General features: G+C 44.7%; 1 protein-coding gene across 1 annotated transcript; it reads left to right on the forward strand.

The window, feature by feature from the left end:
- The first annotated feature begins 2,826 nt into the window (after nucleotides 1-2,826).
- Nucleotides 2,827-68,421, forward strand: MREG (melanoregulin). Its single transcript, XM_029606112.1, has 5 exons — nucleotides 2,827-3,264; nucleotides 20,802-20,967; nucleotides 32,592-32,682; nucleotides 41,606-41,769; nucleotides 64,552-68,421. The coding sequence occupies exons 1-5, from the start codon at nucleotides 3,170-3,172 to the stop codon at nucleotides 64,618-64,620; spliced, it is 585 nt and encodes a 194-aa protein (XP_029461972.1). The 5' UTR covers nucleotides 2,827-3,169; the 3' UTR covers nucleotides 64,621-68,421.
- Nucleotides 68,422-144,179: the final 75,758 nt, after the last annotated feature.

The following is a 144,179-nucleotide window of genomic DNA, read 5'->3' on the forward strand; positions in this document are numbered from 1 at the left end:
TCTGAAAGGGAGGAGACGCTCAGTGTACGGCTTCACAAATTCTTTGGGGAGTCTTTTCCCCTGGGGCGGATCTTTGAAGTTCCCATCGCCAAGATGTTCTTTCTTTCTTTTGGGGAGGGTCTACTTTACCTATTGCTATGGCATTATGTATTTTTTTCACTCCAATGGAAAGTAGGTGGAAGGAGGAGGATCCGGGTGAGCCTGACTGGATTCTGGTTAAGTTTCATCGGCCTCCGAGGGTGCCCACTGGTCATCAGAAAGGTCCTCTTCTACAGCGAGAGGATCTTTTGGAAAAAAAGGGGTTGGTTCTGACCAATCCGCAGAGTGCTCATTTACAATATCCTCCGAGGGTATCTCTGAATAGCTGCGGCCCTCCTTCTCTTCTGAAGAAGGGAAAGGCTGCTGGATCTCTTCAGGGCTGTTGATTTTAACTACCCGCTCATTCTCCACTACGTCTTCCAGCGCTATGGAGGGGTCATTGGGAAGATTAAGAGGAGGTGGTATGCCGCCACTCTGTGAACTAGGTGTGGTTGCCTCTACTTCGTCCTGCTTATTGAGGGGCTCTGAGTTATTTTCTCCTAAAGTACCAGGGTTAGCAAGAACGTCTTTGCCTTGGGAGTCAGGCATAGCCACAGTGAGCTTTCCTGTGGCATCTGGAGCTTCCTCTTCTCCACCTTCCTGGAGTGTGTGGGACTCTAGTGCTGATATTCTCCCCAGGACCTTCTCCCTTTTCTTTCTTTGCTAATAGACTAGCAAAAGTCGGAAGAGAGCCAGGTTTTCCTTTGGAGGCTCGGACTTGTGGTGTTACACCCTGTTGGAAGGCTTTGACCTGATTTCCTTCCACTCCGCCTCAACAGATTTTTCAGTAGGCCGGTAAGGCTTAGGGGTGGGGAGGGAAGGAGTTCCCTTGCTAGATCCTCTAGCTATTGGTGATGGTGTTATTGTTTGGGGCACGGGATTTTGATCTGCCCCTTCATTATGTTTCAAAGGGGGCTGAGGCACTTCTGTCCACACCTCCTTTATTTTTCCATTTTGGGCTTTTTCTTTTCTTTCAATCTAGAAAGTATTTTTCTACTCCAAAATTAACCTAGTTTTGCAGCCTAACAAGAACAAGCACTGAAGAAACTTTAAAGGGTTTAAACAAACACAAAATGGAGGTAAAAAAAAAAGAGGAAGGAGAAGGAAACAAAAGAACCTAAACCAAGAAAGGAACCTCCACTCCTAATTCAAACAAAAAAAGCTCCTGACTTTTTGCTGCTACTCTCTCCGGGTTTGAGCCCCACCAGCAGCCTGCACTGTTCTAGATGGTAGGAGAAAAAAAAGCCAAACCCTTACCTTCTGGTGTCTGAGAACGGCAGGACTTTGCAGGTGAAAAAGCTCCTTGGGGAGAGCAGTCGCAGAAGCAGGGAAGGGAAGGAAGGGAGATTTGGTGGAGGGAAAGGCTAGGCTGCTCTGCTAGGCAAGGGAGTCCAGCAAACTCTCTCTTGCAACTCCTGGAGCACAACACAGCCCTCAGCTCCCCGTGGCTCTGCAGAGCTCCACAGCGATAGCCCTCTGGGTCTCGCCCCCTTCCCTCACTGAATGCTGGGCCCAGACCCAAGAAAGGGGCTGCAGTGAACCAACTGAGGGATACAAGAAGAGAGTGGGGGAAGGTGGAGAGATAGAGTCTCAGGGTGAGGAAAAGGGAGAGACAGAAGGAACACAGAGAAAAGGGGAGAGAAATGAAGACAGACACATGGGGCGCAAAGGAGGAAAGAGATACAGAGGTGGCATGGAAGAAGGAAGGTCACAGGGAAGGGGAGAGGCACAATGGGAGCATGAGGGAAGGTCAGAGACACAGATGGGGGAAGGGAAGGAAGAGACCGAACAGGCACAAAGGAGACGGGGACACAGGAGGAAAGAAGATAGAGAAAGGCACTGGGGAGGAGAGGGGGACAGGAGGGAAAAAGGAGGGAGTGAAAGACAAGAGCATGAGAAGGGAGGGGACTGGAGACAGGAGGGCAACAGAGGGGGGAGGGGGAGGGCATTTTGAGAGAGAGATGACACAGATGAAAGGCTGGGAAGGTTTTAAGGAAAAAGACAGTGAACCACCTGTGTCTGACAGAGGAGGCTGTGTGTTTATGGGGAAGTATGGAGCTGGGTATTAGAAAGGCTTTAGTTGTGACAGAGAGCAAAACTGCATGAGAGAGGCTGATGTGTTTGAGGATAGTTGAAATAACATTTTATAAAACAAAGTATATTGAAAGGGGTGCTTAAAAGCCAAGTAACGAGTTGATAGACATGTAACCCCCCTCCTAAAGCATGAAGTTTAGTGGGGTGTCCAGTTATAGTCCATGGAAAAGTTGGCCACCCTAGGTAGGGAGAAAGCTGGTGGGATGGTTGAGCTTGTAGGGGAGTAAAAGAGAACTTGGGGTGGGGGGCAGATAGATCAATCAGGAGAATAGGTTAAAGTCAAAAGAGGGGGGGGGGGGGGGGGAGAGGAGGGAAAGAAAGAGATCTGGGGAGCAGAGGCCAAGCCTTATGGGAAAAGTTTACAAAAAAATTAAAAAATTGTCTCTAAGCAATACTTATTTTGTATTGCACTGTAAATTCATTACTCAGTGAAGATATTGTGTTATTTGAACAAATAAAGTCCGCATATTTTTTTATTTGTTGCATAGAATTCTTCTAGCAGTAAATTCTCTCAGGGTTCTCTACACCCAAGTCATCTTCCAGCTATGGCTCTCGCTCTCGTAAGGTAAGTGCTCCCATCCGCAGCACTGCGCTTTCACTTCACACAGGGCACTATGTCCCGCTGCGCGTCGACCTTGGCAACACGCAGGCGTAGTGTCATTTTCATCTCGGACTTGGTGTGCTGCGTCCGGCTGTGACAGGGAGAAGAAATGAGGGAATGCGCAGACGCAGTGTGGCACTGTCCCTTCGCTACTGGCGCGAGAGCTGCCGCCGCCGCGGGCTGCCTGAGTAGCTGCGGAGCCGCGCGCAGGGCCATGACTTACCAGTCTGTGGCGCGAGCTACCGCGGGAAGTGAAGTGGCTGCGGTGACCGAGAAGTGCCTGGAGCTGCTGACGAGGCGACGGCCGGTGGGATTTTTGGCAGCTTGGAGACGCATCTGTCGCTCACTCGCTGTTTAAGCGGACATTCACTTGCCTGAGATCTGTGAAAGGGATACATGGGGCTGACGGAGTACATCCGCGTTGCTTTCTGCTGCTGGAGGCGGGGCGGGTGCTGCATAGATCCTTTGCCAGAGAAGGCGCCTTTGGTGAGGTACGTGCACCCTCCCCTCGGCGCAGTTGTCTCCTAGGACAAATCTCTGTTCTTAAGCTCTTTTCCGTTGTTCATTGTGCTGTTATTGCTTCCCTGGAGCAGATACAGTGACCTGTATCTGTCTCGGGCTCTTAGAGCCTTGAGCTGTTCCTGTTGCTGTCAATCCCGCAGAGGAAAAGAGTGCACCTGCTCGTACCTTCACCATTAACAATGGCAATGAAATCGGCGTTGAAATTTGTAGCGAGTCTTTTTTCAGCATTGTTCATGCCATTGATGTATCTGTAAAATAATTCACAGTACGGTTCATATACACCGTTCTGGTAGTTTCATATTCCTAAAGGAAGTCCGCAGTTCAAAGCACCAGGTAATCTCAGATGCTAAACCCCGTCCTCCGTTCACAACTGCAGCATTCTGGTGGCTAATAACTATATTATTCCTTCGTTGCAGGATGATACCCTCTATTGGACTAAACCTCCGATTAATCCAGAGGTGGTTTTGTGCCAGAGCTTTTAAGATCACGTAGAGCCCATCGTATCTAAAGGGAGCAGTGTGACCTAAAAAAACTCTTGTACTATAACCATTGTTAGATTTATTTTTAAACTGGTGCAATATCAGGCATCACAATTAAAGCATTGTCTTTTCCAAATACATTATGGAAAACAGCTTTAAAATCCCATTCATTTTTAGGAGTCCCTGATTTCCTTGCTCTGAATGTAGAGACATTTGCTCTTTTTGTCTTTGGGGGAGGGGGTGATAAAGGATATATTAATCAGAAGTGAACTCTATATTTTGTTAAATTTGAGTAGAAGACGATTAATTTACTTTGAATACAAAGAAATCTCCTGTGTATTTTTTTTTAATTTTTAGTAGAAATAAAGGTCAGCAAACGGTTTGCAGATGATATTGACCAATTCTGTAGTTCTATATATCAGTGTTTCCCTACTTTTTCAAACTCATGGCATACCTATATTAATAGTCCACAAACAAAAATGGAGAGCAACTCTGCGCTCAGCGTTCAGGCAACAGACAAAGTGAGTGCAGAGAAAAATAAGGGTCCACACACATTCCTTCACTGTCTTGTAATACACATCAAATTTTAAAAGGGTCCCCCAACACCACGGACCCTGTGCTTCACCGTAAGGCTGCGTCGAGAGGGACGATGATAAAGGAGTATTACATTTGAGCCACTTTCAGCATGGGTATACAGCGCGTTTGATGTGTTTTACAAGACAGTGGAGTTGCTGTACTAAGTAAAAACTATTGCTAATGCAAAAAGGAATGTGTGTGGACCCTTATTTTTCTCTGTACTCAATTTGTCTGAAACCTATATTAATAAAAATTTTGTGTGGCACACCAGTCTCCATGGAGCAGGTAGTGTGGATATGGAAAATATTTATATTGCCAAAAGAAGAGTTAGAGAAGCACTGAAAGCCCTCCCAGCCACCCTTCAAAATTTTAAAATAAAAGGAGTGAGAGGGTGAAAGCTACCATGAAGTCATTGTGATGGACCAGCACCCTCTATATTTAAGTGCAGAAGGGAGAAGACATCTGTGGTGTAGGCAGCCAACTCAGTTACCTTGGCTGCAACATGTGGCTGTCATAGCTCTTTCCCAACACTAAAACAGGTTGATGCAGAAAGATGCATTCAGTTGAATGCATCTTTCTGCCTGCACTTGAATGTGCATATTCTGGGCACAAAACTTTCAGCAGATGCTGCAAGGAGTTTTGTATGCAGAAAAAGTGAGTCCCTAAACAGGAATACTGCTTGGCATCCTCGCATGGAAATCCCATGCAAATGAGAGCGTTAAGCAGTATTCCCTGATGCGGAAAAAAAAGGAACTTTCCAGTTAAGTATTGACTTATGCGAGGAGGTAAGTGGTGGCAACTACTGCCACTTAGCCGGATAAATACTAATTTATCCATCTATCTGACAGCGATAAGCACCTGTCAGATAAGTCGTACTTATTTGCCTGTCTGGGATGGTTTGCTGCTACTTAGATAAAGTGCTGACTTATCCAGGTATCTGGCAGCTGCTTCCCACTGCCAAATAGATGGATAAATCAGTATTTATCCAGCTAAGTGGTGGCGGCAACTGCCATCACTTGTGTGAAAGCCTGTCAGAGCTGCTTCCACTCCTCTTCCTGAGTTACAATGTGCTTTTGGCCTGTGCCAAATACACGTTAAAGTTTAGGGGTGTGTTTTAACTTGTGATGCATTAGTTTACTGTATCGGGAGGTAAAAATAATATGGGTGTTAAAAATGTGCGCTGAAAACTAGCGCACAGCTTGTCAACGCCCAAATTACTGCATTGGCCTGAAAGTGAGGCATGCCCAGTGCTCACTGCATGCATTCCTTATCTGTCAGCCTGGGGATAAGACACAGGGTGGACGGATTCAAAGACTGGGAAAACGAGGAGGTGCTGTGTGCAATGTATGTTCTGCACAAAGCAGATCCAAGCTATCTGTGCCTCGCATGCTGCCCATTAATTACCACATTCCAGGGCTCAAGCTGTAGCTAGGAAGAAGAGGCATGCATAAATATACATGTTCTCAGAAAGTTGCTCCTACATGTTTAAGAACTCTCTTTTGGCTGCAAGGTGGTGAGAGCAGAGCCGAGGTGCAGTGGTGCCTTTAAATGTCATAATGCCTCTATATCGCTCCATGGTGAGACCACACCTTGAATATTGTGTACAGTTCTGGTCGCCGCATCTCAAAAAAGATATAGTTGCGATGGAGAAGGTACAGAGAAGGGCAACCAAAATGATAAAGGGGATGGAACAGCTTCCCTATGTGGAAAGGCTGAAGAGGTTAGGGCTGTTCAGCTTGGAGAAGAGACGGCTGAGGGGGGATATGATAGAGGTCTTTAAGATCATGAGAGGTCTTGAACGAGTAGATGTTATTTTCACTTTCGAATAATAGAAGGACTAGGGGGCATTCCATGAAGTTAGCAAGTAGCACATTTAAGACTAATCGGAGAAAATTCTTTTTCATTCAACGCACAATAAAGCTCTGGAATTTGTTGCCAGAGGATGTGGTTAGTGCAGTTAGTGTAGCTGGGTTCAAAAAAGGTTTGGATAAGTTCTTGGAGGAGAAGTCCATTAATGGCTATTAATCAATTTTACTTAGGGAATAGCCACTGCTATTAATTGCATCCGTAGCATGGGATCTTCTTAGTGTTTGGGTACTTGCCAGGTTCTTGTGGCCTGGTTTTGGCCTCTGTTGGAAACAGGATGCTGGGCTTGATGGACCCTTGGTCTGACCCAGCATGGCAATTTCTTATGTTCTTATGTTTTCTGTGGCACACCTGATCAGGTCTGAACACACTGGTTGGGAAACACTTCTGTATATAATAACACTCTGTCTCATGCTTCAAAATCCATATTTTCACCTTGTTTTTGGGAGATTTGGTGATTGATTTCATTTCCTTGGGTCATCTTCTCAGTATCCCTCCCAAAATTGTGCCTCAGTAACTTTAATTGAGAAGAAATAGAATAAAAATGGTTTTCTCATGGGATATTAAGACAGCAATTTTCTGAACGATTTCCATTGGGAATGAGGAATGTACATGCATAAAATGTGCTTTAGGATTGTCTAGCACATGTGTTCAGTGTAATAGGGTGTTCAGTGTAATAGGATTGTTCACTTTTACCCACAGTGGAAGTATATACATGCAGTCAATCTGCGGCTAAGATATGGTGCATTTCCTAGTGCTGGGTGAGTGAGTATGCGAGTACATGCATTTTTTTTTCACTGTCATTTTTGACGGGCCTTTACACTGGTATGTTACTGGTTTTCAAAAATTAAACTCTAAAGATAAGGAAAAATTGAAATTTCTCCGAAATGTAGGACTCTCCTTATGGATGAGTTTTATTGAATTGTAAACCAGACCACAGTAAGACCCATAGAAAGCAAGGTGACTCAACCTGCATTATTTGGCACATTATAGGAAAAAGGTGTTATGACATAATTGGTACTCAAGATATACTAACAATCTATAGGTGAAACTCAGTGGGCCTGAGTTATAAATTTTTTTTTTTCATAGGCACACAGCAAGAGAAATTACATTATTAAAAATTAGGCTCCATATGTCACATGTTTGTCTCTATAATAATTTGCCGCATTTGTTTGTTATTGCATTTGTGTGTATCTTTGCTCTAAAAAGCATATTTGCACTGTGCTTTCAGGAGATTTTGTGATTATTTTCATTTCCTTGAAGTGTCGTCATTAGCAACCAACTGAAGAAGAAATGGAAGAAAAATGCACATTTCCCATGGGTGAGGGGATGTGTTTACAGGCATAAAATATGCTTTGGAGTTGTCCAACCTCTGTGCAGATAAAAGTATGCACCTTGTGAAGCAGCATGTGCACATCTCATACATTGCGAAAAGTATATGCTTATTCAGTCTGAGGATGAGATATTGTGCGTTTTTAGTGTAGGAGGTCAGGAGACTGAAGGTTCATATCTGCATGCTTTTTTACCCATCATGTTTGACTTTACAGTTAGTATAGATTATAGATTTTAAATATTGCAATATATACTGAACTCTTACTTTTTCTTTCAAGCTCTGAAGATTAAATGTACCCAAGAGCACAATCAGTTTGGCCTTTTTGTGTTCTTATGTTTATCTCTTGCCATTTCGCTGAGAGGCTTATGTTCTGTCCAGGCTTTTATCTTTCTTAGTACTGGAGGTCATCAGTGTGAGCCTGACTGATCTGTCTTACAGCATTTGTGTCCCACTGCACTCGTGTTTGAAGCTCCTTGTTTTTCCAGTGTATGTCTGCCTCCTGAAAATAAGTTCTTTAGGTGTAAAAATGGAAACTGGAAAATCTACTGTGGCAAACTGAATACTCTCCACATTTAAGAGGCCCCCAATGGTTTCCTAGGATGTCGGTTGTCTCCTTTGTTTTATTTTCCCTTTACAAATTACATCTTAAGACTATCCTTTGGTGCAGTGTTTCCCAATTCTGTTCTAAAGGCATGCCCAACTGATCTGGTTTTCAGAATATCCGCAATGAATATGCATATGAGAGATTTGTATACATGGGATCTCTAATGTATGCAAATTTTATCTCATGCTTATTTATTGTGGCATGTGGCAATCCTTAAAACCAGACTGGTTAGTTGTGCCTTCAGGACAGGCTTGACGGCATCCAAGGCATAAGCCAGATGTACAAAAGGGTTTTCCCCATTTTGAGCTGGATTTGTTAAGGCCTTTTTTTCCCTTATTCTGTGTCTGTGAGAATAAATCCGCCTTTTGTGTTTGTGGAGAAAAATTATTCTTGTATATAGCCCAGTCTTTCTATAACGGAACACTGCAAACGTTTAAACTTTTTTTTATAAGAAAGCTGATTTTGTTTACTTAGAATATTTTTTAAAAAGAAAACTTTCTCTCCAGCAGCAGGCTCTACAAACACATGTGATCCAAGCAAATATCCCAGTAATTGTTGATGACCTCTTTTTAGGAAAGGAATACATTAACTTAAAAATTGAAACGTAACTTTTTTTTTCAGTGTCTGCATTGTGTCTAAGTGGTAATCCCCTGAATGGCTGGCAGTGAAATTTCATTTAATATTTGTAGCCTAACTAAAATGTTGCATTTTAGAAAATGAAATAACTTAAGACCTTAGTTATTAATTTAATTTCTAACAAATATTAATATTTATAAATGTTTTGAAATCCTTGTGAGACATTACTGATAGTGGAAGAAGGGACCCTCTGCCTAGCAGTGCAAAGTATGCTAAATAACGTTTCAAGAAAAATCTTTTGTAGATCACATCACTCTTAAAGCAAGCATTCTATATTCTTACTTGAGATTTATTCAGATTAATACAAATTTAATTTGATCATCCCTCAACAATTATAGCAAAACCCAATTTGCATGCCCCTGCTCTTTCGCTTCCCCACTTGGCCACCACTGATTTCTCTTCTGCCTCAGGGGGATAGGGCTGCTGCAGGGTCTGAACCCATGCCAGCTCGCTTTTCCTGACCCAGTGCAACAATGCAGACAATTGTATTTCAGACTGCAGCATCTTGCACATTGCTTCCAGGGTGACGATCATCTGTGAGTCGTGTGATGGGGTTGGGGCAGCCACAGCCAGTCGAAAATCAAGATTTGCTGTTTGCATTTTGTGAGCTTGCAAGTGGCAGTCTTAAGGGTTTCCTTGTAATTTTTTCCTCAGATTAAGTAAGGCAGTCAATATTTCTTTACATTTTTGAACAATAAGAAGGAATGGTAAGAGTGAGAATTGTTTTTAGGGAGACCAGCAGGTCTTAATTTGTAGACAGAAAGGAAGCGGGTGATTTGGACAAGGCCAGGGCCAGGTTTAACCTGTGCAAAGGGGCGGGACTAGGGCTAGGTGTGAAAACACACACTCACTCACACACTTCGTGTGACGTTTTGTGGGGAGCGCTTTGGGAAATTGCCCTCAATGTTCAAAATGCGGGACACTTGAAATCTTAAGGAAGGTGATGAAGTACCATAGTTTTAAGTTGTGAATTTGAAGGTTAATGTTACGCTTGGGCTCCAGACAGGAGTCGTGCACACCACCCAGCAGGGTGGCTCCAGGTGGAGAGAGACAGGAGGCTCGAAACAGAGTCAGGTACCAGGCTGGGTCAGGGCAGGCAGCAATAATCAGAGTCTGGGTCCAGGCTGGGTCAGGGCAGGCGGCAAGTGGCAGTGTCTGGTACAGGCTGGGTCAGGGCAGGCGGCAAATGGCAGTGTCTAGTACAGGCTGGGTCAGGGCAGGCGGCAAGTGGCAGTGTCAAGTACAGGCTGGGTCAGGGCAGGCGGCAGTCAGCAGTGTCTGGGTCCAGGCTGGGTCAGGGCACAGTAAGCAGGACAAGGCAGGTCAGAAGGCCCGTAGGCCACACACACACACACACGGAAGGCCCGTAGGCCACACACCAATAGCGGGGCAAGGCAGGTCAGAAGGCCCGTAGGCCACACACACACACACGGAAGGCCCGTAGGCCACACACCATAGACGGGGCAAGGCAGGTCAGAAGGCCCGTAGGCCACACACACACACACGGAAGGCCCGTAGGCCACACACCAATAGCGGGGCAAGGCAGGTCAGAAGGCCCGTAGGCCACACACACACACACGGAAGGCCCGTAGGCCACACACCATAGACGGGGCAAGGCAGGTCAGAAGGCCCGTAGGCCACACACACACACACGGAAGAAGGCCAAAAGGCCGCACAAGGCAAGGCAAGGATAGGCCCGAAGGCCGCGCAAGGCAAGGCAAGGCAAGGATAGGCCCGAAGGCCACGCAAGGCAAGGCAAGGCAAGGATAGGCCCGAAGGCCACGCAAGGCAAGGCAAGGATGGCCCGAAGGCCGCGCAAGGCAAGGCAAGGATAGGCCCGAAGGCCGCGCAAGGCAGGCTAGAGCAGGGAGCCCAGGTGAGCTCGATGCCGAAGCACCGAGGCAACTGTCAGGCAGGGTTAAGAGGGCACACCCAGAGCATAGAGTGGACATAGGAGATGGACTGGGCCTGTCAGGAAAGTCAGCACTAGAGGGACCCCTGGTGGTGAGGCGGTAGCACAGCAGCCACAGCCGTAACAGTTAATGTATTCAAGCTGTTTGCCAGGCCAGTATTCAAGAACACAGATTGGCTTTAAGTCTTTGGAAAAGGCCAATTTTAGTGTCCGCTGTTGGCTAAAGCTGAGATATGAACCCTCATGTCAGCCATGCACATAGTGTGAATTGACCCTTCAGATCCTTAAATCCTTAGATTATCTAAGTGATTGTAGAGATGGACAGACTGGATAGGCCTAGAAGGCCTTTTGAAGGAAGAGATCTCTGTGTTCCTGAAAGCTCATATACAGCAACATCTTTGGACAGTTCTTATATTAGTCAAGTAACGTATCATAACCTGAGAATCTGATATCTTGGTCTTGTGAGATTCTTCTTATAAGATAATTTTCTCTGTCTTTATAAGTCTTGTGGCATGGTGCCTATTTATCTCCTGTTGTAGTAAAGGAAAGTGACTTAACACTAGCTACCAGTTTTATGTGTAGTTTCTTGCATACTTTTGTTAAAGGAGAATGTTGGAAATGTTCATTTTCCCTGACCTTGTCCCACACATTTCATCTCCTGCTTTCTTATATAGACTTGGAAGGCAGAAGCTGTATTTCCTATAGCTCTGCTCAGTTAAAGTATTCTCTTTACGCAATTAAGTCCTCCTAATTACTCAACTGGTTCTGGTTCTTCCATTCATGCCCTTGTTGGTTTTACCCAAAGCTTCTTGTTTTATCTGTTTGTCTTGCCTGTTTTCCTGACAAAGTGGGTTATTCATCAAGCAGTGTTAGGGCCTTATGGCGCAATAAATGGGGTCTAACACATGATAGAAGCGGAGTGTTTATCACATTGTACTATAGCATGTAAATATGATGAGTATGCAAAACCAGGAAAATTATGAAAATGAGGGACTCCTACCACATTTTGCAGTAAAATAACACATAATAACACAGGATTTAGTGTGGGAAATAACACCTTTTTTTTTCTTTTTTTTTTTGTAGTGGGGGGGGGGAGTTTTTATTGTTCCATAGCAGCTGTTATCGTGGATGGTGGCTATTATTGCGGCTATTATCGTGTGCAATAAATTAGTTTGAGGTCTGGAATAGTGCAAGACCTTTCTGTGACTGAATCCAGATCCCCCCTGAGTTCTTGATATAATTCCATAATAGTCTGAGAGCTGAGGTGATACCTCATAACCAAATGTTCCTCTCACATTTCCAGCAATATAGTTCGTGGATGAAAGATGCGCTCCCTGTACTGCCTGTGTGCCTTCCGGTGCGGCAAGCTCTGCTGTGGGCCAGGGCACTCCACCAGCGGGGCTAGCAGCTCTGACTCCAATGCGGGTACTTCCCTAGGAAGCGTTTGAACCTTCCCTGCCTGTTGTAGTAGTTCTTGTTCTTGTTGAGCAGCCCGAAGCAGCCAGTATCCCACTACTAGTACACTTCCCCTTAACATTGTAGCTTTAGGAAGACAGGGCAAGTAAGAAAAGCTGTTATTGGCCCAGCAGGGCTGTGTAGGTGTGTCTGAGAGAAGGCCTCATAGTGAACCCTGCATTTTATGGTATCTGGCTATTTCCAAACAATAGTCGGGGTCATCGGGGGAATATTCCAAACGTCTTTTTCCCACTCTCTGGGCGAGGTCATAACAGTTGTATGTATGTTGCCTTCGTGTACCCTTAGTTAGTGCTACCTGCAGAGATAGGCCCTGCAGGTCTTCACCGTGAGCAGGCGGACTCAGGCACAGCAGAGACCAATCGGGGCCTTTGCCTGTACCAGCCCTTATTTCCCTCAAGTTGAGCTCCCAGCAGGACATAGGTGGGGTCTCTGCTGATGATGGAGGCAGAGGTCCGGGTAACTATAGACCAGTGAGCCTGACTTCAGTGCCGGGAAAAATAGTGGAAACTATTCTAAAGATCAAAATCGTAGAGTATATAGAAAGACATGGTTTAATGGAACACAGTCAATATGGATTTACCCAAGGGAGGTCTTGTCTAACAAATTTGTTTCATTTTTTTGAAGGGGTTAATAAACATGTGGATAAAGGTGAACCGATAGATGTAGTGTATTTGGATTATCAGAAGGCGTTTGACAAAGTCCTTCATTAGAGGCTTCTAAGAAAACTAAAAAGTAATGGGATAGGAGGCGATGTCCTTTCGTGGATTACAAACTGGTTAAAAGACAGGAAACAGAGAGTAGTATTAAATGGTCAGTTTTCTCAGTGGAAAAGGGTAAACAGTGGAGTGCTTCAGGGATCTGTATTTGGACCGGTGTTTTCAATATATATATAAGCGATCTGAAAAGGAATACGACGAGTGAGGTTATCAAATTTGCAGACGATATAAAATTATTCAGAGTAGTTAAATCACAAGCGGATTGTGATACATTACAGGAGGACCTTGCAAGACTTGGAAGATTGGGCATCCAAATGGCAGATGAAATTTAATGTGGACAAGTGCAAGGTGTTGCATATAGGGAAAAATAACCCTTACTGTAGTTACACGATGTTAGGTTCCATATTAGGAGCTACCACACAGGAAAAAGATGTAGGCATCATAGTGAATAATACCTTAAAATCGTCAGCTAAGTGTGCTGCAGCAGTCAAAAAAGCAAACAGAATGTTAGATATTATTAGGAAGGGAATGGTTAATATATCGGAAAATGTCATAATGCCTCTGTATCACTCCATGGTGAGACCACACCTTGTATACTGTGTATAATTTTGGTCGCCGCATCTCAAAAAAGATATAGTTGTGATGGAGAAGGTACAGAGAAGGGCAACCAAAATGATAAAAGGGATGGAACAGCTCCCCTATGAGGAAAGGCTGAAGAGGTTAGGGCTGTTCAGCTTGGAGAAGAGACGGCTGAGGGGGGATATGATAGAAGTCTTTTAAGGTCATGAGAGGTCTTGAACAAGTAGATGTGAATCGGTTATTTACACTTTCGGATGATAGAAGGACTAGGGGGCATTCTATGAAGTTAGCAAGTAGCACATTTAAGACTAATCAGAGAAAATTATTTTTCATTCAACACACAATTAAGCTCTGGAATTTGTTGCCAGAGGATGTGGTTAGTGTAGCTGGGTTCAAAAAAGGTTTGGATAAGTTCTTGGAGGAGAAGTCCATTAACTGCTATTAATCAAGTTTACTTAGGGAATAGCCCACTGCTATTAATTGCATCAGTGGCATGGGATCTTCTTAGTGTTTGGGTAATTGCCAGGTTCTTGTGGCCTGGTTTGGCCTCTGTTGGAAACAGGATGCTGGGCTTGATGGACCCTTGGTCTGACCCAGCATGGCAATTTCTTATGTTCATATGTTCTCAAGTGTGGGTCATAGGCAGGCGGAGGTCATATGAGTCCAAGGGCGGGCAATGGGCAGAAGCAGGCAGTGTTCAGGCATATCTGGGGTCAGGCAGTGGTGAGGCGTATTCAAGATAAGGCTGAGGTCAAACCAGGTATTTCTTCAAGTGGAAAGGAGGGACGGATAGGTAGGTGAGGAGAAGAACAGGTGGAAAATGTAGAAAGAGACGAAGATAACTTGATAAGGACTGAAGAAGACTGGAACTGACTACACGCACTACAAAGTGGCTGGACCTGTTGCTGAGGCAAGTTGTGACTAGAGTGTTGCCCATATATAGTGCTTTGTTGCTGTTGTCATCAAGAGGGGCCGTGGAGGATTTCCTGCCATGGCCCCTTTAAATGGTGAGCAGAGATATGCACTCACGCCTAAGGAAGACGCACCGCACAGGAGTTGGTGGCATCCTGCATATGCTGGCGACGTCCGGCTGCATTGTGGCGTCATTTGGCTGGATCGAGGCCCAGCAGTAAGAGCGGCAGTCTGTGAGGTTAGCCTGCAGACCGCCGAGTGTAACAACGTAGCCGCCTTAATTGTTACATAAGATTCCCTCATGAAAGGCAGAACTTGCTGGATTTGAAAAGAGGTTTTCATGCTATTGCCAACTTTCCAAATGTTCTGGGAGCTATTGACTGCACTCACGTAGCCATCATACTACCTCTTGTCAGGGAGGAGATCTACCACAACAGAAAGCTCTTCCACTTCATTAATGTGCAAGTGGTCTGTGATGCTCATCTATACATCCTTGACGTGATTGCCAGGTACCCAGGAGCTGCGCACGATTCCTTTATACTTAGGCAATCTGACCTATTTGAAAATTTTGAAGATGGCCTTTACTGTGATAGCTGGCTCATCTTGTGCTGCTTCTTTCTATAGTCCCTCTCTGGTTGTGTTTACAGCATTCGGGAGACTGTCGGGGATGTGACTGCATCAGTTACATGAAAAGTGGCTTGCACAGTTAAGTATACAAACCATAGCTCCAGAGCTTAACTTTCTCTCTCCATGCTGTAGAGGCCTGCTAATGTTGCATGCCCAAACAATGCACTTGCCACAAAGTTCTATGTGTGACTGAGATCTACAGACTTTCAACTTGTTAACTTTAAGCAAGTGTCTGTTCAGATCCTCCCTCTTGAAGCTCTTGAAATGTCACTTGTCAACCAAAACCTTTTTGTGTCCACATTGCAGGGACTCCCAAATCAGGTGTGCTCTATTAGCTCTTTCAGCCAGGATGTAAGCCACAGTTTGTCTTGACCATCACAGGTTTACATGGATTCAGTTGAAGCTGGGGGTTGTGCATTTTGGGCCAATCCTAGTCACTGTGTCATATCAGACAAATGTGTATCTCTGGAGGACATACTGCAGGACAGCCAGGGATATGCACAATCATACCACAAAGTTGATATCTTTTTGAAATAACATGTATGACAACTGTGATGTACAGCTTCAGTGTTAGAGGAGGCTAGAAATGGGTAGCGATAGCATGGTTGTGAGTGACATGGACACGTTGTGTAGAAACCTCAGATGCAGTTTTCCATTCAGGATGATCTGACACAGCCATAAGCAAGTTCTATAGTGTACATATATTGTCACAGTAAAAGGTGGCATGGACTTTGGATTTGGAAACACCCTTTTTAGGCTCATGTCAAGCTATAGCTTAGCTTCCGGTGTGTAATATCATGCTATGGGATTGGCAGTTATATCACAAAGTCACAGTGGTGTGAGTGATGCAGCATTCTCTCTGCCACAGGAGATTCGGGATATGGTTGCAGGACCTGGCTTCTCACACCTGTCACTATTCCCAACACAGCAGGTACAACAAGGCCTTATGTTCTACCTGCTCTGTCATAGAACACACCTTTGGAGTTCTCAAAAGTAGATTTCGCTGTATGGACAAAACAAGGGGAGCTTTAATGTATGCCCCACCCAGAGTTTCAGAAATAGTACTGCTCTGCTGCGTATTTCATAATCTGGCTTTACGGTATGGAATCCCAGTAGACCTCGTTTCAGATCTACCCGAGGATCCCCTATGTCCCCCTGCAGAAGCTGGGGAGACCACACGAACTGGCAACCAGCTTTGGCAAAGTGTCATACAATGCTACTTTGCCCATTAGTCTCCATCTACTCCTTTCCCTTCCCCTTCCATGGAAGAGAGCCCAGCAGAGTGGTTCTAGGTGGTCTCATCTCTGTCTTTTACTCCCAGGCCCTCTGTCTGGGTCAGTGTGTAATAGAAACCACTTAAAGCTAATTATGCAATATCGTGATAATTGAGCAATAGGTGCAATAGACAGTAGTTGACAAAGTAGACACAAAATAAACCTAACACCAAAGAGATGTGGCTGGCCTAATGTATTAATAGTGATTGTCAGTCCAAAAGAGTCACATCTTGCCATAGCGCTCATGTAGGACTGCCAGCACAGTGTACATAGGTTACCATAGCTTCTGCCTTCTTGCTTGCCTGGGCAACACCTATGACCCTGTCCTAGTCCTCACATGTTGGTGAGATAGTCACATAGTTATGATGGAACTCCAGCAGGGCCTAGGACATGGAGCCAAGTGTTCTATAAGTCATAGAAATCACAAGTAGCTCAGCTGCCTAAAGCTACAATTTGACAGTTACAATCATCAATCACAGACTTGATATGTTACAGCCAGATTCCATAGCTGACATCTGTGTGCATCTGAATATATCCACATGTTCATTGGATGTATACATGTCACATGGGCCTGCAAAGATACAGGTGTTAACACTGCCTTCTGTGTTTCTAACGCAGTGCTGACATCAGAGTGCTCTCATAGCAGGCATTCATTTACAGCCTTTGGGAAGCACATGGCAATCCCAAACTTCTCACAGGTAATTGCAAGCAAGCATTTCTCATAGGGGTTGCACACCACCATGCGCAGCTGGGCCCTGCTACACTTAGAGTAGCAAACAGTCAACTCTCATGTACAGATGTACCCGAGGCCTGGAGGGACCCATGTTTGTAATAAGGACAAATCAGTGAGCATACATGCTTCCAACAGATGTCTGTCAGGCTGCCAGATGTAGACAATTTTCTGTGAGGAGTAATGACTCTGTCTACCTCATTAGCAGGTAGGGACAAGCTTGACACCGACGTCATTGATGGTTGATGATGATCAGGCCAAGGAACAGTAAAATTGTGCTTTGGTAGGTAACCAAAGCGCTTGAGGTAGTTTGTAAACAACAATGTCTTAACTGATGCGTGTGTCTGGGTGATTGACGTACTTGTGTTAGCTTCTGTCTATAATCTATGTCTACGGGTGATGTTGGGCTCGTAGTTGGCTTCCTTACCACACCAATGCATACACCAGCGCATGCATTGTGTGTGCACCCAGTTAGTACACACTGGCTTTGGACATAAGCAATCCTGTGCTTCCACTCTTTACGATAAAAGCTACAGCTATGCTAATGTGTAAGCGGGAATAAAATGGCCTTGTGCATTGTAACCAAACATTCCACCTTGGTCTGATGCTGTTTAATCATTCAGTCGATGGGGGGGGTGTCTAAAAAATGTCAGCGTCAGAGCTCAGATAGGCTGTGCCACTTTGCTGTAGCGTACACCTCCCCTCTTCGGCACGTGAGCCGGAGGGGGAGGTGTACACTACAGGCAGATATTTACTCATAGGAGCGGGCCTAGTTGTTTTGGTAGGGGGGGGGGGTGCCTGGTTGGAAGAGCTTCAGCTGTGTGTTTGGCAGGGTGATTTATATGATGTAAACTTATTTTGGGGTTGCAAGAATGGAGGGAAGGAGGAGAGCAAATGGTGCCCTCATGACAGGTACTTTCATATTCACCAGATTAATGGGTTGGGGAGGGGTCCGGGCCAGTGGGCTGATGATACCTGGAGGCTGGGAGGTGGCAGGAGATGCTGCAGGACCCATATTTTATGTTCTCTTTTTCTAGACAGAGACCTACTTACCCACTTATCTGTAGAAGATATCCTGGTAACTAGACAGTGAGCCTGCCACACAAGATGGCAGCACGTGAGACTTCCTCTGCCATATGTACATGCTGACAGGTTATACTTACAAAGATTCTGCCTTACGTAGCTGCATATGTTTTGGATGCATAGATTAGGTGACACTTTAATCCTGATGATTATAGGGGACAGGTTCCTCAGCTAACTGGAGCTGTATCACTTGTCCATTAACCAGCCTAATGATTATGCACCTCTATCTACTTGCAGCCAGCTAGAACACCATGTCAGCTGCCGTGACACAACTTAAGATTAGTCACGGAAGTGTGGAGGATAGAGATTCCCCACTGTCCAAGAGCAGACCGAGTGAAATTTTTTACTCTCTTCCTCACCTGGGCATTTGGATGGTCGGCGTTCCATATCTTTGGGGGTGGGGGTGGGGGGGGCTAATTGCTGGGCCGTCCCGAGAGTTGACGATTACTGCTGCACGGAGTGGACTCCTTGCAGGATGGGATGGCATGGGTGCAGGCTCTGGTAATCTTTCAATTAGTTGAATTATGGTGGTTGTCAGGTTGTTCATGGAGGTAGAGATGGTGGCTAGGCCTTGCATAAGGGCTGCTGTCTGCGCCTGCACAGCGTTGGTGTGGCTGATCTGAGGCCTCCTCAGCTGCACCAGCTATGTCTGTATATGGTGCAGGTGCTCCACCTGCACCATATACAGTTGAATGTGTCGTGGACAGGCCACTCCGGTGCTGCTGGTGCTCTGATTGATAGTGGCTGAAGCACTGTCTGTGGCTCCAAAGCTGGTATGTTCGGGGTGGTGTGCTGATCTGGCTGGGGGCCTAATGCATCCTGCTAGTGATGTAGCGTGCTGGAGGCAGGTGAGGACTAGCCACCTTCGTCCCATGGCAAGCTGGAGAGGTTTAGGCTGCGGTCAAGTTGTAAGGGTGTGAGCCAAGGGGTGGCAGTAGCCGGTGCTTTTCTGGCAGCTGCCGCCCCTCCTCTTCCTCGCTCCACTGGGTCTGAACATCAAGTTGCAAGCTGAGAGCTGGGGCTGCACTGCTGGTCCCTGGGGCTTCACGGCTGGAACCAGCAGTTTTCTGGGCAAGAGCTGAGGAAACAAATAAGAAGACAAGTATGAATACTAAGAAGTGCACATGTACTGTTTGGCGTAAATATGCGGACATCTGTAGCAGACTTGACATTTACAGGTAACGTGAACTTACTGGCTCTGGTTCCCATGGTGTCCTGGGCCTCGTCCATCCCCTCAGACATATCCGGTTGCAGCCGTTGAATGAGGTGCTCCTCCATGCGGGTCAGGACTATCAGGAGGGGCTCCATCTCCCATCTGGCACAGATATTTATTGCGGCTCGCCTTCTTGCTTTTCAGCTGGGCCTTTGTCGCGGTAGAGGTGGGCCACCTGCTCTCCAGTTCTCTTTAATTTGCTGCCCCAGGATATGGCCTGGGCGATGGTATTGCAAGATCTGGCCCTTGGCTGCCCTGGTTGTCTTCACAGCATGTTTCACAAACAGCATGCTATAATTCTCAAGGACACCGGTGACGAGAATCTCGTTGTCCTTGATGCTGAACTTGTATGTGTGAAGATGAATCCGACCTGTTGCCTGGCTGCAAGATGAGCTGGTTGCCACTTCCACTTCTGGAGAGCTGTCATTTTCCTCGCTTTCGCACCCACTTCCCGCTCCCTTCCCTTCCTCCCCCCGCCCTCTCTGTCTAGCTCTACTCTGCCATCCTCCTTCTACCACATTCACCTGCTTAGCCCCTTCCCCCTCCTGCCTCCTCCTATTCCTTCCCTCTTCCCTATCTCTACTCTTATCCCTACTCCTACTCCTCCTACCACTCCTGCCCTCCTTCTCTTCTCCCTCCTGCTCTCCTCTCCCTCTTCTCCTCATGCCTCGCGTTTTCTCTCTCCCCACTCCTTCCACTCGCCATCCTCTCCTCCACTCCGCAATTCTTCACCACTCCTCACTCCACCACCACTCCTCCGATTCTCACTCTCTACCATCACATAAAGACAAACTGACAAACTTTACAAACACATAAAAACTTTGACCCACAGATAAAGACGAGACAACACAAAACAGGACAGCTCACTCAGAGATCGCTATGAATATCCACTAAACTTCAACCAAGACCTCGCCTCTTCTTCCACGCCTGACACACCCTCAGAGGCAGCTGCAGGAAGCCGGTATATATAAACAAAGAAAATAAAGCGCCAGATGTAAAATGATGCATGATGCTTAAAATGACACACAATACATAATGTGTCGCAAAATGTAATATTGCATCGCGCAACGTAAAAAAGTATTGTGAGTTGCAAAACTTACATACGCAATGCGGTATATCAGAAATTTCCCTAACTACACCCATTTTTTTTATCGCCGATGCTAATGCGCCATATTTCTGCTTTAATTATAGCATTTTGATGAATCTAGACCAAAGATTGAAAGTTCCACTGTCTCTTATGTGCATCTTTATAGCATTGCTTATACCTTGTATCGTCATATAAATGTTTAATAGTAGTAGTAATTTATTTCCTAAGTTGTATTTGTCTCTTTTACTGGATTTTTTTTTTATGTGATCTTTTGGTTGTACCCAAGTGAATTATAAATGTTTGTATGGCCTGTTAAGCCACTGATATCTTCTTTTCTTTTTATACTATTCTCACCCTGGTTTTTATTTATTTATTTATTTATTTATTTGTTTCCTTATTTCAGCAATAACAACTCTTATCCATCTTACGTGCTGGGAGGAGCCTTGACATGTGACGATGAAAGGAATTTGTGGAATTCCCCTGGTGATTTATCTCATACAGAGGCAGATGATGACAGGATATTGCACAATTTGTTAGTGGCGAGGAACCAGCTGCAGAAAGATACGGTGGTAAGCCTATGTAGGTCTGCAATTATGGGTTGGTGAAGAATCTAACAAGGAAGGACAACATAATTGTTAATGTCCTTTATAACTTAAAACATTTTTATTGTATGTCAGGCATAGTGTCAGCGTACCAACGTAGTTAACAGAAGCTTCACGGTCCCACTGGTCCCACCGTGATGTTTCTGTTAACTACGTTGGTACGCTGACACATTTGCCTGACATACAATAAAAATGTTTTAAGTTATAAAGGACATTAACAATTCTGTTGTCCTTCCTTGTTGGATTCTTCATTGATTATTTTTGGTTGGACTGTTCGCCCTAGTTGTTGCTTGGCTTACCGCAGGGTTGGTATCATACTGGTAAATGGAGCCATATTTGCAGCCCTGGAAATAGACATTCCCCATTAATTCATAAAGCAGAAATAGCATTTATGTTGCGAGCTTCCCTTTGATTCCATTGTCATTATGCTTCAACCTTAATGTAGAGAAATACCTTTAGGAGAATCTTTGGCCTCCGCTCTGCCAACTCAAGGCGATAACTGTGATTCTAGTAAAGTGTATATTTACTGCATGTGGTCCTGTGGATGCTACATACAACATTACACTGAGATTTTAACTCTGCTCCTGCCTTTACACTTGCCTTTGATGCACTCCTGCTGAAATGTGAAAGTGACAGAAGGAAAAGCTTACAGACAAAGTGATGAAGTGTGCATATGGTGAGACAGAGGGAAGGAAAATAACTCTTGACAGTGTTGGGTTTTTTTTTTTTCCTTCTTTTTAATGTATTTCACATTGGCTAAAGCTGATGGTGCTGATTTCTTGGCATCTGATAGAGATCCAGACATATCCAAGTCTGTGGATTCAACTTGGGCTTACCAAAGCTGCAGTAGGGCTGCCTTGAAACTGAAGAACAGGCTGGGCAAATAATAGAACCTTGTTTGATTCCATGTGCAAGCGCTTAAAATAGAGCTCTATCCTCCTTGAACTGTAAGCCATTGCAAAAAAATACACAGCATGCCTTGAACCAAAGTTTTTACATTTGTAAGCTATTTCTGTCTAGGGTTGCTAATTTTTTTTTTTTCCACAGCAGGCTTATACAGCCCTAGTTTTACTCCACAGCATACCTTGTAGGCTTGCTTTTCTTTGGGGAGTCAGAGCTACAAGTCTGTGCATGCAATGGGTTATACTCAGGCCCGGATTAACCTGTTCTGAAACATTTTCCGTAATTCGTGCACTGTTTTGAACGAGTTTAACCCGTAATGGTGATATATAAGAAATTAAGTTTAAAAAATGGAGCAAGTTGGGCACCCCTGCTTCCTTGTAGTTCCCTCAGAGCACTATTTTTAGAACTGTACCACCAACTGCCTTGTATGAACGGGGTACCAGCGATTAGTTCCTGCAGTGCCTATGATGTTACTGCCTTTGAATATTCTTACATTTACACACCTTGTATACAAATTGAGTATTTTTTTTTAGATTTGATTTGTAGTTTTTATTACTAACTTTGTTTATCTGTATATTGCTTTGTTAGCTTTGTCTATTTTATTTGTACATCACTTTATTTTACATTTGTAATTAATTGTGATTAATCAAGTGTTAATAAACATAAACAAGGACTACAAAGCGATGGATGCTCTTGGGAGGAAGGTGTTCCAAGGCACCATGCTTATTGCCTGCATTGCTGCCTACCAGCTCTGCATGACTTCTGGAAGCAGTTTCAGGAGGTGGATAAGCACCTGGCTCAACAGCAGCAAGACACCCTCATGTCGCTGATGTACAAAGGTCTGGAGTGTGGAAAACATGAGGTCATGGCGACCTACGATGTTTTGGAAATGGCATCGAGAGTCTCTGCAGCGGGAATCGGTGCCTGCAGAATGGCATGGCTGCGGGCCTCGTATCTCCAACCAGAGGTATAGGAACAACTCACTCTTCGAAGATAGGGGGAGGGATGCTGTGGCGCTACTTTAGGACCGCCATGAGACTCTCCAACAACTCTCTGCCAGAACTCCAGATCCACGTGGCCATCGAGACCAGGGCCAAGGTCTTGCTCCTGTCAATACCATCAGTGCTCCCCCTGCCATCCCAGGCAGCAGAGAGCCCCCAAACCCCAGCTAGCTCCTAAGTCAACTTCGGGTATAGGGTTTTGACTGGACCATAGGGAATGTAAGCCTGTGACCAGAACAAAGGACCTTACAGTCTGGGGCAGGCTGCAGTTTTTTGCGAACCAGTGGCCCAGTGTAACCTTGGACATGTGGGTTTTGTCCATTGTATGCCAAGGGTACCAATTAAATCTATTGGGTGTTCCACCAAATAGCCCTCCGTACCCATATTGGGGGCCAGTAGCGTGAGTGGAGCTCTCCTCCCTCTTAATGGCCAGAGCAGTTGAGCCCATACCATCAGGGGCAGCGAGGGTAGGGATTCTATTCCAGGTATTTCCTGATTACAAAGAGAACAGAAGGACTCCGTTCCATCCTAGATCTAAGGGCCTTGAACAAGATTCTAAAAAGAGAAAAATTCAAAGTGGTTTCCCTGGGCACCTAGATCCCCCTTTTTGCAATAAAGGGGACTGGCTATGCTCCCTTGACTTAAAGGATGCATACACTCATATTGAGATTTTCCCCGATAACAGGAAGTAGCTCCAATTCGTGATGGGAACACAGCACTTCCAATATCAGGTGTTGCCATTTGGGCTTGCTTCTGCCCCATGGGTCTGCAAAAAATGCCTGGCTGTGGTGGCGGCGCATCTCCGCAGACTGGGAGTGCATGTCTTCCCTTATCTGGAAGACATGCTGGTCAAGAGCATGTCTCAGGCAGGAGCCGTCAGATCCATGCACTAAACATTCATATGTTGGAGTCACTAGAGTTACTTCTCAACTACCCAAAGGCCTATCTCAGTCTGTCACCTCAATTGGACTTCATAAGAGTCCTGCTAGACACGGCTCAGGCCAAGACATTTCTGTCTCGCCAGAGGGCTGTCGCCGTGGTGTCCATTGTGGCAGAAATTCTACAGAGCCAGCAGGTGTCAGCCTGGCAGATGTTGAGGCTTTTGGGCCATATGACTGCAACTGTCCATGTTACTCCCTTGGCACATTTACACATGTGCAGATCCCAATGGATTCTGCGGTCACAGTGGCATGAGGCCACTGAGAGCCTCCAGGATTGCATCCAAGTCACCCTGTCTTTCTGGGACCCAATTTCCTGGTGGCAGGCACTTTCCAATCTGGACCAGGGGATCTCGTTTAGGAATCTCCTTACTCAAATTGTCCTAACCATGGATGCATTTACCCTAGGGTGGGGAGCTCGTTTAGATAGGCTCGGTACCCAGGGTCTTTGGTCTGCTCAGGAACGTTCTTGTCAAATAAACTTCCTGGAGCTTCGGGAAATTAGGTTCGTGCTATGGGCTTTCAGAAATCGGCTGTTCAACAAAGTTGTTCTGATCCAGACCGACAACCAGTTTGCCATGTGATATGTCAACAAGCAGGGAAGCACGGGATCATACCTACTGTGTCAGGAAGCAGTCCAGATCTGGTCATGGGCCCTGTCCCATGGGATGGTGATCAGGGTCATGTACCTGGCTGGGACGGAGAACATGTTAGGAGACAGGCTGAGCTGAGCCTTCTGATCCCACAAATGGTCCCTGAACCAGGAGTTAGCGAATCGTATATTCTGCCTCAGGGGAATCCGGATCTGTTTGCATCACCCTGCAACAGGAAGGTGCCTTGGTTCTTCTCCCTGCACAGGACAGACAGCAAACCAACTTTGGCCGCCCTTGCTGTCATTGGGGCAAGGGTCTTCTGTATGCATATCCTCTGATTCCCTTAGTGGCGAAGACTCTCGAGGTTTCGCGAGGACAAAGGGACTATGATTCTCATAGCCCTTCATTGGCTGAGATAGGTCTGGTTTCCACTCCTTCGAGAGTTGTTCATAAAGAGACAGATCAGTCTGGGGACTTCCTCAGATCTCATCATGCTAGACCAAGGCAGGCTGCGGCATCCCAACCTTCAGACCCTGTTGCTCACAGTCTGGATGATGAGAGGTTAATTCTGCAGCCTCTTGATCTTTCAGAAGATGTGTCTTGGGTCCCTTCCACTAGAAAGTCCTATGGACGGAAGTGGAGGAGGTTTTCCGTATAATGTGAGCAGAAGGCCCTAGATCCACTCTCCTGCCCCCCACAAAAACTGCTTGATTACCTTCTATGCCTATCGGAGGCTGGCTTAAAAATCAACTCCGTTAGATTTTGTCTCAGTGCAGTTGGTTCATACCACTATGGTGTAGATCAGGGTTGGGCAATTCCAGTCCTCGAGGGCCACAAATCTGTCGAGGTTTTAGGATATCCTAATGAATATGCATGACATAGATTTGCATACAACTGAGGCAGAGTGCATGCCAAACGGGTTCAGGGTCCTACCCCTTACTTGTGGAGACAATGTTTGGCTTCTGCATCCTGTTGTGGCTCTGATTCAGGTGGAGTGTAGAGAACATCACCTCCTGAGTAGCACAGGACAGCATGATGAGACTGGAGCAAGGCTTGGACTGTCAGGTGCAGAGTGCAGGCAATACTGGAACCAAGGCTTGGACAATGTGCAGGCAAGGCTGGAACAGTATTCAGGCCATGTTAAACTCTGGAATGTGCAGGCAAGGCTGGGGCTAAGAGAGTACAAGGCAAGATGAGGACAACACAGAACATGGAACATAAAGCTTGAAGGCAGCAATACAGGAAGGCCCTGAGAGGCAAGACAGGGATAGGCCTAGATAAGTCACATAGGTAAGCAAGGCCAAGATAGGTCAGAAGTCAGGGATAGGCCAAGATGGGCCACAAGGCAAGGAAAGAGCCAGAAGTCCCTAAGGCCACAAGACAAGACTTGGAGCTGAAGATCGGATGGCCACAAGGCAAAGCAATGAAAAGCTGAGATCAGGAGGCCACTAGTCAAGGCAAGGCTGAGGTCAGGAGGCCCAAAGGTTTCGAGGCAAAATAAGGATAGGCCTGGGAAGGTCACAAGGCAAGAGTGGCTAGAGCAGGGAGCCAATGGAGACTCGATGCAAAAGCATTGAAGCAAAGGACAAATAGGGTTCAGTAGGACTGGAGTCTGGGTGTGGTGCAGGCAGGAGGTAGGAGCTTGGCCAGTCTGGGGAGTGAGCCTGTGAAGATCCCCTGGTGGAGCGGAGGCTTAACAGTAGACTGAGGCATTAGACTAGGGATGTCCTGGTGAGAACAGTTCAGAGCGGGGCTCACTGGAAGCCTCTGCTGGTAGGGAGGTGTCCAAGATAGGGTATGATGAGGCTGCATGGCAGCTGAAATTGTAATAGCCTTTAAACCTCAAACCTCCCAACATGTTTAAATGGCCCAAGGTAAAATGCCCTGCCTTTATTCCTTGAGCAGGTTCTGGCTTGTAAGCATGTTTTGTGTCTGACAAGAAGATCAAAGTTTTATTTGCCTTTTCTTTTATTTGTACTGCTGTGAGCAAGCTAATTCAGCTGAAATTCGATGTCTGATCACAAGGAAGTTGGCCTTAGCCCCAAGAGATTTGTTTACGTGAATTTGGCAGAAATTACAGTGACACTCTTGGTGTTTTCCACTGTCAAAGTGAAGACTGTATCCTTTTTGTTAGAAATTTTACAGCTGCTGTTTTGTATTCATGAATTCACATGCAGCACAGATTGCCAAAGCCAGTTAACCAAGGACTATTTCTTAAACCAAATTAAAGAGCACAGTAACCCAAGGATAAGCGGGATTGAGAGGCATACCTAGATGTGTGCAGGTACATGGCTAGACCAATGGCCTAGCAGCAGCTCTCTACGCTGCCAGGTTGGAGACCAGAATTCAGTTACTGGACCAATTTATTGGACTGGCTGGGAATGCCAGAGCGGTAATGTTCATAGCCCCCGAGTAAGAAGGGGGATTCCACCCATCACTAGTAGAAGAGCCCTCACCAGTTTAGCCTGGTTCCTCATAAGTGTCCCTTTTTCCCTACACTGTCACATGTACCAATTCACATGCTCATCTATGGACTTGTATTGCCTCTTTGGAGAGAGTTTTTTTTATACAAGAGTCTAGTTTTATGGAAGATAATTTAATGAGAAAGTCAAAGGGATATTCTGTTAAGTGTGATATTCGAGAAGTTTTAAGCACTGCTAATCCTAATCCCAATCTGCTGACATGTCTTCTCCCCTTGCCCCATAGAATTCACCTTGTTGCATATAATAATCTTTCAAACATCCTAGTAAACTTTATTTGCATGCGTTGTTGAAATAGGTTATAAATTAAGCTTCTGAAAGCAGCTTAGATTGCTTTAGAGACAAAAGCCCTTCTGTTAATACAACCATGGAATTTCCTTTACAAAGTTTTAATTTGTCTTTCTTCTCATATTTATAGTTTTGGGGGTTTAAAAAAATTTTTTTTTTTTTTTTTTTTTTTTTGCCACTTCATTTGTCAACTTAAATTTTGTATGCTATAAATGTTTCTATCTGAGAGCCGACCTGTGGTCTATTTGCATGCTACCATGCAGAAATCCAAGCTTAAAATTGTTTTACAAACTAAAGCCAGTATGGTATACTGCTGAAGTAAAAACCTTCATTTTATTTGAATTTATCAGTAAAATGTAATAGGCGTCTAAAGCTCACCCCAGATGACATGCACATGTAAGGTCATTATGCTAAAACTTTTATTCGGTCATCTGATGATATCTATACAAATGCTAAATTATTAAATAACTAGAAAAATACCCATCATAAGTGATAGGCTTTGAGAGTTGAAAAATTTCACAGTCCGGTCCCTCTCATGATTGGAAAGTTGTACTCCATGGAGTATGCAGAATTGCTTAATGCATTCTTTACACTGTGTTCGTGTCAGAGTTGTGATTGTCTGGCAATTCCCAGTTCTTTCTCTGCCTCCTTACCTTTCCCTGCCTCTGTCCTTGGCCCTTTCTCCCCTCTACCATTTGATCCATCCTTCTCCGAGGACAAGCAGAATCGTGGCCTTCACACATCATCAGATGGAGCCACGGTCTGGAACTTTGATCTCAAAGATTCTAGAACTTTCAATCATGCCCTGCTGAGCATGTGCAGCTGTAATTATCACCCTACCCCCTAGGCAGAGTCCCTCGGTCTCTTTTTTCCATGCAGCTGTGTGTCACGATATTCAGCTTTGCTCTCTCCTCACAGTTTTTGTAAGTGATTTTTTTTCTAGAACTGCAGCTGTTTTGCTTTCCTTTCCCTTATGGTATTTTCTTTTCCTTTTTCCCCTTCTTTCCACTGTCTTCCAGCTGTATGACTTACAGATTTAGGTTTGCGAGGAGTCTGTTGATCTCTTGGATGCAGTTTTCCCAGTATTTAAGAGTTTTTGTGATAGATTCTTTGATGGGTATCAGAATTTGAACGTCGTCAGCGTATAAGAAATGTTTTAGTTGCAGGTTAGTTAACAGTTGGCATAGAGGAAGAAGGTATATGTTGAATAAAGTTGGGGATAGTGAGGAGCCTAGGTTCGAACGCATCCAGTGAGATTCTTTTGTTGAGTAGTTGGTAGGAGCTGGTCAGAGGGGTGGGACTAGGTGGCAAGAGGGTTAAGAGATTGGTGATTTTACTTTGGAAGAATAGGGCTAGTGTGTCGGCTTTGGTTTGTGCTTGTTCATTGGGGATAGATGGGGTGTTAGGATGTGTTAGTTCTGAAACTAGCATCAACCATATTCATTACAATTCGGAACTTATAAGAAGTAATGATAGAATCCCTCCTTTATGATAAATTAATACTATTACTGTTACTTCCCTTTTTTCCCTTTTCCTCCCTTTTTCACCCCACCATCTTCCCCTTCCTTCCATTCCCCCTCCCCCCCATTGTTACTTTTTTGTAACTATGTATAATTTATCTGTTTTTGTTTGACTTTGTAAACCATTATGATGGCTGAACCGAATGACAGTATATAAAAATGAATGAATAAATAAATAAATAAACGTAGGAGAAGAGGGCTCTTGCGTCAAAGGTAAGGTCATGAATCTTGTGAGCGTGGAAATCCCTTTTTGCCTTTAGGGTAGAGTTCCTGTAGTGGTGGAGGGCAGATTGTAAGTGGAAAGTGTGCTGGGGCAAGGGGTTTTGCGCCATAAGTTTTCTTTTCTTCTGAGGATTTGTTTGAGTTTCCGTAAGTCATTGGTGAACCATGGTTGTCTCTTTGGGGAATTTGGGTTGAGTGTTTTTGTTGAAAGTGGACATAGTTTATTTGCTATTTCCTCTGTGATATTGGTCCAGGCTGAGTTGGGATCTGAAAGGTTTAAGTGTGTAAGTTCTTTAGCCAGGTGGAAGCTGAGGTCATCAGAAGAGCAAGATCTTCTGTAGGTGAACAGGGATTGAGGGGGGAGAAGATTACGGGTTTCTGTTACTGAAAAAGTAGCGGCAATTAGTGAGTGATCCGACCAGGGGACTGGAGTGCAAACCGGAGGGGATGAGTGCGTGATGCCGGAGTTCGTGAAAATGAGGTCCAGGGTGTGGCCTGCTTTGTGGGTGGGCTTGTTTATAATCTGTTGGAAGCCCATGGCTGTAAGTGTAGAGAGTAAGGCTTCGCAGTTGGTTGTGAGTGTGGTGTTATTGACATATAGGTTGAAATCTCTCAGGATCAAGGCGGGTGAGTCCAGGTTAATGTGTTTTGCAATTAATTCTATTATGAGGGAGGCGTCCGAGTCGAGGAGTCCTGCAGGGGCGTAAACTAAGAGGATTTGGAGTTGGGTTGTTTTGAAGAGGCCTATTTCCAGTTTTGAATCCGATTTTATTGGGAGTTGGGAGACTCTCAGCTCTTTTTTGGTTGCTAGAAGTAGGCCCCCCTCCCCTTTTCTTTAGTCGAGGGAGGGAAAAGAAGTCATACATCTGAGTGGGGAGTTGATTTATTAGGGCTATATCTGTTGGTTTAAGCCAGGTTTCCGTTATGGCGCAGATGTCTGGTTTGGCATCCAGGAGATAGTCATTGAGGATCAGAGTTTTCTTAGTAATGGATTGTACGTTGAAGAGAGTTAGGGAGAATAAAGCGAGACCTAGGAGTTGGCTGATTGGGGTGCTCAGGATAGGGATGAGGGTTTTGGAAGAGCATGAATGATATTGCATTGTTGCTTTATCTGAGTTGTGGAAGCTGCGATGAAGAATAGGGATTGGGAATCTCAGTAGCATAGTGGTCTAGGTATGCGATAGAGGATGAGATGAATGCTGGAGGAGGCTGGATGAATTCTGAAAGAATGCTGGAGGAGGCTGGAGGAATGCTGGAGGAACTGGATGAATGCTGGAGGAGGTTGGAGGGGGAGTAAGTATGTTGGCTGTGACTCGCGTGTATCAGTGCTGAGGCGAGGCAGACTATCGGGAAAGGGCCTTAGTCCTATTTCCTTGGGCTCACAAAGGGGCGCACTAAGGGGCAGGCCCCTTAGGTCGCGCTCCTTTGGGTGCGCGCCGCCGCCGAGAATTGCCTGTAATTTAAAGGGCTGTATCCGCCCTCCAATTGGCCCGGTGTCTGCTTTGGGGGTGCGGCTCCTTCACCGCGAGGCTTTCTGGGCCAGATGCGAGTTAGTTTTAATTATTTTTTGCTCTCTGGGTTTTCCTTATCCCGGATCGTTTTTATTTTTTCCCACCCTACGCGGCTCACCTTGTCGATGGCAGGAGGAAGGTGAGCAGGCTCTCGCCCTGAATGGGCCGCGCCAACTGCACGAGCCTCGGCAGGGGAAGAGGAGGGAGGTAGTTGCTGGGGTAGGGTGTGCGCCAAAAAAAAAAAAAAATGAGCGCTAGTAAGGCTATCGTTAGCCATAGCTGCTGGCAAGTGATGCCATCGAGCTCACAGCATTGATGACCTCAGATGGATAGGTGAGGTGAACCATCAATGGTGTTGGCATTCATTGTTTCTTTTAGGCACCGATAAGATGTGTTGGGGCTGCAGAGTTTCTGCAGGTGCCCCTGGCATCCTTGGTTCCTGCTGGTCCATTGATGCCTTCAGGCACAGGGTCTCTATCGGTGCCGCCGGGCTGTCGATGTCTGTGGGTGCCTGGGTTGGCGCTATATGATCAAAACACAGTGAAGCACCGTCGAAGCCTTTGGTGTAGTCGTTTGGTGCCCTTGATATGATCCATTGTTCGTAAGCGCAAGGCGCTATTGGCCCTACAGGTGCTGTCACCAGGGTGGGCATTGAGCTCAATGGGCATTTTTGAATGAGGTCCATATTGCCAGTCATTCATGTCTCAGGGACCCTACCTCAGGGAGAAGGGTTATAGTCCATCTTCATCCTATCGCCATATCCATGACTGAGGGAGTTGGGGGACGAGGGACCCCGCAACATTGGTGCTACTCTTTGGTTGCAGTGGCTTGCAAGCTATTCTTCCCCTTTTTAGGGATAACTCTGTCTGTGGACAGGGGAGTCCTGGTTTATGCAAAGATTATTCCTGACCCAAAACACTGCTTGTAATAACTTTCCGTGATGCGGAGTATGTTTCTTGCTGGCACTCGCATCACTCCTCTGCCTTAGGCGCCCCTGCTACTCATGGAGGTTTTGTGTCTATTGTTTCTATGGTTTTCTCTTTCTAGAACCCAACTCTTTTCTTGCCTAGACCCCTTTGTGGGTCAGCTGCCTGACAGAAAAAAGGGAGAGAGGTGGTGCTTTCAGGATGGTGCAGTTTCCCGCTTTGTCCTGCTCAGTCAGCCTATAGCTTTGGAATCGCCCATGTGTGAGGACTACCATCCTGCTTGTCCTTGGAGAAAGCAGAGTTGCTTACCTGTAACAGGTGTTCTCCATGGTCAGCAGGATGTTAGTCCTCATGAAACCCACCTGCCTCCCCTGGGAGTTTGTTTCTTCATGTATTAGCTATTTCATAGACTGAGGGACTCTGCCTAGGGGCAGGGTGATGACTACAGCTGCACATGCTCAGTAAGGGATGTTTGAAAGTTCTAGAATCTTTGAGATCAAAGTTCTGGACTGGGGCTCCATCCGATGATGTCACCCATGTGTGAGGACTAACATTCTGCTGTACTTGGAGAGCATCTGTTACAGATAGACAGCTCCTTTCAGAAACTCAGAGAAAAACTGGGGCTTTGAGCTGCTAGTTGGCAGTGTAGTTGTCTGGTTGCTGGTAAATGGTTGAAAAGCTGATTGGTCAGATTTCTTTTATGACAGTGTAACAAATGGGCAAACTTTGGCTCTTATTATAGAGGATTGGTAGTATTATTGAAGCAATAGGTCAGAGTTCTAGACCGGTATGTTTTAAGTAATACTCTACTAAACTCAGTTTTGAATGGCAATGATATGTGAAGAGTTTAGTACAAAGTAAACTTGCCAGATCTTGGGCTATAATATGATTTTTAAATAGAGACAACATGAAGACATTGACTGAAGGGATAGTTAATCAGACCACAAGTACAGTGCATTGTGATAAAGAATGGACCAATGACTATGCTTTTCAAAATTGATTATTTAGTAATTTCTCATTGTCCTTTATTCTTGTCTCAAACTGTAAATTGCTGGCCTGTCTGGTTTTTCCAGCATGGAACAACCAGACAAACTCTATTTTTTTGTAAAACCAAACTGTGAGAAAATTCTGTAGCGTTAGACAAGGATGAGCTTGTATAACAAAGCAAGAGGTCTCAAAACTGAACTTTCAATTATCTTTCTCTTTCAGGAATGGGAAAAAATCAACTATGACATCTGTGCTATAAGGCAGATTCGGAGGGAGGTGAAAAAGCGATGGAAACAGATTTTGGAAGACCTAGGTAATCTTCTGTTCTTCAGATCTTGCATTCCTGGAGACAAACAGGGCCACTAATCCTCATTATAGTTGGCCAGCAAGTGTGAAAGATTATCATAGCTGTTCTCACTAATCTGTGCGCTCTAAATTTCCTACTCTGACTAAAACACTGTTTAAATGTTTAGTGATGTCCTGTACTTCTGCTAATTTGAATGTGCAGAAAAAACCCCAGCTATTAGAGGAAGGCAAAAGATGAAGTTCTTTTTAGATAGTAATGTAGGGGTGGGCAAACTTTTTTTTATTCAGGGACACATTTGTGGCTGTTGCCTGCACCAGAGGCTGGAGAGAAGAGGCATCTCCCCTCTGTGCTCTGGTCAGGCTGTTGCCTCAGGAAAGGACAGCACAATTTATACTCCCAGGCTATATAGAATGTAGCCTGAGAATTCTCCCACCAGTCAGACCCCAGTATCCCCCTCCCCTTCCCCTTCTTCTCCCATGCAACTTGTTCTTTCTGTCCTTGCAGTTGGCTCATCCTCCTGAGTCACAGAGAGAGCAAGGAAACAAGAATGCCATAGATCGCGGCTGCCCTTTCACATGGACAACTGTGGCGTTATAGGATGGCAGGTAGAAAAGTCTGTCTAGTTAAATAATTGTAAATGATGACCAGGCTGGATCAAAGGGTCCTATGGGCCTGTTTTGGTGCACAGGTTGTAGTTTACCTACCCCTGCTTCAATTTGACAGAAGTCCTACCTTGCCCGCCCCCCCCCCCTCCCCAACAATAAATGTACAGTATTCTAGAATGGAAGGTGCTTGATTAGCACTTTTATATTTTACCTAAATTGTATTTTTACATTGCTAAGAAGGCTGAATTAGCCATTACATGTGGGTGATGACATCCGGCGGCACCAAACAGACTTGTCTGTCCTAGCAAATAGAGCTTTGAGCTCTACTGAGCATGCAGGAGAGTTTCTCACACAGGCACTGCCTCATGAGCCTCCTCAGTCATTTTTTGTCCTAGCATAGCACGGACGTATAGTCTTTCCAGATATTTTTTCAAAATCCTTTAAAATTTTTGTTTCATTTTTATTATTTTCTTCAGTTTTCCTACTTTCAGTTGCCTTGCTGCACTGTAGCACACGCAACAGTGCTATAAAAAGAAAAAAGAACTATTGCCTCTTCAAAATGGCCAGCAAGAAGAAAACCACTGTGAGTGGATTCAAGAACTGCATTGGTGATAAGGTCTCACCAAATGTTATCCTTGCTTTGTTCCTGTGAACAGATGTTCTACATTCTCAACGCTTCAGGGCACACTGCATAGAGGAACTTCACTCAGCACATAGTTAAGCTCTGGAATTCATTGCCAGAGGATGTGATTACAGCAGTTAGTGTAACTGGGTTTAAAAAAGGTTTTGATTAAGTTCCTCGAGGATAAATCCATAAACTTCTATTATGGTAATTAATAAGCAATAGTAGCTTGTGATCTATCTAATGTTTGGGTGTTTGCCAGGTACTTGTGACTTGGAATGGCCACTCTTAGAAACAGGATACTGGGCTTGATGGACCCTTGGTCTGACCCAGTATGGCATATTTTATTTTCTTATGTCTGTCTGGGCCATGCTGGAGCTATAAAAATAAAGCAAGTATGGTCTTGCAGCAGCTTTTGTACTGTCCTAGAAATCAGCGATATTGGTTGAAAAGCACATTTGAGGCTTTGCCCTCAATAAAGGAGGAAAGTATTCTGAGCTAGTCTGAGATCAGTGGGCAGAACTGCAGAAAATAAATCCGGGGTACATATTCAGTCACTGTCCAGAAAGGAGGAAGAGGGGAGGTAGGCTTGGGGGGAAAGATAAGGAACTCTGTGTTAGCCATGTTTATTTTAAGGTGGCGGTGGGACATCCAGGTAGCAATGTCTGACAAGCAGGCTGGGATCTGGGGCTGGATTTCTGATGAAATTTCTGGTGTAGAAAGGTAGATTTGAGAGTAAGCAGCATAAAAATGGTATTGAAAGCCATGAGAGGAAATCTGAGTTCCAAGGGAATTAGTATATAGTGAGAAGAGAAGGTGGCCCATGACAGAACCCTGAGGCACACCAATTTATAATGGAATGGGAGTAGAGGAGGAACCACCAGAGGAAACATTAAAAGTGCAATGGGAGAGATAAGAAGAAAACCAAGACAGGACAGAGTCTAGAAACCCTGTGCTTCAACATGGGCTCTCTTCTCTACCAGTACAGAGTGCTCCCCTTCGGCCTCTCGGCAGCCCCAAGAGTTTTTACCAAGTGCCTTACAATTGTGCAGTTCACTTACACCATCAAGGGATTCAGGTTTTCCTGTACCTTGGTGACTGGCTGACAGCACGCCCCCAGGAGGCGGCACTGGACTTGTTGCAGAGGTCAGTTCGGCTTCTCCAGACTTTGGGGTTCATAGTCGTTTTTGAAAAGCCCACCCTGGTCCCAACACACAGGTCTATCCAGTAACGAGCAGTAGGAAGAGCTGCGTTGGTGCCCGGCGCACCCGCGGTTGCTGCATGCACAGTGCAGCTCACCTACCGCTCGATCCTGTATGTAAATAGCTTGCAAATGCAAGCTGCGTCTAAGAAGCGTCCGTGAAGCGTTAGGCCCGCGCAACCCATTTTACTGTATAGAGCGCCTATACGGTATCCTGGGTGCGCGGGCCTAACGCTTCACAGCCACGCTGGTATCTGTCATTTCAAATGTCATTTGAAATGACAGGTACCAGGAAGTCGGGATTGCCAGTCCCCTCTCCCCTCCTCCCGAAGCAGGGCGCGAAAAGCAGCCTTGCTCCGGGAGGAGGGAAGAAGGGACTGGCAGTACGAAGCGGCGAAGCGATTTACTTTTTGCAGCTCCCTCCGGACATCGGACGACCTCTCCTGCCTCCAGCTGCTCGCGAAGATGGACGCCTGCACGGCCGCTGAAGACGTGGCGTCACGGCATGTGACGTCGCGTCTTCAGCGGCCATGCAGGCGTCCATCTTCGCGAGCAGCTGGAGGCAGGAGAGGTCGCTTTACACTGCCAGTCCCTTCTTCCCTTCTTCCGAAGCAGGGCGCGAAAAGCAGCCTTGCTCCGGGAGGAGGGAAGAAGGGACTGGCAGTGTAAAGTGGCGAAGCGACTTACTTTTTGCACCCCCCTCCGGGTGCAGGCGTCCATCTTCGCGAGCAGCTGGAGGCAGGAGAGGTCGTCCGATGTCCGGAGGGGGGTGCAAAAAGTAAGTCGCTTCGCCGCTTTACACTGCCAGTCCCTTCTTCCCTCCTCCCGGAGCAAGGCTGCTTTTCGCACCCTGCTTCGGGAGGAGGGGAGAGGGGACTGGCACGGGGGAAGCCACGATGTCCGGAGGGGGGCTGCAAAAGTAAGTCGCTGAGCATAGGATTGCCCGTCCTCTTCCCTCTCTCTCTTGCAACTTTTTTTTTCGTTTTTTTTTGCTTCGGGAGGAGGGGAGAGGACTGGGGCTGCCCCGGAGACCAGCATCCATGGATGCGGCCAGGGCAGGTGAGCGGGGGCTGGGGGAAAGCTTGCCGCCTACGCTTACCCCTGCCTCTAACGCAGGGGTAAGGGTAGGCGGTAAGTTAGCAGGTTAAACGCGCGGCAAAACGGCAGGGTAAAATAGCGATAGTCGGGGCGCGGGTTACTGGATGCTAGGGAATAGCTAATTCGCTCGTTTACATGCAATATACATGCCGCGTGCGGAAGGGGTTGCCCGGGGATTTTAGGACGCGGTAAGGGTAGGTTAAAGGGGTTTGTGGATCGCAGGAAGGGCTAACGCGGCCGGAAAGTGAGTAGAACGCGGGTTAGGAGCGGGGTAAACGCGGCCGCACTTTACTGGATAGACCTGACAGAAATTAAAGTTCATCAGAGAATGGATATATTCCCTATGAGAGAGGGTCTTCCTACTATCAGAGAGAGCTGCCACACTAGTATCTCTCGAATGCAAGCTATTGTCCACACAGGCCTTCCGGCCAGAACAGTTCTGGTGGAGTTGGGACACATGATGGCGGCTATTCACATACTTCCGCTGACATGTCTCCACGTTCATCTGCATCGGGGTCAGCGTGCCTAATGGGACCAGTGGCTTCAGCCTCAATCCACAGTAGTTTAGCTTTCCAAGCATATGAGACAGGACCTGACCTGGTGGCTCAACCCTCGAGTACTTCAGGAGGGTGCTGTGCTTTGATTCCTGCCTTACCAAGTAATGTTAATGATGGATGACTCTACAGGGGGAAGGGGTGCCCATATCAGATTCAAATCCAGGTGGTATGGTTCCTCAAGGAAAGTCATTACCAGATAAATTTCCTGGAATTGAGAGCAATATGCTATCCTCTCATAGCCTTCACAAACTTTTTTCTGAGAGGAAAAGAATTTTGATTCAGACAAACTGCCAAGTGGTCATGTTCTGTATCAACAAGCAGGGGGCCCTGGGGTTGTGGCCTCTTTGTCAGGAACTGCTGCTGATATTTTAAAGGGTGAACGAGTTTTAGGACACCCTTCAAACCGCATATCTTCCAGAACTGTCCAACACTTTTATGGATCATCTCAGCAGGGTTCTCCATCCCCATGAGTGGTCTCTTTAACGGTCAACCACAGACACTCTGTTTAAGTTGTGGGCCTACCAGCAGAAGATCTGTTTGCATTGGAACAGATCAGGAAGCTGGATAAATTCTGCTCAGTTATACCCAGTGAATTCAGATTAGCTTAGGATACCTTTCTACTCGATTGGAACACAGAAAATAATCCAAGATAAGGCCTAACTGATTCAGATTGCACCAGTGTGGCCCAGGCAGGTATAGTTATCTGTATCTTGTACAGAGGTCCAGCAGAACCGGCATTGCCAACTCAGTACCACAGCACTTTTTTTTTTTTTTTTTTACCCCAACCTTCAATCCCTGTGTCTGACAGCTTGGAGGTTGAGTTTGCAGTAATAACCAGGCTCTCCTTGTCCAAGGAGATTGAGGATTTAATATTCTCATCCAGGAAACCATATACCAAGAGGGCTGTGGTTTCAAATAGAAATGGTTCACTGCATGATGCTGTTAAAAGGCCTTGGATCTGTTTCCATGAGCCTCAGCATTTACTCTTCTATTTACTCTCTCTTTCACAGCTGGGCTTTGCCACAACCTCTATGAGGATGCATCTCGGTGTCATAGCAGCTTATCTCACTGTCAGTGATAGGCCTATCTTGACACATTCCTTGGTGTCAAAGTTCATGAAGGATTTTTGGTAGATCACATCTTCAGTCCAGAAGTCTCCGTATCCATGAATATAGTGCTCACCCATCTCATGAAACTACTATTCATGCCATTAGAATCAATTTCACTCATATTCTTGACATAGAAATTTCTGTTTCTAATAGCGATAACCTCAGCAAGAAAAGTCTGTGAACTTCAAGAGCTAGTTCACTACTCTCTGTACATGCAAGTCTTTCACGATAGAGTGGTTCTCTGTATGCATCCAAAGTTTCTACCTAAGGTGGTCTTGGCTTTTCACATTAATCAATCCATTGCGTTATCAACCTTTTTTCAAGGCCACAGGCGCATGAGGGAGAGAAGTTTGTTCATATACTGGATTGTAAGTGGATTTTGGCTTACTACAGAAAGAGGACTCTGCTGCATCGTCAAGCTTCTCAACATGTTATTTCCTATGACCCTTATAGACTTGGCTTGCCCATTGTCAGGTGTACTTTATCCAACTGGATAACTAACTGTATTCATCATTGCTACAGTCTTGCAGGACTTCAAATCACGGACTCGGTGAAAGCTCATCAAGTTAGAGCTTTGGCCTCTTCTGTTGCTTATCTCCAAGAAGTCCCACTCGAAGGCATATGCAAAACTGTTACGTGGTCTTCAGTATACATTTTTGTGTCCTGCTATTGTCTGGACAATCTTTCGAAGGGGGACAGTAAATTTAGGCAGGCAGTTTTGCAAAGTCTCATTCCTACCTAGTCTATTCTTCACAGGGGAGCCTGGGTTTTTTTTCAGTAATACTTCACTGCAACCTTTAGCTTGGAACTCCCCTCTTGTTATGGCTAATTCAGCCTGCTTGACAGAAAAAGCATATTTGTTAATGTAAACAGTGTTTTCTGTAGATAGCAGAATGAAGTAGTCATAATATGTGCTCTCCACTCTGGAGAGTCTACTACATATCTGTTAGCTTGTTACTGACTAAGGAGACTCATGAAGCAGTGCCCACATGGGAACTCCTAAGCATGCTCAGCAGAGCTAAAGTTCTACTAGCTAAGAGAGATGTGTCCATTCAGTGCCGCTGGATGATGCCACCCACTTGTCATGGCTAATTCTTCCTGCTTTCTATGGAAAACATCATTTATGGTAAGAAAACTTGCTTTATGCCAAGTTTCATCATGATAGGTTGGTTCTGTGCATCCAACCTAAATTCTTGTTGGAATTCCATTTTAACCAGTCACTTGTCCTTCCAACTTTCTTTCTAAGGCCAATATCCACCAGGGTGAACAGGTACAGTTTGGATTGCAAAAGAGCCTTGACCTTCTACCTGGAGCAGACTGAAGCCCATAGAAAGTCCATCAATCTTTTTGCTTCTTTTGACATAAACAGCCTGGGGATAGCTGTTACCAAATAAAAATTTATCTAGTTGGCTAGCAGTTTGCATTGCCTTCTGTTATGCTCAGGTGAGTCTGAATCTGATGAGCCATGTCAAGGCTCACTTTGTCAGATCCATGGTAGCATTGGTGGCTCACCTGTGATCAGTCCCTATGGAGGAGATCTGCAACATGGAGTTCTCTCTACATATTTACATTTTACTACTGTTTGGACAGGGATGGCCAGTGCAACAGTAGGTTTTAGCCAGTCTGTTCTGAGGAATTAGTGTAAGGTGCAGAATCCAACTCCATGCCTTACTAGGCCCCTTCTATTTGTTCCAGGCTGCCCCTCATAAATAAGATAAAATGGAAAATGGCTATTGTCCAAGAAAAATATTATTGTGCCTGTTGGCACTTGTTGCTGTTTGGGGCAGTCTGTAGCTAGGAATTCACAACTTGTATTGATTGTCATCCTGCTTGTCCTTGGAGAAATCAGATTTGCTTACCTGTAACAGGTGTTCTCCAAGACAGGGGGATGTCACTCCTCCCAAAACCCATCCATCTCCCATTGGAATTGGCTTCATTTATATATGCTAAGATACAAGATTGAAGGGGTCCCTGCAGGGATGCGTGATATATTGGCATGTTCGGTGAGGGGTCCCTGCAGGGATGCGTGGTATATTGGCATGTTCGGTGAGGCACTGTCAAAGTTGACATAGATGTTCCATGCTGTGCTCCATCGGATGTTGTCACTCACTTGTGAAGCCTGACATCCTGCTGTCCTTGGGAAAACACCTATTACAGTTAAGCAACTCAGCTATACTGGAGAATTGTAATCTTACTGTCTAAGTTTTTAAACAGCAGATCTCCTCCATATGTCCTTTATCCATGTCTCCTTCCCAGTGTTAGCACCATGCAAGCTGCTATCAAGGCAGCTGTTTCTCTTTCCTCTTGTGTTCTCAGTTTGACTTTGCTGTGCTCTCCCTGTTGCAGTCTCTTTATCTAAGGCATCTTCTCCATTGTTGAGTCTGGGTTCTTGCAGAAGCAGTGTGGGCTCAGCTTTCCCTTGTCTCATAATTCATTGCTGGGCTCCAGTGGCTTATGTCTTCTCTGCCCCAGCATCTTCCATGTTCTCATCTGGCTTCCTCCCTTTCCTATTCCAGCATTGGGAACAATCTGTGTTTGTTTCTGCTCTGTCTGAAGCAGGAGCAATTGAGCTGCACCAGATGAACCAATGAAAGCAATGATGCTATTGGTCCACAGACCACTGTCATCCATGAGACCCGCCTGCTTCCCAGTTTCAGATAGAGCAGCTCAGGGCGCACTGATTAGCTTTGCTCCAATAAAAGGTTTGAGCTGGGGGAAGGAAGAGGCAGAGAAATACTTTGGACTGTTGTGTGGAAATGAATCTTTCTAATTATGAGTTGACTGGTTATATTTGGTGGTACAGTCACACCATTGCCCTTTAACAGTTGTTGCCATTGTTAGGTACATAATCTGGCAACAAAGAGGGATAATCCTGATTACATGTAACAAAGCATCTACATGTTTTTCAAGCTGACTATAAGGATGTCTTGCCAGCCTATAAAGCTCACATTCATTTTTGGCATTGTACTTACATCTACTTATTTGCTCAGTCAAATATGCTTTTCCTAATGAGCACTTTCTTTGTTCTTACACACACACTTCTTATCTCTGATGGAAATATTTTCTGCTACTGCTGCCCAAGGCCACTTCTTTGTACTTGTGCAGCATGAATGAATAGTGCACAGAAATGACCTCTCAATCATTGCCCAAGTATGGACTTACTTATATTAAATGGCTTTGCTGCACTTCTTTGTGGGATAATGACATCAGATAGCCATCCTTAAGGTTTTCTTTGCCCGTAAACTTAAAACAAAATTGTCTGCGGAAAATAAGAAAGGATGACCATTTTAGGATTTCTGTTTTTACTAATTTCCAACCAGTGTTTCCACTTAACTGACCACAGGGTACTTGTGATTCAACAACTGTACCCTGCGAATGCCCTGCATGGGATTAGAAATACACCAAGAAAGTAGCACCCTGAAAGTAACTCTAGAATTACTCCAAAAAAGATACCTGCTCTTTTCAAAATATTGTTTTTACATTCATTGCTAGCTATATAAGGCAGTATTCATCCATGAGAGAATATACCAGTTTTGTTGACTCTTGATTGACCTGATGGATTACTAGGTACAGTTTGTAATCCAAAATTCTCATGTTTTTCAAAGTAACTTCTGTCATTGGAGTCATTCATTCCTTCTATGGGATCATTAGCTGTTTTGGCCTGTACCTAATATGTTTGTCTTCATGGGGTAATCCCATGCATACTCATATTAAAAGAAATGCCTTTTCTACTACAGGTTTCCAGAAAGAAGTAAATTCTCTGTTATCAGTTACAAAGTTAAGTACCATCAATGATTCCCAGAACATGAAGCGAGCCCAAGAGATGCTCTTAAAACTGGCTGAGGAGACATATATTTTCCCAGATGGATGGGGGTTGCCAGAAAGATATCTCTTTGTTCTGGTAGGTGTTTTATGATCTAGTTAACAGATATAGTAGAGACTTGTGGTTCACAGTTTCCCCTTTTCTCTCATGAAACTGTGGCAGCTGCATGAATAGTATCGTGGTATGCATGCATTGCTTACAGAATATATTGTCTTATCTCCACAAGTGTTCCCCTGTTTGTTTACAGTTATGCTGCTTTCACAGTGTTCTACTACAGCCTTTTCTGTTTTTGTTTGATAATGCTGTTCCTGAACATAGACAGATCAGTCCAGACCAGTGGGTTATTCATCCCTTCCAGTAGATGGAATCAGAGAAAAAAACTTTGAGGCACTGCTTAACTGAGAGTGCCACCTGCAGGACCTCAGTATGTCTCTGACTCCAGCAGATGGTAGAGCTGTACTGTACCTGTAGGCTGTTAGTTAAAACAAGGAAAAAAAAAAGGAAAAAAGATTTTTTGTTTTACAGTAGTTTTAGGTTCCAGATCACGGACGCTACCTGAGGAGCTAGGCATCTTCGTAGGCCACCTCTGGTGAAGCCGGGCCACCGGGGGGTTGGATACCCCTGACTGGGTTCGCCCGCAGTGTACCAGACGGTCTGATAGCCAGAGGTCCTGGCTCCCTCTACCCTCCGTGGCACCCTCTCGCCCATCTTCCTCTGGAGAGGGAAGTACCCACTTAATAAAGTTTCTTTAAGTTCCTTGTTTAAAAAAACCAGTAGCGAACAAGAAGCAGCAGAGCAGAGCTTAGCAGGAACTTCTTGGGCCTGGTCAGCGGGAGCTGTCGGCCCAGGGCCGGGAGGTGCAGGACTGAGTGGCAGTTGACTGGCTGCTAACCCGAGGCTCCGGGAGCTCGCAGTTGATTGCAAAGCTAGTGCCAGGAGGGAACCGCAGTGCCTCATTCCTTGTATAGTCCTGTGCTCTGCTGGGACCGACTGGACACTGTCAGCATTCCTGGGAACTCCCCGGTGAGGATTGCATCCGTTCCTGGTGGCAGCTCAGTGGGCCCAAGACTGGCGTGCATCACCGTGCGGGAGGCCTCATGGGGGAGTGCCGCGGGGCGCGATTGGGAGACATGGCGCCAAAAACTAAAATGGCCGCCTGCCATGTGTGTGGCGCGGCGGCAGCTGGTCTGAACTCGCTTTTCGGAACAGGAAGGCCCCTCGAGCCGCGCAGGAAATTGCGGCAGGAGGTCAGCAGGGTCTGTTCCCATTGCCAGGGAGGCAGTGCAGGAGACCGCAAGACGGTAAGGCAATTCTCCCTCCTTTCCCAGTCAGGCAGAATGCCTCAGAAGGGGAGGGTGAGGTGGCTGACAGACCCCCGGGATCGGGGGAAGATGATTCGGGGGGTTTTTTCCCTGGATTTTATTCTCCTTCTCCATAAGGCCTACCTGGCTAGGAGAAATGAAGGAAGAAGTTGGGCAGGGGATTGCCCGCGGGCCCCCATGGCTAAAAAGTCTAAAGTGGCTTCTTGGGAGATTGGCAATATTTTTCAGTGCCTGGGTTTGCGCCGAGCGGCTGCAGAGACTGGTCCCAGAGATGGTGAGGACTCGGATCAGTCCCAATTGGACCTCCTCGATGCAGGGAACTGACTGGATGAGCTGCCAACCCCTGACGCAGACAGGGCAAAAGATGACCCTGATTCCGACGAGTTCCCTGTCCCGGAGAGAGATGATTCGCAGGTAGTGTGTCTGTTTAAAAGGGATGAACTGTGCCCCCTCATCCCACAGGTCCTGGAGGAATTAGGAGTGAAGGTCACTCAGGAAGAATTGGATAATGAGGGTGTTAACCCAGTCCTGGATGGGCTGAGGGGACCCACTAGTGCTTTTCCGTTGCCCAAGAAGATCCGAAAGCTGGTGAACTGGGAATGGGACTCCCCAGATGCTGGCCTGAAGGTGGGCAGAATGATGGCCAAGCTTTATCCCTTAATGGATGACTCCCTGGAATTGCTGAGGATTCCGAAGGTGGAGATGTCCGTCTCGGCGGTAACCAAGAAGGCAACAATCCCGATGGCCGGGGCAATGGCTCTGAAGGATGTCCAGGATCGTAAGCTGGAGGTGCAACTCAAATGGATGTTTGAGGTCTCAGCGGTGAGTCTTCGGGTAGCAGTCCGTGCCAGTTTAATGCAAAGGGCCTGTCTCTGTTGGGTTCAGAAGGGCCCAATGCCAACGTCTTTGGGGGACTGTGGCGCGTTCAGGCCGTGCCTCTGGAGGCAGGCATAGCCTATGTGGCAGATGCTTTGTATGATTTGGTGCGTATGTTGGCTCGCTGCATGGTCTCCTCGGTATCAGCTTGTAGGCTGCCGTGGTTGAGTAACTGGTCGGCCAGTTTATCGTCCAAGGTCCAGCTCTGTAATATTCCCTTTAAGGGGAAGCTGTTATTTGGAATGGACTTGGATCAGTTGATGAAGGGCCTGGGGGAGTCCAAGGGGAATAGATTGCTGGAGAACAGGAAGCCCAGTAAGAAGGTGTTCCCTTCTCGTGCTCGTTTTCGGGATTCCCGTGGGTTTCGTTCCGGCAAGTCCTCATCTGTTTCCGTCTTGAAACAGGGCAGCAGGCACCAACAATCCTTTCATGGAGTTCACAGGTCGGGCAGAGACAGCATCAGGCAGGGCACTGGGAGCAGAAAATAAGCCCAATGAAGTCAGTGGTCCCCTCTCCTCCGTAGAAGCTGTAGGAGACAGATTGTCCAGCTTCTACGAAGAGTGGGAAAAGATTACCTCAGACCGTTGGGTGCTAGAGGTGATATGAGAGGGCTACGCTCTAGATGTTTTGTGCCCGCCTCTTGCGACAGGTGGAAGGCAGTGTTGGGGACGCTGTAAAAGCTGCTCACCCTAAAGGCCATTGTTCCCGTCCCTCTGGAGGAGTAGGGTCAGGGAAGGTATTCAGTTTACTTTGTGGTGCCGAAAAAGGAAGACTGCTTTCGGCCCATTCTCAGTTTGCAGAAGGTGAATCGGTTCCTTCGGGTTCCACGCTTTCTTATGGAGACTCTGCATACTGTGATGTCAGCATTCCGCAAAGGAGAATTTCTCATCTCCCTAGACCTGAAGGAAGCATACTTGCACATCCCCATTCGACAAGAACATCAGACATTTCTTCGCTTCAAAGTGTTGAATCAACATTTTCAGTTCAGATCCCTCCTGTTCAGCTTGGCGAGGGCACCCCACACATTCACCAAGGTGATGGTGGTGGTGGCTGTGGCTCTTTGCTGGGAGGGAATTTTGGTACACCCATATCTGGACGATTGGTTGGTTCGAGCAAAGTCCAGTGAGGAATGCGAGAAGTCCATCCGAAGAGCGATGTCCACCTTACAGTCTCTCAGTTGATGTGCACAAGAGTCAGTTGGAGCTGACTCTTCTTCATCTGGAGGTGCCCAAAATGTGGGATTATTTACAGGTCCTGGGGTCCATGGCATCCACGTTGGACTTGGTTCCATGGGCATTCACGCACATGAGACCACGGCAACACGCACTGTTGTCCAGGTGGAGTCCCTGCTCGGAGGAATTTCATCTTCCCTTCCCTCTGCTTCTGGAGTCCAGGTCCGGTCTCTCGTGGTAACTATCTGGTCCCAATTTAGAGAAGGGGATGGATCTGGAGCCTCCGGACTGGGTGTGTTCTCCACGGGTGCAAGCCTTTGTGGCTGGGGAGTGATGTGCCTGGGCCGGTCAACGCAAGGTCTTGTGACGATTGGAGGAGACGTTCTGGTCCATCAATCGCCTCGAGACGAGGGCGGTCCCAATCGGTAGGGCAGCACGAAGAATCATCCAGTGGTGTTGGCGGCTCGGAGATTATTTGACTGGATGGAGCATCATCTTGAAGGCCTAGCCACATCGCACGTAGCAGGAGTAGACAATGTGCAGGCGGACTTCCTCATTAGGCAACAATTGGATGCTGGGGAGTGGGAGTTGTCCCCAGAGGTGTAGAACCACATCTGTGCAAGGTGGGGGACTCCCCAATTTGATCTTATGGTGATGCGGCTGAACTCCCAAGACAGAGAGATTCTTCAGTCGCCAAAAGGAACTTGGTTTGGTGGCCTTGATGCTCTGGTGTGCCCTTGGCCAATGGGAATTCTTCTGTACATCTTTCCTCCTTGGCCCCTCATAGGTCGGGTTCTCAGGCACATAGAATCATATCCCGGGACCATGGTTCTAGTGGCACGGTAGTGGCCGCGGAGACCGTAGTTCACAGATCTGGTGTGACTTGCAGTGGAAGGTCCTCTTAGTCTGATTCATCTTCCAGACCTGTTGCGTCAGGGTCCCATATTTTTGTATCAGGAGAATCGCTTTTGTTTTGTGGCTTGGCTTTTGAGAGGCGGAGACTTCGATTGAAAGGTTAGTCTGAACAGATCATCTCCACTCTTCTTCGATTCAGAAGACCGGCGACCTCTATGGCATATATTAGGATCTGGAAACTGTTGAAGTTTGGTGTCTTCAGCGTTGTCTAGATCCTCTGATTTATGCGGATTTCCGGGAATGGAATTTCATTGAGAACAGTGCCTTCCTTTGTTCCTAAGGTAGTGTCTGCCTTTCATGTTAATCAGATGGTAGATCTTCCGGGTTTTCCAGAGTAGTCTAAATATTCTCCTCAGGATGGAGAATTACATCTTCTGGATGTGTGGCAGATGCTACTTTGGTATTTGTAGGTTACTAATGCTTTTCATCGCTCAGATCATCCGTTTGTCCTCTTCAGTGGACTAAATAAAGGGGACAAAGCCTCTAAGGCTACCATATCTCATTGGGAGGCCATTTGTTCGGCTTACATCTGTAAGGGACGACAAATTCCTGTCGGTTTGCGGGCGCATTACACTAGGGCGCAGGCTTCTTCTTGGGCTGAGTGTCAACTTCTGTCGCCACAGAAGATTTGTAGGACAGCAGTGTGGTCCTCAGTTCATTCCTTTAACAGGCATTATCGTCTTGATGTCAAGGTGCAGGATGAGCTGTCCTTCAGAGACTGTCCTGCATGCAGGTCTTTCGGCGGCCCACCCGGTTTAGGGGTGCTTTGGTACATCCCACTGGTCTGGACTGATCTGTGTATGTTCAGGAAAGGAAAATTGGTTCTTACCTGCTAATTTTCGTTCCTGTAATATCACAGATCAGTCAGAGGCCCTCCCGTTTGATGCCGAAAGACTGATTTTCCTAGCGTGTAGCCAGATGGACTCAGAACAAGTGGGTATAGTGTGCTCGTGCTAGCAGTTGGAGACGGATCTGACGTCAGCACGGGTACATATACCCCCACAGGAAGTGAGGCAATTCAGTAATTTCCGTCTCCAAAGCAGTTTGGAGAGCCTGCATGCTCGCTGAGCGTGTTTTCCAATACTACTTTCTACTTTCTACATTCTACTTACTAGATTTCTACAGAACAACGAGCCCCGCACTCCTGCGGTGATACCCTCGGGTCCCTCCCCCAGTTGAGTTTCCCGGGGTGATTTCCACGATCCCTCGGAGGTCCATGCCTCGGTCCGGTGGCCGAATCGCGGCAGGGATCTAGCCCCCGAGCGAGAAGGGCTTGGGCCAGGCTGAGAGGCGCCTCGGTCCCGGCGTGGACCCAGAGGCAGCGGGTGCATTTCCTCAAGCGCGGCAGTGAAGGTATTTCCCCTCTCCCCCCGCAGCCGGAGACCGCCCGGGTTCCAGCCGGGAAGCGCCGAGGATCAGGTAAGGTGTACATCTCTTACTTTTGGTCTCCGAGGTACGAGGATCGGCGGCGTTGCCTGTATGCGGCACGCCGCGGAGGTCGCCATTTTGTCAGCCTTGTTCAGGTATTGAGCGCCCATGATAGGCGCCTGTATCTTATTGAGCGCATATTGCTGACCGCATATTACTGAGCGCGTATTGTATATCATTTAGCGTATATTGTATATCATTGAGCGTCCATTGCTGACCGCATATTATTGAGCGCATATTGTATTGAGCGCGTATTGCTGCCGCATATTATTGAGCGCATATTGTATTGAGCGCGTATTGCTGCCGCATATTATTGAGCGCATATTGTATTGAGCGCGTATTGCTGCCGTATATTATTGAGCGCATATTGTATTGAGCGTATATTGCTGCCGCATATTATTGAGCGCATATTGTATTGAGCGTATATTGCTGCCGCATATTATTGAGCGCATATTGTATTAGGCCCATATTCTTCAGCGCGCAATGGAACACTCGAACGCCCCGGCGTCTCCTGCGGAGGCGCCTCCTGATTCCGGCGTGAAAGCTCTCGGCCTCTGCTCAGCATGCCAGCTTAGGGCCACGCACAGCGAGGAGCCAGACTCCCTTTGTGCCCAATGTGAGGAGGCCGTGGGAGCCTCGGGCCAGGACCAGTCTCAACCGAGGTTTGTCGACAGTTCCCCAGGGGCTACCCCAGATCTAGCGAGTAGTCTCGAACAACCTGGGATCCCGGGGGGACCTGGTACCCCGACGACTAGAGACCGCCTCCATTTCCTGGGTGGATCTCTTTAAGGGGATCCATGCCTTTGTGCAGATGCAATCAGCTTCCCATCCAGGCCCTGCTGCTGCTCCAGCTGATCCTGCCCCTGGACCTTCGCGCCCTTATCGTGGGCACCTGCCTCCGGGCAGTCCGGTTCATGCGGACCCTAATGTTTCAGAGGACGAGTCCGAACCCCCCAAGGAGGGGGAACTTCCCTCAGGGATTGAGCCATATCGAACCATGAGGCGGTTCTTTCCCAAGGAAGATCTCTCCGACCTGGTATCTCAGTGCCTGGCGGAGTTGGCTATTACAGGCCCCAGCACTACGGTGCCATCTACGCAGAACCCTCTGCAGGAAGGTCTTCGTCCTACAGCCCGCCATTTTCCCTTCTTGCAAGCCGCACAGCAACTGATAGATTTGGAATGGGCTGCACCAGCGGCCTCATTCAAAGGGGGTCGGGCCCTGACGGGCATGTACCCCCTGGATCCGGCAATCAAGGAGATGCTGGTGTGCCCTCAGGTGGACGCTTTGGTTAGCGCTGTGGTCAAGTGCACTACCATTCCAGTTGAGGGGGGGCGGCCCTCAAGGAGCCTCATGACTGGCGACTGGACGCCATCCTGAAACAGACCTTTGAGGTGGCAGCTCTATCTTTGCGGATCGCAACTTGCTGCCCAGTGGTGACGCGTTCCTGTTTGTCACAGGTCAGGAACAATGCTCCGGCAGCGGACATGGAGTCAGCTCTCTCGTTCCTTACGGATGCCGCATCTGACCTAGTCCGACCGACAGCCAAGGGGATCTCATCTTCTGTAGCTGCCAGGAGGCAGCGCTGGATACGGAATTGGTCAGCCGATGCTCCTTCTAAGACACGCCCCACCAGAATGCCCTTTAAGGGCTCTCTCCTGTTCGGCAGCGACCTTGATAAACTGGCCAGCACATGGGGCTCCTCTCCAGTACCTCGACTGCCGGAAGACAGGTTCAAGAGGAACCAGCGCGCCTTTCCAAGGCCATCCAGAGGCAGAAGCTCCCAACGCTTCATTCCCTATAGGAGTCGCTACCAGGCACCTCGTCCTCAGGCCAGGAACCAGACCTTTCGGACCAAGCAGCATAAGAGGGGAGCCGGCTCGGGTTCAGGGCCCGGCCGCGCCTCCCAATGAGAATCAGCCGATCCATCCCGGGGACGGAGCCATAGGGGGCAGGTTAACCCTCTTCTACCCCAGATGGGTCGAGATTACGTCGGATCAGTGGGTCCTCGCCATCATCCGAGAGGGGTATTATCTGGACTTCCATCATCTCCCTCCGGACAGGTTTGTGGAATCTCCGTGTCCAATCCACAAGAGGGCAGCATTGGAAGCTACCCTGGCGAGGCTCCTGTCCTTGAAAGCCATAGTCCCAGTACCTGCATGGGAAATGGATTCTGGACGTTATTCCATTTATTTCATGGTACCCAAGAAAGAGGGCACTTTCCGGCCCGTATTGGACCTCAAGTCAGTCAACCGATACTTAAGGGTCCCGAGGTTTCGCATGGAAACTCTGCACTCAGTCAAGACCGCAGTACAGCCAGGAGAATTCCTCACGGCCTTAGACTTGTCAGAGACCTACCTGCATATCCCGATCCATTCGGATCATCAGCGCTACCTACGCTTCAAGGTTCTGGGACGTCACTTCCAATTCCGGGCTTTGCCCTTCGGGTTAGCCACTGCGCCGCGGACCTTCACCAAGGTGATCGTAGTGGTAGCAGTGGCGCTCAGACGGGAAGGAATCCTGGTCCCATCCCTACCTAGCCGATTAGCTGATCAGGGCGAAATCACGAGAGGAGAGTCATCGGGCAACCAACAGAGTGATCGCCCTTCTGGAAAGCCTGGGATGGGTAGTCAACCTAAACAAGAGTTGCCTACAGCCTTCCAATCACTGGAATACCTGGGAGTCCAGTTCGACACCCAGGCAGACGAAGTCAGTCTCACCACCAAGAGAAGGTTAAAACTTCAGACGCGTCTCCGGTCCTTGATGGGAGCCAACCAGCCCATAGCTTGGGATTATCTGCAGGTTCTCGGCCTCATGGCATCCACCCTGAAAGTGATACCCTGGGCAAGGGCCCATATGAGACCTCTACAACGCTCCCTGCTCTCTCGCTGGAGCCCTCGCTTCCGGAATTACTCCGTGCATCTACCTCTGCCAGCCAGAGTGCGGACCCAGTTACAGTGGTGGTTGCAGTCCAACCACACGAGCAGGGGGTCGAAGATGTCCTCCCCCACGTGGACTCTGCTCACCACAGATGCCAGTCTGAGCGGATGGGGAGCACACTGCGAAGAACTCACCGCACAAGGGCGGTGGAACAGAGAAGAGTCAGGGTGGAACATCAACTGTCTAGAGGCACGGGCAGTCCGGTTAGCCTGCCTGCAATTTGCTCACAGACTGCGGAACCGGGCAGTCAGAGTGATGTCCGACAACGCCACCACGGTGGCATACATCAACCGTCAGGGCGGAACCAGAAGTCGACAGGTATCCCTAGAGATAGCCCCGCTGATGGCTTGGGCAGAGGCGAATCTTCAGGACATCTCCGCCATCCACATTGCCGGGAGGGACAACACCACGGCAGACTTCCTCAGCAGAGAAAGCCTAAATCTGGGGGAATGGCAGCTGTCGCCCACAGCCTTCCAGATGATTGTGGATCACTGGGGGATCCCGGACATGGACTTACTAGCAGACAGGTCCAATGCTCAAGTACCCAGATACTTCAGCCGCAAGCGAGATCCGTTCTCTCACGGGATCGACGCCTTGGTTCAGCCATGGCCTCCAGGGACCCTGCTATACGCTTTTCCTCCGTGGCCCCTGCTGGGCACCCTCATCCACAAGATTCAGAAGCACCGGGGCCTAGTTCTTCTAGTGGCACCAGATTGGCCAAGAAGACCCTGGTACGCAGACATGAGAAGACTACTGGCAGGGGAGCCCCTTCCCCTGCCTCCTCTCAGGGACCTGCTATGTCAGGGTCCCATTCTCCACGAGGATCCGGCTCAATTCTCTCTTACGGTCTGGCCATTGAGAGGGCTAGGCTGAAGAAAAGAGGTTACTCGGAGCCGGTGATAGATACACTCCTCCGAGCTCGCAAGTTTTCCACTTCCCTCACCTACGTAAGGATCTGGAGAGTATTTGAAGCCTGGTGCGACACTCATGGCACCAATCCACATGCGACCACAATCCCTATTGTTTTGGATTTCCTGCAGGATGGGCTTCAGAAGGGTCTCTCCCTCAGCTCCATCAAGGTCCAGGTGGCTGCGCTGTCTTGCTACGGTCCCCGGAGGGATGGCAAGACTATTGCCACGCACCCAGATGTTTCCCGCTTCCTGAAAGGAGTCGAGCACATTCGTCCGCCACTGAAGTGGCCAGTGCCCCTGTGGAACCTCAACATAGTTTTGGATTTCCTCACGGGATCCACCTTCAGACCCCTTCGGGGCCTGTCTCTCCGTTCTCTAACTTTGAAGATGGTGTTCTTGCTGGCTGTGTGTTCAGCACGCCGCATTTCGGAACTACAAGCACTATCCTGCCGTGATCCCTTTCTTAGAATCACTCCAGAGGCTATCCATCTTCGCCCGGTTCCATCCTTCTTGCCCAAGGTAGTCTCACAATTTCACCTCAACCAAACCATATCCTTGCCTACCACGGCGGGTTTGAAGAAATCAGAAGAAGGACGTTTGCTACGCCATCTCGACATCGGCAGATTACTGCCCAGATACCTGGAAATGACAGAAGCAGTATGAAAGACGGACCATCTGTTCGTCCTTCACAGCGGGAAGAAACAAGGAGAAGCGGCCTCACGGCCCACCATCGCCCGCTGGATCAAATAAGTTATCAGAGCGGCCTACGTAGAGGCCGGGAAGTCACCACCTCTGCAAGTCAAGGCTCATTCTACCAGAGCCCAAGCAGCATCTTGGGCAGAATCTAGGATGCTGTCACCCGCAGAAATATGTAAAGCGGCGACATGGTCCTCCCTCCATACCTTCTCCAGGTTCTACCGTCTGGATGTCCAGGCCAGGGAGGACACAGCATTTGCAAGGGCAGTCCTACGCGGTCCTCAGGCAGCCTCCCACCCAGTCCGGGAGTAAAGCTTTTGTACATCCCACTTGTTCTGAGTCCATCTGGCTACACGCTAGGAAATGTTGAGATTACTTACCTGATAATCTCGTTTTCCTTAGTGTAGACAGATGGACTCAGCATCCCGCCCAGCTGCCAGTATACATGGGTTTCACCGATTCAAGGTAAGCCATGTCATTTTCTTACATAAGAGCGTCCCTTTTGCCAGGTGTCGACGCCTTCCGGTTGGGAATGCTGGCGGTCTCCAGCTCCTATCAATCGGTCAGGGGAATCCTGTTTCACTATTTCATTGATCGTCAGTACACATCTATCCATAACAGCTTTTGCAAGGAAGATTACTGAATTGCCTCACTTCCTGTGGGGGTATATGTACCCGTGCTGACGTCAGATCCGTCTCCAACTGCTAGCACGAGCACACTATACCCACTTGTTCTGAGTCCATCTGTCTACACTAAGGAAAACGAGATTATCAGGTAAGTAATCTCAACATTTTCTGCCAAGTTTTGCTGCTTAGTACAAAATTTTTCTGTTTAATAAAGAATTTTTCTCTTAGAAGTAGTTATGGGATTCACTTCCTTGTCTTGTTTGGTTCTTGATGAATAAGGTTTATAGTTCAGGGGTATCTACGCTTTAGTTCCTATGTCTGTGTGAAGGGGTTTATAAAGTATCTTGGCTTGGGTACAGGTTAATACTGAGCAATGCCTCAAAGTTTTGTTCTCTGACTCCATCTGCTGGACGGAATGAATAACCCACTGGTCTGGACTGATCTGTGGTATTACAGGAATGAAAATTAGCAGGTAAGAACCAATTTTCCTCTATTTTCCATCGATAAGCAGGGCTGAATTAGCTTACATGTGGGTGACATCATCCGGCGGCATGTATAGGAATTCTTACTCTGGCATTGCCTCATGAGCTCCCTCAGTCTATTTTCATCCAAGCACCAGTATGGACATGAACCTTTCTCTGTTTTTCTGAGACTAGCTTAAATTTATTTTTTTAAAATTGCCTGGCTGCCTCAGCAGACCCCAAACAGCACTTTTCAGTGCTATCCAAAACAGAAATGAAAATTAAGAACATTTTCTTCCTTTCCAAGTCAAGTAAGAAAAAATCCACGGTAAGCTGATTCAAGTACTGTATTTTTGGTAGACGAATGTCCATTGATGGTCATGAATTCTCCTACCTCTACCTGGGACTGGATCACGACTAAGCCAACTGTTACTTTTTGGATGGATACCCAGAGATCAAGGGCCTGGAAAATGGAAAAACTGTGCAAGTCTCTCAGAAGCTGCAGTCTGTCCTCCTCCCGAAGCACAGCCCTGTCTCTGTTCCCAGAAATTGAGTTAAGCAGGAGCTCCTCAGAGGTATCTCCCCGATCAACAGAACAGGCTGAATTCTCAGGCTCGAGTAAGTGACAAGCATTGAAGAAGAGGTGCCACTGTGTGGAATCGCTGGTGCACAGTCTTGGGTGCATCAGCACTGCCACTGTCGACGTACAGCGCATTGGTACTATCGATGTGTAAATCCTCAATACATTCAATGAGAGTGAAATGCATGGTCCTCAACACCTTTACCATTGGGGTAGGTTGCTTCATCATCATTGCATTGTGCTACACTGCTTCCAGCACAGCTATATGCAGACCTGCATATTTTGACTGGGGCAGATGGGGATATAATATCCCCACTCCCATCAATTACTAGAGACCTTACACCAACAAAATTAATGGAACAAGGGCTATGCTTGAAGACCCAGAGCCCATTTGTTTTCTGGTATCTTTCACATTCAGTCAGCTGCCAGTTCACATTTTACACAGCTCAGATGTGCAAGATTCAATTTTGTATTGGGAGAGGATAGTTCACTGCCCACACCAGGACAAAGGGAACGTTAGCCTTCGACCAGATAACTGAGCTGATAAAGAATTTCTTTAACCTCTGTAGTTGCTAAGGATACATGGCTTATCTTCCAACCTCTTTTTTTCCAGGCTATCAGATTTACTCCTACGATAAGGAGTCCCAGTATAGATAGTCCAGCAGAACTCTTGTGAGGTGGTTCTAGTCCAAAGCATTTGCTTGCAGCAGAGTCCAGCCAGTCAGAGGATGTCCACCAGGAGTATATCCCTCTGAGGCAACCAAGGACCCCCTCCTCAGTAACCTTTTTCATCATTGGAGGGTGACTGAGGAATAATCAGTATTCCCACTTCTGGATCAATGTTCCCTCTTCTCTAGTCTCAAGAGGGGTCAACAGGGATCCCTTGTGACCCTCCAGAATCATTGTCTCCATCAGAAGATTTTTCTTTTAGATTTCTGGGCAAGCTGGGAAAAACACTCAGAGTTAATGTGCATAAGGACAAAAATCCTCACACGAATGTCTTTGGTCTCCACCAAATTCTGGACACACTGGTGGAGCCAGCAGCAATCTCTACCCGTAGTATCCTGAAAGAATTACAAACCAGAATGTGGGAAAATCCTGTTTTCTGTGCCCCATTAGCAACCAAATTAGATCTTAAGTAAAGAGTCCAAAAATATCGGGGGTTTACAATGTACAGTTATCCCACCAATCAGTTGTGGAATCGGCTCTTAAAAGAGCAAATAAAACACGGATATACTCCAAACGGGAAGGATCCTAGGCTACTGGACAATTTTGTTAAAAGGTTTTCCAAAGCTTTATACCTAATACACAAATCTTCACTCACTAATTCTACATGGTTCATTACTTAAAACAATTGTATACAAAAGCTGAAACCTTTTTTTCTACCCATTGAAGGTGAAGTCTCATACCCTCTGACTGTCTTAGATACAGAAAAGAGTATATGCCTTCTTCAGTCCATCTACGAAGTGTTTCTTACTACAGCATGCACTTGGGCAGCATCCATGGGAGCACATGTTACGGCTTGGTTGAGAGCCAGTAGCCTATGCAATGATGTCCATGACAGTTTGGCAGACGTCCCATGCTTAGGTGATTACCTTTTTTGAAAATGGTTGCTCAAATAAAGGAACAGCATTTGATAGTCCAGTCCCTCTCCAAAGGACAGTAACAACAAGTCTTCTGCAAGGTGCCCTTATTACTCTAAAAAAAGACCATATTTCTGAGATGTCCTTTCCAGCAATATCAATGATACCGGATGCCACCTTAGCTTCCGTAACAGAAATAACTTCCAACTCATGCCAGACGGCATGAGCATAGTCAACCAAAAACAACCAGCTTTAGCCTGGAGCAAAATTTTGACCACCTTTCAAACGCAACACTCATCCTCACCTGAAGATTCCTGTACTTCCTGAAGGAGTGATGCATGATCACCAAAGATCACTGGGTTCTCAAGATTATGGAGTCTGGATACTGCTTGCATTTCTCCCAGCTGTCCACACTTCCTCATTGCTCAGCCTTCAATCCGGATCTGTCTCACTCAATGCAACTCCTCCTGGACATGGAATCACTGCTCAAACAGGGGGTGACAGCCTGTTCCTCCTCATCACCATGGTCAGGGGTTCTACTCTTGCTACTTCCTTGTTCCCTAGAAAGCCAGGGGACTGAGACCCATCCTGAATTTTAGAAGCCTGAACAACCATATACTCTGGGAGAAATTCAAAATGAATTACCTCCACACAATTCTCCCTGTTATCCAGAAGAGGGTGTGGATGTGCATTTTGAATCTAAAAAATGCTTACTTGCATATTCCCATCCATCCCTCCCATTTCCGTTACCTGTAATTTATGGTGGACTCTTTCCACTGTTAGTACAGAGTGCTCTCCTTTGGCCTTTAAGCAGCTCTGAGGGTCTTCAGCAAATGCCTGGCTCTAGTAGCAAGGGCATCTGCTGTGTTAGAGCATCCAAATCTTCCCTGACTGGGTGACTGTCTTTTGAAAGTCAACTCTGAGTAAGGTATACTAATCTCCCTGCAAAAGTTGATAGAACTGCTATAGTTGCTAGGATTCCTAGTGAATTTCGAGAAATCAACTCTGATTTCCTCCTGGAAAATCAAATTCATTGGAGCATGGATAGATTCATTACAGGAACTATTCTACAGTCAAACCAGGCAAATATAATCAGACCCCTTGTGCACAAACTCTTGACTATGGATCAGTCAATGGTCAAAGTTCTAGTCGTTCTGGGCCACATGAAGGCAGCAATTCATGTAGTTTCACTAACCCGCCATCTGCAGTGGGGTCTCTGTTCCCAATGGGACCAGCTCACTTAACCCTTGACAACTAGCGTGAGAATTTTAAAGCAAATGAAACTGGATCTACAGTGGTGGCTAGATTATTCTTGTTAATAACTTGTTGCCTTTATAGTCACCCCCCATTTAATTTCCCTGCTTTTGCCCAAGTTACACAGTCCCAATTTTCTATACTTTCTGCACCTATTTTATGTTTTTTCAGGTTATTCTACCCTGTTCATTGTTATTTATCCAGGTTATTCCACCCTGTTCATTGTAAAACAAGACTTGTCTCTGTTATGTTTGCTGTTATAATGTAAACCGAAGTGATAATTAATCTTGTTAATTGAACCTCGGTATATAAAAGTCATAAATAAATAAATAGATTCCTACATCCTTCAGGAGGGATCTCCACTCTGTCTACTTCCTCACCAAGTTAAATTGATGATGGATTCTTCTACAAAAGGTTGGGGAGGACCTACACAGAACCTTTTCCAACTCAAGGAACGTGGTCATTCATACAAAGACAGTTTTAAATCATCCTCCAAGAATTGAGAATGATAAAGTATGTTCTAATAACATTCACTTGCTTCCTGCAAGAGAAGATCATTTTCATTCAAACTGACAACCAAGTAGCCATGTTCTGTGTGAACAAACAAGGGAGCACAGGGTCATGGACTCTTTGCCAAGAAGCTATAAAGATATGGGAGTGAGCATGCAGACATTGAGCTGTCCTGCAATCGACCTACCTTCCAGGGATTTCTAACACATTCACAGATTGCTTCAGCAGAGGTTTTTGTCAACCACTTGAATAGTCTCTGCAGAAGTCAGCAGCTGACAAACTATTCAGACTATGGGGACTTCTAGCAATTAACCTGTTTTAGAATTAGAGTAAAACAAAAAAAATGGAAAAGTCTTGTTCCATTTTTCCCCGTGAACTCAGATCAACTCAGGATGCTTTTCTGCTCACTTGGAATGCTGTTCTCATGTATGCTTCTCCATCAATTCCATTAATAGCCAGAACAGTGCAAAAGATGCTCAAAAGACTGGGCCCATCTGATTCTCATAGCTCCAATATTGCCCAGACAAGTTTGGTTCATATATCTAGGATAGCTGTCCAGCAGTCCTTCGATCCCTCTTGAATCAGATCCATCCTTAACTCAAGAAGAGGGAAGCCTATTTCATCTAAATCCTCCCTCACTCAACTTGAAAGCTTGGATGTTGAGTGTTGAATAATTGCTGTATTGTCTTTACCCAAGGAAGTTGAGAACATTCTAGTGTCAGCCAGAAAACCATTAACCATAGCAGCTTATGGTTTTAAATGGAAAAGATTCTCCATATGGTATCAACACAATACCTTGGATTTGTTCGCATGCAAACCTAAAAATGTATTGAACTATTTGCTCACTCTTTCTGCTACAGGTTTTGGCATCTCAGTACCATAGTGACTTACCATGCTGAAATTGAGGATAAGCCTAGATCAACTCATCTGTTAGTATCCAAATTCATGAGAGGCTTATGGCATACTAAACCTCCAGTCATAAAAGCACCTGCTTCCTGGGATCTAAATGTGGTTCTGACACAACTGATAAAGCCACCGTATGAACTATTGGAATTTGTTTTTCTCAGATTTTAAACATGGATAGCAATATTCCTGGTAGTGATAACATCAGCTAATACAGTCAGTGAGCTTCAGGCTTTAGTTTATTATCTACATTATACACAATTCTTTCAAATACGATGGTGCTTTGCAGCCACCCAGTTTCCAACAAAGGTAGTATCAGCTTGTCATTATAATCAAGCCATTATGTTATATATTTTCTTCCAGAATCCACACGCACATGAAGGCAAAAAATCCCTTTATACCTTAGACTATAAAAAGGCTTTGGCTTACTGAAAGAGAACATCATAGCCACATCGTCAGGCTTCTCAACTATTTGACTCTTACAATCCCAACCAATTGAGCGAAGTAGTAGTAGTCAAACATACATTGTCTAACTGGCTAGAGACTGCATTTCGCACTACTATAGATTAGCAAGCCTTCAAAGAACAGACACCATCAAGGCTCATCAAGTTAGGGCCATGGTTGCTTTAGTGGCTTATCTATGAGTCATATCACCTTGAAGAGGTGTGCAAAGCTGCAACATGGTCATCAATACAAACCTTTGTGTTCCATTACTGCTTGGGCAATCTCTCAAACAATGGCAGTAAATTCGGACAAGCAGTTTTCCGTTGCTTGTTCACGCAGTAGTCTGGGGTCTGGGTTGCTTATTCAGTAAATGAACCACCTCAACCCTCAGTTTCAAACACCTCGTATGTAATGGCTAATTCAGTCCTGCTTATCAATAGAAAAAGCAAGTTTGCAAAACATGAACAATGAAGCCAATATTCAAAGCGTGTTCAGTGCTATTTAGCCAGATAAGTATAACTTATGTGGCTAAGCAGAGGCCACTGAATATGCACCTACTTTCAATGGCTGCTGCTTAGCTGCATAAGTTACCGCATAACTTGAAGGTGTGTAGTGGGCTGATCAGGATGGAGCAAGTTGGCTGTATAAGTTATGCAGCTAACTACCGATATTCAGTCTTAGCCTCATAAGTTGTACAACTAAGTTAGACGTGCCATAGAGCAGGTCTAAACATAGGCCTGGATTTATCAAAATGCAGTAAGTATCGCATGCGATAGCAAAAGGGGCGTGGTCTATGCAAATATTCAGTTTATCACAATTTGCACTAATTACCTGTGTGAAGAGCTAAGTTAGTGCAAATTGCGATAACATTATCAGACTTTGCGATAGGAGCCAGACCTGTTGTATTTCCTGCATTCAACCACTGAGAGAGAGAGTTAGTTAGTTAGTTAGTTAGTAGGTGGGCCTGCCATAGGGATACAAATACCTATCTAGGGAGATGACATCATGGCCAGGCAAAGGTGCATGCGATAAGCCCTTAACGCATGCGAAAATGCCTTAGCGCCTTTTGATAAATGACCCCCTTAGTCGGTTATAACTTACACAGGTAAGCATGAATATATATGTGTATATTCAGCGGCTTAGCCATACCACTGAATATGCCTTGTAACTTAGCTGGATAAGTTATATCTTGCTAAATTACTTAAAAGGCCAGCTTTGAATATTGACCTCAATGTTTGATATAGATAGCAGGATGAATTAGCCATACTAAATACATGCTGTCCTCCCTGGATGCATCTTCCCTGGGGTGGGGAGCTCATGTAGATGGGCTCGGTACTTAGGGTCTTTGGTCTGCTTAGGAGCATTTTTGTCAAATCAACTTCCTGGAGCTTTGGGTAATCAGGTATGCGCTGTGGCTTTCAGAGATCATCTGTCCAGGTTGCCATGTGGTATGTCAACAAGCAAGGAGGCCCGGGATTGAACCTCCTGTGTCAGAAAGCAGTCCAGATTTGGTCATGGGCCATGTCCCATGGGTTGGTGCTCAGGACCATGTACCACGGAGAACGTAGTAGTAGACAGATTGAGCTGAACCTTCACATCTCACGAGTGGTCCCTGGACTCCAGAGGGTAGCAAATCAGATATTCCACCTCTGGGGAGCCTGGACCTAGATCTGTTCACGGCCCCTGCAACAGAATGGCACCTCGTTTCTGCTCTATGCACAGGACAGAAGGCAAAATAGCCTTGGACACCCTCGCCCATCATTGGGGCAAGGGTCTTCTGTATGCATATTCTCTGATTCCCTTAGCGATGAAGACTCTCTTGAAGCTTCATGAGGACAAAGGAACTATGATTCTCATAGCCCCTCACTGGCCGAGACAGGTCTGGTTTCTACTTTTTCGGGAGTTGTCAATCCAGAGACTGATCAGTCTGGGGTCTTCCCCAGATCTCATCATGCAAGACCAAGGCAGACTGTAGCATGCCAACCTCCAGACCCTGTTGCTCATAGCCTGGATGCTAAGAGAACATAAGAAATTGCAATGCTGGGTCAGACCAAGGGTCCATCAAGCCCAGCGTCCTGTTTCCAACAGAGGCCAAATCAGACCACAAGAACCTGGCAAGTACCCAAATATCAAGAAGATCCCATGCTACTGATGCCAGTAATAGCAGAGGCCATTCCCTAAGTCAACTTTATTAATAGCAGTTAATGGACTTCTCCTCCAAGAACTTGTCCAAACCTTTTTTGAACCTAGCTACACTAACTAGCATTAACCACATCCTCTGGCAACAAATTCCAGAGCTTAATTGTGCGTTGAGTGAAAAATAATTTTCTCCGATTAGTCTTAAATGTGCTATTTGCTAACTTCATGGAATGCCCCCTAGTCCTTCTATTATCCAAAAGTGTAAATAACCGATTCACATCTACTTGTTCAAGACCTCTCATGATTTTAAAGACCTCTATCATATCCCCCTTCAGCCATTGCTTCTACAAGCTGAACAGCCCTAACCTCTTCAGCCTTTCCTCATAGGGGAGTTGTTCCATCCCCTTTATCATTTTGGTTGCCCTTCTCTGTACCATCTCTATGGCAACTATATTTTTTTTGAGACACGGTGACCAGAATTGTACACAGAATTCAAGGTGCGGTCTCACCATGGAGTGATACAGAGGCATTATGACATTTTCTGTTTTGTTAACCATTCCCTTCCTAGTAATTCCTAACATTCTGTTTGCTTTTTTGACTGCTACAGCACACTGAGCCGACAATTTCAAAGTATTATCCACTATGATGCCTAAATCTTTTTCCTGGGTAGTAGCTCCTAATATGGAACCTAACATCATGTAACTACAGCATGGGTTATTTTTCCCTATATGCAACAGCTTGCACTTGTCCTCATTAAATTTCATCTGCCATTTGGATGCCCCACTCAAAAACTGCTTGATTACCTTCTACACCTATCGGAGGCTGGCTTAAAAACCAACTCTGTTATTCATCTCAGTGCAGTTGGTTCATACCACCACAGTATAGATGGTTTGCTCACCTCTGTACAGCCTATAGCTGTATGTTTCATGTGGGGCCTGCTTCAATTGAAGTCTCTCCTAAGGACTCCCGCTGTGTCTTGGGATCTCAACATGGTGTTAGCTCAGTTGATGAAAGCTTCTTTTGAGCCTCTGCGCACCTGTGTCCTTAAGTACCTGACCTGAAAGCTCATATTTTTGCTGGAGGTCAATTCAGCATGCAGGATCAGCATGCTTCAGGCCTTAGTGACTTATCTACCTTATACTGAATTTTATCACAATAGGGTGGTTTTGCGTATGCACCCTAGGTTCCTGCCTAAGTTGGTGACAGATTTCCATCTTAACCAGTCAATCGTCCTGCCAGTTTTCTTTCCCAGGCCCCATTCGCACCAAGGCAAATGAGCACTGCACAGTTTGGACTGCAAGCGAGCCTTAACCTTCTCTGTGGAGCGGACAGAAGCCCATAGACAGTCTACCCAACTTTTTGTTTCTTTTGATAAGAATAGGTTTAGTGTTGCCATTGCCAAACAGACAATATCCAATTGGCTAGCAGATTGCATCGCCTTATGTTATGCCCAGGCAGGACTGCATCTTGGGGGCCATGTCCAGTCTCATTCTGTGAGAGTCATGACGGTGTTGGTGGCCCACTTGCAAGCATTTTCCAGGGAGGAGATCTGCAAGACTGTGAAGTTGAGTTCTCTCCACTCATTCACATCCCATTACTGTCTGGATAGGGATGGCCGATGCAACAGTAGGTTAGAACCTGCTTGAGGTGTAGAACCCAACTCTCCCTGCCTAGGGCCCTTTGTTTGGGTTCAGGCTGTCTCCCTCTCTCCAACAGCACTGGTTTTGTTGTGCCTGTTGGTCCCCTTTTTGTTTTGGGGAGCATCCTGTAGCTAGGGATTCAACCACGTGTAACGACTAGCATACTGCTTGTCTTCGGAGAAAGCAGAGTTGCTTACCTGTAACAGGTGTTCTCCGAGGACAGCAGGATGTTGGTCCTCATGAAACTTGCCCGCTCTCCGTGAATTTCAGTTTCTCCTGTTTTTTATTTTAATCATAATTCTATGTTATGAGACTGAAGGAAGACCCCCCGTGGATGCATAGAATAGGGCATGCTGGGCATGCTCAGTGTGCCTAGTCAAAGTTCTAGAAACTTTGATATACGTTTTTCACTCTGGGGCTCCATCTAATGATGTCACCCACGTGTGAAGACTAGCATCCTGCTGCCCTCGGAGAACACCTGTTACAGGTAAGCAACTCTGCTTTACCTTTTAATAAAGTTTGGAATTAAAGAAGCAGCCACCTGTGCCTCTGAAGTAAAGACTGAGTTAAGCTATCTGTTTGGCTGCACATGGAAAATACACAGTGAGTACAGAATGTGTATTGCAGAGCAAATGTTTTTGGAAACCCAAGATTCTTTCCAGTTTTTTTCATAGGTATACCTTGTATCTTTATGCAGAAAAAAAGCATGTTAAGCTTTATTTTCTAGATTATGAGGTTGATTTTAAAAGCATTGCTCATACAAAAATAACCACATATGCATGTATGTGGGCCGCATGTGAATAATGTTGATTTTAAAAAGCTGTAAAGTACATGCGTATATACTTGTGCGTGCGTAAAAAAATAAGGGGGTGAGGCATGCTTAGAGCATGGGTGTTCTGGGGTGGGGCCAACAGTTAAACTTGTAACTCTATTTTTAAACCAGAGACTGCGACACGCGTCAACTTATTATCCGCGTAACTTTACTGCTGCTCCAGATGAGGAGCATGTCTGTAGATCTCGAGTTTCAGGGCTTACAGGACAGGATGAGGGTTCTGGGTCAACAGGGGGGCGTGCAGGATGAAGAACCATAGGGGTCTTGAAGACCTCGATAGTAACTGGAAAACTGGTGGATTCATTGGAGAAACAGGGTTGTCTCTCACGCGAACATGTTATAAAATGTGCCTATGTATGCACGTAAAAGCCGGCAAAGAAAATGTACTTCACACATCATTCCTAAGTCTTAGGAATGATGTGTGAAGTACATTTTCTCACACAGTCTCTTAAGATTAAGTGCATACTTCAGCGCAGGAGGTGTATTTTAAAACATGTGCGTGCACAATTTAAAATTGCAGCGTATCACCGCTCGTGCGCCGATATGCGCATGTATGGGCCCCTGCGCTTGTTTTAAAAATTAGTCTGCAATGGTCCAGATTAACTTAAAAAAAACAACATGGTAACTGTGACTAAGATAATGCACATTTAACTGTCCCTTATATGGCTTGAAATGCACTTGGCACAAATTATTCTAGAAGACCACCCTGAAAGTTGTGCATTTTGCACCCTAATTCATTTCTGGGATAGTTAGATAGAGAGCATGAATTTGAAAGATATATTTCTTTTATATTAACACAAGCATAATGGTTTTATTACATGTTGGTGTAAAGATGGCGTTCACGTTACACCCAAATTAATTTTGCCTCTATTGGGCCAGTTGCAAGCACTAATAAGAATTTTGATAAATAGCAACTGTCATGAAAGTATTCAGCCAAAAAATAGGCATTCAGAATGGGCTAAAATGTGGGGTGTGAAGGAAAAAGAACCATCATATATCCTCTACTAATGCTCCCCAAGTACCTCTTTGCCTTTTATTTAACTCCCAGAGCTCTCAAACCCTAAAATATGTACTCCTGCCTGAGGCAGAAGTAATTTTACACCAAGCTAGTGCTACTGCTGCACATCTGCCATTCATATCTATGGGGTATAGTGGAGAATGAAGTTTCATAGTTGTGGATTTTTTTTTTTAAAGTTCAATTATAGACTGATTTTGACAAGCTTAACTAAGCTAGTAGAATATGATACTTTAGGTGGATTGTAGTGTGTTTTTTTTCTTTTACAAAAAGTCTTATCCCTGAAACTATCTCTGGTACAATTAAGCATTTTATTTCTGGAATGGATGGGACCAAGCTTGTTCTGGATTATGGGAGTTTACAGATAAAAGAATGGCAGATGTGAGTTCTTTCAGAAAATGGAACATATGAACATAAGACTTTAACCAGTATCCATGATTTTGTTTTGGATAATGGGATTTTTTGGATTAAGGAACTTTGGCTATAAGTTGCTTTACTTAGCACATTTTTTTACCTGGCTTTACCATGAGAGGGTGAAACAAATTTGTTTTGAAAACCTTAGAATAGCTATATTGAAACAATAATATTAATTATTTCCCTTTGTTATTTTGACAGGATCGGCTGTTTACTCTTGATGCTGTGGAAGACTTTTTTAAAATTGCCAGTAAAAAGTACCCAAAATGAGGCCTCTCTCAATAAAAAGAAAAACCCAACAAATCAGCAGGCTTCTAGCAATCCTGTACTATGACTCTAAATAGAAAACTTTGTATAGAACTTTCTCTCCTTCTATTGTGGTGAAAGACAAATGAGTTTTAACCAAATCTTCGGATCTTCTATAGAAAAAATCATCACTTCACTCTCCTCCCCACTACAAACTGAGAATGTGAAAATTGCTGCTTATTTTTACCATGAAAATGTATTTATATTTGCACTGAGGAGAGGAAATCATTGGATCAATCCCAGGACTTAATTAAAACCTATTTTAAACTTTATAGATTAAAAAAAATGAAGGAAGGAACAAAAATGTATTTAAGCATATGCCATTCCTGCTGCAGGAGGCTTAGACTATGAAGAAGAGGGAGATGTAGGGGTTATGTCAGGTAATAGCATTGCAAACTGTGAGGAGGGCTATTAGTGACATAAAAAAAAAGGATGTGGTTTACAGCCTTCCTGAAACATGAGAAACTGGATACAGTGTTAGGCAAAATCTCCCAGAAGTACTCCCCTGTTTTAACAGTTGTTTTTCCTGAAGTCTGGGACACTTGCCTTTGAATGAAGCTCCACCGCCTGCATTCCAGTATTGAACCACATAATCTGGTGATCACTGGATCCTGGATGTTCATTCACTTCAACATCAGAAACACTCTCCCCATTAGTAAGCACCAATTCTAGTATCACCCATGCCCATGTGTCTTCCATTACCAGTTGACAGAACAGATCTCCCTGCTTGTAAATGTTACCTCAGCTGAGATGTCCCAATCAACATCTGACAGATTGAAATCACTTAGTAATAGCACCTCAACTTTCATAGTAATTTTGTGAATGTTCTCCATTAAATCTCTATCCATTTCTTCTGCCTGCAATGGAGGTCTATATATCACATCAGATTAAATAGGTGTTCCTTTCCTTCTTTCCAGATTAACCTCTCTTCCTTATCTTGGAAGTCCTGTAAATCTGTTGCTATAATGTTATTTTATTTTTTTTTTAATTTATAGTTGTTATTTTTTTTTATATGTAGTGCCATTACTCCTCCCTTTCTTCCTATCCTGTCCTTCCTGAATAGATTATAGACTGATATAAGTATATGCCAGTAGTGGGTTTCCGTGTGCCACATCTCTGTGACAGCCACTACATCCATATCAGTCGCTTCCGTGACTGTTTTTAGATGTTCTGGTAGCTTCACTAATGGTCCTTTTTAGTCACTCTTTGGAGACATGAATGACTCCAGAGAACTGGAGAGGGTAAATGTTGTCTCTCGTTATAAAAGTGGGAGAAGAATGGGAAGCTGTTAACTACAGATCAGATAATGTCACCTCAGATAATGGTGGGTAAATTAATGTTTAATACTAAGGTTAGTAGAGTATTGTGAATCCAACAGAATACAGGACAAAAGACAGCATGATTTTACTACAGGGAGATCATATCAAACAAATCTGATTAATTACTTTGAATGGGTGACCAAAAAATTAGATCATAGGTGAGTATCGGATATGGTGTATGGTGTATGTTTGTTTTTTGAACTGGGCCACACAGAAGGTTCATAAATAATCTGAGTTGCCTAGGGTTGGATCCTAAAGTAGTAAACAGGATTAGAAGTTGGTTGAGTGATGAGTAACGGGAGTAGTAATTAATGAAATTTATGCCAAAGAAAGGAGGGTTGTTATTGACGCACCTCAGGGATTAGTCCTCAGTTCAATTCTATTAAATATTTTCCTAAGTAGTATTGCAAAGCGACAGGGTTTGTCTTTCTGTCAGATAATATAATGATCTGCAGCAGGGTAGACCCTCCAAATGGAATAGAAAAGATGAAGAGTGATCTGGGTATGGTTGAAAAATGGTCAAGAGTTTTCCAGTTATATTTTAATGCAAAATAAAGTATAGAGTTATAGATTTGGGGTTTCAAATTCATAGAGAACAGTGCATGATGGGGGTGAAGGTACTGATATGCACCAAGCAGGTTGGGGTTATCATATTTAATAATGTCAAGACAAAAATCAATATGACAAAGCAGCGGCAAGAGCCAGAGGAATGCTAGGGTATATGGGGAGAAGGATTACTATTTACTACTACTTAGTTTTATAGTTCTAGTAGACAAGCACAGTACAAAAAACGTGAGGATAATATGTCTATATGAATTATTGGTGAGATCTTCTCTGAAGTATTTGTGGTTATACCTCCAAAAAAGAGCAGATGCACTTCAGAAAAAGGCTACCAAATTGGTGCACATCCTTGCTCATAAGTTCTATGAAATGAGACTTAAAGACCTAGGTACATATACCCTAGAGAAAAGGAAAAAGAAGAGGGGATACAATAAAAATATTAAAATATCTCAAAGATATATATAATGCAGATGTAAACCCTTTTCAGCAGATAGTTCTAGAACCAGAAGGTAACAGTGTGAAGCTCCAAGAATGTAGACTGAGAAGTAAAGGAAATATTTCTTTACAGAGAGCGGTGGATAAATAGAACAGCCTTCCAAGGAAGGTAGCAAGCAAAAACTGTATGGTAATTCAAAAAAGTATGGAATAAGCACCGCAAATCATTAGTTGCAAGGAAGTGAAAGATACAGTTGGAGGTAGGGTGGCCTCTGAAGTATGTAGTTTGAAAGGTGTAATTGGGCAGTCTAGGTTGACTTTACAGTCCTTATCTGCTATAATATTCTATGTTTCTTGAATTTTCACTGACTACTTTGCAAATCTTATACAAATCAGTCATTGAATTCTCTAGGATTCAAAGCTATTGATATATATGTGGCCAATTCATGTTCATAGTTACAGCTACTGAAGATTTTTCTGCATTCACAGCAAAAGAATGCTCATTTATCCTAAAAGTTTGCCATGAATTCATCTGATGAGAAAGTATAATAAAACTGTGTTAGTACTGATGAATTATGGCTAATGCTTCCTTTGGCAGTGAAGGCTAAACTGTTAAAGTTGAAGATGGTAGGGCATGAACAGGTTTATTAGCAGAAGAGAATGGAGACCACCACTTTGGCAGGTTTTGGGCATGCTCAGGACAGTGGCAAGTAAAGGGTTGAGAGGACAGGTAAAAGATGGGAGGAAGGAGTTGGTGTTGGATTGCATAAGGAATTTTGTGCGTATAGGTAAACTCTGTACTTTACCTAAATTGTATGAATTTCTGCTGGACAGACTAGATGGTCCATTTTGGTCTTTATCTGCCATCATTTATTACATTCCTTCTGACAAGGGTTTGGAGCTCATGCTTTAGATCTGTGCTTCTCCAAGCCAAAGGTAGGGAAGTAATGTTTTCAGCTCTTGGGTTTAAGGGATGCTACCCTTAAAGGTAGCAAAGGTTTGGTTGTGGATTGGATCATGAGTCTGGTATTGCTATTTGCTGCATACGTATTGATCAATAGAGGGGATTTTAAGTTCACTCAGGAATATCTGGGCATTGCTTGTCCCTTTTGTGTCTGAGTTTTGATTGATTAGCACAGACAGATACCTAATTTAGGCACAAGCAAGTAATCTAAAGAAGAAAATTGGTAATGATCTCAGAGAATAAATTATGAGCCATGAATATGAAGTTCTACTTTATACAGGAAGTGAAGTCAAAGTGGATCAGTAATCCTAATTTACATCTTAATACAATTTTGACAGCATATAGGAGATACTGGTGCCTAAGTCTAGTACTACATTCACAGCTATACAAAAGAGAACAAACTAATAATAAGGAAAAAAAAAAGGTTAATGAAAAGAAAAGAGTTCCTGGGAGAAGTTCAGAGAGTGAACCAAATTCCATCCCCCAGCAGAGGACTGCACCAGCAAGCCTAGAAAAGGATAGGGAAAAGATAGAGGAACTCAGATGAAGCTGCATTTAGAAGCACATGGAAGCAGTTACACGGTATTACTAAAGAAGTCTATAGCCAGCAAAGTAGAGTTGGAGGTTTTAAAGGCAGTAACCTGACCAGGGGAAGCCTGTGGAAGGCCAGCAATTCCAACTGTGGCCTTCACTACAGACCCACTCCAGGTTGAGGGTAAGAACAGAGAGAAGGCAGGAAGAGATGACAGGGGAAGCAACCAAATTCAGCATCCACAAGTGGTCTGAAAGGGCCAAGCAAATGGCCAGAGGGCTACTCTAAGGCGAACATTTATATTTTAACGTTTTCTAAAGATTGTTTCAAAGATCTTCAAAATGTATCAGCAGCTTTCACCTACTAAAATATATGGTTAATATTTTGTCATTTTTAATTAAAGTTCATCTTATAAACAAAAACATATACTCCTCATTCTTTATCAACAAGATTATTTTTATTTTATATTATGTGATATCCACTGCTGACAATGAATTGAAAACTGCAGTCACAAAAAGCAATATGTGGGCAGCAGTCACATATAGTTAAGGGCCTCTCTTGTACTGTATACTAGTATTCAGATCAGGGAATCCTTTCTGTGTTGCTGGTAATATCCCCTCTTCCTCCTCTCCCCTCTATGAAATCCCCTTTCCTTTCCTCCCCTTATCTCTCCCTCCCTCTGCTCCTATTCCCTTCTCCTCATCCCATCGAACTTCTGTCCCTTGGCCCTTTTTCCTGAGATCCTTTCTCCATCTCCCTTCGATAACTTTTTCTCTGGAGTGAGAGGTACAGGGGGTGGGGGCTAAAGTGTTTGTGGGGGGGGGGGGGGAGTGAGGGGGTTGGAGGAGATGTGCGAGAGGGAATGAGTGAAATTGGAGGTGCTGTGAAATGCAAGTGGGAACTGTGAGGGTTTCAGGAACTGTAAGGCATGAGTGAAGGGATCAGAGGGCTGTGCAGTGTGAATGAGGAGAAGCAGGCAGATGTGTGCTGAGATACAATGAGTGAGAGGATTGGAAGGGGTGTGGGGTATGAATGAGGGAACTGAAGGGAGTGTGAGTTAGAGATAGGATCAATGTTGGGTGGAGGGGGATAGTGTGAGGGGGTCATCTCATCCTTTCCTGATCCTAGATCTCCCTTTCTCCTCCAACTGTGTCTCTATCCGCCTCATCCTTTGACTTTCTACCCTTTTTGCCTGTGATCCCTTCTTTGAGATTCCCTCTCTCCTCCCCAGATCTCATCTCTTCCTTCCTCCCTAGCACCAATCTGTAAGATCCCTTTTCCTCTAGTAAAGAACCAAATAAACAATATAGAAATGTTAGAAAATGACTTAATTTTTATTAAAAAAAAAAAAAAAAAAAAGGCTGTTTCCCAGGCCTCTCCTGAAGGCACACCTAACCAATTGGGTTTTCAGGATACCCAATATGAATATATTTGAGATAGATTTGCATACATTGGAGACCCAGGATATACAAATATATCTCATGCATATTCATTGTGGCAATCCTGAAAACCCAACTGATTAGGTTTTCTTCCAGGAGAGGGTTTGGAAAATACTCAAGCAAACATTGTACATTTTAATATGCAAAATTGCCATAGAAACTTGAAAAATCTGCCACGGGAAACAGGGGGAACTGGCTATATGTACTAAAGTCTTGATTAATCAAAGTATTTTCCCAAAGATGCAGAACGGTAGAAAAATATTAGTGACTCAGGCCCTGTATGAACTTAAAGCTTCCTTTAAAAATTAATTGTTATAAGCCACTCAGGGTGAACCTTAGAGATTGATTAGGTGGGATACAAATATAATAGAACATAGATGGTGAGAAAACAAGACAGAATCTTTTTGCTCCATGCAAAGAAGGCTCCTGAAATATGTACAATTTATTATATATAGTTAGAGCTGCATTAATCTAAACTGGCACCCTAGCTCAAAAAACAATCACACTACTGAAGTAACCAAAACTATGAGTACATAAGACTTCATGGGTAGCAACAGATTAAGTATTGCACTATGCACTGGTGAGAATAACAGTCTCAGCCTTTGTGAGCATCAATTAGATCTCCAAACTCCAGCAGTTTACAGGATTACAGTTTACAGGATTACAGGAATGTGGGAATGTAGGAAAAAAAGGCTTATGAGATAAGTGTTTGTAGATCTCCCCCTAATAATTTTTTTCTATGAGTGTCCTTCCTACATCTAATTTTCAGGCCATGCCAGGGGGAGAGGGGAGGGGATATGAGGATTCCTGACTGGTGGGGATGTCAGATCTACACATGCCTACACCCCAGAAAGTAGGTCCCTTTAGTTTTAGATGGAACATCTTGTTTTTAAACTTTTTTTGTGGATATTATTCAATAAAATGTGTTTTAAAGGATAAATAGTGTGGGAATTGCCAATATTTCTTAGTGCTATATAAGATCTTTGTATGATATGCTTAATACTAATTTTGAATACACATACACAGTCTGATATTAATAAAGCAAATCATGTTTACAAGCAAGTTTTTCATTCAGTATTTGAGTACACTTTTTTTTTGTGATTGGTGTATGTGACACTTTTGCTTGTTAATATTTGATGTGGTTTTTTCAGATATTTGTGAAATGGTTGCTGTCTTAACTTTAAAGCGTTCATTCATATATACCAGATATAACTTTTTTGTTTGTGCCCCTTTATTATCTTTATTTTTTTTTTAAATGTGTTAATCGTCTATGCCGAAGCACTAGGTGATGGTCAAACAGAACGTACATAATTAATGTGGGACAAAAGCAAGAAAACCTAGACAGGACATTATACAGGCAAGATCATGGTACATTACAGCTTAAATGCCAGCTTAAACAAGAATGTGAAGCATGTGACTGCAATATATGAAACAACCACAAGATGACACCAAAGACACGCTTTTCTCCAAAATGTGCCATAAATACTATCAAATGTAAATCTGCTCGTTCACAAATTGCAGCTATTTTAGAGTTGCTAGCAGTTCATTTTCAGAAATTAAACAAAAAATATTAATATGGGGCTAAGCAAGTAAACAATAGCTCAGCAGAGTACTGTTAAAAGTTGTTTAGTTTATGCCCTGGCTACAGTGCAAGTCACTTGGCCAAAAACAAAGTGCTTTCAACATCCTGCAAGTATTCTGAAAACATTAAACTGTACTTGAAATGTTCTGGTACAAAAACAAAACCCAAAGTGTTTGCTTTTAAAATACACAAACCCTAATTTTTAACCTTAATTTTTTAGTAGTATGTTTAGTTGATTCAATTGTAATTTTCTGGAATCAAGGGGATATAGAAATGTTACCAGTTGTTTCTAAGAATCTTGTCATTATGTCTTATGGTGTGTTGACTGTTCATTAAAAGGTTTGAACTGATGGTTGTATATCACTGTGCTTTCTTTCCTTCAGACTTTAATCTCATCATGGATCCCTGCTTGTGTCCTTCATTCCCAACTTCCTTGAGTTAAATTATTTGATTTATCACTTAGAGTTGCCACTTGTCATTAATTTTATTATATTTAACATGGTTTCCACAATACTTTTTTTTTTTTTTTTTTTTTGCACTTCAGCCCCAAGAGTTCATAATCCAGTTGGGACCAATACTCCCATTCTGAAACATTAACCCTTTAACCACACAGGAATACATACATTCCCTTCATTATCTTAATTCAGTCTGAGGCATAATGAAGTCCATATTCAGCAGTATGGGGATAACTTTACTAATTTATTCAGCAGAACACAGCTGGTTATGTGATCTGCTGATTATATTCGGATGATGTCCAAGTTATCTGGATAACTATAGGTCTGCTCTCCAGCACAACCAGACTTACCAGGGTAATGCTGAGTAGTTATGTTATCCAGCTAAGCTAGCCCCCTCCCCCGGAATGCCTCTGATTTATCCCAGTAAGTTTTAGCCAGCTTAATTCCTACCCAGATAAAGCAGTGGTAGGAAAGGTTTGTCCGGCTAAGTCCAAACCGCTTTGAATATGGACCTCAATATTTTTCATACTGTTTTTTAAATCAAGCTCAACTGGACCCAGGGCTGGGATCCTGGTGCCATGAGCCTTCCTTTGCAATTACCTGAGGATTTTCTCCCTGTTTTTATATCCCACCCCCAACATATCTAGCCTGGTCATGGCAGTGATGGTCCTGGGCGCAGGGGCCCCATGCACCAGGGCTTCTGCTGGAAACATGTAACCATGAGTACTAAACCCATGACTCCACCCCCTACAAGGGCTGTGAATACTACCTCTGCAACATCCCCAGTCCACCCAGAGAGGAGAAGATTCAACTGTCAACATTTGCCACCTCAGCCACCAGGTTAACAGCATATTATTCATACTTTAACTATCAGTGTAGAGGTTTTCTTGTATTAAAACCCTTATCTCTGCTTCTTAACAGCAGGCAGTATTTATAGGATGGGGCGTGGTTAAGTGAGAGATAAGAGAGGAGGAATGTCTTCCTAAAAAAAAGCCCATAGTCTCTTAAGAATGTCCAACAAACAGCCCCTGGGAAATTTCTGTGTCCTCGAATATTTTTCATCCTGTGTTTCAGTGGCAAGAATTTAATCCTTGCAAAACATTCCCCCCCCCCCCCCCCCCATGTCATTTATGGGCAAGCATTTTGAGAATATGGATTCTTAAAGCCTCAACCATATCACTTCCTTCATATGTAATTCAGATTGTTCAAAATCAAATGCTCTCCTGTCTCCCCTCTGCTGTGTTGTATGATGTGTTCTCTTTGGCAGACACAGCACTTGAATATAGGGGAAGAGAAAAGAAGACACTGGGAAAACCAGACAACAGGATCAAGGGAAGGTTTGTGTAAACCAGTCAAAAATTCAGACAGGTAATAACCTGCTTATAAGATTGTCAGAAATGTATTGAAATGTCATGAGATTTCCTTTAAAGGTCATACAATAAAAATCTCTTCATCTGTGAGAGGCTTTTAATGTCTGTTCATATTAAATAACTTATTCGATCTGGATTCTACAAGATCCATTCATTTAAGAGGCTTAAGCCATTGTTGGAGCCCCCAGATTATAGACTTGTGGTTGTCTCTGTTTTTGCCATATTTGGATTTCTACAATTCTCTCTTGCTGGATCTTCCTGACCCGACATGGCATTAATTGCAGCTGTTACAGAATTCAGCAGCTCGTTTATTATCAGGAAGTAGAGGTTTGATCGTATTACTCCGGTCCTGGCTACTGCATTGGCTTCCAATATTATCCAGAATCAAATATAATATCCTCATGCTTATTCATAAATTAGTCAACCATGCAAAAACTCCATGGCTAGGTGCAGCCTTAAGAGGGGTCTATTCCCTCGCGATCCTTACAATCGCAAAATAAGGGGCTTCTTGAAATTCCTTCAGTTAAAGCGGCACCTATAGGGGAAATTAGAACTCGTACTCTCTCAATTGGTGGGCCCATATTATGGAACAATATGCCAGAGTCATTGAGAAGTGAATTATCTACTCCACATTTAAGAAACGCTTAAAGACCTGGTGGTTTCAGAGATACTTTGGAATTACAACAGCATAGGCAGGAGTGTTGGGGTGGAAATGTCATTAAATTCTGATTAGACAGAGGAATTTGGAATGGTACTTCGAGATGTTTGCTTTTTTTGTTTTTAGTCAAAAAGTTTTATGCTTGTATTTTAAGTTTGTAACTGCAATGATACTTTGTGATATAAAAGTGATGGCATAAATAAATAAATATTGGCAGTAACTCAGTATATATCCGTTCTTAAATCATCTGCAATTGAAAAGCACAGAAACAAAATGAATATACAGTAACTTATATATATCCGTTTATTTTTTAAAAGGCATGAGATTTCCCTTATCCTGACTGTTTGACAAGATTTATTTTTTTGTCAATATAAACATCTCCTAGGTACAGCAGGAGAGTGTGGTTTTGCTGTATACTCCAGCTGAAACAGTCCAATCCATGGTCAAACAGAATTAATAGTAAAGATGTTACTGTGCAGCGAAAAGCACCTTTGAGCATTGTTTAGTCTGAAGATGTCTAGTGCATATACTGTAAAAGAGCTGCTGAACTATTGAGTCTATCAAGTTATCCATTTGATGGAATGACTCCAGCAGGTTTATGTAAAATACCGTAAAACTGCTTCTGTTTTATATGTTGCATTATATTTTATCGAAGTGCAGTTTACTAAGATGAAGGGGTAGATTGTGCTACACTTATTTTACACAATTGAGAGCAGGTGCTCAAACAAGATGAAGATATATGGTAATATATGCAAATATCAGTTATAAAGTATTTTAAATTATTAAGCACACTGGGTGGACAAATGGTCCTTATCTGTCAGCATCTTCTGTCTCTGTCTCAGTTTTATTTTTGTATTTATTTGTCTGTCCAAACTTGATTACATGCCTTTTGGATATCCATCAAGGCAAAAAACAATCTTTTCATTTTCTACTTCCTCCCATGGTTTGTGGACATTTTTTAGAAGGGCAGCTATAAGAAATCAAAGGTAGTTATATTGCCTAGTTTTAGGAGTAAAGTCGAAGTATTGCTTCTCTAATTGTCTTCCCTTCCAGATAGCTAAATTCAGCTGTAGGATCTCAGTTTTACTTATGCACCAACTTGATGACAAAGAGCCCAATGAACAGCAAGACATGTCTTACTGATCTCTGTTGGAGCTGACTGGGCTCATTTCCTGCTTCTCTTCTGACCAGGACACCCTTTAGTACTGTTACTGCAGCAGCAATACCTGTTCCTATGCTGGACATCTTTTAGTACTGTTCCTGAAGTAGTAGTAAGAACGTAAGAAATGCCATAGTGAGTCAGACCAAGGTCCATCAAGACCAGCATTCTGTCTCTATAGGTGGCTAATCCAAATTGCAAGTACCTGGCAGATCCTATAAAGTAGATCTAATTCCTGTTTCTCCCAGGGATAGCGATAGCTTTCCTTAATCTACCTGGCTAATAATGTGTTTTGGACTTTTCCCTCTAGGAACTTGTCCAAACTTCTTTTAAACTTCACTATGCTAGCTGCCTTGACCATGTCCTCTGGTAACAGATTCCACGGTAATTGTGCACTGACTGACAAAGCACTTTCTACTATTTGTTTTAAATCTGCTGGCTGCTAGTTTCATGGAGTGTCCCTTTGCTTTAGTATTTTTTCAAAGGGCAAATAACCACCTTTTATTTACCTGTTCTACCCCTTCATGGTATAAATTTCTATCATGGCCTTTCTCAGGCATCTTTTCTAAGTTAAAGAGCCCTAGCCTGTGTAACTTCTCATCATAGGAGAGCTGCACCATTCTCTTTATAATTTTTGTCAAGTTCTTCTGCACCTTTTATATTTATTTATTTTAAAAGTTTTCTTTGTCGCCTAGTCAGGTGATTCAAGGCAGTTTACAGCTTAATAACATTCACAGAATAAAAATTATACATAATATCATAAAAACTCTTCTTATTGTAAAAACATAGTGACAGACACTTATGCTTGTCTATTTGAAAGGCTACTAGCAATTACCCATCTAAAAGAAATGCTTGCTTAAAGAGATACATTTTCAGTAATTTCTTAATACCTTTTTTGCAGAACATGTTCCTAAGTATGATGGATAATGAATTCCAGAGAAAAAAAACAGCTCTCTGGTTGAAGCCACATGGGCCTGTTTTAGTGATGGTACATCTAACAATCTTGTTTGGCTTGACTGTAAGGATCTGGTTGGAACATATATTTTTAGTAAATTACTGATCTAGGGTTGATTAGGTCTCTCTAACATCTTATGAATGATGGCTGCCTCTTTATAGAGGATGTGCCATTTGATTGGGAGCCAGTGTGAAGTCCTCTTTTGTCAACATTTCCTGCCACATGGAGGTTGGTGTGCCACAACATATTTTTGTTAATGTAAATGTTGGGAAACACTGTTAGACCACCCCTAAACTTAGGAATAGGACAATCAATGTAATGTATGACACTGTCTGAATTTTGATACAGCTGCATAAAGGGTGCGCATGAAAACCCCAGTGGTAAAAATAGACAATGCATGGTCCTTAGTCTGTTTAGCAGGATCCACTCTCAATGTAGTAAAATTAATTGGGAAGATGAGTGGTATTTGTTCTTTACGAAATCTCATCTTTTATTCCAAGCGTGTCTGTAAATGCATCCTAATCAGGCAAGCTGGTGACGTAGACAGGTCTTGTGTAATGATAGATCAGTTGCAGTAAGGATATTCTTGACAAGATTGCACATCATCAGTCATCAGAAGATGTATGGAGGATTGATGTTAGCAAAGACTGGAAGCCAAGGCAATAGGAGAAAGTTCTGGATGTAGTGCTCATGGTTGCATTCAGCTGGCTGTTCTATAAATTGTGTGGCTTATGAGCTATGCCAAGCATGTATTCAGTACTCCATTATTCAATATGACAAAGCAAAAACTGTAATCCATAATGTTTATGCTTTGGCTCCCCATATTGTCCTGACTAGCTTAGGGCCTGATTTACTAAGGCTTCTCTTCCATTCTGTGACTGTGGGGAAATGCTTAGTAAATGAGGTCCTTAGCAAGTTGTTCTGAGATTTAATTTTTGCCATTGTCTCTCAAGTATTTTGATGTACACTCATGTTTTAACTTCTGACCCTTAATGTAGATAATCTGTTCTTGCAGTATTTAGTTCTAGCATTATGGAGCTGAACCCTATGGATGACCAGGTTTCTAGTTAGTTACAAAGCCTCAGCACAGCAGAACTAAGAGAGGAGACTTGTCCCTGGGCAGGGAAGCTAATCATTGTATAACCATAGCTGCAGTTTGAGCTTCTTACCACAAGAGAATGTGAAGGCTGCTTGTTGCAGAAAAACAGTGTCTACATCTTGTAAGTCATTCAAAATATCAAACTGAACTAAGGCTGTGGGCAGAGAGCAGAACACACAAGCTGTACTCTTCTCCAGACTGAACCAGTCACCGCAAAATAAATGCAGACTGCAGGGTGTGTATCCATCCAAATCCATGTGTGTTTATATTTATAAAGAAAGCGTGTGCAGTTACCATGCTAAGGTGGTAGAACTTTTAAGTTTTCAGACTTCGGTATCCGGCTTTATGAATGAAGGCATGCTATGATGAAGAGAAATCCAGGTAACATGACCCTGCTAGGAGCTGAGGGTTAAATAAGCAGGGGAGTCAGTTTCTTGAGCCACTGCTCTCATTAGCAAATGTTTTCTCCTTGTCTCCCAGACTCTGTGTCTCGTAAATCTTTCTGCTGGTCAGTTTTAGATCACTGGCCTGGAGGGAGCCCTGAGCAAATGTATTTAGTGATGCCAACTTCTGCTTGCAAACAAGGAGTCACTTGAAACAAAATGGGAGGAATATTAACCACCGCACAAGCAAATGCAGCTTTGTGGGCAAAGTACAGAGAGCACAGCCTTTCCCATGAAGCACTGGTTTATGGAACTGAAATTGCAGTTGGTCTCCTAATTATAGAAAACAGACAGCATAACTATAACTACCAATTACTCTGCAAAGTAGGACTGGGAGATGCATCAGGAAAGAAGCAGAAAATGCAGGCATATGCTTAACAAGAATCAAAATTAGATTTTAATAGCTTCTGCCAGATTATAGAAAAAACTGGATACACCTGCCAAGAAAGAAAAAGCGAACTGAGGCCCTGAGAGTCATTATTATTGATATGTATGCCCTCGGGGGAAAAAGGGGAGGACAGGATTGTATTTTCAAATTCTTTGTAGTTGTGTCCTGCCAAGTGATGTTATCTGCTGTTTTCAGCTTCCTAGGTACAGTCATTTTTTCACATCTTCTCTGCTTGGTTCAGTCAATTTTCAAAGGGCTGTGTGATAGAGAAGACTCAACAGTCAGTTGAGGAGACCAGAGAAAGTTAGGAGAGCGGTCCTCAATATGTTTATAGAATGATTATTGCTTTGGCATTTAGATGCACAAACTGAAAAGCTATGAACATGATTCATATTCTATGAACAATTTATCCAGAGGTCATCCTTTCGCTTAGATCAGATTGGTGCTCCTGGTGCATATTGGCTTTTTGTTGTACTTATATTAAAAGGCCTTTCTTACTGAATTTTATAGATCACAGAAAGTTCTAGCTTGACAGCACTGAAAAGGAATCCTCAATTTACCCTCTTTTCAAGGTAAAACCCACATCGGAACTTGGCCTCCTACTTAATACATAGTCCACATCTATAGACCAGTTGCACCACTCTTAAATGTTAGAAGTCTCTCATTCAGTATTGAATATACAGAAAAAATCTCATTAAACTGTGAACTGTGCAGAAAAGGGAGACAATGGGCCACAGCAGACAGCCTTTAGGTACATTGCCTCATCAAAGTGATTCAGTTTATCTTTTCAGGGACTGCCTTTAGAGATGAGAGGGTGAGTCGCCTTTCAAGTGAACTATTGGCTGCACTAAAGAGTTGCCAGGGCTCATTATTTTTCAAGCTAGAAGGGCCCTTAATAACTGAAAAGGATTACTGTAGCACCAAGAAAGTGAAGCAGAAACCTAGTGGTTAGAGCAGTAGACCCTAACCCAGCGAAGCTGATGCTGAAAATCCAGTTTTAACTCCTTGTCAGCTTGGACAGGTCACGTTACTCTCCATTGCCTTAGATACAAACATAGGGGTATATTTACTAAGTGTTTAAGATGGGTAAAAACTTTGTTTATCACATGTGTACTATAATGGGGTTAATTAAGGTAATACTGCGGTCAAATTTAAAAAATATAGAATATCCCCGCTATCTTTACCAACGCATCTAGTTCTGTGGTCATTCTTAGCTTTAGAAATTGAAATATTCTTTTTTGAAACCTATTGTTCAGGATCCCAGTTGCAGAAGAGGTTTTCATATAATCGTCCATTATAAAAATTGGTTGCCAGGATGTCAATAGCAAATGTATTTATTTTAAAACATTTGTTTGCCGCACCATCCTACGTTCTAGGAGGCTTCCAAAGGAACATTCATAAATAATATAAAATGCAAATAACAAGAAACATTTCCAACAATACAGAAAAGAAAAAGACAATTCAAAATACATACTGCATTAAAACTAAAATATCTGTTAAGTTTTCCCACAATTGTGGGGGACTCCTGCTTTTTGCTGGTAATTTCCTGCTCTCCCACAGGACCAGGCTAAGCTCGCACCCAGCAGGGATTTATTGAATCTCAGATATGGGAGAACAGCTGTTTTGTTTACTGCTCCAGTCCCTTTTCTCCAGATTGCCTGCAGGACAGGAAGGAAGGAGCTAAAGAAGTGAGTAAATCAATCGTATTCTGCTCTGCTATATCTGTTCCAGCCTCACTCTTTTTCCTCCTGTCTAGTCCCATGTCAACAGGCAGCATGTGGGAAAAAAAAAAGAGGAAAGACTGGAGAAAGGAGCAGAGCAATTGTTTTCTGCTCTGCTGTTTCCCCTCCGGCCTCCCCCCTCCCCCCCTCCTATCCCTTTGTCAAAAGGTAGTACGGGGGGGGGGGGGGGGGACACAGGAAGGGAGAGGCTGGAGCAACTTTCTAGGACTCAGCTGAGGGTAGAGTGGGGAAGGCGAGAGGAGATACCCCGGAGCACATCCAAGAACGGAAAGTAATTTATGGGGAGGAAAAGGAGGTAAATGCTGAAAGAAGGTGGGATGAAGAGGGGGAGAATGCTTTGGGGAGGTGATTTAACAGGCGATGTATGTTAGGGATGGCAGGGAAAGATGAATGCTTGAGAGATTGGACCAAACATGAATAAATGTTGGACAAGGTGAGGATGGGTGAATTCTTGGGATGTACTAAAGGGACTGAATAATGAAAAAAGAATTGAATGCTGGGGGGAGCATGAGGGGGAGGGGGGTAAATGGGAACAGCATCTGAAGAAGGTGAATTCCACCCCCCTCCCCCATCTCTCTGAAGTCAGCCCTGCAAATAAGGGCTATCCAGAACCTCTTTCCTCACCATGAGCTGTGATGTCATGTGTTTTCCAGCAGATGTGAGGACTGGGGCTACGAAGGGAGGAACAGAAAGGGTGAGAGAGTCAAGGTTGGGAGGTACATGAGAACCATATGGGAGTTACTGGGGCTGGGGGAAGGTGTCAGTTGCTTCAGGAATATGTATATATTTTTCTAGTATGACTTGCAAGCATGTACTGCTTGCATGTACTGAAAATCTCTCTCTAAGAATTGATTCCCCTTTTAATTTAAATTTTGATTTATATCCCACCTATCATGGCTGGTCAGCCACTTCAAAACAGATTACATTCAGGTGCTATTGGTACCAAACAGAAAGTTGGGAATTATTAGAAAGGGAATGGTGAATAAAACGGAAAACGTCATAATGCCTCTGTATCGCTCCATGGTGAGACCGCGCCTTGAATACTGTGTACAATTCTGGTCGCCGCATCTCAAAAAAGATATAATTGCGATGGAGAAGGTACAGAGAAGGGCTACCAAAATGATAAAGGGAATGGAACAGCTCCCCTATGAGGAAAGACTAAAGAGGTTAGGACTTTTCAGCTTGGAGAAGAGACGGCTGAGGGGGGATATGATAGAAGTGTTTAAAATCATGAGAGGTCTAGAATGGGTAAATGTGAATCGGTTATTTACTCTTTCGGATAATAGAAGGACTAGAGGGCACTCCATGAAGTTAGCATGTGGCACATTTAAAATGAATTAGAGAAAGTTCTTTTTCACTCAACGCACAATTAAACTCTGGAATTTGTTGCCAGGGGATATGGTTAGTACAGTTAGTGTAGCTGTGTTTAAAAAATGATTGGATAAGTTCTTAGAGGAGAAGCCCATTACTTGCTATTAATTAAGTTGTCTTAGAAAATAGCCACTGCTATTACTAGCAGCAAAAAAATGGGATAGACTTAGTTTTTGGGTACTTGCCAGGTTCTTGTGGCCTGGATTGGCCACTGTTGGAAACAGGATGCTGGGCTTGATGGACCCTTGGTCTGACCCAGCATGGATGTTCTTATGTTCTTATGTTCTCCCTCTTCCCAGACAGCTTACAATCTAAGGGGGTAATTTACTATGCTGCAGTATTTTACCACAGGAGGGGAAAAATACAGCGGGGGGGGGGGGGGGGGGGGGGGGTGTTGCGTTATTTTTCCCCTTCATGGTAAAATAGCATGTGAGCTTTCTATGATATTTTTTCCTACAAAAAAAATTCCCTGTGAAAAAATGCCATGGAGAAAAGGGAAAAATCACGTGATGGTGGCCCACTTTCTCAGGTGCCATCTTCTTAAAGGGCCAACAGTGGCCCTAAAGCACCTCCTCCAGTGTGTAAAAGACCACCCAAGGGTCCTGAGAGATTCCTGCCACCTTTAGAAGCGGCCTAACAGTAAAAAAAAATAAAAAAAAAAATATATATATATTTAAGTCACTTGGCGACAGCCTGCAACCTTCACAAACCATCTTCCCTTTCAACAAGTCAACCCCCTCAATCCACATGATTAAATTACCCCAGTTCTAAGCCACCCCTCAGTAGAAGCCAGATCCCCCCTAATACCCTATCAGCCCTAGCCCAGCAACCCCTCAGCCATACCTGGTAGTCTAAGTGATTATCTGGTAGCCTAATGGGTCCTTAGTAGTCTAGTGGGGCCTGGAGCACCTCCTAGGCTCCAGGCTGGCTAGTGCATCTTTCAAAATGGCACTGGCCAGCCTATGCCCCATCATGTGAAAGGAACAAAGGTCAGATGATGCCATTTTGAAAGATGGTGGCAGCTGGCCCAAAGCTTAGGGGTCACTCTGGGCCCAACTACCACGGACCCACCATGCTACCAGGGAACCACTTAGACTACCAGGTATGGCTGAGGGGATGGTGGGCTACATGGCAGGTAGAGTTTGATGGAGGGACATTGATGGGTTTTTAAATTGTAGTGGGGAGGTTGGATCAGGGGGGGGTAACTTGCTGAAAGGAAAGAGGTTTGAGAAGGGAGCCGGGCATGCTGCACAATTTGGAAACATCATTTTTTTTTTTACTGTTGGCTGCCTCTAGAGGCAGTGGGCAGGGGATGGGACAGGAGTCTCTCAAGATTCCTGGAGGGTCTTTTACACATTGGAGGGTTGTTTTAGTGCTGATACTGGCCAATTAAATTTCATGCCTGGAGCATGGGAACCTGTATTAATGTCCCACTGCTCCTGGAGAAAGTTAGCTATCACTCCCGAGTTGTGACTAACTTTCCAGAAAATAACGTGGCTTATGCTTTTTGAAGCACGCCGTACTATTTTATTTGTATAAAATTAGATATTTATGAGTTACTTTGCACGCATTTACAAAGCTTATGCATGCCAAATAGCTCATTTAAGTGTTTACTATAAAAAGTGCTAAGAAAATGTCCTCAGTAAAAATATCAAAATAACATTTTCAGAAAATTAAACAGTACCTTTTCACTTGATCAAAAGTGATAGTAGTAGTTTACCTTAGCAAAAATTATTTTTAGCCTAGCAAAACTCAGCATAGATGTATGCTTAATGCTACCGAATATAGATATTTTCTGTGTGACAGAGGTTCAATTTTCTATACAAGCATTTCCAGACCCTATTTGAATCGTATATTAACGACAACCACAATCAGACATTCTTATAATACTGTAAATAATGGCTCTTACTGTTAAGTTCCTTTAGACTTTCCTCCACCCAGTTTTAGCATCCTGTTTTATTGTAACTTCAGAGTTTTTCATTTCACTTGTTACAGTTCTGTTCAGTTATTTATTTTAATTTACACCCCCTTGTTTAATGTAAACCAGCATTATGTGATTGTAATCTTGAATGCCGGTATAGAAAACCGCTAAATAAATAAATAAATAAATAAATATACAATTGTTTTTCCAATTATAAGCAAGCTAAATTAGCCATGGCATGTGGGTGATGTCATCCGAACAGACTCATCTCTCCAAGATAGTAGAGCTTTGAGCTCTACTGAGCATGTGTGGGAATTCCCATGTGGGCATTGCCTCATGAGCCTTCTCAGTCATTTTTTGTCTGAGCACTTGCATGGATGTGTACTCTGTCTCTCCTTAGAATTTTTCATAAAATTTAAATTTTCTTTACCAACTTATCTAATTTGCTGCCTTGGCAGCCCCACAACAGCACCTTTCAGTGCTAACTCAAAAAAAAAAAAGTTGTAAAAGGGAAGGAAAACATCTATAGTTGCTTTCCCTCTTTAAGAGGCCTTGCCTCCTTGAGATGTCACAGAAGAAAGAGTCAATGGTGAGCGGATTAAGCAGTGTATATGCAAAAAAGGTAATGTCCATTACTGATGGTCATGAGCTGTGTTATATGTGTTTGAACCCGGAGCATGAACAACAAAATTGTTATGCTTGTGGATAGATGTCCCCATGTTCTCAATGGTCCAGGGGGCACTGCAGTGAAGAGTTGCATAAATCTCTAAGGAGTTGCAGCAGATTCTCCTTCTGCAGTGCAGCATCGTATGCCTTGTCGGGAAAAGACCTGAGTGAAGGCGCCTCTAAAACTCCCCCATCGGCACAGGTTTGAGACATGGGGTTGAGTTCAGGCAACCGCCCTATGTCGAAAAAAAGTGCTACCAGACACTGACGCCCTTGGAGCCCATATCAAAAAAACATAAGCACTCAAAGCATGGTACAACAGTGCCAGCGCCATCAGTGATGCAACCATCATCAGTCCTGCCAGCTCAACCGGTGTTGGCATACATGGCACAATATGCATCAAGATGCTTGACACATGGAACATCGAAATACTTGACACACAGTGTATCACCATGCTAGATGCACTTGATATATAGAGCATGCCATGCTCGATGCACTGTGCATCGAAGTGCTCAATGTACAATGCATCAAGATATTCGACTATGCCTTGCCGCTCAGCACAGACTGCATTGACATGCACTCTAGCAATGCACTCGATGCACAGTGCACCAAAGATGAAGCACTGTGCCTTGCCGACACATTCTGAAGCATCAGTGCTCTGACTATTTGATGCACCCAGATCCATGCACATGAGTCCTGAGACATGAGTGCATGGTGCAGTGATGATACAATTGGTTCTTCCATCAACGTATTACTCCAGATTCTTCAACACAATCAGAAAAACATCCATTGAAACAAGAGAAGTCTAAGTCTTTGAAGTCCTCAATGCATTCTACTCTGTCAGAGTTCCCAATTCTAACAGCTTCTCTTCCACTACAGCTGTATATGGCTCGATCTAGGTCATCTGGGGAATGGGTAAGGTTACCCCTCCCTCCTCCAATCACTAGAGCACTTTCCCTACCTCAGTTGATGACAGAAGAAATCCATCTTGAGACACCAGGACCTTTATGTTCCATAATTCCATTAATTTTGAGCCAGCCATATTCCCATATAGGAACCAATCCTGGTATCAGAAGAGGACATACCACCACCTATAATTTGTCAGAGGCCATATCAATCTCTGGGTCAAATCATGATTTTGATGAAAAGTTTCTTTACTGCCCTTTTCATGCAGTTGGATGTCTTATTTTACCCTATTCTTGAGAACCTAGTAGAGTCCAAGTTTCGTTCATAGGACTGAGCACATTCTCAGAGCCAATTCTTCAGGCTTCTTCTTCATCTCACTTCATTGCAGCAGAATTTAGCAGGTCAGAGGTAATAGACTGTTTGGCATCACCTTTGCTTCCACCGGAGGAGCCTCGTGATTCATCTTTATCTTTATTTCACGCCTAGATGAGTGACCCTGTGTCATTGGGTTTTGAAGATGATTCTACAGGCATACCTTCTGACTCACTGTCTCACCAGATTATAGCTTGCCTCAGGAAGTTCTCTTGTAATTCAAGTTTTAGCAAGAAGATGGGAACTGCCCTGGGTGACAATGCTCAAAAGGACACAGACCCCCGTTCTGGCTTACTGGGCCTTCTACAATTTCTTGATAATCCATCTGAATCAGTGGCATTACCGATTCATGCCATTCTTAATGTTCTACAGATGAGAATGTGGGAGACACTCATTTCCGGCATTCTGACTGCGAGAAAACTGGACCTATAGTACAGGGTTCAACAATCTCCAGGATTTGGTGTCATTCAACTGCTGCATCATTCAGTAGAAATCAAATCTGCTATGAAAATGGCGCAGAAGATGTGGAACCATTCAAATACACAACCAGGAAAGGACCACAAAGTTTGGACCACTTTGGCAAGAAAGTGTTTCAAACTTCCTTGATTACTGCAAGCATTACCATTCACCAATTTTATTTGGTGCAGCATATTCAATGGCTGCCTCTAAAAGCTGAAGCCTTTCCTCCAACTTGAGGACAGATATAATAGTTATCACCATCCATTTCTGAACACAGAAGAAGGCATCTGCCACCTCCTCTATTCAGTCTATGAAGCTTTCAGTTCTGTTTCTGGAATCTCTGCAACAATGATTGGAGCATGTCACATGGCATGGCTTCAAGCCAGCAGCATACAGGATGATGTTCATGAGAAGCTAGCAGACCTCCCCTGTCTTGGGGTTAACCTCTTTGGAGAAAACCTTAGGGAGGCGGTCATATAGATAAAGGACCAGAATGTTGCAGTTCAGTCTCTTTCAATGGGCCTCAAACAACCATCTGCACTAAAACAGCCCTTCTATCAATATAAATGGATGTATTTTCACAGGCAAACCTTACAGTTTTATCAACAGTATCATCCACAATCTCTTCCATCTCAACGTCAACAGCCTCTTTTCACCAGGCCTGGACAGAGAACATCACCAACCAAAGACTATTCAACCAGCCCAGCTGGTTACCAGTTTTGTTTCTCCCATCTGCCATCCCTTCCACATTGTTTGGTGCTACAGCCGCAGTGGCATGTGATGACATTTATAGCAGGGGATTCAGTCTTATTCCCTCAGTCCCATCTCCCTGCCCACTCGCCGCCCTGCCTGGTCTATGGCAGTCTTGCTCCCTCAAACTCATCTCCCATAGAAACAAAAGACACATGGAACCGATATGGCATTAGGCCTGTGGTAACATGTAATGGGGATGAGCTTGGCCCTCAGAGATCCATGAATAAACAATTACAATATAGTAAACCTCCCATATCAAAAACAGCGCTAACTGCCAGCACTACCAATGAAAAGGCAATTCTGCAAATATTATATCAGGCTCTAAACACCAATATACCTCCTATTTAGAAAACAGAACAAGCCAGGCTGCCTAAAATACCTATAAAATAAAAAAATACATGTACCTAAAAACATTGTGCAATAAAAAATTACTACTTACCTGATAATGTCCTTTTCCTTAATCTAGACAGATGGATTCAGGATCAGTGGGTTATGCACCTCTACCAGCAGATGGAGACAGAGCAAAGCTGACATCACAGTATATATACTCCTGCAATGACATCAGCCTGCTAGTATTCAAAAACAACTGTGGACAGACTAGAAAAATGTGATTAAAAACAGGCATCCATGTCAATACTCAGTCACCAGGAAATATGAACTCCGGCAAATAATGTATTAACACTAGTCTAGGGACTGGATTAACAGTTACCAGTAACCCTTGGGACATGTAGCCAATCAGGAGAACCATAACATAATCATTCAGTAGCCAAGGGTGGGAAGCTAAATCCATCTGTCTGGATTAAGGAAAAGGAAATTATCAGGTAAGTAGTAATTTCTCATTTCCTAGCACCCAGATAGATGGATTCAGGACCAGTGGGATATACTCAAGCTACTCTTGAATATGGTGGGAGGCTGCCCGCAGTCCAGTCAAAACCGCATGTGCAAAGGCTGCATCCTTTCGGGCCTGCACATCCAGACGATAATACCTGGAAAAGGTGTGTAAGGAGGATCACGTCACAGCTCAGCAAATGTCAACGGGGGACAACAATCTAACCTCCACCCATGACACTGCCTGAGCCCTAGTGGAATCAGCCTTAATCTGAATAGGCAATGGCTTTTCAGCAGCCACATATGCAGCCGTGACCACCTCCTTAATCCAGCAAGTTATTGTAGCCTGTGAAGCCAGCTCACTCTGTTTATCTCCATCATGAAAGACAAATAGGCGATCCATCTTTTGGAAAGGTTTAGAAACCTCCAGTTACTTCACAACATGTCTCTTGACATCCAAGGGCCACAGCAGGTGATATTCCTCCGCATCTCTCTCGCTCTCCAGAGACAACAGGGAAATGGACTGATTCAAGTGAAAATCTGAGACCACATTTTGCAAAAAGAAAGTGACAGTACGCAGCTGTATCGCCCCTGGAGTCAACCAAAGGAATGACTCCCAACTAGACAATACCTGTATCTTGGAAATTTGATGTGCAGAACATATCACCACCAAAAACACAGTTTTTAAGGTCAGTAACCACAAAGAAAGGCTACACATTGGATGAAACATAGGGCCTGCCAAGAAATCCAGAACCAGATTAAGACTCCATAAGGGTACCGGTAACCACAAGAGAGGACGAAGATGTTTCACTTCTCTCAAAAACGGGCCACATCTGGATGAGCTGAAAAGATTCACCATTCACCTGACCCATGAAACATGTAAGAGCCGCTACCTGTACCTTCAAGGAATTAAGGGCAAACATTTTATTCAATGTATTCTGCAAAAATTCCAAACTGAGTGGGATCTTAACTGAATAAGGAAGCACTCCCCGATCATCACACCAAGCCTCAAACACTCACCATCCTGCACATAGGCTAAGGAAGTGGAAAATTTCTTGCTCGTAGTAAGGTAGAAATCATTGCAGAAGAGTATCCATACTTCAGCAAATGAGCCCTCTCAAGGGCCATACTGTAAGACAAAATTGATTCAGATCTTCGTGAAGAACAGGTCCCTGCACAACAGATTCTTGTGCACCAGCATCGGAGGGGGGAGTCCACTGGGAGCTGCTGCAGATCCGCACCATTTTGGCCTCCTGGGTCAATCTGGTTCCACCAAAAGCACCATTCCTTGGGGACGCTCGACCCTCCATATCATTTGGCCCAGAAAGGGCCATGGAGGAAAGGCATTGATCAATTTGTCTTCCAGCCATGCCTGCACGAGAGCATCGATACCCAATGATGTCAGATCTCTCCTGTGACTGAAGAATCAACAATCTTTTGCATTGCAAGAAGTCGCCAGCAGGTCTATAAATGGAAGGCCCCAGTGATCTACTGTTAGCTGAAATGCCTCGTCTGACAATTCCCATTCTCCTGGATCCAGACTCTCCTTACTGAAAAAGTCCGCTCTCACATTGTCTTTTACTGCTATGTGCAAGGCTGAGATCATTTGAAGATGTCCTTCCACCCATTCTATAAGTTGATCTATCTCCTATGACTCTTTCTAGCTCTTGGTTCCTCCCTCCTGATTGATGTAAGCCACTGTCGTCACATTGTCCGATATTATCTGGATCGCTCAACCCTGCAGTCTGCCTTTGAAATGCAAACATGCCAACTGGACCGCTCTGGCCTGCAGTCAATTGATGTTCCAGAGAGACTCTTCTGCACTTCAGCGCCTTTGCGTTGTCAGCTCCTGACAGTGAGCTCCCCAACTGTGGAAGTTTGCATGTGTCGTGACTACTAGCTAGTCCAGTGAAGTTAGATATACTCCCTTCCTTAGATGAACCATTTGTAGCCACCACTGCAGTTGGGAGGAGACTTCCATCGGCAGGTGGAGATGAATCGAGTAATCCTGAGACCGTGGATTCCACCGAGACAGCAGGGAATGTTGGAGAGGATGCATACTTGCCCTTGCCCACGTACCATTTCCAAGGTTGCGACCATTAAACCAGGCACTTGTAGATATGTCCACACAGTCAGGTAAATAGTGTCCATCAATAGATACAGCTCTGCCATCAACTTCTGAATATGAGCTTCCGGCAGGAAAACCTTGTCTTGCTTCATGTCGAACTGAACCCTGAGATACTCTAGTGACTGAACAGGCTGAAGACTATTCTTGGCCAGGTTTACCATCCAGCTGAGTTACTGTAACAGGGAAATCACCTTGCGGGTCACCAGATGTTTCTCCTCCAGAGACTTGGCATGAATCAGCCAATCGTCCAGATACGGGTGTATTAGGATCCCATCTTTTCTCAACTCTGCTGCAACCACCAACATTACCTTGGAAAAGGTTCTGGGAGCAATGGCCAGACTAAAAGGCAGCACCTGAAATGGATAATGGCATCCCAAAACTGCAAATCACAGAAAACATTGGTGCTCTAGTCAGATGGGAATAGTAGATATGACTCAGATAGATCCAGGGAGGTCAGAGATTCCCTTGAATGTACGGCCATTATCACAGAGCATAATGTTTACATGTGAAAATGAGTCACCTGCAAATGATGGTTAACCCCTTTGAGATTCAGGATGGGACGAATGGAGCCCTCCTTCTTGGGCACATCGAAACAGATGGAATATCGACCCGTATTTTCTTGAGACGTGGGTACTGGAACCTCAGCCCTCAGACTGAGGAGCCTTAATAATGTATATGCCACTGCCAGCTGTTTCTGTGGGGTAGGGAGATACCAGGAACGTGTCCCAAGAAACACTGTGAAACTTCAGCGCATATCCTTTTCATATCACTTCCAGGACCCACTGATCCGTTGTAATTTCGACCCACCTGTCTCCTGTTCACAGGGATGGGTCGGCACACCTTTATTGGGAGGCTCAGGAGGTCTGTCTTCTCGTATAAAATGGACTCTGAGACGTTCAGGTTATAGCACTGTTTAAGTTTTTTTTTTTTTTTTAATTTGTTCATTCTATGGTAACAACACTTTACCGGCCTTTCTTCTTTCCAGCTTGTTGTAAGCTTCCAAGTTCTCTCCCCCTGTTGATTGTAACTTTGACTTATTCCTACCTATTGTTATCTTTCGTTTACTTGAATTATTACTCTAGTTTTCCCTTTGTTAAACTGTAAACCGATCCGATATGGTTATTTACTATGAAGGTCGGTATAAAAAACTGTTAAATAAATAAATAAATAAAATACCTGAGCCTGCGCTCCGTCTGGGCTGTCTGGGATGAAAGGACTGAGACCTACCAAAAGACAGTCCTCCGAAAGGTCGCTCCTCTATAGGGTTGAAAACGCTTGGATCCCCTAGCACGACCTCTCATGCTAAAGGAGCATGGCATCTGCTTCTTATCCTCTGGCAACTGAGGAACCAGTGATTCGCCCCAGTTACTGGCCAATTTCTTCAATTCACTTCCAAATGAGAGTGAGCCTTCACAGGGCAATTTTGTAAGGTTAGCCTTAGATGTCGCATCAGCTGACCAATTTCTCAGCCATAACTGACACCTGGCTACTATTATCGAAGCCACCCCTTTGGCTGAGTTGCGGATCAAATCGTAGCCCGCATCTGCCAAAAAGGCGGCACCTGGTTCCATAACTGCCCGGGAATTCACTTCAGAGTCATCAACCTCCTGAGAGAGAAGTATACAAGAGCGAGCCATCAGGGAACAACAAAAAGCTATCTGCAGTCATTGCCACTGCTTCAAATGCTTGTTTAAGGATGTTCTTTGAAGGCCACTCCTTCATCCACAGGGATAGTCGTCCGCTTGGAGACTGCACAGACCAACACATTGACCTTCGGAAAATGCAGACGCTCTCTCACCACTGGATTCAAAGGGTACAGGACTTCCAAAATTCGACTCCTTTTGAAATTAGCCTCCGGGGCACCCCATGCAAGATCAATCAATTCTTGAATGCCTCCATCACAGGGAAAAAACAAGAGGCTTTATGCAAGGAAACCAAAATGGGATTTTTCTTTGGCTCAGAATTGGAATCCACCCCAGGTATTCCCAGCATTTTCAAAGTCTGGAAAATGCCAGCTCATCTCTATGAAAGAACCGCAACATCGTCCAATACAGTTCTAGTCCTAGAGGAATTTCCCCATCCTCCAGGGAGTCAGGATTGGCCTTGTCATCCATGCCATCTAGATCCTTATTGGTAAGGCCTACTGCTGATCTGAGTGTACTTTGCTTAGCAGCAGTACCATGCTGCGGCTCTGACCTGGCAGGATTGGACTGGGCTGAGGACTACGCCTGAATTCTACTTAAGAAAAGCCAGAAGGATCCATACCAAAACCAGGAGGCACCTGTGCTGTGCCCACTGAGCTACCTTCCCCTGCTGATGAACCAGTTAAGTGGGTTCCAATATCAGGTGTCCTTCCGACACATTTTTACCCAGACCCTTATCAGGCTGGAAAGAACCAGGCTTAGTAAAATCAAAGGAAGATAATTCTCCCTGAGCCTTCAAATAACGCTGGTACAAGTTAGAGAGCACGCCAGGCTGAGATGCCCAAATATGATAGGCAATGCACAGGGAAGGGCGCTTAGGTTTTTTTTGCTATAGACGCTATTATTTATTTTTTTATTATGCGTCCAAAATTTAGGCATCTAAAATTTAGGCATCACAAGACTAGACGCTGCAAGGCTAGGTGTCCCAAACTTACACGCACAACCAACGTGCCCAATTTGTGAGCACAGATAAGCACGTGTCTAACCTGGACACTGCTATAACCTGGCCAACCAAACCGACGCCCAACTAAGTGTCCAAAAAACTGGGTGCACAACCTGGATGCACAGCCAGACACATAGACCAAATCAATGGTCCTGTAGAGGACAGCTGAATGTGCAGGCAAAAGCACATGAAAACACCACGCGGCCTACCACGCAGCGTGCAGTGAAAAAGCCTCAGAGTGGGGCCTAGCTGATAGAGGCTGCTCAAGTCACCAGGCTGCCCACATCCAGGGGCGGATTGGCCTATCGGGGGATCGGGCATCCTCCGGTGGGCCGGTCATGCTAGTCACATGGTCTGCTAAGTGCAGCCTTGACAGAGCCATGCTTGGCAGACCACGTGGTATCTCCTGGGCCGGCCTGGGTGGTGAATCCCCGGGCCGGTCTTCATCGGGAATCCGCTGCTGCCCACATCCCTGAACTTCCCTTAGGGCAGGACGAATGTCGGAATGGAGCACCAAGCACGGAGACTGGGGAAGGAGGAAGTCCTACACAAAACCCTCCTTCTCTGTCTCTGTATTTTTTTTTTTTTAAAGTTACCTGAGCTCAGCCCTTCCCTGCTAAGTACAGAGACAGTCTCCAGCTGCGGGGAAAGAAAGCATATGCCGTCATCACTGCGCTCGGCTTCCTGCACCCGCTGCCTTTCAGCTGTACAAACAGCTAAATTCATATTGGCTGAAAAAAGCAGCTACTGGACCAAGGCACTCATCTGAAGGACCACAGAAATTACCTCAGGAATTCTCAACTGGGGGAAGGATCATATGGTATCACCATAGGAGAGTGGGGCGATTAATTTTCCTTTTATTTCTCCTTCTAAAATCTGAAGCAATCCCCAGTAGGGAGATGCACATCCACCATCTGCTGGAGATGGAGAATACTGGCAGGCTGATGTCACTGCAGGAGTATATATATTGTGACATCAGCTTTGCTCCGTCTCCATCTGCTGGTAGAGGTGCATAATCTACTAGTCCTAAAGCCATTTGTCTGAGTGCTAGGAAAAAGCTTTTAAAACGACGTAAGTCCCTTCTTCAGATGTCAGATCAGAGACATTCACATCTAAAAATGTGTTCTATATTGTCTCAGTAACTCACGTACAATATTTTAGGATAATATTTACATAGCTCCAATAAAAGCTATCACAGCCTACCCAAAATACAGTTACTCTAAGAGACAAATCTGCCATATCAAAACAGTAACTCCCAGGACTCAAACAGCAACAACCCTATCCACTAAAGAGCAGCACTACAAACATTACATCAGACCTCCTATTGAAAAGAGAACAACACAGACTGTTATAGACCCCTACTCAGAAACTATACACTAGCAGAATCCCTCACCTTGATCACACTCACAGAACACAGAGAGACCCTTACCAAAGGCAAAATAAGAAACCAACAAATAACAAAAGAAAAAAATAATATAAAATGTCAATCATAAAAGTAAAAATCCAATCGCACACTGGAGCAATTATTGCACTCAGCATATATAGTACATAAATTATAAGTGCAAATGAGTCTTTGCTGGTCAAATTTCACATATATAATTTTTATTCTCAATGCGGCAACTGCTATTGTAAAATGCAAGGTTACATAGCAATTGCTATGTAACCTTACATAGCATAGCAGTTGCCGCATTGAGAATAAAAATTATATATGTGAAATTTGACCAGCAAAGACTCATTTGCACTTATAATTGATGTAATCATAAAAGTAAAACCATACTAATAAAAATAAATATTTAAAAACAACTGATGAATAGACTATCCAATAATTAAAACCTCATAAACATGTTTATAAAATTTCCCAAAATACCTATATAATATTTGAAAGCAGCAGATATATTAAATAACATCCAATAATGAAACTAATAAGGATTTTAAAAATCTCCTGCTCTTCTTACCTGAGATGTTTTGATTTCCAGCCACTCTGAGATTGTTGTGGATTGGTGGAGGGGAAGCTGTACAGCCTTTTTCCTCTCTCACTCACACACATCCACCCACCAGCTCTCCCTCACCCAATCACCCATTCTGTCTCTCACCCCCATACACAAACTCGCACCAGCTCTCTCTCACACACATACAGACACATACACACACAGTCATCCATCTATATCCACACACTGGCAGTCACATATACACACATATTTCCACTTGCAGGCTCTCACCCAGCCATATACACACTCAGGCTCCCACCCTCCCCATCTCTCAAACCCCACCCCCACATATACAGGCTCTCTCACATACAGATCCTCTCACCACACATACACAGGATCTCACCCACCCACAAAAACACATCCAGGCTCTCACCCATCCTGTTATTATTTGTAAGGATTTTGGGTGGATCCCTGGACCTGTGGCAGATGACCACGCCCACGGAGGGGAAGTCCCGTGAGGGGCCCCAGGTCAGGCTCAGCGTAGGAGACACACACATTAGTTATTTTATTATACAGGATTGGTGAACCACCAGAGGTGGCAGTAGTGAGCTGGAAAGTAACCTGGTTGGGCTTGTAGTCCCTCAGGCTCTGGAACAGCGATCCCACAATGGCTGTGCTGTAATCGAGAGAACTGACATTGTGAGTAGTAGCAGGATATGCATAGTTCAGGAATAGAGCCTCGTTGGTAATGTACTCACGCAGCGGTCTCTCAGTGTGGAGCACAGGAGCTGGAGTAAAGGCAGGCCCTCGAGGAGCGAGTACCTGGTTCCAGGGAATAACTGAGAGATAGAGATGGTAACTCACAGATGTTATAGGCAGCGGTGTCTTCCTGGCAGAAGTGGAGTCCAAGTAGTGAGTCCAAGAACATGGGCCCTCGAGGACCGAGTACCGGTTCCAGACTGTGACTTGAAAGATAAGAAAGAGAGAGAGGCCCCCTGAGGAGCTGGTACCCCCAAATAGAATAGGTCCAAAGGAGGCAGATTTGCAAGGTACGGAGAGCGAATCCCATCCTTTAGGAAACCTGATGAAACCTGGTGCTAACTCGATTAGCTAGCAATCGCGTAGACCTTTTGTATCCTGGATGAATGACATCATCACAGGGGGACGCCCCTGAGGTTCGTGCCACTGAAGGTACTTAAAGCAGGGCCGCGTGGCGCGTGCCCTAAGGCAGCTGAACAGCATGGCGGGAGGCAGCACCCAAGCTGGTCCGGGGATGCCCGAGAGGACGGCAGGCAGACGCCGCGGCAGCCAAACGCCCGTCAACCGCAGGAGGAGTTGCCAGAGAGGTAAGGGGGGCGGAGGGGAGATGTCGGGCAGCGACAGTTGTAACACATCCATAGGCTTTTTCTCTCCCCACCCACAAAAACAAACAGGCAGCCACCCACCCACATCACATACAGGCAGTCACACATTCACCCCAACCCCTAGGATCTCATCCAGCCACACACACAAACTCAGGCTTTCACCCAGCCACCCACCCACATAAACACACAGTGTCCCACCATCCACACAGCCTCTCTCCCACCCACCCACCCACCCACCCACCCCTCATTGTCCACACAGCCTTTCTCCCACCCTACTCCCCACACAGACTCTTAACACCCCCCCACCCCCCACCCCCAGCCTCTCATCCACGCAAGTATTCATCCACACACACACACACAGGCAGTCACCACCCTACTACCTAGGCTGTCACACAGCCACATAGGACCTGAGCCTCTTCTTCAGCCGCCAGCAGGATGAGGTCCGCTGGTGGTGCTAGGTCCTCCTTCTCCCTTCGGTAGCCAGTGAGATGGGGTCTGCTGGTGGCCACCGCATTCTCTTTCTTCAGTCACCACAGGACTGACTCCGCATGTGGGGCTGGTCTTGCGGTAAGAGCATCTTGGGTGGGGGGGGGGCAGTTATAAGGAGGAGTGATGCCACTGATCAGATCAGGCAAGGGTTTGGTTTATCCCTGCCTGATTTAATGTCTAAAATTGGGGTGGCATTTGCCTGTGGACTGGGGATTCACTGAATCCCTTGAAGGCCCTATCATCACATCTGCCGTAGTTTTCCCTGGAAGTTTAATCACTTCTGCAGCAGCAGACGATAGAGTCCCTACTGGTATCTTAACAAGCACAGGGGGTTTCATTCCAGATACTTCCTCATCCCCAAGAAAAAGGGGGGCATTGAAGCCTATTCTGGATTTGATGTATCTGAACAAGCACATGCTGCAAAATAAATTCAAAATGAACTCCCTCAGCACAATTTTACCCTACATTCAGATAGACAAATGGATGTGTGCCTTGGATTTACAAAGATGCATGCCTGCATATACCCATCTACCATTTGCATTGGCACTACCTTCAATTCAAGGTGGATTCTACCCACTAACAATATAGTGTACTTCTCTTTGACATATCAGCTGCCCCGAGACTTTCCAACAAATGTCTGGTGGTGGTAGCAGCACATTTGCAATGCCAGGGGATTCAAGTCTTCCTTTATCTGGATGACTGATTAATCAAAGCAAGATCTCAGGAGGATGTGATAAAATCTCTACACAGAACAATTTTCCTCCTTCAGAGTCTACGTTTTCTCATCAACTTCAAAAAGTCAAATCTAATGCCCGCTCAAAGACTAAAATTTATAGGGTCATGGATAGACTCAATGCAGGAGAAAGTATTTCCACACTTGGATCGAATGACCATCATGCATGCACAGATCTGCAAATTGCTTTCCTCTCAGAGATCAACAGCAAGATCTCTGCTGGTCATACTGAGTCATATGGCAGCAGCCAACCAAGTGGTTCCACCGGTCCGTCTACATATTCAACATCTTCATTGGGGCTTATGTTCCCAGTGGGATCAACTAACCCAGCCATTCTACAATGTAGTTCAGATTTCCTGGAAGATGGCTCAGGGGCTTAGGAGGTCAGGTGCTGGCTACAATCTCAGATCCTTTGAGAGAGTGCTACCCTTCATCAGCTTCCATACAAAATAATTCTTAAAGTGGACACCTCAACAAAAGGATGAGTGCTGATGTTGGATCCTATCAAACCCAGGGCACTTGCTTTCTTGGGGAAACTTGATATCAAATTAACCTGCTGGAATTCTGAGCAATGAGTATGTTCACATATCTTCTTTTTGGCAAGAGCATCCTGATTTAGACCGACAACCAGGTGGCCATGTTTTATGTAAACAAGCAAGGAGGAATGTAATCATACCCTCTCTGCCAGGAAGCACTCAAAATCTGGAAATGGGCGGACAAGAATCAGGTCATCTTACCTGTATTCTGTCTCCCAGGGATCTCCAACACTCTGGCAGATCGGCTCATCAGAATTTTATGTCCTCACGAGTGATCTCTACAATAATCTTTAGCATACAAAATCTTCAGATTATGGGGTTAGCCATTGGTGGACCTGTTCGCCTTACAGGAAAACAGCAAATGGATTCTGCTCAATTCTTTCACGTGATCTCAGACTGGGTCGACTTGGGGACCAACCTCATGCTTTTACACTGATCCCATTCATCATTAGGACAGTGCAAAAAGTTCCTCAGATCATGCTCAACTGATCCTCATAGCTCCAACATGGCCCAGACACACATGGTAGGCATATCTTGTACAACTTTTCAGCAATGCTCCAATTCCTCTAAGAACATCTCCAACTCTGTTGACGCAAGAGGAAGGATACTTTATCATCCCAACCTCTTAACCTAACAGCCGCGATGTTGAACGCTCAGTAATTGCTGATATCCAATTACCTATAGAATTTGTTGACATTTTAGTCTTATTTCTAAAACCATCAATCAGAAGTGGGCATCCAAATGGCAGATGAAATTTAATGTGGACAAGTGCAAGGTGTTGCATATAGGGAAAAATAACCCTTGCTGTAGTTACACGATGTTAGGTTCTATATTAGGAGCTACCACCCAGGAAAAAGATTGAGGCATCATAGTGGATAATACTTTAAAATCATTGGCTCAGTGTGCTGCAGCAGTCAAAAAAGCAAACAGAATGTTAGGAATTATTAGGAAGGGAATGGTTAATAAAACGGAAAATGTCATAATGCCTCTATATCGCTCCATGATGAGACCACACCTTGAATACTGTGTACAATTCTGGTTGCCACATCTCAAATAAGATATAGTTGCGATGGAGAAGGTACAGAGAAGGGCAACCAAAATGATAAAGGGGATAGAACAGCTCCCCTATGAGGAAAGGCTGAAAAGGTTAGGGCTGTTCAGCTTGGAGAAGAGAAGGCTGAGGGGGGATATGATAGTGGTCTTTAAGATCATGAGAGGTCTTGAACGAGTAGATATGAATCGGTTATTTACACTTTTGGATAATAGAAGGACTAGAGGGCATTCCATGAAGTTAGCAAGTAGCACATTTAAGACTAATCGGAGAAAATTCTTTTTTACTAAACGCAAAATTAAGCTCTGGAATTTGTTGCCAGAGGATGTGGTTAGTGCAGTTAGTGTAGTTGGGTTCAAAAAAGGTTTGGATAAGTTCTTGGAGGAGAAGTCCATTACTGCTATTAATCAAGTTGACTTAAGGAATGTCCTCTACCTATACTAGCATCAGTAGCATGGGATCTTCTTAGTGTTTGGGTAATTGCCAGGTTCTTGTGGCCTGGTTTGGCCTCTGTTGGAAACAGGATGCTGGGCTTGATGGACCCTTGGTCTGACCCAGCATGGCAATTTTTTATGTTCTTATGTTCTTATGAAGGAAATAGGATAGGGAAATAAATACCCACAGTACCTGAATGTAATCCGCTTTGAAGTGCTGCAAAAATGCAAAAAGTGGAATATAAAAAACCTAAAAAATTTAAATAAATTATGTCTTCATATTCCAAGTAGTGTCTACAGATTGCATTCAATTCCTTCTCGTGCGAGCCTCAGTATCTGCTATGGTATCTTCTCCACCTTTAGAACTCAGGTTTCACCACTTCTTCAGTGCACCTCAACCATAGCAGCCTACCATAATACATTGAACGGCAAATCCGTCTCCACTCATCTGCTCATATGTTGTTTCTTTAAATGACTGTGGCATGTCAAACCTTTGGTTCAGAAACCTTCCGTGCTGTGGGATCTAAATATGGTTCTTTTTTAGCTGATGAAATCTCCATTTAAGCCTTTGGAATCAGCTTTGCTAAATTTTTAATTTGGAAGATGATTTTTCTGATTATAATCACCTATGCTAGAAAAGTCAGTGAACTTCAGGCTCTTGTCCAATAACCTCCATAGCTACAATTCTTTCACAACAGGGTGGTTCTCCATACTCATCCCAAGTTTCTTCCAAAGGTCATGTCAGATTTCCATATCAATCAGTCCATTATTCTGCCTACATTTTTCCCAAGCCCATAAGCTCATGAAGGCAAAAAAGCCCTCCATACTCTTTGCAAATGGCCTCGGCATATTACAAAAGGCTAACTCACCCATATCGTCAAACCAATCAGCTTTTTGACTTCTACATCTAGAACCATCTAGGAATGGTGGTTGGCTGAGTGCATTCATCACTGCTAAACCTTAGTAGGATTACAACTTACAGACTCAGTTAAAGCTCATCAAACACAGAATAAAGGACCACAAATTAGAAATAGAAACATGCACACAAAAAGTGAACTGGAAACCTCAAGATCAGACTCTGCAGTGCAACACTAGAAAAATGAAAACATCACCACTCCCCAACACTGCTGTCTCCTGCCCCTACTTGTTATCTCCAGATACTGCTGATCCTAGGCCTGGAGCCAAAGATGCCTCTTCCTATCACTCCAGTACATCATCTACCCTCTATCTAGCACCTCCCCAACTGCCCTCCCACATGTCCGGTCAAGCATGCTCCTCCCCCTCCCTCTGCCCAACCCTATTCCAACCATCCTTCTGACTCTGCTCTCCCCCAACTCTTTGCCTACCAAGCCCTTGAGTCTATTCTCTTCTCCACCATTCCTTAATTCCTTCCCTCTGTCATGAATGTTCCCTCTTCCCTTCCTCCTTAGTCTCTCTCCTCACCCTAATCCCCAACTCCCCTATTTTCATCCCCCTAAGCCCTTTCCTCTCCACCATCCCATCCCCTCTCCACTTTCCCCGAACACCTTTCCCCTTCCCTCCATCCCTGAACCTCATCTTTCTCCACTTCTTCTTCCCCATCACCTTTCTGCCGTCCATCCTCTGCTCATCCTCAGATGTGAGGGTCCTCACTCTCGCATCTGCCCATCACTGCCCAACCATATTCCAAGCATGCTTTTCTCTCTCTCCCTTTCCCTCTCTACCTCCCAGTCAAGGAACATGAGCATCCTCATTTGCCACTTCTCCTGGCTCCCAGTCCCTCCCTCAAAAGAACCTAACATAAGATATGCCATACTGGGTCAGACCAAGAGTCCATCAAGCCCAGCATCCTGTGTCCAACAGTGGCCAATTCAAGTCACAAGTACCTGGCAAGTACCCAAATATTAAAAAGATCTCAAGCTATTCCTTATTAATTAATAGCAGTTTATGGATTTTTCCTCTAGGAACTTATTCAAACCTTTTATAAACCCAGTTACACTAATTGCCATAACCACATCCTCTGGAAATGAATTCCAGAGCTTAACTATGCACTGAGTGAAAAAGAATTTCTTCAATTTGTTTTAAATGAGCTACTTGTTAACTTCATGGAATGCCACCTAGTCCTTCTATTACCTGAGAGAGTAAATAACTGATTTATATTAATCTGTTCATGTCCTTTCATGATTTTGTAGACCTCTATCATATTCCCCTCTGTTGTCTCTTCTCCAAACTGAACAGCTCTAACTTCTTTAGCTTCCTACTAGTGCTGGATCTCTTCTTTGGGCCAGCCAGCCCAGTGTGGACATAATGGCAGCGGAAAGAGGCAGTACTCTCTCCTTCAGAAAGGCTACTTGGTTCAGGCTGTGGATGCAATGGCAGTGAAAGGCTGCCATTTTTTAGGCCGAGCTCGCTATGGATGCAATAGTAGTGTGAAGTGGACATTCTTTAGGCAAATCACGCAGCAGATGTGATGGCATGCAATTCTTTAGGTTGGGCCCACCATAGACATGATGGCAGTTGGAAGAGGCTGTTCTTCTTAGGCTAGGCGACAGATCCGATGGCAGTGGGACTTGGAGGCAGCTGTTCTTTCAGGACGGGCCCTCCAAATGGAGGGAGGAAGTAGAGATAAAAGCAGAGACTATGGTAGTGGCTCCATGCAGATTAAAATGCTACTGGACGCAAGTCTCTCCCACCTTCATTCTGTATCTATGCAGAGAAATTGACGTGGGAGTCTCACAAATCAATTGGCGGCAGCAGTGCAGGCTCCGTCTCTCGGGTTTCTTCCCTTCCACTGCTCAACTAGACATAACAACAGTACAAAATGGGGGAAAACCAGATTGTCTAGTTAAAAAGCAGACAGTTGGCAACCCTATCCACAGCAAAGGTTTCTCCTGGGACCAGGATTACAACTTCTTTCTAGAGATGTGGCTGCCACTGATCCATGTCCCAAGCTGATGGTTGTGGATTATGTTAGTGGTACACTGGGGTTGAGCAGCTGTTATAAACTTTTATGAGCTCCTAAACCCAAAGGTTATCACAAGTAGCTCCAAAACACTGTGATCTTTCTGACAGGCACCTAGGGTGCACAGGCTCTTAGACCAGTGGTTCTCAACAGGTGTGTCAGGACACACTAGTGTGTCCCGACACACTAGTGTGTCACAAGGTCCCGGGAGGTGGGTCACAAAACCAGCAGAAAGCTGCTTTTTCCTCATCAGTCTGGGCAGGGATTGCTCTCGCTTACTTTTCCTCTTCCTGTCCCAATGGGAGGTTGTTCCCTCCTCCTTCACCAAGATCAGAGCGAGATACCACCAACTCCTGTTCATATGGGCCTGGCAGGTCATCAACTTTATCTTCCCTTGCTTGGCCTGGTAGTGAGGCTGCTGATGCTCTCTTCATCCCATGGGGCCTGGATGTGAAAGCAGGAGCATGAGGGAGAGAGGTCCGTGCTATATAAATCTACTGCCTACTTCCACTGCCTCCTCATCTTCTTCCTCTCCTCAGTGCTTCTTGCCCTCATCTGCTGTTGGTAAAGAAGGAGGGAGACTCTGGATTGGACTGAAGGCTTTTCTGCTAGCTGGGAGCCAGGAGAAGGGGGAAATGTGTGGACAGGAAGGCATGAGAAGATAGGAAGGAAGGGGTGAGGGAGAGGAGGTTGGGGTTGCTGGTGGGGAGAGGTGAAGATGAGAGGGGATGGGGCTACTGGGCAGGCATGAGAGATGGAAGTGATGAGAGAGATAAAGGTGAGGGATGTTGGGTTGGGGAGAGGAGAGGTTGGAGGATGCTGCAGGAAGAGATGGGAAAGAGGTGGTCAGATGTATGCTGGATAGGGAAGGGCAGGGAGAATTGAGCAGGGGAGAGAGGGAGCATGGGGAAGAAGTAGTTTTTTTCCCTGTGAAAGGTACACTTATTACACTTATCTGTCCCACTGTGTGTGCTGTAGTGCCAAGAAAACACTGTAGGCTTTTGATTTAGTGTACAAAAATAAATACTTTATTGATGGGTAATTGATATAAAATGGCATAGTAAACTCGGTCCTCAGCACCACAGAACTTCTCAGATTTATAGTCTTTTTCCTCTATCTGTGCATGGCTCTTGCTTACCATGACAAGGGAACATCTACCCTCCAGGACTTGGCTAAGTGGAGTCCCAGGTGGGCAGGGCATCCCTTAGTTAGGCAGGAAAAAACCCTTCCAAAAAGTGGTGAAAAATTGAAATCCCAGTTTCTACACAGAAACTAACTTCACATTCTTCTCTCTCCCCAGGGATGAAGACTCTGGATAGGTGTCCTCAAATATCTCAAGCTGGTCTTACTCACAGGTAGGTAGTCTTTCTTTACTTTTTTCTCTCTGTTGAATCTCTGATGGAAGGGATCCTCTCAGGAACATGCATGTGTCAGTGTTCCTAGCTCTAGGCAGGAAAGGGGCAAAACGTTTCCTCCTGGGCAGCCAATGAAAAGTCTCTCTTTCCCCAAATTAGATCCAACAGCAGAAGACACTGTAGTGGGTCACCAGCATTTCTCCGCTTGCTGGGAAGGTCTTCCCTACATAGGGCCCCCTAAGGAGAGGTTTCCCCAAGATCTCTCCCTGAGCATACACCCTGTTGTCTCACAGTCTTCTTACGAATAAGTTTTTATTCAGCTTTTTGGCACTTCAAAATAGATTATATTCAGGTACTGTAGCTATTTCCCTGTCACTAGAGGGCTCACAATCTAAGCTTGTACCCAAGGCAACAAAGGATAAAATGACTTACCCAAGGAGCAGCAGTGGGAGTTGAACCCTGGTTTCGCTGGGTTGTAGCCCACCACTCTAACCGGTAGGCTACTCCTCCAACACTCCTAAGGCTTCAAAAGTCCTGAAAAACAACCCATGACAAACCACCCTGCACCTAAGGAGCAGAAGTCCCCAACCAGGGCCAAGGACCACAGGTAAGATGGAGCCTAAGACCCCGGAGAGGCAAAAAAAAAAAAAACACAGAGGAAAAAAAAACCTCTCCAGACTTCCCCCGAACCTCCAAACTAAATTTTACTGCGCTCGGAGCTCTCAAGAAAAAGCTGCTTTTATGTGCTCTTAAAGGGGACGGCTATTCCAGCACCCTCAAAGAGAGAAGCTGTACAGAATGGTGCCTCCTCCTTCTACTCACCACACCCTATACTGCACTAGTTAAACAAGGAGTTACCCAGGGCTTACTGGTAAGGTGTCTGGAAGGGCCATTACACCAGTAATTCATTTTTTATTTTTTCTGCAATTTCTTTCTTGCCTTTGAAGAAATCACTCAGGGTAAAAAAACAAACAAAATAAAAAACAGTATTTTCACAAAACTCTAATAATCACCTGAAAACAGAAGCACTATTAATAAGCTAGAGGTATGACTGTGTGAGTAAATCATACTGGCTAAAGTTAGTGAGTATTTCAGACCTGGGAATACATAGCCATATAGCTATATGGCATGTCTTTGAGTAGTTGTGTTAGGCCTGCCAAGCTTTGAGGAGCTTACCAGAGGAGCCACCATCCTTAACTGGACTGAAAAAAAGCCAGACAGTAATTTGTCCCCTGATATCTGAGCTATATGAAGAACTGGGAACATATCTCACTGGTTCAGTATGGGGAACACCACTGATTCATCAGAGTATTTAAACCCTTGGGTTACCCAGTTCCCCCACGTGCACAAGTGCTGATGAATTTTAGTGTAAAGTGTTATATTTTTGTTATTATTTTGATATTGTATTTTACTGTGCATAGTTTTACTGTATAATATTTTAAATGTCTTGTAATTCACTTAGCCTGATAGTTATAAGTGGGCTATAAATATGTTTTAATAAAGAAACAAGAATTCTGGCAATTTCTGCCACTGATTTTTGCACTGTCATTCAGGCTTTAATCCTGCCTTTGCTCGATTACTGTCATTGTTTATACTTTGGTTTAACAAAGCATACGCTAAAAGCATTACAGATATTGTTGCTCGAATGATTACTGGTGGATCCATGAGAGAACACATTTCCCCGGTGTTGAGAGATCTTCATTTGTTACCGATTGCCTCCAGGGTTTTATGGATGTTATTTTCATAAACTCATGGCAATGGAGTCGTTACTGTGGGCAAATGCCTTGCTTCATATATATAACCCATCTCGTGCTCTACGATCTTCATGAAGAGGACTCTTAGGTGTGCTCTTGATCCGTCAGGCATGGCTTAGTGAGATAAGAGAAAGATCTTTTTCAATCATAGCCCCTACTCTTTGGAATACCATTCCCCAAGAACTACACCTGATGAGCTGTACAAAGACATTCAGAGTTGTACTAATTGTTATGGGTCATGGATCCCTCGGCCGAGAGGGAGTTGTCACCGCCTATGGGGAGGAGCCCCACAGGCCCCCTCCGTAGGCTGGCGAGGCCGGAAAGGAGCAGAGACCCTGCTGGAGCTTCACCACTACCAGTCCACGTTCCCTTCAGGTTGAGCCCTTGGGTACCAGGGCCGGCTGGACTTACGTGGGGTCTCTGGCATGGCTGAGGCTGGCAGTGAATCTTGTAGTCCAAAGTACAGGCTTGGATCTGGGCAGGCGGCGAAGCTCATGGACCGAAGTGCAGGCTAGGGTCAAAATCCGGAAGAAGGTCAAGATCCGAAGAGGACGCAGAAAGCAGGAGCCAAGAAGCCAAGACAAGGTCTGCAGGTCAGGCCTTACCTAAAATCGGCTGGAGCATTGCCTTAGGAGGGAGGAGCTGTGGCACCCTCCTGCCGGGGTCCCTTTAAATCTATGGAGGCGGCACGCACACATGCCTAGGGCGCCCAGGGCATGAGGGAGGGCCCGGGAGGTGTTCGGCTGCGTCCCAGCCGGAAGGAGTGCCGGCGGTGGCCATCAGGTGGGGGAGTCTTCATGAGGGGAGCGTGTCTGCCATGGCTCTTCACCGCCACCAGGTTCCCCGGGCTGGTCTGGGCCGTGTTGTGGCACACATAAGTGGAGTGAGCCAGCCGCAGCCCTCTGCGACTGATGACCGTAGCACTAATGGTGTACCTTTTTAGGCTGGCATTTGATTGGCTTTAGCGAGAAACAGGAATTTGTTGTCTGTGATGCTGTATGAGATTTATGTTGTTTATTTCCATTTTATTACTCTGAATTGAATTATGCATGTGCTATTGTAAACCACCTAGGGCAGTATATACATTTTAATAAATAAAGTTGTATTCCTCTCGCCTGAGACCTCTCGACTAATCAGGTACTCAGACACATGCTTTTGTTGATCACACATACTTTTGATTTGTTTTAAACATATTTCCTTATTCAGTTTTTAAACATATATCAACATGATCCTGATTTTAGTTTGGCTTAAGCTAAAACAGTTTTAAAAAGATAAGCCTTGCAATTCCTGGCAGAAAAAAAAGTGGCAACAGCCCTTTCAAAGTCACTTGTTGCATGGGATATATGATACAGTAAAACAAAAAGTTTGCTACAGCTAGCTTTGCTATTTTTTGCAAGCATAAAAAAGTTTTAACTAACTCCAATATGAAGTAATGGGAAGTGTACAGCTGAGGCAGCACTCTGGTCTGGATACATCCCAGCCTTCAGGGAGGAATAAATAAATACATGTCTGAAGGCTCTGGAAGGCAAATAAAAGATGCATCTGCTTTTGATGGACTAGGTGTTTGTGGATATCTCTGTGGGTAAACTGGACGGCATTAATAGAATGTCTATGGTGAAGATGCTCCAGCAATATTTTTTCAGTATATGACAAATGTCTTTTCTTTTTCATGCGATCACAGAAGTCCTATAGCACCCAGTATAAAGTAGGGAATAGCTGCCCAGTAACACAAAAATGAATATCAGCCAAGGACCCAGATTCTAAACTCAATAATAGTGTAAGTACACAATGTAGTCCTATATATAGCAGACCTCATACATAGTATACATATTTCATGCTAATTAGCATAAGTATACCGCAGTATAATCATTGGTCATATAGTGTCCAAAGTTTTTTTTAAGAATTTTCTTCTGCATACGTGAGCATTAAAGCCTATTGGCATATTGTGACTTCGCAAATTTTGCATAACATTTCAATCAAGCACTTAGCTTAGTAGTTCCGAGGAGTAAGCAGAGACATGGAGGTGAGGACGAGCACGGTGGCAGGCCCGACACGGACCGTGTTTCGGCTTAAAAGCCTTCTTCAAGGGCAAATAGTGTCTGCAAATCAAAACGCATAATGAATAAAAAGGATCACATCACAATTCATGCATTTATAAACATTATATAGCGGTGGTACCAACATGTAAATAAGTTAGCTGCATCTTAAGCAATGAAATTTTTCTCCTCTGCCGGAGCGGTCGCTCTCGCGCCATTTTTCAAGGAGCTGCAGCAAATCAGGATCCCGGCTCCACCCAGGAAATGACGCACATGGTTGCTAGGTGAATTGCAACAAAAAATTACAACAAAGAATACCACTCAATGGCTGCGTTAAGCCCTTCAGGTTCCACACATTGTAATTGAAATATCCAGCGCTGTTCCTTCAGGTTGAGAAGTTTCTGAAAATCTCCTCCTCTCTTTGTAGGAAGGATGCGGTCAATGACCCGCCATTTAAGATCAGTGAACAGATGTTTATTATCAAGGCAATGCTGAACAATTGGTGCATTCGTTTTTCCCGTATTCACGCAGCTACGATGTTCAATTAAACGTGTCTTGATGCTGCGTTTTGTTCTGCCAACATAAATTTTGGTACAAGGGCAGACAATTATATAAATCACATGGGTAGAAAGACAAGTCGAATGAAAGTAAGCCTTATGGGTCATACCGGCATTGTCAGTCCAAACAGGGCCATCCAATGATTGTGCACACACTGAGCATTTGCCACAAGCCCAATGACCGGGCATTTCTACAGAATAGGTAGAAGTATCAGTATATGTCCTGGTTTGAGTTAACAGATCTCGGAGATTTTTGCCTCTGCTAAAAGCTATTAATGGAAATTCAGAAAAAATTGAATGTATTTGAACAATATACCAATGCTCTCGAAGGATCCTAACAATGTCTTGAGATCTAGAAGAATAACGAATGGTACATACCAGCGGAGGTTCTGATCGTACTTCAGTGGAGTCCAATAACAGCCATTCGCGCTGAGCGTTAAAAGCTCTCTTTAAAGCCTTTCTGATTATAGGCGGGGGATAACCGCGATGAAGTAATCGGGATACCAGGGCTTGAGCCTGAATGGCAAACTCTACCTTGTCAGAACATAGACGACGGATGCGCAAAAATTGGCCAATAGGAAGGCTTTTTTTTAAACTGTAAGCATGAAAACTAGAAAAATGGAGTAATGTGTTTCTGTCTGTGGATTTCTTGTAAAGAGTAGTAACAAAATGGTCATTATCCAATGAAATTAAGATATCCAAAAATGAAATACAAGAATGGTGATAATGCATAGAAAAGCAAAGATTAGGATCCAAAGTGTTTATCCACAGTAAAAAATTATTTAAATGGGTGACATCACTGTGCCAAAGAAAAAATATGTCATCAATGTACCGTGTCCAATTGGAGATATATGCAAAAATAGGAGCTGGATATAATAACTGTTCCTCGAAGTTTGCCATATACAAATTAGCTAAACTGGGGGCCATAGTGGCCCCCATCGCTGTTCCATGTGTCTGATTGTAAAAATAATCATTTTCCAAAAAATAATTTTTACACAGAGCAAATTCAGCCAAAGTAACCAAAAATGTAGTAGGAACCCGATGGGGTCTGGGACGAGTATCCAGAAATTGTTCCAGTATTAGAAGGGCCATATCCTGCGGAATGCTGGTATATAGAGATTTTATATCAAGAGTCACAAGCATACAGGTAGTAGTTACATGTATAGAGTCCAAACGAGTAAGCATGGATTTAGTGTCTTTTATAAAGGATGCCATTTGAGGAATCAGAGGCTGTAAAAATCTATCTACAAAGATGGACAGAGGTTCTAGCAAAGATCCTATTGTATTGACAATGGGTCTGCCTGGAGGATGAGTTGGATGCTTGTGTATCTTAGGAAGCATATAAATGACAGGTGATCTATATTCCTTATTGACCAGGAAGCCAGCTTCTTTCTTTGTAAGAAAACCAGTGGCAAAACCATCTTCAATACATTCCTCTATCTGTGTGAGCAGAGATGGACCGGGATCATGAGGGAGCATAGCATAGTTGTTAGTGTCAGAAACGTGTTCAGAAACCATCGATGTATAAAAAACTTTGTCCATAACAATGGTAGCACCGCCCTTATCAGCTTGTTTAATAACGAGGGAGGAAGATTGTCTCAATTCTGAAAGCGCCTTATGTTGATCGCGTGATAAATTAAATTGAATCTGTTCCTTATTCTGTTCAATACAGATTAAAGCGTTAAGAACTAAATCAATAAAGGTTTTGATATAGGGGTCAATTGGACCCGGGGGGAGCCAGAAAGATTTTGAAGTAACAATAGAGCTATCTATAATGGGTGGTTGAGAAGCAAAAAATAATTTCAGCTGTAATTTCCGAAAAAATTGAATAAATAAATACATGTCTGAAGGCTCTGGAAGGCAAATAAAAGATGCATCTGCTTTTGATGGACTAGGTGTTTGTGGATATCTCTGTGGGTAAACTGGACGGCATTAATAGAATGTCTATGGTGAAGATGCTCCAGCAATATTTTTTCAGTATATGACAAATGTCTTTTCTTTTTCATGAACATACTATTTTGTCTTCTGGGATGGTGGTGGGGGAAATCTTTGGGTGATGCCTTTACCAGAGCATCTTCCTGCTCTTCTTCCCATGAAAGAAACAAGCTTGTCATGGTCTGTGGAAAGGAGGAAAAGGGCTATAAAAAAAATGATGTTGAACAGACTTCTATCACAATGCCAAATTAATTAACCCTGATTTTAGTCATGTTACAGGTCATTTACAAGCTAATATAAAACACAACTAAATTTGATTAAGCATATCCACTCCTTAAACAGCTTTAAATGACTTTAATAATTCAATAACATTAAGATGCAGGCAGGTCCAGCAGCGAGGCTATCCAGCCCACAGACTGGGGGTATTCAGTCTTTTGCACTAAGAGCTACATGTTAAAATCTTCAGCTCACCTCTGCATCCGCAATGTTTCTCCTCTTTTACCTCTGCATGCATAGTGGTGCTTCCAAAGCCAGGTAGAGATGAGACTGACGTTAGTAATTACAGACCCATATCTCTATTGAATACAGACTATAAGATTTTCACTAAAATATTAGCTACTAGGCTATCCACGGCCATGCATACTTTGATCCATCCCGATCAAACTGGCTTTATCAAAAACCGTCTTATAGCTAACAATACCAGATTGCTCCTCCATATTCATCAGGACACTTTTTCGGCCTCATATCCTGCCATAGCGGTCTCTTTAGACGCTGAAAAGGCCTTCGACCGTGTCGAATGGTCTTTTCTTCTCCATACATTACAGCAATTCGGTTTTGGCTCTAAATTTCTCTCTTGGATCCACTTGCTTTACCATTCACCCTCCGCCTTCTTGTACATCAACAATCAGATCTCCCCTACATTTCCATTATATAGGGGCACCCGTCAAGGCTGCCCCTTGTCCCCACTTCTTTTCAACCTGGCTTTGGAACCCCTTCTTATTGCAATTAGGCGAAACCCCCTAATCAAAGGTATACCCATAGGATCAGAGGAATACAAACTCTCTGCATATGCTGATGATATATTGCTATTTTTATCAGACCCAGATGTTTCTTTGCCTCATCTTCTGCACCAAATAAACCAATATTCCGCTCTCTCTGGATACAAAATTAACTGGCATAAAACTGAGCTCCTACCTCTCAATTCTCTTGGGGCTTTGGTTGATCTTTCGGACTCTCCGATCCAAAAGGTCCCTCAAAACCTTAAATATCTAGGAATACAATTTTTTTCGGACCCCCAAATTACCATCCACAAGGCTGAATCTCAATTATTACAATCTGTCAAAGATATGACTCTTCAGTGGTCACCTTTATACCTCACGTGGTGGGGTAGATTGGATACTATTAAAATGGTCATAGCACCCAAAATTACGTATGTGCTTTCCATGCTCCCTATTCTATTTTCCCAGCAGTTTTACCGACGAATAGACAGGCTCCTCTCCTCATTTCTTTGGAAGCGTAAGAATCCAAGAATTGCGTTAACTAAATTGAAATCCAAAAAGGAGGCTGGTGGAGTTAATTTTCCCAATTTTTCTGCGTATCACCAAGCCTTTATTTTACAACAGGCGTATCACCATTTTAATACTGTAGACAATGCTTGGCTCGAACCGCGATGGTTAAATCTTGAACGAGCCTTACTGTCCCCCTTTCCACTTCCCTGTTTTCCAGGTATGACACTTTCAAACTCATATAAGACGAATCCAATTTTAGTATCTTTGTATCGTACATATCATGCCTTTGACCAAATACGCCCAGCTAGCTTTCCCTCCTGGACTCTTTCTAATCTATCTCCTATATGGCACAATCCTCATGTCAAAATAGCTGGCAGCCCGATTAACTGGCCTATTTGGCACCGGAAAAATATCTGGTTTTTATCTTCAATTTTCACTGGTCCCACCTTAGCGGAATTCTCCAAATTACAGCGAGAATATCTGTTGCCCTCTACTCAGTTTTATGCCTGGTTACAACTTCGTAGTGCACTACGTTCTACCTCGCTTCCTGCTTGTTGTTACTCTGATACTCCCTACCTCGTTTGGATCTTTCAGGTCCATGGTCATAAAGGCCATTTGGCCTCTCGATTATATAAGTACCTAACCAGTGCCTTACCTAATCGATTCGCTACATGTGTTCAACCCATATGGGAGAAGGAAACTGATACCACGATTACTGTTGTTGAATGGCGTCATATATGGCAGATCTCCATGCGGATTTCACTGTCTTCCAGTTTGACACAGTCCTCCTTCTTTTTTCTGCACCGGGCCTTGTGGTCCCCCTGGCGCTTACATAGAGCTGGGCTACTCCCCACACACTCCTGTTGGTCCTGTTCCTACCCGAAAGCGACATTGGAGCATATGATCTTTCATTGTTCTTATGTGCACTCCTTCTGGCAACAGATTTGGAATACTATCACAGCTATACTGTCCATACCTTTACCTCTTACTTACCCAGTGATTGTGTTACGAGGTGCAAATTCCTCTCTAAACTTGTCCCTCCCACATTGGAAACTATTGGATTTCCTCCTAATAGTTGCCTTCCACAACATAATATCAAACTGGAAACGCAGTGATCTCCTATCTTATCCTCTCTGGTGGAATTCGGTGTGCTTGTACTATAAATATGAAAAAGCTATGGCAATCAAGAAAAATAGACTCCGCTCTTGGGCTCAGGTGTGGAAACCTTTAGAGGATCATGTCCTACTTAATACACCATAAGTTCCACTGGCGGGATCCCTTTGTCCCCCCTCTCGTATGTATTTAATATGTCTAGATGCCCTCTTCTCCTACTTTACTCTTTTTTCTTTTTTCTTTCTTCTGCTTTTTCCTTCTGCTACGTCTCTTTCTCTACCCTTTCTAATCTCTGTCCCCTCTTTTTCTTCTTTCTCTTCTTCTTCTCCCTTTTTCTTTCTACAACATACAAAAACATTAGAGTATGTCATGCACCCTATTGTAATGCATTCCTTTCATATTTGTCATTGCTTCTCCATAGCCACATTTATGCTTTACAGCCCTTGTACTTGTTAAGCGACCTTAAGATTTTTCTTCTTTGTGATATATATGTGTTTCCTGTGACATTGTACAATTCTGCAATGGCTGTTATGTACTTTCTTGATTAATACTTTGCTGGAATGTACGGTTCAATAAACAATTTAAACTAAAAAATCTTCAGCTCAGTGTACGGCAATGGTTAAAAAAACCAACTCATTCTTTGATTTATAAACTCTTATCCCATATAAGAGGACAAGAATAATTTCCACATCAAACATCAATCAGGGCTTGATCTAGAACAAGGGAGTGCCCTAGCCCTTATCAGTTTAATTAATTGTCCCCTTGCAGGTCACTGCCAAATTAATATTCAATACAACCCATAAATTCAAAGGCCTCTGAGTTACACATCCCTACTCCCACAGCAATATAAATTAACAAGGAGCTCAACAATATGAAGATGCAGACAGCAGTCCAGCAGCGAGATGAGGGCCTTCTAGTCTTCTGCACCAAATGCCACATATATGATTTTCTGCTATTTGGTGAGAGGTTGTATGTGGCGCCTGGTGCAAAGAGCTCCTGGCTCTCAGAGAATGAGTCTGATCCGTCAGAGAGCATTAGCCTGGTGTACTCCTGTAGCAAGGACCTGCTGTCTTGCAGCAAGGATAAATCTCCAAGGGCTAGTGCCCAGGAGGGAAGGCTTAGTTCAGTTGTTATAGTCAGTAGATGACTGGGTGGCTGGTGAACATGAGTATCGCTTCGTAACTTGCCTGCCTGGAGCAAAGATGGCAGACTATCACCTAGATAAGATTTTAAACAGTGCTGGGGAAGAGCCAGTTGTCATGGTCCATGTAGGCACCAACAACTGTGGTTGGTTTTAGATCTGTGCGGGGAAACAATCCTTTTATTCTTTTAAGTTTGTTTCTACAGGAATGGTCTTATGTTGCAATGCAGTTTGTAAATAGTTTTGCAGAATCCAGATGAGAGATTTATACATGGCAATTCTTAATAATTTTACTTTGAAATATTTTTATTATTTGAATGAAGCATACAACATATCCACAGCCCAGTGATGTTGGTACACTTAACACCACGGGACAAATAACAAAGAACATGAAAAGAAACATAGGTTATCTCAACCCCTCCCCCTCTCCCTCTCCCTCTCCCTCCCCCTCCCTCTTCCTATTCCCCACCCCTTTTTTCTCATCCCCCCCCCCACCATTATACAACAAGAACAGCCACCTAAAAGTCAATATTGTGCCCTGGCACTTTTTATGAGAAGGGTTGTGTCTGGATCTGACGAACAACCCTTCAATCAATCATTGAGAATCAAACTCCTGGATCTATGTGGTAAGGCCTGAACGTATGGATCCCATATTGACAAGAACTTCCGGTGATGTAGAGGAGACCAACGAGAGTTCATATCTTCCATGCGCATCATAAGGTGAAGATGATTCTGCCATTCCCAGTAAGAAGGAGCATCGGCATCCCTCCAATGCAATAGTATCAATTTTTTCCCCACTAAACAAGCTTTCATGATGAATAAACGGGCTCCAGTACCTCTAACCAGACGTGGAGGAAAATGTTCAAACATAAAAATGAACAGGGACATGGGAAGAGAGATTCCCATTACGTTTTTGATGTAATTTGCAATACGGCCCCAAAATCGTCTGATAAGAGGGCAGGCCCAAAAAGAATGAGATAGCGTTCCTGTAGCTTGCTTACACTTAACACACAAATCAGAGGAAGCAATTTGGGAGCGGTACGCAATATGAGCTGACACATATGCCTTCGTAAAAATTTGTACTGCATTTCCAGATAGTACATACCTGCCACTATTTGAGAGATTCGTTTAAAGCAGGCCCTAAGGATAGGGACAGTAAGAACAAACACCTCATCTCCATTCCATCTATCCACCAGTATCGAATATGAGTCTTGTTGGATAAGTTTTTTGAGGTTTTTACAATAAAACCCGAATAAGGCATCCAGAGAGTGAAAAACCCTGGAATGTGTGGAGTCAGGCGACAAGGAATTAATATAGTGTTGAATCTGGAGGTAGGGAGATACCTGGGTCGGCTGTAATTGGTACATGGCTTGCAGGTCAGTGAATGACAAGAGTTGACCCTCCGCATTAAGTAAACGACCCAGCTGAGTGATACCCTTAGACTCCCACAGATGAAACCCCACTGTCTGAGAACCCGTAGGAAAGTCCAGGTTTCCCCTAATGGGTAGCAGATAGGAACATATCCTTGGTATCTGCAGCAGCTTGGTGACCATTTGCCATGTTTTCTGTAGAGGCACTATCGAGGTGGATTGGGTCAAAAAGGTTAGTAGTTTGTCCGAGGGTGACTGCAGTACAAATTTCAAATCCAAAGGAGTGACCAATCCTTGCTCAGCTGAAACATTAACATATGACAATTGGTTCATGAGCTTGTCTCTAATAAGACGTAGGTTTCCAGCCAGATTATATACGCCCAAGTCCGGCATGCTCAGTCCCCCTTCTCCCCACCTCTCCCATAAGTTAGACAGGGGTATTCTAGCTTTCCCCCCTTTCCACAAGTAGACACATATCGCTTTATCCAAATCCACCAAATCTTTGCGTGTTAAGAGCTAGGGGTTCATTTTGCAAAACATATAGCCACTTCGGGAGAAGAACCATCTTAAACAAGTTCACTCGTCCTACTAATGAAAGAAGCAAGGCCTTCCAAATGTGAAGCCTTTCCCTAGAATTTTGAATCAAGGGTGGGACATTACATGTATATAAAAGGTCTGGAGAACAAGGACGCATAATCCCCAAATAACGAAGGGACCCTTTAGCCCATTGAAAAGGAAAGATCCCATCCCATCTCTCCTGTAAAGAGTCTGGAAACGCCAAGGCCTCTGATTTGTCCATGTTAAGGCGAAGGCCAGAAAAAAGGCCAAACTCCCAAATTAATTGCATTAATGCTGGTAGAGAATGAGTGGGGTATATCAAAAAGACCAAAATGTTGTCAGAGAAGGCTGCATACTTAAACACATCCTTCTGCAGCTTAACCCCCCGCACTGTCTGAGTAAACATAAACATAGAAATGACAGCAGAAGAAGACCAAATGGCCCATCCAGTCTGCCCAGCAAGCTTCACACTTTTTTTTTTCTCATACTTATCTGTTACTCTTGGCTCTTAGTAACCTTTTGGTTCTGTTTCCCTTCCACCCCCACCATTAATGTAAAGAACAGTGTTGGAACTGTATCTAAGTGAAATATCTAGCTTAATTAGTTAGGTATAGTAACCGCCGCAATAAGCAAGCTACACCCATGCATATTTGTTTACCCAGACTATGTAATTCAGTCCTTGTTGGTTGTCTGTATATAGATATACTTTTCTTCATTCCCCCTGCCGCTGAAGCAGAGAGTTATGCTGGATATGCATTGAAAGTGAAGTATCAGACTTTCTCCCCTGCCGTTGAAGCAGAGAGCTATGCTGGATATGCGTGAAGTATCAGTCTTCTCCCCTGCTGTTGAAGCAGAGAGCCATGCTGTTGAAAGTGAAGTATCAGGCTTATTTGGTTTGGGGTAGTAACCGCCGTAACAAGCAAGCTACTCCCTGCTTTTTTGTGAATGCAAATCCTTTTTTCCACATTTCCTCTTGCCTTTGAAGCTTAGAGCAATGTTGGAGTTGCATTAACCGTGTGTATGTTTATTGAATAAGGGTATTATCTCCAGGCAGTAGCCATCATTCCTGCGAGCCACCCACTCTTCATTCACGTCCTCTAGACTTTATGGATCCACAGTGTTTATCCTACGCTCCTTTGAAGTCCTTCACAGTTCTGGTCTTCACCACTTCCTCTGGAAGGGCATTCCAGGCATCCACCACCCTCTCCGTGAAGAAATACTTCCTGACATTGGTTCTGAGTCTTCCTCCCTGGAGCTTCAACTCGTGACCCCTGGTTCTGCTGATTTTTTTGTAACGGAAAAGGTTTGTCATTGTCTTTGGATCATTAAAACCTTTCAAGTATCTGAAAGTCTGTATCATATCACCTCTGCTCCTCCTTTCCTCCAGGGTGTACATATTTAGATTCTTCAATCTCTCCTCATAAGTCATTCGATGAAGACCATCCACCTTTTTGGTTGCCCTTTTCTGGACCGCCTCCATCTTGTCTCTGTCTCTTTGGAGATCCGGTCTCCAGAACTGAACACAGTACTCCAGGTGAGGCCTCACCAAGGACCTGTACAAGGGGATAATTACTTCCCTTTTTTTTTACTTGACATTCCTCTCATTATGCAGCCCAGCATTCTTCTGGCTTTAGCTATTGCCTTGTGACATTATTTCGCCGACTTCAGATCATTAAACACTATCACCCCAAGGTCTCTCTCCTGCTCCATGCACATCAGCCTTTCCCCCCCCTCCCCCCCATCGAATACAGTTCATTTGGATTTCCACTCCCCATATGCATGACTCTACACTTCTTGGCATTGAATCTCAGCTGCCATATCTTTGACCACTCTTCCAGCTTCCTTAAATCCCGTCTCATTCTCTCCACTCCTTCCGGCGTGTCCACTCTGTTGCAAATCTTAGTGTCATCTGCAAAAAGACAAATCTTACCTTCTATCCCGTCCGCAATTTCGCTCACAAAGATATTGAACAAGACTGGTCCCAACACTGATCCTTGCGGTACACCGCTTAAAACCGCTCTCTCTTCAGAGAGAGTTCCATTTATCATCACACATTGTTTTCTGTCTGTCAACCAGTTTGCAATCCAGGCCACCAACTCGGCACTCACTCCTAAGCTTCTCATTTTATTCACCAGTTTCCTGTGCGGGACCGTATCAAAAGCTTTGCTGAAATCCAAGTAGATGACATCGAGCGCTCTTCCTTGATCCAATTCCTTGGTTACCCAGTCAAAAAAGTCAATCAGATTTGTCTGACAGGATCTTCCCTGGTGAATCCATGCTGCCTCTGGTCCAGCAATTCTCCCGACTGTAGATATTTCATTATTCTCTCTTTCAACAGAGACTCCATTACTTTTCCCACCACCGAAGTGAGGCTAACTGGTCTGTAGTTACCAGCCTCTTCTCTGTTCCCACTCTTGTGAAGCGGGACCACCACCGCTCTTCTCCAATCACTCGGCACCACTCCCGTTTCTAGGGATCTATTGATCAGGTCACACAGTGGACCCGCCAGCACATCTCTGAGCTCCCTCAGTATCCTGGGATGAACCTCATCAGACCCCATGGCTTTGTCCACTTTCAGTTTCTTCAGCTCTTCCCATACATTTTCTACTGTAAATGGAGTTACATCTACTCCACCCCCCTCCAGTTTCTTGTTAACTAGTGACGGTCCTTCTCCAGGGTCCTCTTTAGTGAACACAGAACTGAAGTATTTGTTTAATATTTCTGCCATTTCAATTTCAATATACCACTTTGACCTTTTCTCTTTGCACTGATGTATCTGAAAAATGTTTTGTCACCTCTCTTTACCTCCTTGGCAGTCCTCTCTTCCGCTTGACTTTTTGCTGTTTTGATTAATTTCTTCATCTCCCTCAGTTGTACCAGATATTCTTCTTTGTGCTCCTCTCTTTGGGATCTTTTATATTTCTTGAACGCTGTTCTTTTAGCCTTTATTTTGTCAGCCACCTCCTTTGAGTACCAGATAGGTTTCATTTTTATTTTGCTTTTCTTTACTTTTCTAACATATAGATTAGTTGCCTTGGTAATTGCTCCTTTTAGATTGGTCCACTGTTGATCCACATCTCTCTTGTTCTCCCAGCCTTTTAGTTCTTCCTCTAGGTACTTCCCCATTTCATCAAAGTACACTGTATTGCCAATAAAAGGGGCTCAAGCTGCAGCAAAAATAAAAGGGGAGAAAGTGGGCAGCCTTGCCTCATACCCAGGGTAACAGAAAATGTCTCAGATTGTGAACGATTAGTCACAATAAGGGGAGATGGATCGTGATATAGCATTTGAACAGCATTATAAAAAAGCCCATTAAACCCCATTGCTTGCAAAATATGAAATAGGTATTTCCACTCCACCCTATCAAATGCTGTTTCAGCATCAAAACTAATCACCAGATAGGGGGAGTTCATTTGTCGGCACATAGCCATAGCCTCCAGGATCTTTCAAATATTAGTCCCTGCATAGAGGCTTCATACAAAGCCCACTTGGTCCAGGCCTATCAAAGAAGGCAAAACCTCCACCAATCGATCTGCCAGAATCTTGGCTATTAATTTCTGATCAAAATTAAGTAATGATATAGGGCGAACCGAGGCCGGAGAATAAGGGTCCTTTCCGTGCTTGGCAATAAGAGTAATATGAGCTGTGTTAACATGTGCCGGGAAAGAACCTGTGCATATTAATTCTGAAAATGTTTGAGCCAGTAGGGGTTCCAAGGGGTCTACCAAACACTTATAAAATTCAGCTGTAAAACCATCTGAGCCTGGGGCTTTAAAATGCTTAGCCTGCCAGATAGCTAATTGAATCTCCTCAACCCCGAGTGGATGATTCAGCTAGTCCCTTTGTGTCTCTGAGAGGCAGGGAAGGTCAATGTGGGCACAGAAGCGATCACACGACTCCACATCCCATCCACCAGAAGTGTATAGGTCAGAGTAAAATTGTCTGAACTGGGCCAGAATATCCGAGGTGGCATTTATAATTTGACCAGCTGGGGTTCAGACAGCTGCAATATGCCTTGGACTACGGGCCGATCTAATTAAATTAGCTAATAATGTCCCCGATTTATTGCTGAATTGGTATGATCGGTATTGATAATAGAGAAGGCTCTTTTTAGCCGTTTGATGGATTAATGAATTTAAGGCCCCCTGAAGAGTAAGATAATTCTCTCTATTGGAGTTAGAATTAAAACTTGCCAAACATTCCCTAGCATGTCTCAATTGAGAACTCAGGGCCAGAAGCCACTTGTCCAAAGTCTTGTGCCTATGAACACCATAAGAGATGATGTTTCCCCATAGGATTGCTTTAGCGGCGTACCAAAAGAGAACCGGATCGGTCCAATGCTCACTGTTTAGTCTGACATATTCCTTCCATTTAGCCTGTAGGTATTCTTGGAAAGGAATATCATCTGCCAGGTAATATGGAAATCGCCACATGCGGGACGGGGAAGTGACACTGGACAGTTGGAGGTCTAACCACACTGGTGCATGTTCAGAGATAAAAATGTCCCCTATGCCGGCGTCATTGACCTTAGTAAAAAGATGCCCACTAATTAAAAAATAATCTAATCGAGACAGAGTGGAGTGTGCCCATGAGAGGTGCGTAAAATCTTTTTCCATTGGGTGCAAGGTATGCCATACATCTACTAAGTAGGGACTGTTCAAGTGACCCAGGTCCTTTGTTCACTCCCTGGTCTCTGGCGGATGTTTGGGACTTGTCTAGAGTAGGGTCATGGATAGCATTAAAGTCACCGCCCAAAATAAGAAAATTATCTAGATATGGGATGAATAGACATTGAAGATCTCGAAAAAACCCAGGACTATAGTTATTAGGGGCATAGATGTTACATAAGACCAGAATAGTCTCATACACCTGAATTACCAAAATTAGATAACGCCCTTGTGTGTCCTTAATTTTTTTTTAACCTTAAAGGGCAACTGTTTATTAAATAATATGGCCACACCTGCGGATTTAGTAGAGGCTGATGCAAAGTAAACATCACCAACCCAGTTTCTCCGTAATTTCCCATGTTCTATGTCTGTAAGATGGGTCTCCTGTAAGAACGCTATATCCACCTGTTTCTTTTTTAGGTGAGTGAGAATTTTGGAACACTTAATTGGAGACTTGATCCCACACATAATCCAGGATATTATGCAGGTGCCACGACTAGAAGCGCTCCAACCTGAAAATACAATGCATATGAACCAGATAATATACTTCAAAGTGGGAGCCCTCCCAGCTCAAGCCCCCACATCTCCCTAACAGTACTATATCAGATCCGAATCTATAAGTGCATAGTTCTACAACAGTGACATCGAGCACAGCATTGTATCAAAATATCCCCATCCTCCCCCTCCCCCCTCCCACCCCCCCTGACCAGTTCCAATACCCAAAACCCCTTCCATCCCCAACAGCCATAACAACCATATAGAAGCCACTTCCATGCAAACAACCCCCCACCCCCCCAATCCAGCCCCATCCACAACAATAAACATGGCATTCAGAAGAGCAGGCCCTGCTTCAGCGTTAGGACCCAGGGATAATAAGCAAATAGCGCAGGCCAAAGTCTGGCAGTGCCCACCAACAGTTCAGACCTTTCTTAATAATTTTATGTTGGTGGTTTAATTTATCTATTGTGCCTGTTAATGCAGTTTGTTTTAAACTTTTATTGCCATTTTCTTTTGTTTTAATTGTTTTAACTGTTATTACTGCCATTTCTCTCTGTTTTAATTGTAACTTATGGATGTATTATTGTAAACTGTCCAGGGCTTCAGTATGGGTGGTATATACATTGTTAAATAAACAAACAAACAAATAAATGAACACAGGAAAGTGTAGGAAGGATATTCTGTATGCCAAATTAAGGCTCGTGGGTAGAAAGTTGAAATCTAGAAACTTGAGGGTAGCCTTCCTAAAATGCTCCCCATTCCATGGGCAGGACCCAGAGACAGGTACAGTTCCGAAATCTCAATGCATGGATGAGAGGATGGTGCAGGGAAGAGGGCTTTAGTTTTATTAGGAACTGGCAACATTTTGGGGAAGAGGGAGCCTATTCCGAAGGGTTGGGCTCCACCTTAACCAAGGTGGAACCAGGGTGCTGGTGCTAACTTTAAAAAAAAAAAAAAAAAAAGAAATACCGGTAGCAGCTTTTAAACTAGAATAAGTGGGAAATACGACAGTCACTTAGCAGGGCATGGTTCAGAGGAAGATATGTTCAAAAGATACTAAAATAGTAGAGGAGTTAGGAATATCTTACTACAGAGGTTCCAGTAAAAGCAATAGTAGCCCACACGCCTATAAGTAAAGAACCACTTGAGTTAAAATATTCCAAAATATCCCTGTCAAGTGATAAGCAGATTGTTAATACCAGATTGTTGAAATTGCTGGCTCATGCTGCAGCAGTCAAAAAAGCAAACAAAATGTTAGGAATTATTAAGAAAGGAATGTGTCTAAATTGGAGAATGTCATAATGCCTCTGATTCACTTCATGGTAAAACCATATCTTGAGTACTGTGTGCAGTTCTGGTAAGTGTTTCTCAAAAAAGATATAATTACATTAAAAAAAGGTTCAGAGAAGGGCGATCAAAATGATAAAGGGGATGAAATGGCTCCCCTATGAGGAAAGACTAAAGATATTAGGGCTGTTCAGCTTGGAGAAGAGATGGTTGAGGAGGGATATGAAAGATCTATAAAATCATGAGAGGACTAGAATGGGCAAATGTGAATTGGTTATTTACTCTTTCAGATAATACAAGGATTAGGGGGCACTCCATAAAGTTAGCAATCAGAGAAAATTATTTTTCATTCAATGCATTTTTAAGCTCTGGAATTAATTACTGGAGGATGTGATCAAGGCAGTTAGTGTAGCTGGGTTTAAAAAAGATTTGGAAAATTCCTGTAGGACAAGTCAATAAACTGTTATTAACCAAGCAGACTTAAGAAATAACCACTAGTTATCACTGTGCGATAGCAGCATGGGATCTATTTACTGTTTGGGATTTGCCGGGTACTTGTGACCCGGAATAGCAACTGTTGGAAACAGGTTACTGGGCGTGATAGACTCTCGATCTGACCCAGTATGGCAAGTTCTTATGTTTTTATATCCCAATAGGTTACTGAAAAGACCAGCCTTAGTTATGGGGTTCTGGAGGTTATGCCACTGGCTAGCATTACCATGGCCATTATCAGTCAGGCAATGAACAGTTAGATTGGTGCAAAGCAGCAGAGCTATTTTAAGGGCTCACTTCAATAGTTCTTCACTAAGCATTGGTATATCACAGCCTCTGCGATGCTCTCATTTAAAAACTGCCTTTCTAAAAAAGGCAAGAAGAGTAAGTGGCAAGAGTCACTCTTTGTCTCCCGAGGTGTCAAATACCACGCGCTTGGCATAGTTGCCTGCATGTCTTACTACATGCCATATCTCTGTAGAGAGCAGAAGAAGCAGGTGGTGAAAATAACGTTTTACCAAATAGGTTATCTTCTTAGTGAGTGTGGGGTGAATCCATTGTTTCCAGGATCCTGCTATGAGTGGCATATAGATGAGAGAGGATCATATATGAGTATAGGACAGTTGAGGATGCCCTAGATGAAGTTTTCCTGGGGAAATGTGACAGAGATAGAGGCCTTGAGTGGGGCATATGAGACTGTATTTCCCCACTACCCCTATCCATCCTGTGCTGCCCTGCATGCTGTTACCAGTTGTGGAGGGATTACACAATGATTTTTCTGTGTAAGGTAAAGAAGTCATTTGTTATCATCCAAGGTACCAATGTTGTACTTCAATGGAAAGTAAACTATTATTCACTTAATAAGAGGTGGAGTGGATAGATGGGAAAAAGTTAATGATAAATATTCACTTTTTGTGACAGCTGATTATCCTGCTTTGTTCCATTTTAAGGCATAGGAATAGGACATTTTTTTGGATGGGAAAACTAAGATTTTCTATGTTTGGATATAGCTTCCCCCCTCATTATTTCCTATGGCACAGGGCTGGATAAATGTTTCAGAACATATGGAAATGAAGCTGAGTAGAGTTTGAAGTATGGGCAAGGATGAGCTTTGGGCTTTGAGCTCAAATCGGGGATAGGGTTGCAGCCAACCAGGGAATTTTTTCACACCATTTTATATTCTCTCCCAATTTATTTTAGTTCAGTCATTGCAGTGACAGTCCTCAGGAACCATGGGCCTGGGGCACCTACAGGACCCCTGTAATCATGAGTGCTAAATCTGGCTACCACTGCATAATGACTATGTCTTCTCCCATCCGTGGGGCTGTGAATGCTGCCTCTGAAGGATCCCTGGCCCCAGCTAGCTCAGGGAGCAAAAGACCTGAGGTGGGAGTCAAACGCAGGTTCCTCTGCATGACAGTGCAGAGCACTGGCACTGAGTCGCGCTAACATTGCACTACAAGGATGCTCTGTGTTCTTCCACCACCCTATTTCAGATGGTTTTGACATCAACAGAGCAACTTTATATATTCAAACATAAATAATGTGTCTCATGCCTAATGTAATGAGGCCAATGTATTATGTGCCAGAAAATGGGAGCTGGCGTAAAGCCCAAAATAAAGGGGATTTATTTGGGTTTTCGGAAATGCACAAGGCCTGTTAGCCTTTTCAAATAGAGGATCTGACTAAATGTATTTGCCCAGTGTGGCAAATAACATGTTTACAGCAAGCTAGTCCAACTTTATGGTGTGCCAAATGCTAAGCATAAAAATGAATGCCTTGCCTAGGTTTTAATCAATTTATACCCCAAAACAGAAACTGAGGGACATTGATAAAAAACATTATGAGAATTTACTTCACATTCCCATATGCTGTCAATCATAATCCTTTGTCCCCGAGTTAATTTTTTTAGTATTTTAAAATCCAAATTTTACCTAAAAACTGTGAAGGCAAACACAGGGAGTATATAAAAGTTCAAATTCAGTCAATCTGCAGTCACCACATCATCACAATATTTGTCATTGGTATTTTAAACTACAAATTTCAATTCCAATTGGTCTATTTTTTTGCAAATAACTTGTTGTCATAAGCTTTTTAAAGCCCATAGCTGAAGGTGAATAGACTCCATAGGTTATAAATTTAGAGATTACGAATATAAACATGTAACCCTTACCTTAGTGGGGTATATTAAGTCCCCAGTGCACACAATCTTATTTATATCTTTTGAGACTGCTCCAGCTAACTATTCACTCCCACGCTGAGAGGTGGGGAGGAGGAAGAGGAGTGGTGGTGAGGTGGAGGAGGAGTGGCAAGGCATGGTGGGGGAGAAAATTGAGCATGAGAGGCAGGGAAGAGAGAAGAGGAGAGGCATGAGGAGAGGAGGGGCAGGAGGGAGGAGAGGAGGAAGGAGGAGAGGAGGAGGTAGGCGAGGGCAGGAGTGCTAGGGGAAGGAGTAGGAGTAGAGATAGCAAGGGGACAAGGGATAGGAGGGGACGGGAGGGGGAAAGAGATAAGCAGGCGAGTCCGGTGGTAGGAAGATGACAGGCTAAGAATAGACAGAGAGGAGGGGTGTCAGTAGGGCAGGTGCAAGAGGGAAGGAGGAAGGGAGGGGAGAGAGGAGTGGGAGCAAGAGTGAGGAAAGGGAGGACAGCTCTCCGGAAGCGGAACTGGCACCTTCTCCAAGTAGACAGGCAGCAGGGCGCGTTCGTCTCAGGGCATTGAAGTTCAGCCCAGAGGACAACAAAATGATCATCGCTGGGGACCTGGAAAATTATGCCAGCAGGTGACAAAAACCCAGCCATCCAGCTCAAGGCATGGTCCAGCGACCCCAGGAGGTAAGAGTACCTGGAAGGGGGGACAATGGTGGGTTACACAGGGCTGTAAAGTGAAAAATAAATAAATAAGAGAGTTGGATATAAAAGCTCTGGGGAAGGGAGAGCTAAGGAAAAAAAAAAGATATTACACTTGGATCTTGTTTCATTTTCTTTTCATACATCATGGCAGCCGAGGAATTGGTGTAGTGGGTGTTGATAAAATGCAAATGCAGCAGGTGTCCACAGCCTAGCTTGTACAGCATACGCTGGACCAGCAAAGAAGACAACAAGAGGCAATGCTCCAGATGGTAGATGGACTCACACAAGGCTTCAACAGGCTGATGACCATCTGGGAAAAAAAAGTTCACCTAAGGTGAGACAAGAACTCCTTGGAGAACGGTGGGAGGCAGAAATTCATGGACTAGGCCTTGCAAAGTTGGGACCACAGGATGACCCCCGAAGCCTTCTTAGTTACATTTGAAAGAGTGGCCGAAGCCATGGGCTGGCCAAGAACTCAGTGGGCGATCCGGCTCGCACCTTATTTAACGGGGGAAGCCCAGGCTGCTTACCGGAGCTTGGACTCAACCCAAGCTCTGGACTATGGAGAAGTAAGGGCAGCTATCCAGGACAGATTGGGACTTTCCCCCGAGTCCTATCAACACCAGCTTTGACTCTAGACATTTCAAAAGATGGACTGACCTAGGGCGATAGCCCAAAATTTATGTGACTTGGCCTCCCGATGGCTCCTTCCCTCGGAGCGTAATCCCAGTCAGATAGTGAAGATTATAGTTTTAGAACAATTCATTGAGATCTTACTCCAATCCCTAAAGCAATGGATATCCCGACAGAGCCCCGCCAACTTAACTGAACTCATTACTTTGGCAGAAAAGTATATGGAGGTCGAGGAGGGTTGGGGTGATAGAAAGGGGTGGACAACATCAGAGAAGGAAGCCAACTGGAGGAAGTGGGATGATAGAAGGATAGGGACCCCTGCTTGGGAGCTTCCCCCAACGGGGTCAAAAAGGGGAATAGGGACCCCACCAATCCCCGATAGGGAAAAAGGGAAACCCACACAGGACACCAAAACTCCTTTTCGCTATTTTAAATGTGGCGAGGTAAGACATGTTAAATGGGAATGTCCCCTCATGGAATGTAACTGCTGTGGAGTTGGAATCCTAAACCCAGGAGTAGGGATTGGGGAACAACCCCTGGTCAAGAAAGTAGTTAAGATTCAGGGGGAGGTCCTTACAGCAATCATCGATACTGGAAGTAATCAATCCCTTATGGCCGGGACAATGACCCAGGCCCTTAAGGTACCGAACCAAAGGAATAGATTTGCGGGACGAGTGGGAGTGTGATGTGTGCATGGAGATAGCAGGCAATAACCTACATATTGGGTTCCTATTAGTACCGACGGGTAGGTTCAGACCGTAAGAATGACGGTTGTTGAAACCTTTCCTACCCTCTATTCTTGGGGAAGGATTGGTTGGTCCTCCAGGAAGCCACAGGGAAAGAGGTATGGATATGCACTCGGGCCAGAAATTATTCAGAGAGTGAGGAAGAGGATGTGCGATTGGAGAACCTGTTTCCTTTTGCGGGCCAGGATGTAGGGGAGATGGGAAAAACTAGAAAGAGCAAAGCAGTTCGAAGAGCCGAAAGGTGGAGAGGAATTCTTCCCTGAGGGGAGGCAGTGGAACCCCTGGGGGAGGAAGTCATACAACAGTTTCCTCTGTTCCGTCAACACCAACAAGCAGACCCCACACCTTGACTAAATTGTGGGAACAAGCAAGGGGAGGAGATCCCACGCAAGGGCAGCCAGGCCCTAGCTTTGTGATGAAACAAGAGGATCAGTTACTGTATAGGAAGGATGCCCAAACAGGGGGAGGGGAAAACTGGCAATTAATAGTTCCCCAAACCTTTAGAAAAGCTTTATTGAATTTAGCCCATACTCATCCATTGGCAGGACACATGGGGGAAGCAAGCACAGAGGCTCGGTGTTGCATCTGGTCTCAGACGGCTTCGACCTTTGTGCCTCACCTTTCTTCTCTCTCCTCATGCCGCTCTCCCCGGTGTCCCCGGATCGGCAACGGTGACGGCGTTTGCCATGTTTCCTAAGGGCCTCCTAGGGTGTGCAAGCCACCCACGTCTTTATCCACGTCATGGTGGAAACCTCACGGGCGTCCCCTCAGAGTGATATCATCACATCCTGGTATTTAGCCTGCCCTTTGTTTGCTAACAAACAGGCCGAAACAGTAACTAACCCGCTGTGTACTCACAATTTCGCCGCGTAAGTCTAACCCGCAATTCACTATCTGTTTTTACCGATCCTTACCGCTTCTTTAACTCGACACATATCCCTTTCCACCCGCGGCATGTATATGTATGTAAATGATCCGATTAGCTATTCCCTCCCATACAGTAAAGTGCGCCCCGACTATCACCTTTTTAACCTGCTATCTTGCCGTGTCTTTAACCTACTAATTTACCGCCTACCCTGACCCTTGCGTTAGTGTGGTTCACTGGTTGCTCAGCATATTCAATTTAAAGCTTTAACCTTGGTATTTAAGGCTCAGCATGATCCCATACATTCCATTGCACTGTCTGTATTCACAAGAATGTAATTATCTGATTCTACCACCAAAAGCCGCCCAGTCCCAAACCAACCCAATCCACAGAAAAAAAATGCTTCTCGCACTTAGCTGCCCAGTCCCAAACCAACCCAATCCACAGAAACAAAAATGCTTCTCGCACTTAGCCGCCCAGTCCCAAACCAACCCAATCCACAGAAAAAAAATGCTTCTCGCACTTAGCTGCCCAGTCCCAAACCAACCCAATCCAAGCCCCAGCAGAGAGAGACAGGGTACTACCGGCGATTTATTCCCAACTGGACCACCAGGTTCCTGTAAAAAGTTTTTGGGGGGTCGGGAGGGTGGGGGAAGCTAAGGGATTAGTTTTAAAGGGTCGGGGTGGGTTTAGGGGTTATTTTTGTGTGCCGTTTTTCCCGCCCTCCCCCAAAATGATAAGAGAACCCCCACGATCAATATTGTGGGGTTTTCCTATCATTTTGGGGGAGCCCCCGATTTCTGACGATTTTGAAAATATCGTCCGATATTTTCAATCGTCCGAAGCCCGATTCACATCCCTAATAAACATGACTGCTCCTGGAGCTTAGACAATGATATTTGGATACTACTGACCTAAACAATATTTTAACTAATGATACGGGCATGAAGGGCTCCTGCTTCTTTGGGCTTCCAGCTCAATCAGGACCCACCTCTATTGGGCTATGTTCCTATGAACCTTCATTTACAATACCAAACAATTTCCCCCCCTTTTTTAATATGTCCCAACTCAGCATATTCATCACAATGACAGTCTAAAGCAAAAGTGGTTAAAGTGGACCATAAGTCTGTTCACTAGATGTTACTACTGGGTGATGGCCAAGATTCCCTCCCATAAGGGACTGTGAATGCTTGCTCCACAGCATTCCCAACCATGGCTGATCTGGAGAGAAGAAGCCAAGCTCGGTCATTGAATCCAGGTGTTCTGCATGACAGATCAAAGTACTACAGCTGAGACATTGGACTGGGTCACTATATATCGGCACTAATCTTTACCAAGCATGTTCACTCTTAAAATGTTTAATAATGCAGGATTTTTTTAATAAAGTTATTTATATTTAGGAACCAAGACATTTTGAAATAATTTATATTTCAGTATCTCATTAGACTTTTGCTAGCTGTTTATTCTTTTCATCAGCTCTGCATTCACACTTTCCCCCAAATAACCCAAAAAGCTGTTAGTGCTTATTTAATTGAAGCTTTCATTATTACCAGAATTAATATATTACATTTAATTCTAGAAAGGGGTTCTATCTGGAATACATTATAGAATATTTGTTATGACTCTAGTGCACTGTGAAACAGTTGTTGGTAGAATTGGTACAGATGTCATTCATTTAGGATACAACAAGCAAAGGAGATTAACTTAAAGGCCTTAGCCATTATAAAATAAATCAGATCCACAAATGTCAAACAGAAAATTGCTAAACATTCAACATAAGAGCCCAAGGGAATGAGGTTCTGAGTTTGGTCACATCTTTAAAATAATCTGTGCCAGAAATCTTTTCTGTATAGTCTACAGTCCATGCATTTAAATGCCAAATCATGTTTTGTTTTATCTTACAGGATCCAAAGGCCATTTAAAAAAAATGTAATACCAGTAATATTTATTATATGTGGCATATACCCATCCCTGCAAAAATGGCTTCACAGTGAGTCACGACCAAAATTAAAATGGAAGTTGCAGCTATCTCGTCTGAGCACTCACAAGAGAAGATACTTACCAAGTCAAAGTGCATACGTGTAAGTGCAATAAAAATAATTCAGGATAAAGGAGAATAAGGATCTCAAAATTGTCAAACAAATACTAACCATGCTTGTTTTTGCCACTTAATCTCGCTAAACATTTCCCTTGATATCTGCTAATGAGATATCATGCAAAAATCTTCAAAGTAGATATGGGGGAAAAAATATAACATTGGACCTTTTGGTATGATAGGATAACAAAGGTTTAATTAAAGGTAAGAAGATTTATTACTGTAAATAAAGCAATAGCTCAAACCTTGAAGGATAGTGTCATTATAGGCACAATAGTGATAAATCATATTTTTTTACAGCCTTGATACAGCAGTGAAACAATAGCAACTTAGCAACAGCTCATGTATACATGACTGAACTGCATTTAAACCTCTCACAGAAATTCATAGCCCCATTAGAAGTCTCAATGAACCAACACTCAAAGCTGGTCACTCTTGATCTAATAGTTGCTTCCATGCAACCACTACTTGACAACCCACAGGAGAACATGCAGACCACCCAACTCTCCTGGACCAACCACTTCCTAATACTATATATGTCCACCCTAAACAAAGATACCTAACAATGCAAAGATCTCAAAATGTGTTCGTCTGATGGTACACATTGATCCAGAAACCCCCTTATGCACCTTGCAATGCACAGCTTTCCCTGATGGACAGCTGGAGCATCAATCTCAGGACAGCCAAGGACAAGATCTCACTATAGAAAACCATTGCTCAAAAAACTCCAAACCATCCCCTGGTTTTCACTAGAGCTTGCTGATGATGAAAAGAACTGGGAGGAAAATGGAATGGAAATGGCGGAAATCAAAATCACAAACAGGAACAACTGCAAAAGACAACCGGACAGCCTATTGTAAGGCAGTAAAGGATGCCAAAAGAACCTACTACTCAAGCACAATCAAGCAGAATGCGACTCCAACATTGCTCTATGCTTCAACGGCAAGAGGAAATGTGGAAAAGAGGATTTGCATTCAGGCAACAACCAACAAGGTAGCACAGTCTGTGTAAACAAATAAGCGTGGGAGTAGCTTGCTTGTTGCGGCGGTTATACCTCAAACCAATTTAGCCTGATACTTCACTTTCAATGCATATCCAGCATAAATCTCTGCTTCAACGTTATCTCTGCTTCAATGGCAGGGGGGATGAAGATAAGAGGATTTATAGTCAGACAACAACCAACAAGGACTGAATTGCACAGTCTGGGTAAACAAATAAGTGAGGGAGTAGCTTGCTTATTGCAGCTGTTACTACCCCTAACAAACTAAGACTGATACTTCACTTTGAATGCATATCCAGTGCCAGCTCACTGCTTCAATGGCAGGAGGGGGAATGAAGGAATAGGATTTACATCCAGCCAACATCTAACAAGGCATTGATCTGAGCAGTATGAGTATACAAACATTGGGGTAACTTGCTCGATATGACAGATACTACCTGTTGTGGTCCCTGTCGCGGCAGCTGCGACTAGGCCCTTACCTCCTTGGTCCTGGCCCGTCTCCGAGGGTCTGCAGCCTGCTTCGCGGCATCCCCGCGGGGGGGACGCCACCGAGAAGCCCTGCCTGGATGCCTTCTTCCTAGGCGCGTGCAATCCGCGCTTATAAAGGCTGTTTCCCGCCACTGGAAGCTCCGCACTATCCACAACTTCAGACACCGCGGCCTATGTAAGGCCACCACGGAGCCCAGGAGTTTGCCTTGCAACGGGGTTCCTTGTGGTTCTCTGTTGCTCCGTGCCCCGGAGTGTGCTATTGCGTTAGCAACTCCGTTCCTGCCTGAGACTTGTTTCACTCCATGCCCAAGTCTTACTTCTGTCTGGCTTGCTTCCAGTAGCCAGTCCTGCTTCAGCTCCTGTCTGGTTCCAGTAGCCAGCCCTGCTTCAGCTCCTGTCTGGTTCCAGTAGCCAGTCCTGCTTTAGTTCCTGCTTGCTTCAGTCCAAGCCTGCTTCAGTTCCTGCCTGACTCCTGATCCCTGCCTGCCTGCTCCAGCTCCAGCCTCCGTGATCTCCTAAGTCCCAGCGGCTGGGCTCCTACGGGCTCCTCCCGGGGGAGTACCGGCTTCCAGGGTGAAGCTCACGTCCAGCTCCTGCCTGGTATCTGCCTCCCGACCTGTCACTCACCAGAGACTATAGTACATCTCTCCCCAGTCTCTCACAGGTCGGCCCAAGGATCCACTAATCAGTTCATCCACAACAGATTGCAAGGCCATGGACTCGGCCAAGGTACGAGGATCCAGGATCTTCCTGGGTTGGCTCTGCAGCTACAACAGCAACAACAATACCTGGATGTCCTGGCCAGATCCGTTGGGCAATTGGCTGCCCGAATGGATGCCCACGATACCCGTGCTTCGCCTGCTGTGGGTTCGAGACCCGAGGATGCAGCCTCACCCGTGACTCAGCTGCCGCCACCTGCTCGCTACGCTGGAGATGCTAGGATCTGCCGTGGGTTCTTGAACCAGTGTTTCATGCGCTTCTCGCTATTGCCCCGGCAGTTTCCCATGGACTCTGTCAAAGTAGCGTACATTCTCTCCCTGCTCGATGGAAAGGCCCTGGTGTGGGCCTCCCCCCTGTGGGAGCATAATGACTCCTCCTTGGACGACTTGCAGCAGTTTGTCACCAACTTTCCCCAAGCCTTTGACGAGCCCGCCCGCCAGGCCTCAGCCACGTCAGATTTGCTACAGCTTCGCCAAGGATCCCGTTCCCTGGCGGACTATGCAATGGATTTCAAAACTCTCGCTCAGGAAGTAGGTTGGCAGGACGATAGCCTTAAATCCATCTTTTTGGAAGGGTTATCAGGGCGCATCAAGGACGAGATTGCCGCCAGGAATCTCCAAGAAGATCTTAATGCCCTCATTGACATGGCTGCCCGCATCGATCGCCACCTGCAACAGCGAGCACGAGTTACGCACGACAAAGCACAGCCCTGCCCGCAGTTCCTCACGCCTGCTGCCTTCACCCAGGCCTGCCCGTCCTGACGTTTCTGCCTCTGAACCCATGCAGTTGGGACGTGCCCCACTCTCCCGTGAGGAGAGACAACGCCGCTGCTCGATGGGCTTGTGCCTTTACTGTGGTCAGAAAGGCCATTTCTTGGCCCGCTGCCAGGAGCGTGCGGAAAACTCCAGAACCTAGGAGGTCAGGAGGAGCTCCTCCTAGGTTGTGCCACAGCTCCTCAGAGTATGATACCCATTACCTTGGAATTTCCCGGAGGGTCCTTGGAAACCCTCGCCTTCCTGGATTCCGGAGCCAGAGGTAATTTTATCCAGCAAGACTTGGTCTCTCAACTACAGATTCCTACGCAGAGACGAGAAGTTCCACTCCGGATTACCTCCATTCATTGAACGCTCCTTCCAGGTCGCATATTGACCGCCACGGCTCCCATCACAGTCCGCACTGGAGCGATCCACTCAGAGGAGATAGCCTTCCTGATTCTCAAAAAGGCTGTCCACCCCGTGGTGCTGGGGCTGCCGTGGCTTCAAAAGCACTTGCCTGTGATCCAGTGGGATACTCTGCAAATCACTAAGTGGAGTCCCTATTGCCTCTTCCATTGTATGAAGGTTCCCAAGCCTCCAGCACTTCTGCTTTTGCACTCCGCCCTTGGACCTCCAGCGCCATACGAGGACTTTACGGTTGTCTTCTCGAAGACTAAAGCAGAGATTCTTCCGCAGCATCGCCCATATGACTGCGCCATTGACTTGTTGCCTGGATCTATGCCACCTCGGGGTAGGGTGTACCCCTTGTCCCTGCCCGAGACACGGGCCATGTCTGAGAACATCACTGAGAATTTGGCGAAAGGATTCATTCGCCCATCAAAGTCGCCCGCCGGGGCGGGATTCTTTTTCGTCAGCAAAAAGGATGTCTCCCTGAGGCCCTGTATCGACTAGAGATGTGAATCGTGTCCTCGATCGTCTTAACGATCAATTTCGGCTGGGAGGGGGAGGGAATCGTATTGTTGCCGTTTGGGTGTGTAAACTAATGTGAAAATCGTTAAAATCATGAGCCGACACACTAAAACCCCCTAAAACCCACCCCCGACCCTTTAAATTAAATCCCCCACCCTCCCGAACCCCCCCAAATGCTTTAAATTACCTGGGGATCCAGCGGTGGTTCAGAACGGCGGCGGTCCGGAACGGCCCCCTCAATTGAATCCTGTTGTCTTCAGCCGGTGCCATTTTGCAAAATGGCCGCCGCAAAATGGCGGCTGCCATAGACAAAAACGATTCGACGCAGGAGGTCGTTCCGGACCCCCGCTGGACTTTTGGCAAGTCTTGTGGGGGTCAGGAGGCCCCCCCAAGCTGGCCAAAAGTTTCTGGGAGTCCAGCGGGGTTCAGGAAGCGATTTCTTGCCGCGAATCGTTTTCCGTACGGAAAATGGCGCCGGCAGGAGATCGACTGCAGGAGGTCGTTCAGCGGCGGTCCGGAACCCCCGCTGAACGACCTCCTGCAGTCGACTCCATGGTCTCCCTCAAGACATAGTATCTGACCGCGGTCCACAATTCATCGCCCGCTATTGGAAGGCTTTATGCAAGCGCTTCAATATACAAGTGAGCCTCTCATCTGCCTTTCATCCCCAAAGCAATAGGCAGACAGAACGAACAATTCGGACCTTAAAAACCTTCCTACAATCCTTCGTAAATGAAAAACAAGATGATTGGGCCAAGCTACTCCCATGGGCAGAGTTTTCTTACAACAGTCATACAATTTCCACTACAGGAAGCTCTCCCTTCCTAGCAGTTTATGGGAATCAGCTGCGGCCATCCTTGCCTTTGCCCGAACCTAGTGCTAGGGATGTGAATCGTTTTCCATATCGTCTTAACGATAGAAATCGTGTGGCAGGAGAAGAAAATCGTGTTTGGCACGATTATTTCATTGAAAAATCGTTAAAAATCGTTTTTTCCGATTAGTGCGCACTAACTCGAGTTAGTGCGCACTAACTCCCCGTTAGTGCGCACTAACTAGAGTTAGTGCGCACTAACTCAAAATGATACAAATAGACACTTTCCAGGTCACTGAAGGTCAGTTAGGAATGAATATGTGTTCCTATTGGCTGGCAGCCCTCTTATCTATTGATGTTACCAAGGTTTCCACTGAGGTGATGGTTGGGGGGATGGGAAATGGAACTGGAAACTCATGAACACCAACAGAAAATGAAACAAAGTGTTCACACTTCCCAGGTCAGTAAAGGTCACTTAGGAATGAATATGTATTCCTATTGGCTGGCTGTGCTCTTATCTATTGATGTTACCAAGGTTACCACTGAGGTAATGGTTGGGGGGATGTGAAATGGAAACAGTTGGAAGCTTGACATGTGATGATCAGCACTCACGTGACTAGAACTTCTTTGTTTATTATTTTTGTTAGCAGGCACCTGAAATGCTAGTGCATGTTGAATTTGCCAATCACTGTGCATTTTAGAAAGGTGGTCCTGGCTGGAACTGTACACAGTTCAAATATATGTAATTGATTGTTGGTAAGTGTATTTTTTAAGTAGCCACACTGGCACAAGTATGTTTACTTTTCCTCCTACTTAACTCACTAGCTCAGCTTTGTAAGAAGGGCTTCTCTGCTTGAGTGAGGGTCAGGCAGCTCCCCCCTGTCTGTGAAGCCAGCCTCTCACTAGTAATGCAGGGAGGGAGCTGTCTCAGACTTCACCATCCTCCCCCCCCCCCCCTCACCCACACACCATTCACTAGCTGGGACATGGGGGAAGTCAGGAGTGAGGGTCAGGCAGCTCCCCCCTGTCTGTGAAGCCAGCCTCTCACTAGTAATGCAGGGAGGGAGCTGTCTCAGACTTCACCATCCTCCCCCCCCCCCCTCACCCACACACCATTCACTAGCTGGGACATGGGGGAAGTCAGGAGTGAGGGTCAGGCAGCTCCCCCCTGTCTGTGAAGCCAGCCTCTCACTAGTAATGCAGGGAGGGAGCTGTCTCAGACTTCACCATCCTCCCCCCCCCCTCACCCACACACCATTCACTAGCTGGGACATGGGGGAAGTCAGGAGTGAGGGTCAGGCAGCTCCCCCCTGTCTGTGAAGCCAGCCTCTCACTAGTAATGCAGGAAGGGAGCTGTCTCAGACTTCACCATCCTCCCCCCCCCTCACCCACACACCATTCACTAGCTGGGACATGGGGGAAGTCAGGAGTGAGGGTCAGGCAGCTCCCCCCTGTCTGTGAAGCCAGCCTCTCACTAGTAATGCAGGGAGGGAGCTGTCTCAGACTTCACCATCCTCCTCCCCCCCCCCCTCACCCACACACCATTCACTAGCTGGGACATGGGCGAAGTCAGGAGTGAGGGTCAGGCAGCCCCCCCCTGTCTGTGAAGCCAGCCTCTCACTAGTAATGCAGGGAGGGAGCTGTCTCAGACTTCACCATCCTCCCCCCCCCCCTCACCCACACACCATTCACTAGCTGGGACATGGGGGAAGTCAGGAGTGAGGGTCAGGCAGCTCCCCCCTGTCTGTGAAGCCAGCCTCTCACTAGTAATGCAGGGAGGGAGCTGTCTCAGACTTCACCATCCTCCCCCCCCCCCCTCACCCACACACCATTCACTAGCTGGGACATGGGGGAAGTCAGGAGTGAGGGTCAGGCAGCTCCCCCCTGTCTGTGAAGCCAGCCTCTCACTAGTAATGCAGGGAGGGAGCTGTCTCAGACTTCACCATCCTCCCCCCCCCCCTCACCCACACACCATTCACTAGCTGGGACATGGGGGAAGTCAGGAGTGAGGGTCAGGCAGCTCCCCCCTGTCTGTGAAGCCAGCCTCTCACTAGTAATGCAGGGAGGGAGCTGTCTCAGACTTCACCATCCTCCTCCCCCCCCCCCCTCACCCACACACCATTCACTAGCTGGGACATGGGGGAAGTCAGGAGTGAGGGTCAGGCAGCTCCCCCCTGTCTGTGAAGCCAGCCTCTCACTAGTAATGCAGGGAGGGAGCTGTCTCAGACTTCACCATCCTCCCCCCCCCCCCTCACCCACACACCATTCACTAGCTGGGACATGGGGGAAGTCAGGAGTGAGGGTCAGGCAGCTCCCCCCTGTCTGTGAAGCCAGCCTCTCACTAGTAATGCAGGAAGGGAGCTGTCTCAGACTTCACCATCCTCCCCCCCCCCCTCACCCACACACCATTCACTAGCTGGCACATGGGGGAAGTCAGGAGTGAGGGTCAGGCAGCTCCCCCCTGTCTGTGAAGTCAGCCTCTCACTAGTAATGCAGGGAGGGAGCTGTCTCAGACTTCACCATCCTCCTCCCCCCCACCTCACCCACACACCATTCACTAGCTGGGACATGGGGGAAGTCAGGAGTGAGGGTCAGGCAGTCTGTCTGTGAAGCCAGCCTCTCACTAGTAATGCAGGGAGGGAGCTGTCTCAGACTGGTATCAGGGTTAGGGCACTGTGTGCAGGAAGATCACAACACCCCTGGTGCCAGGGTTAGGGCACTGTGTGCAGGAAGATCACAACACTCCTGGTATTAATAGGGATAGGGCACTGTAAGAGATGACTGTAGTAGATTGAATAAAGATCTGATGTTTCTGCTCTCCTCACACCAAACAAAAACAACACACAAGCAGAGAAGCCCTTCTTACAAAGCTGAGCTAGTGAGTTAAGTAGGAGGAAAAGTAAACATACTTGTGCCAGTGTGGCTACTTAAAAAATACACTTACCAACAATCAATTACATATATTTGAACTGTGTACAGTTCCAGCCAGGACCACCTTTCTAAAATGCACAGTGATTGGCAAATTCAACATGCACTAGCATTTCAGGTGCCTGCTAACAAAAATAATAAACAAACAAGTTCTAGTCACGTGAGTGCTGATCATTACATTACTTTTTTTGTCAAGCTTTCAACTGTTTCCATTTCACATCCCCCCAACCATTACCTCAGTGTTAGCCTTGGTAACATCAATAGATAAGAGCACAGCCAGCCAATAGGAATACATACATACATATTCATTCCTAAGTGACCTTTACTGACCTGGGAAGTGTGAACACTTTGTTTCATTTTCTGTTGGTGTTCGTTAGTTTCCAGTTCCATTTCCCATCCCCCCAACCATCACCTCAGTGGTAACTTTGGTAACATCAATAGATAAGAGGGCAGCCAGCCAATAGGAACACATATTCATTCCTAACTGACCTTCAGTGACCTGGAAAGTGTTTATTTGTATCATTTTCAGTTAGTGCGCACTAAATCGAGTTAGTGCGCACTAACGGGGAGTTAGTGCGCACTAACACGATTTAACGATTTTTAACGATAAATCGTTAGAATTTCTATTGTATCGTGTTCTATAACGATTTAAGACGATATTAACATTATCGGACGATAATTTTAATCGTTGAAAAACGATTCACATCCCTACCTAGTGCACTGCCTGCAGTGCAGCTTTCCGCCCGCCAGTTACTTGTTCTATGGAAGTCCATACAAAGGAAGATGCAAGAAGCTGCCCGGTCTGCCAAGAAATGGGCAGACAGCCATCGCCAGCCAGCGCCAGTCTACCTCCCTGGAGACCGCGTTTGGCTGAGTACAAAGAATCTGCAACTTCGGATTCCTTCCCGCAGACTCGCCCCCAAATTCTGTGGACCATTCCGTATTGCCGAGCGTGTAGGGGCTGTTTCCTATCGTTTGCGCTTACCCTCCTCGATGCATGTGCGCAACGTCTTCCATGTGTCGCTCTTGAAGCCTCTCATTCTTTCCAGGTACCATCCCTGGGCTCCTGATGCTCCAGATCCTTCCGTGGCAGGAGATACCACCTATCAAGTCCGGGAGGTCCTCGATGTAAGATTCCATCAATGCCGGTGGGAGTATCTAATTGCCTGGGAAGGCTGTGGACCTGAAGATAACATATGAGAGCCTGCCCGCAACATTCTTGATAAGGAGTTGTTGAAGACATTCCATCAAGACAACCCAGGTAAACCCGGGCCTGCTAAGAGGGGGCATAAGAGGGGAGGTACTGTTACGGTCCCGGTCGCGACCTGGCCCTTACATCCTCGGTCCCGTTCCGTCTCCGAGAGCCTGCGGCCTGTTTTGGTGCGTCCCCATGGGGGGGACGCCGCCGAGAAACCCTTCCTGGACGCCGTCTCCCTAGGCATGCGCGCGAGCAGGAGCCGCGCTTATGAAGTCCTTTTACCACCACTGAAGGCTCCGCCCTATCCCTGATGTCAGACGCTGCGGCCTATGTAAGGCCGCCGCGGAGCCCAGGACTTTGCCTTGCAATGGGGTTCCTTGCGGTTCCCAGTTGCTCCGAGCCCCGGAGCGTGCTTTTACATTAGCAGCTCCGTTTCTGCCTACGACTTGCTACGCTTCTGTGTCCAAGTCCTGTCTTTGCTTTTGCTTGGTTCCAGTAACCTGTCCTGCTTCAGTTCCAGCTTGGTTCCAGAACCTCTCCTGCTTCAGTACCTGCCTGGTTCCAGTAACCTGTCCTGCTTCAGTTCCAGCTTGGTTCCAGTACCTCTCCTGCTTCCGTGCCTGCCTGGTTTCAGCAACCTGTCCTGCTTCAGTTCCTGTTTGGATCCAGTACCTGTCCTGCTTCAGTTCCTGCCTGACTCCGGATCCCTGCCCGCCTGCTTCAGCTCCAGCTTCCGTGATCTCCTAAGTCCCAGTGGCCGGGCTCTTACGGGCTTCTCTCGGGAGAGCTCCGGCTTCCAGGGTGAATCCCCTAAGTCCCAAGTGGCTGGGCTCCTACGGGCTCCTCATAGGGGAGTACCAGCTTCCTGGGTGAAGCTCACCGTCCATCGCTTGCCTGGTATCGGCCTCGCGGCCTGCCCTCTAGCAGAGACTATAGTTCATCTCTCTCCATTCTCCCGCAGGCCGGCCCAAGTGTCCACTAAAACAGCTTATCCTCAACACAATGAGCAATTTCCCACTCGAGTGGATTGAGTGGATAATGCAGGTGATAAGGCATCATGTATGACATGTTCCTTAATATTACTCCCCCTCATATAAGATAAATGGGGGAGGGCCTGAAACACAAAGTGCACACCTATGATTTTCCAATGTTTTCTTTTATAATTGTTGAAATCTTATGTGCCAAATTTAAAATTCTTAAAACAGGTTGATTATTCCATTGAGAGGATCAATCAAATACTTGAGCAATATCATCTGTGCTTTTTTAAACTACCATAAAGATAACCTTGCCAAGCTAATACCATATGCCAAATGTATTTATTCACATCCCTAGTAGACAAGATAGCTGCCTGTCCAGGACACACTGCTGCTAGTGTTAGTCCAGTGGTGGATGTATTCTCCTGAGCTTCCACCTTTATTGAAGGGGGACTGAAATCTCTCCTCCAAGGCCACCTGCATTGTCAGAAAAGGAGAATCCCACAGCTGCCTGGGGCATTGTTATATCCGACAATGGTTCTGGATACGAGGTAAGCCTGGGTTCTCCTGTAAACTTGTCCTTAGAAACACTGGAAGGGGAGTTCTTAGGGGTGGGAGGAGAATCACAGGGCTGTCGATGGGGGTGAGCAGGATGGGAGGTAGGGTGTATTTTGTCATGTTTTCGTTTTTAATTTTTCCTCCTTTATTCATTTTGTTTTTCTTTTCAAAAAATAAATGAAATGAAATAGGAAATGTAATTGAAATCTTCTATTTCATTTCAAATGTAAGCACATTCCTAAAAGGAGGGGGGAATTGCTGGATCTGGGTGTGCAGGGATTACCGACTCCATTTAAGCCAGCTATTCCTGCACCTAGGTTTGAGCACCTAAGTTAGATTCCTAACTGTCCTCCCAAGATCAACAAATGCCCCCTCCCCTGAGAGCTGCACATATTTAGGGCCATATTTATAAAAGTGCATAATGCATAAATGTGCGCTGTTTATCAACAAACTCCATTAATGTCAATGGGGTCTATTTGCTAATAATGACCAACACATTTTAATAAATAGGTCCCTTATAGTGGCTAAATTTAGCCTCTTTGTTTGACCTCATTTAAATTGGCTATCTTTAGTTTCATAGCCCTGGCTCATTTTCAAATCAAAAGCAACCTTGCCACTTGCACAGTGTTTATATTATAACTAATATCCAAGGGAACCAAACGTTCACTCACTGTGTAACAGAATATTCATAATTAGTTTACTAACTTTTATACTGCCCTATTTGGTCTGTATGTATGTTTTTCAAAGCCTACACGACAAGTGGAAGTCACCTTTTTGTGTGTTGAAAAAAAAATGTTTTTAAATAATTTTTTAAGTGGTATTGGTAGGTTTCATATAACCATGTAGGCAACCCTGCCTTGTTCGGGCATATTATAATCATAAACCATCAGAATCCATATTAAAAAAACTAAAGCCATCCACTCACCCACTGGACTCGATTCCAGTCAACCTACTGATAGCTTCTGCCAAAAACTTCGCTAAGCCCTTCGCCCAGATCATTAATGCCTCCTTATCCCAGGGTCACGTCCCTGATCCTCTCAAACTTGCCATCTTGAAACCTCTACTAAAAAAACCCAACCTCTCCACAGACAACCCAGCTAATTTTCGCCCCATTGCAAATCTCCCTATCATTGCGAAGATCCTCGAAAGAATAGTCAACAAACAGCTCTCAGAATTCCTTGAAATCAACAACATCCTCTCCCCAGCACAACTTGGTTTCCGTAAATCCCGAAACACAGAATCTCTGCTATTATCATTGTCAGACAACATCCTCATGAACCTTGAAAAAATACAGCCCTGCCTGCTCATCCTTCTGGACTTAACCGCCGCATTCGACACAGTTAACCACGACTGTCTCATTGACAGATTAACCAACATCAGCATCAAAAACACAGCCTTAAACTGGTTTAAATCCTTCCTCCATAACAGATATTACAGAGTCAAGATCAACAGCAAAGAATCTTTTCCATTCAGTTCCACCCTCGGAGTCCCTCAAGGCTCGTCGTTATCACCAACATTATTTAACATCTATCCACTCCCGCTTTGTAAACTCCTCTCCGAGCTCAATTTAACACATTACGTGTATACAGACGACGTCCAAATCCTCCTACCGATAATAGATTCTCTGGACAGTACTTTACGTCATTGGAACACCTATCTATGCTCCTTTAATAACCTCCTTTCAAATCTTAACCTGATTCTCAACACAAACAAGACCAAATTCCTCTTAATCACACAGGATGGTAACTTTTCTCTAAACAACCTACCCCCTACAACGCTCCCAACCATCTCTCCCAAAGTCAGAAACCTAGGGGTAGTCATGGACACTCAATTGAGCTTCACAGGCTTCATTAACAACACAATAAAGGAGTGCTACTTCAAACTTCAAGTATTAAAAAGATTAAGACCCCTCCTTCATTTTCAAGATTTCAGGTCTGTCTTACAAGCGATCATTTTTTCAAAAATTGATTACTGCAATGCTCTTCTTCAAGGCCTTCCAGACAACTCCATTAAACCTCTCCAGTTGCTTCAGAATGCAACTGCAAGGATACTCACAAAATCTAAAAAAAGGGACCACATAACACCGATCCTTAAGAAGCTCCATTGGCTCCCAGTCAAATTCAGAATCCTCTACAAGCTTTTAGTAATCACCCACAAAGCCATACTTAACATCTCTCCGCTGGACCTATCGACCCCCCTGCAACTTCATACTTCAACCCATCCTCTGAGATTAGCGCAAAGAGGGACTCTTAGAACACCTACATTCAAAACCTCCTTTAGTAAAAGAGCCTTTTCCACCGCAGGCCCCAAACAGTGGAACCTGCTCCTACCGGACCTTAGGCTGGAACAATGCCCAATTACATTCAAGAAGAGACTTAAGACGCTACTATTCAGACAAGCCTTCCCATAACACTCGTCCTTGCCTCTTCCTCCACGGACCTTCTCTTCCTAAGCTCAGATGCCTAAGCACTTTTTCTTCTGCTGCCTAAGCTATTTAATATATGTATATTAGTTTCATTAAATCTATGGTAACCCTCCGATACCCGCCCCCCCCCCACCTTCCAACCCCCTTCCAATCCCTCATTCCTACCCCCTCCCTCGGAATACCTTGTTACCCCAAAAAGCCAACTCTTATCAGTTCTAACCAGTTTTGATACGTTACTCCCCATGCTTAAGCTGTATCCAAGTTTTTCTCTCCCCCTGTTCTATGTAAGACAACTTTGTCACTGTTTTTATGGTTGCAATGTAAACCGGAGTGATAATTAACTCTGTTATTTGAACTTCGGTATAGAAAAGTTATAATAAATAAATAAATAAAACCAACCAACCACCACCGAAATTTTTGTGTGAATGCAATTTTAAAAGTTTTTTTTATATATGTGAATCTATTTTTTCAAAAATTATTTGGAGACATCCAGAAGGAGTATATATGGGCCCATCAAGGTCTTCTATTGAGTCCTTAATCTTGTATAATGACGTGAACCATCACATGTGCACTTTTCGTTGTAAGCTACATCTGGGTTGTAAACTCACGCTTTGTTTATATAAGCAGTACTCTTTGATGGTGTTATTCACTCTCATAACCCGTATCAAAGTCCCAACAACTGCCCTGTTATTTATAACAGAAATAGTTTCAAACTGAAGGTTAAAGTTACTTCCCTTAAAGGATGCCGACGGCGTTCCTCCGTTAATCCATCTTCTTGGTATAATGGAACTTCAAGTGTTGTGAATGTATCACTCCTGATGTAATATCTCCATTGTTGTCCCATCCGTGGGCATATCCCCTGAGGAAGGACGTGGATCGTCTGAAACATGTACATGTTGGGACTTTGATACGGGACTATGAGAGTGAATAACACCATCAAAGAGTACTGCTTATATAAACAAAGCATGAGTTTACAATCCAGATGTAGCTTACAACGAAAAGTGCACATGTGATGGTTCACGTCATTATACAAGATTAAGAACTCAATAGAAGACCTTGGTGGGCCCATATATACTCCTTCTGGATGTCTCAAAATAATATTTGAAAAAATAGATTCACATATATAAAAAAAACTTTTTAAATTGCATTCACACAAAACTTTCGGTGGTGGTTGGTTGGTTTATGATTATAATATGCCCGAACAAGGCAGGGTTGCCTACATGGTTATATGAAACCTACCAACACCACTTAAAAAATTATTTAAAAAAAAAATTTTTTCAACACACAAAAAGGCGACTTCCACTTGTCGTGTAGGCTTTGAAAAAAATACATACAGACCAAATAGGGCAGTATAAAAATTAGTAAACTAAATATGAATATTCATTTTCAAATCAGCCAGTCTAACTGCCTAACCCCCAATGTTAAGGGACTAGATACTTTGAAAATTGACCCTATAATAATATAGGAGATGACAGGAAAAAAAAGGACCATTTGAGCTGGTCATGCTGCCCAGTTATTCTTGACCACACCACTAATGATATATCTCATTTGCTATCTGTAGAAACTTGATAGTTTATAGGATATTCAAATACATCCCCAATATTAATCCAGCACCCACTCCCCTCCCTATAATAGTATTTTTATTCTGAAAATTTTTGACAAACTAGGGGGCTATTGTACTAAACTGTGTTAGCATTGGCTATTAACATGCATAAATGCGGTTTTTAATGCACGCATAAATGATTGCTGCTAATGAGATGTAAATGAGGCATGAATTACTACAGACAGTAAAGTACGCACATTAATGTGAATGGTGGGGCACAATCTTAAATACACTTCCTTGATTTTTTTTGCATTTTAATGCTCGCAATTTTTTCTTGTACTAATAGGTAATGAGCTATTTTGTGTACTTTTGAATCTCAATACAAAATTAGCATAAATTTGTGTTAATAAAAATTAGTTTACGTATGTTAACAGGGCTGTTAACATATATTATTAACCACTTGCAACAATTAGTCCTTTTTTAAATTGGTTTTGGAAGGTTATATATGATTTCATTTATGGGTGGAAGATGATATGAGAAAATAACAGAGATTATAATGAAGGTTATGTAAAATGGCTCCGAGATATTGGTAAAAATATGGCGCAGGGTCTTGCAGAAAATAAAAGTTGTCTGCTGCAACATTCTTATAAGGCATGCACCACATTTGTAGAATTGAAAAATTCAAAGTTTGATTAGATCCAAAACAGGGGGACATAACTTGAAGAAAACTATGGGCCTGATTTTCCAAAGCCTTTACCTGCTTTAAAATGGGTTTTACATGTGTAAATGCACTTTACCCATGTTAGTGGGCTTTCAAAAATTGCTACAATAATTGCCATTGAATTGCCATAGGATTTACCTGCATAAGTAATCTTTATGCAGGTAAATGGCTTTAAAAATAGTTACATTTACACATGTAAATCCTTTTGAAAATGACCCCCTTATGCCTATAAGTAATCCAAGAATTATGGAAGAATTATAGGTTTCTTTGCAAATTATATCATAACACAGTAGCTGTTGAAAACTAATTTTGGCCCATCAAGTCTTCTTGGGTGCTGCTGCCTACTGATTCACCATGGATATGCCTCGCTTCCCAGTCTGCT

Source organism: Rhinatrema bivittatum, chromosome 6 (genome assembly GCF_901001135.1).
Source record: "Rhinatrema bivittatum chromosome 6, aRhiBiv1.1, whole genome shotgun sequence".
Lineage (NCBI taxonomy): Eukaryota > Metazoa > Chordata > Amphibia > Gymnophiona > Rhinatrematidae > Rhinatrema > Rhinatrema bivittatum.

What these genes read in the sequence shown, in the direction of transcription:
- MREG (XM_029606112.1), top strand. Translation starts at nt 3,170, where the DNA reads ATGGGGCTGACGGAGTACATCCGCGTTGCTTTCTGCTGCTGGAGGCGG. An exon ending in GAGAAGGCGCCTTTGGTGAG is followed by an intron (nt 3,265 to 20,801) that starts GTACGTGCACCC and finishes TCCTTATTTCAG; the next exon opens with CAATAACAACTCTTATCCAT. An exon ending in AGCTGCAGAAAGATACGGTG is followed by an intron (nt 20,968 to 32,591) that starts GTAAGCCTATGT and finishes TTTCTCTTTCAG; the next exon opens with GAATGGGAAAAAATCAACTA.